General features: G+C 43.8%; 1 protein-coding gene across 1 annotated transcript; it reads right to left on the reverse strand.

The window, feature by feature from the left end:
• Window positions 1–22,455: 22,455 nt before the first annotated feature.
• Window positions 22,456–99,411, reverse strand: HSD17B4 (hydroxysteroid 17-beta dehydrogenase 4). Its single transcript, XM_035099591.3, has 24 exons — window positions 99,312–99,411; window positions 92,346–92,399; window positions 86,414–86,521; window positions 84,032–84,091; window positions 83,027–83,048; window positions 82,885–82,931; window positions 82,025–82,109; window positions 80,943–81,130; window positions 74,422–74,513; window positions 73,271–73,295; window positions 72,220–72,348; window positions 66,256–66,362; window positions 64,237–64,473; window positions 62,302–62,353; window positions 61,727–61,798; window positions 60,524–60,627; window positions 59,002–59,067; window positions 41,759–41,828; window positions 38,282–38,388; window positions 37,567–37,653; window positions 35,023–35,100; window positions 33,337–33,475; window positions 23,838–23,965; window positions 22,456–22,877 (listed from the first exon to the last, which is right to left on the reverse strand). Exons 1-24 carry the CDS (start codon window positions 99,367–99,369, stop codon window positions 22,788–22,790), a joined length of 2,205 nt encoding a protein of 734 aa, XP_034955482.3. The 5' UTR covers window positions 99,370–99,411; the 3' UTR covers window positions 22,456–22,787.
• Between the last annotated feature and the right edge of the window lie 2,373 nt (window positions 99,412–101,784).

Genomic DNA, 101,784 nt, shown 5'->3' on the forward strand with positions numbered 1-101,784 from the left:
AATTTCTTAAAATCAGGTTTCCTGCTCCTGTTGCAATCATATGTCCAAGATATTTCCCCATAGCTGTTTCCTGTCTTATTTAATCTCCAATTGAAATCCTTCCCTTGACATTAAGCCATTCTTCCAGCTGTCTGCTTTTTCACCTTACAGACAACTATCTCGGTCTCATCTTATATGTATATAATCCATTTCACATGTGTATTCTACATTTCTTTTCCAGACCTGGTGTGTTGAAAGAGTTCAGTTCTTTGCAGTGTTCATCTGGGTGGTTACGAGGTCACATTCCATTTCATTCTGCTGTTATCAAACGAACATGTGAGCCACAGCCGTAAATAACTCGCAGAGTGAACTTTCCAGACTTCTGCCATTAAATTCACCTCTCCAATTCCTTCTCGGCACACAACACACAGAAAAATATTTTCTCAGATTCAGCCTCTCTTCAACAACTGTCCAGCTGAGGGTCATTTCTTTCTCTCACTGTAATCCTCCAACAACACCCCTGTCCAGAGGTGGTCATAAATAAAATCCATTCACCCTTGGTTGAGGGGGCAGCATAACAAAACCTTATTAAATTAATTGTAGATCAAACCCCCCCTTTTTTTTCAAAGTATCAAGCAGAGTAACAACTACACATGTCTCTTCCTTATGTAGGGGATGACAGGAGAAAATGACCATTATAAAACCGTAACAAAGCGCAAAGCACCTTGTCCTCCCCCCTTTCTTTTCATGGCTATTGTAGGGATTCACAAACTTCAGAAAACCATTCAAATACCTTCAGAAAACTAGTCCTCGTTCTTTTGGCAGCTGATTGATTGCAGCCCATTTGCATATGATGCTTTGTGAGCACCTCTTGATTCATGCCGATTATCCAAATTGAGGAGGAACCTTCCACAAATCCTGCCAGTAACGGAGGCTCATCCATGGCGGGGGCACACTCCCAGATAGCTCCCATTCTGCCTTCGAAACGGAATTACACGACTGTGTTGATCCAAGGGTAACTCGAGAGGCAAGGTCCATGGCCGGTCCAAAGTCTAGAGAATCCACAAGAGATCAGTCCAATGAAGCTGAGGCAGGGTGCAGGGCAGGAGACTAGGCAAGTTCAGGAGCAGGGATACAGGTAGGAATCCAGGGCAGGTCAGGAGCAGGAGCACAGGCAGGAATCCAGGTTCTGGAGCACAGGCAGGATCTGGCAATCAGCAATGTTGCTCCCGCAACCTGGGGCAGGGTCTGACCGCCTTTATCTCTGCTGAGGTAATGGCTGGTCCCAATCCCCGATGACTCACCACCCTGCCTTGCCTGAAGGCGAGCACTCCTCCTGCGAGTACTCAGGGCCGTCTTAAGCATGTATGGTGCCCTGGCGCCGTGGTGCAAAAATCCCTCCGGTGCCCCCCCCCGCCCCGTTTCCCAGCGCGGCTGTCTGACGGGCGCAGCATGCAGTGCAGCTGCCGCAGGCACAGCAGCATGGCTCCCCCCTGGTGGCCCAGCGCCCTGGCGCCCTGCACTACCCTGCCTTGCCATAGGGCCAGCCCTGAAAGTACTCAGGTCTCTCCTTCTCTCAGATCTGACTCTCTGCAGCTTGGGAGACACCGGTGGGTTACTAGATCCAGGAGCCCCCTCAGCCTCTCTTGACTCAGCTGGTAGTGGGTCAGCTGTCGGTGATGACCTAGCTGACGGCAACGAGATATTCCCCGCATCTAGAGCCAGGATAGGTTCAGGCCCCTGACTCGGCCCAGCTGGTGCTTGTTGCAGGGGAATCTGTGCAGACTGAGGTTCCTCAGAATCAGGCCCCAAACTTGGTTCAGCTGATGCCCAAGGCAGAGAATCCGGTGCCAACTGGGATTCCTCTGGTTCTGAGTCTGAGTCCCAGGACATCACAACGACACTGTGGAGTGCAGTTAACCCCCCAGACCCCACCGGAAAGCATCAGAAGAATTTATGCCTCATTCCCTTCCTTTCCCCTGCCTCATTCCCTTCCCTTCCCGTAGCCGGAGGGCTACGAAGAATACCCGCCATTGACTCATAGACGTGGCCAGAAACTAGATCCCATTCTAACATTAATGAAAAGGATAAAACTAATCCAGTTAGATGTGACTCAATGTACCAACCCATAGCCTATTCATTTGTTTGTTAGATTTGTATCTTTCCTTTCCACCAAATGGTGCTGAATATGGCTAACATTACTAATACAAATGCAAATGCTTTCCCTAAAACAGATTATCCTAGTTTAAAGTATCCCTAAATTCCACTCTTACCTTTTCTTGAAATCATTCTAGAGAGAAGATTCTGCAACTTCCCCAGGCAGTTTATTCTATTCATGAGCACACATTACAATGGGGTGTCCCCAACTCCCACTGGCTAACAATTAACTCTTTCTGGCCATTTGCTTCTTGGTTTGAACTCAACAGGCAGGATGCAACAGGGAGCTTCCCCTTTCTCATTTTTTTTTTCAGTCTTGAATTGTCACAGCTGCAGGAACCTATCTACAGTTTGAATGCAAGACTTGCCCAGGAGAAAGCTCAGCATGGTTGGTTTGAAGGGCATCTGAAATAACCATCGAACTCTCTCTTTTCTTATGAGAGCTGTGTTGTTTGCTCTAATTGACCATGAGAAAGCCACACTGCTTTCTTGTCTCCGCAAAATAATTAACTGCAAACTTATAGGTAGTCATTACAGACAGACATGACTCCTAATTAGCCAGCCATGTACGTTGCTAAGCATTATTGGCAGCTTTGGGTGGAGCAGTGATCATTGTTTCCACCTCATTAGAAAATCATTTATTCCTTGTTATTATGGTTGCTTGTCCCCACTCCAGCTTTCCTACAGATTTTAGCTTGCTTGAATCATCTAGAACCATAAATTTGTCATGCCATGGAATAACTCGGCCATTGCCAACATAGTGACCTCCAGCTTTTTTGGCTACACTTTCCATCAGACCCAGAGAGCATGGCCAAAGGTCAGTGATGATGGTAGCTGAAATACAAAACATCTGGTGGACACCGGGCTAGTGAGGGCTGGAGTAATTTGTTCATACTTGTGGACATTTGGAATAATGCACCAATAATTTAAAGAATTCCCTTGAGTTAATATGCCACAAATTAATATGGCAAAGCCTGTTCTAGAACTTGGAATCCCCTGCAAGCCTTCGGTGTGTAGTTGCAAAATTCAAATGGTAATTTGGTTTAAAAAATTTGTAGTACAGTAGTACCTCGGTTTACAAACACAATTGGTTCCGGAAGTCTCTACTTAACCTGAAGCGAACTTTCCCATTGAAAGTAATGGAAAGTGGATTAATCCGTTCCAGATGGTCCGTGGAGTACTTAAACTGAAGCGTACTTAACCTGAAGTGAACTTTCCCATTGAAAGTAATGGAAAGTGGATTAATCTGTTCCAGACGGGTCCGCGGAGTACTCAACCTGAAGTGTACTTAACCCGAGGTATGAGTGTAATTGGTTACGGAAGTCCGTACTTAACCTGAAGCGTACTTAACCTGAAGCGAACTTTCCCATTGAAAGTAATGGAAAGTGGATTAATCGGTTCCGGACAGGTCCGCGGAGTACTTAAACTGAAAATACTCAAACCGAGGCATACTTAAACCAAGGTATGACTGTATTTTATACCATGCCAAGCTTTTGTGATTTCCCCTCCATAGGGAAAGGACCCACAAATTCCAACTCTTTGAGAATGTTACAGCAAGTGAAAGAGAAGGATTAAACAAGACTGCAAATCAAGTTTAAAGAGTTTAAGACCGGTATGCATTGGATCTTGAAATAAACTGTACAGGGGAAAGTACAATACAAATATGAAAATATAAAAAGGTAATGTCCTGGGAGATCTTTCACCTTAAAAAAATGTCATGGGAAATGAACCTTCATTATTATGCATCCCCCATCAGATAAGGCCAGCAGAGTTCAAGGCTAGTCTCATTTTCATTGCTGCAACAGAAAGAAATTCCCTCCGGCATATAAGAACGGTGTAAGATGAGCATCATTCTTCACTTCTAATCATTTGCTCCCATTACACCCCACATTCATCTGTCAAAAAGAGAATAGAATTCTAACTGGAAAGGAAGGAAGGAAGGAAGGAAGGAAGGAAGGAAGGAAGGAAGGAAGGAAGGAACATATACACAGAACCCATTTTGAAGGAACTGAAAATCAGGATCTTCACTTGCCTATGTTCTGTTTTCAAGTGAAAGAGGACACAATGAGAGCACAATTCAAAGTGTTGGTGTTGACCTTTAAAGCCCTAAACGGCCTCGGCCCAGTATACCTGAAAGAGCGTCCACCCTCATCGTTCAGCCCAGACACTGAGGTCCATCACCGAGGGCCTTCTGATGGTTCCCTCACAGCGAGAAGTGAAGTTACAGGGAACCAGGAAGAGGGCCTTCTCAGTAGTGGCGCCCGCCCTGTGGAACACCCTCCCATCAGATGTCAAGGAAATAAACAACTACCCGACTTTTAGAAAACATCTGAAGGCAGCCCTGTTTAGGGAAGTTTTTTTATGTTTGATGCTTTATTGTGTTTTGAATATTCTGTTGGGAGAGCCGCCCAGAGTGGCTGGGGAAACCCAGCCAGATGGCCACGGAATAAATTATTATTATTATTTTTTATTATTATTATTATTATTATTATTATCATCATAATCTATTACTAAATAGTTAGAAACCTTTCTTTAACAGTATAGGGCATGTGCACCTCCTTGCCCCTATGATTGAGGGGGTCTGGGACTGCATGACATTGGTATGCCATGTGTGCACGCCCCCAGCATGCGTGTGATATGTCAGCGTGCCCTGAAGCATGCTGGCGCCACATGTGCACACTACGGGGCATGAACGTGCAGCCGTCAAATAAATCTGGGGGGGCTTGGCCCCCTGATTTGGGTTTGGGGGGGTTGGCCCCCATGGCCCCACATACTTTGTGCCCATGGTATAGGGCCTTAAAAAAACAGACACTTCAGAGCTATGAATATCTGCTAGTATTTGTACTAATGTATTATTATTATTATTATTATTATTATTATTATTATTATCGTCACTATTGTTATCATTTCAATGCATGCACATCAGTTTTCTTTGTCTGGGTTTAGAACATCTGGCCACAATGCCACCCTTCAAATTAAGGGCCAAAAACACAGGTAAAAAGAAAGTCTTTGCTTTGTGCCAATTGTACAATTAAGCCTCGCAGGAATTTTATGATGAGAAGAGTACCAGAGCTCTTTAGTAAAGGAATGCATAGGGGGCCTATTTAACCTCTGCGAAACTGAGGCTCTGAAGGAATCTTGGTAAGCATCTTTCAGCAGCTATAACTTAGATCAGGCATCCCCAAACTGCGGCCCTCCAGATGTTTTGGCCTACAACTCCCATGATCCCTAGCTAGCAGGACCAGTGGTCAGGGATGATGGGAATTGTAGTCTAAAACATCTGGAGGGCTGAAGTTTGGGGATGCCTGACTTAGAACAATAACCAATACCTTGTTCCTGCTTTGTCAATATGCACGTCTTTACTTGTGCCATTTCAAGCATTCTTTAAACCAAAACTTACATAATTTTAAAGACTTTAAATGTTCTTCACCTGCTTCAATAAACACACACAAACACCTCTGATAACATCAAATAAAATGTGTGTGTAAATGCCCTGGGTGAGCCCAGGGCATTTTGGTGATGGAAGCAGGGAATAAATGCCCCATAACCAGGCAAAACATCTTTCTAAACCATTCAGGCCCCAGAATTCCTCCATCGTTATTGTGCCTGAAGCCAACTGCTTCACTTTGCTTCATGGCACAACTAGTGCTGTGTCCAACGTAGCCTGTTCAAACTGTAAATTTGATACTGCAAACTCAAAAGTAAATTCATACATATTTCTGTATTTTACTTCCAAAAGAGAACGGAAAACGTGCTCCCGTTTGTTTCCTGTTAGGCTTTGTGGTTGGCTTAGGTTTTCCGAGTATGAGCAAGAGAAAAACAGATTAGCTACTAATGCCAACGTTGCTGCCACAGATCTGCATAATGGATCAGACGGTTTATGCCGTCCCTGTTTGTTCAGCTCCTCAAAACAACTAGAAGGGATGACGCCCAGCATTTGAGTCCGTGTCAATGTCATGCAAAGGGCAGGCACCCCCAAACTCGGCCCTCCAGATGTTTTGGGACTATAACTCCCATCATCCCTAACTAACAGGACCAGTGGTCAGGGATGATGGGAATTGTAGTCCCAAAACAACTGGAGGGCCGAGTTTGGGGGATGCCTGATCTAGGGCTTTATATATCAAAACCTAAACTTCGGATTTATAGCCTATATTGGCAGCTAGTGTAGATCTTTCAATACTGGTGTTCTATGCTGACGAAGAGCTGAGCCGTCACCAAAGGCAGCCCAGGTACTTGAGATTAACATGGGAAAGAGGAAGGTGATACACGGCTATTTTTAGGGGCCATCATGTACCTGTGATAACGTCTAGTTCTAAGGCATGATGCCTTGAAATGCTTGGGATAGTTAGAAATGCTGAAGAATGAAAACCAGCTAATTGGAAAGCCGAGGGGAGTAAGAGAGCAGCTGGGCTGGAACTCTAACCTCGCACAGTGTCTCTAAATCTATGGCTACGAGGAAAGGCTGAGTGAGAATAGATCCCAGGAGGCAGGAAAGCTAAAGGGTGGAGACACTCGAGACAGTAAATTAATTGCATGCAAATTTACTTGTAGCAGGGAATTCCAGTCTGCCTTTTATGTGGTTAGCTTGATTGGGGCAATATTTCATGCAAGGAACACTGCAGGAAAGTGAACACCTCTTTAATGAATCTGTTGTTATACAATAAAGAACTGGAGTCCACTATGCTTTTGCAGAAATAGCCTAAAAAATATAATAGCATGAGAGCAGGTAGGGGGTGAAACTCCTAAGGACTATGACAAGTCTCTCCAAGCACCAGACTTTTGTACAATTTCATAGAAATGTAATCTTCTCTTTCTTTTTCTGTCAGAGTCATTCAGTAGATTCAGGAATACCAAGTTACCTGCAAAATAATTCTCACTGAACTCAGTGGGGCTTACTTCTGAGTAACTATGTGCTGTAAGAGTTATGGGATTTGAGAATTCTTGAGACTTCTAGAAAGCCATTTTCAATCTAGCCATTCCCAGTCTACTTTTCATATTCAAAGAATAGCTATCCTGCTTTTCAGGTAAATCCTTCACCCACAAGTGGCTAACATAACATTTTAAATATTAAAGCAAGATACAATAATGTGTCATGTAAAAGCATCATGAAATAAAAGCAGAACAGAAGCTTACAGCCAGGTTTCATACACACATACACTATACTGCAGGCATCCCCAAACTTCGGACCTCCAGATGTTTTGGACTACAATTCCCATCATCCCTGACCACTGGTCCTGTTAGCTATGGATCATGGGAGTTGTAGGCCAAAACATCTGGAGGGCCGCAGTTTGGGGATGCCTGCTATACTGTATATAATGAATGCATCTAAAAGGGTTAGGTAAATAGAGAGTTTTTCATCTGGTGATGGAAAAACATCCAAGTTGGCACCAGAGAAGCCTTTTCTGGTGACAACACAGAAGAGTTGAGGCATCACAGCCAAGAAGGCTCTGTCACATGTCACCACCAGCCTCATGTCTGAAGGTAGGGTGACCAACAGAACTGCTTCCGAGACAGAACTTAGTAGCCACAGGGTTCGGTGGGAGCTGGCAATCTGGTCTCAAGTCATTGAAGGCTTCATATCAGGGTAGATTATGACCTATAAACCCTTATACAGCTCGGATCTGAAGAACCATATTTCCCTGTGTGGGTTTTGAGATCTTCAGGGAAGACCTTTCTGCCAGACCGATCATCATCACAGAGAGACTTTGGTAATATGGTACCCTGAGCGAAGACAAAATTTGGTGCCATCCTCCTCCCCAGTCCCCATATTTTCAAAACAAAGCCTTTTGGTACAGTCACTTTTTACAGATCTTCTCAGTAGTAAGTAAGTAGTAAGTAAAACCTTTATTGGCATCAAACAAACTCGCAGACAAAATAATAACAGATTAAAACTGTCACTGTGGCAAACGCTGTGTTAAGAGAGAGAAGGGAATAATCCGCTATCCGCTTTCACGACAATGGGGCTTCTAATAATTCAGATGACTGCAGAGTACAACAACGAGAAAATAGTAAATTAAGATATTGAGCCACCATCTTGGTGAGGACCTGGTCCTTCCCCAGCAAAAGGAATTGTAAGATTTCCCGCTCTGGTCTCCTTCTGGGGATGCCGAGCCGGTCCAGGAATTGTTGACGAAGGTCGACATAAAGATTACAATGAAAAACCATACGTAGAAGACTTTCCACCTGAGGGTCATGACACGGACAGATCCTCTCGTCCTTCGTCCTGCCCGAGAATCTTCCCCACAGGAGGTTCGATGGATTCGCGTTGAACCTGGCCAACGAAAATGCCCTTCTTTCTTGTGGGTTCAGTAGGAAGTCAAGATAATTAGGTTTTGTTTCATGAGCCCACGGGAGGTGGAAAAGAAGGGGGCAACATGTTGTGCCTGCTGCCGCTATAAGATCCTGTTCTCAGTAGGTACATGTATAAATATAGATTATTTATTATTATTATTATTATTATTATTATTATTATTATTATTATTATTCCCACACCACCACCCTAAACCTGGCACTGCATGGGCACATTTGGTGAGGACATAGCAGAGGGGCTTCTTAACAGCTACCCCGAATTGTAGCACTCCTTTCCTCAGGAGGCTAAGCCGACCCCCACTCTGCTCAACTTTCCCTGCAGGCAAAAATTTCTTTATTTAGACAGGCCTTTGACCACTAAACTGTCTGTTGCAGCAAGGTCTTTTAATGGTGTTGTTGCATATTGTTACAATGGTTGTGTGCCACCCCTACTCACTGCCAAGTGGTGGCAAGATTCCAGGGCATTCCAGGAGCTCACCCCAGGGTCTGTGTCCCATTGAGAATCACGTTGTGGCGGAGGCTGCTGTAGCTTTAAGAAATATTATCTATTCACATATTTACACCTGAATCCAAACGGAGCGGGTTTGCCAGCTTGGGAACTAACTGCCAAGCATCGCAATTGTTCTAAAATAGTTTATGCAGTTTCTGAATGGAAACCCAAAAGTAATCTAGCCGCTGCATTTTGGACCAGTTGGAAGTTTACAAAGTCTTCTTCAGATGCTGCAATAATTCTGGAAGTTATCAGAGCAGGGAATGCAGTGGCTAAGTTAGCTCTGTCCAAAAGTTGCCATAGCTGGTAAACCAGCTGTAACTGGAAATAGGCACGCCTAGCCATTTGAGTCTCCAGCAACAAGGTTGAATCCAGAACATCCCCCAAGCTATGGACCTGTTCCTTCCAAGGGAGCCCAGTGCCATCCAGAACAGGCTGCCTCCCCACCTTAGAACACATAAAACCTCCATCTGTTCAGAATTCAGCTTCAATTAATTATAGAACTCACTAGAAAAGAAAGATGGAGGGGAGAGGAGAGACCCAAACAGTTTATCTTTCGCTGCCAGGTCATTTCATGGAACAAATGATAAATAAAAACTTGAAACAACATTATTATCCCAACCATCTTCCTTGCCTGCCCGGAATTAACAGCACCAATATCCCAATTGAAAGGAAGTGGAAAGTGCATTTATTTGTTCAGGTGTTTAGCAAATCTCTGTAAGAAATTACAAAAATTAAGATAGAAACAAAGCTATCCTAATCTTATAATTACTAGATGTGGTCTCTGAAAGATATCGCCTAATGTGTAGTAAGCCTCATACCAAGTCATTAATGTGACATTGTTTCTGCTAATTGCTTACAGTGATATGATCAAATCACTGGTTCTGATTCGAACAGATAATGGAATTAGCACCTGGATCAGTAAAACCACCAGAATAGATATAATTGCTGTAATTGCTTAATGCATAATAGTCAGACATGTTATCATCCAAAATTATATCTAAAGGACATCTCCAGAGGACATCTATAAGCAAGTCATTATAACACTGTGAATCAGAGTTTCTGGTGAGATTTTTAAAATTATTATTATTTCCCTATCTCTGTTTCAACCCCCCACCCCCACCCCTGAATGATGAAATTTAACCTGTTTTTCAGAATGGAAGGTACCACTTTATACAAACGTTGCAGCTGTTATCTTGGTACGATGTTTGAGAAAACGATGGAATCAGCACAAAGCCTTACAATGGAACTAGAACACAACAACATGTGCAAAATGTTTAAACCCTTCAAATATTAAAGCCCTACCTCAAAGACAAGCCCTCCATTACCTTATTGTGGCCGTTGCTGGCAAGGTTTGGGTAGATAAGTGTGATGAAATTTGAAGAAATCTAGGCTTTAATCAGGGAGAGGAGAATCTGGGTGCCTAAAGCTCACAGGATGAGCTGAGGGTAAGTCACTACAGCTCAATCCAACAAATCTTTTGATATATATACATATATCATCCTGATTTCTGGGTTTGAAGGTTACATTACAGCCAATAGATTAAGCTCACCTAGCAACACTCCCCACTTCACAAACAAATAAATAAATACCCGGATGGAAAAGGAATTCCTTGTGATTGGAAAGGATTTTTTTTGTATTTTTAAAAAAATTGTCTTGCCAGGACCAGACCCCTTAAGGTTTTAATGAACCTTCCCTGCCCACTGCCCAGCTGTGGGCCATTAAGAAATGTGTAATCTCCTCGAAGCAGGTAGTGTTTCTACAACCTGGATACAAACAACAGCTCAGATAGCGTGAAATAGTGTGGTCCGAAGAGAAGAGGAATATAGGAAGCTGCCTTATAATGAGACAGGCCATTGGTCAATCTGACTCAGTACTGTCGACACTAAATGTCAAAAGTGGGGTAGGATAGTTGGAGGGAGGGAATCACATCTGGCAACATATGTGCCCTTTTGTTTTCAGATAGTACATGGTTAGACGAGTCTAAAAAGCCCGGGACACAAATTTTCACGTCCCTCATTTATCAAAAGTAAGGTATTTAGTGTTAAGTCTCGATTCTGAAACCAAACGAAGCCTCCTAGAGCACCATATACATCGGGAGGCTTAGTGTGGTCTCTCAAAGGCTTTCTAAAACTGCTGGATCAAAGGAGAACCTCTTTCAAGACAGTGGGCCTAACTCCTTCGTATAATAAATCATTAACAACTCTCTGGACCATCCAGTCAGTCTCCTTCTCCTAGATGTTACTGTTCATCCCTCAGGCTTTAACTGGATGCGGCTTGAACAAACCTGAACTAGTTGTGGCATCTGCTTAGGTTCCTATGGTATATGAAGATTCCTTCTCAGACAAATCGTCTGAAGATTTGGGTGGAACTCCAAAACCACAGTAAATAAAAAAAAGAAAAATTCACTGGGGTTCTTCAGACTGCCGTTGTTGTGCACAAACGGGGAGCTATAGAGACCCACTGTCAACATAAATTTGTATAAGTGCATGCCCCCAAAATGAGATCAGGTCTTCCTAATGCTAAGCAGCCTCGCATAAAAAGCGTGGAGATACAGCATTTCAACTAACACAGTCCCTTTTTCCGGAAGTCATTTCTTGCAAGTCCCAGAACGGATCTCCATTTCCAAAGTATGCCCAAAGTTAATTCACTGTTTAATTATCTCCTCTGATTTCACATAACAATGCATGTTCAGCTAATTAGAATTTCAGAATGAGTGCTTATTTGCATTTTTTTACCCCCACGATCAAAAAAAGAACCAAATAATAGATCATCTTAAGGTGTGGCATTTTCTCTGACTCAATTAAAAAGCAAAGATACACTATTTCTGTTGAACATGGTAACCATTCTTTAGAGTGCGGAATATATTAATTATTGATAACATTCATGTCCCGTTGCCTTCTCAGAAGAATGTAACTAAAAACTAATTACCCTGTAGAAAAAAAATCTCTTATCAGCTTCACACATTTCTCTTGTAACCCAGCATGGCCGCTCCGACAGACAATGAGGGTGGTCGGTGCCATCAGAAGCATGAATGAAAGCTGCCCCTATTACATACACACAACACAATGGAAAGAAAGGTTTCAACGCTAGTTGCATTTTAGGGATTCATCGCTGCTTGATAGTGACGGCATCTGCAAAGTGCATCTCTAAATGCCGCATAGCCAGTGCCATCTCTTAACCCAAGTCTCCATTTCTGAATGGACCGCTGTTGCCTCTGCTCTCATTCAGTTTCCCTCTCCATCTGGATCCAAACATCACAACCACCCATAGTCAAAGTGCAAGGGACATGGTGGCTTCTGCTCGATCTCCTCACCTTCTCCTCTGCTTGCATGCTTGGAGAATGAAGGTAAGCAGACAGCATCGCCGGGGACCTGAAAGGGGAGGGCAATAGCTCGGGTGTAGAGCACTTGCCTTGCAAATAGAAAGACCCGAGTTCAGTAAGGCTGGGTGGTATCTGGCTGTCAACATGGCAATGTTTGGATCCCTTCCAGTCAGGATTCAGGCCTCATCATGGGACTGAAACTGCCTTGGTCGCACTGGTTGATGATCTCCAGCAGGCTAGGGACAAAGGTAAGAGCTGTTTCCTAGTCCTGCTGGATCTCTCAGCGGCTTTTGACACCATCGACCATAACATCCTTCTGGACCGTCTAGAGCGGCTGGGAGCTGGGGGCACTGTCATACAGTGGTTCCGCTCCTTCCTCCTGGGCCGTGTTCAGAAAGTGGTGGTAGGGGATGAGTGTTCAGATCCCTGGGCTCTCACTTGTGGGGTGCCTCAGGGTTCTGTCCTCTCCCCCATGCTTTTCAACATCTACATGTAGCCTCTGGGAGAGATCATCAGGGAGTTTGGGCTGGGTGTTCATCAGTATGCGGATGATACCCAGCTCTACCTCTCTTTCAAATAAGAACCAGTGAAGGCGGTGAAGGTCCTGTGTGAGTGTCTGGAGGCAGTTGGAGGATGGATGGCGGCTAACAGATTGAGGTTGAATCCTGACAAGACAGAAGTACTGTTTTGGGGGGACAGGAGGCGGACAGGTGTGGAGGACTCCCTGGTCCTGAATGGGGTAACTGTGCCCCTGAAGGACCAGGTGCGCAGCCTGGGAGTCATTCTGGACTCACAGCTGTCCATGGAGGCGCAGGTCAATTCTGTGTCCAGGGCAGCTGTCTACCAGCTCCACCTGGTACGCAGGCTGAGACCCTATCTGCCCACAGACTGTCTCGCCAGAGTGCTAATCCAGAATGTGGCAGCTAGACTGGTGACTGGGAGCGGCAGCCGAGACCACGGAACACCAGTCTTGAAAGACCTACATTGGCTCCCGTACATTTCCGAGCACAATTCAAAGCTTTGGTGCTGACCTTTAAAGCCCTAAACTGCTTCGGTCCAGTGTACCTGAAGGAGTGTCTCCACCCCCATCATTCAGCCCGGACACTGAGGTCCAGCTCCAAGGGCCTTCTGGCAGTTCCCTTGCTGCGAGAAGCCAAGTTACAGGGAACCAAGCAGAGGGCCTTTTTGTGGAACGCCCTCTCACCAGATGTCAAAGAGAAAAACAACTACCAGACTTTTAGAAGACATCTGAAGGCTGTTTAGAGAAGCTTTTAATGGTTAATAGATTGTTAATAATAATAATATGGAGTTGATGATAATGATGATGATGATGATGATGATGATAATTCTCAGCATTACTACTACTGTCAATTATTATTATTCATTAGGGCTATTCAGGAGTAAATTTAACTCTGTCATCCATTTTCATAGTTGTGCCTATGCCCCCCAACCTCATGCCCTCCTGATGTTTTGGACTATAATTCCCATGAGTCTCAAACAGCACAGCTGATGCTGTGATCTGGCTAGTGCTGATGGGAATTATAGTCCAAACTATCTGGAGGACACCAGATTGGGGCCGGCCGGCCTACATTTTCAGAACCATTAAATGGCCAATTAAAACTTACACAAAAGTTATTATGGATGTGTATTCATGTATTACAAACACTAAATGTCAAATGTAATGCAAGGCAACCGAAAATTTAAAAAAACCAATCATATTTGATATGGGGTGCACCAATTGATTTGTAATACAGTATGTTTGTTCCTTTCTCCTCTAAGAGTTTTATTCTTACGTCTGTTAAACTACTTTCACCATGTTGAAATATTAAAAATAAAAGAAATATGTATATTTGTCCATTTTTGTATCGAGAAAAGAATTGAACCACCACCGGCTCTCTGAAGAAGCCAGGCTGCTCTCTGCATCAACCTGGCAGCAGTCATTTTATTGGGCTGCTGCAAAGGGAAGATGCAAGGAAGCAGGACCACTCCATCAGCACAGCTGAGACACAAGCATCTTCAATGAATAAACCAAAACTTGTAACTAAGAACTTGTATGAGCTTACGTTTTTCCTCTCCCCTCCCAATCTGTCTTCCTTTTGTGCCATGTCTTTTTAGATTATAAATCTGAAGGCAGGGGCAAACACTCTGATAGAGATAGAAATATATATCTGCCATGTCCTTTCTTCTCTAGAAAAAATGGAAGTATTTTCAAAACTGTTGGTGAAAGAGGCAACAGCATCGTATGTTAGAAGTGGGGCGTTTTGATCTTGAAGAAAGAATGCCAAGGTAAGGCAAGGACAGAGCACAAATCCCAGACAGGGAAACATTAAGAAGCGATGCATTACTCTGCATTCAAAATTTAATTTTCTCAGGAATAGTGATTGGCATGCACTGCAATCAAATTCCCATATACCAGACCGATAATGTTTCAGTGTGTACCTCAACAGGAAAATCCTCCTTAAAAGTATTCAGAAGATGCTAACAGGATTGGGGAACCAAGTGTAAAATTAAAATGCTGGTGTCTCTTCCGAGGCTGAGTGAACCTGACAGAAAGAAAAGAATCCTAACCAAAGATAAGCCATATAGCAAGATTGCATCCTTCCTTCTGCTGCAATCCTAAATGAACCTATCCGAAAGTCTCCATGGATGGTTTTTCTCCTGCGAGGATCAATTCTTGCTAAGCTTGAGGATGATCTTGCAGACAAAAACGAGTTGTCCTCACAACTCTACTCATGGGAGAAATGTGACAGGCACGCCAGCAGCTTGTGTTCATTGTGTTACAATCTCAGAGCTTCCTGGAGCTGATGCAAGGGGCTCCCTGCTCATCTGTTCATTCCCCAAGAATAGCCTGGTGCAGGACTACAATAAAAGCGAATAAGAAAAGAACGACACAAGCTTTCAGTTCTTTCAAAGATAACCAAGGCCACTTCAACACAAATGAAATTGGCCCAAAGGCTTCGCCACCCAATCTCCTGCCATTCATATTCTGTAAACCTTTGGAAAGCTGCCAGTCAATAGAGGGTAAGAGAAATAAAAAATTGTGTTGAACTTTCGCTGCCCTCCTTATTTCCAGGACACACAATACACTATTGGGTTAGGGCCATGCAATATTAGGTCATTGTAAGGCAGCTTGTGAGCATGTAGAACTGGCTCAAGATGAATTGCGAATTCACACAAACTGGGGAGGAAGAGGGGATGGCAAGTGTGGATGAAAGGGCAGGCATAAGCTGTATTTCCTCATAAAGGTCCCATGTCGAACATTTGCCACCAAAGCTTCCCATATTCGTAGTGTTCAGACAGCTATTTTTAAAACGTGTTTTTGCATTTCAAAAATCAGTTGGTTATATAAGGGACAAGATGATCTTTTAGATATGTCATGGAGCTACTTGCTTGGAAAAATCCGTTTTTAATCCAATTTCACTTGTGAAAGGAGGCACAACACAGGTGATTGTAAGCAGAAACGCAAATCTCAAAACGACAGTCAGTAAGTCAATTTCAACACCATTAATCCACTCGGTATCAAGCTAAATGCAAAATGTGTTTATAAGCTAAAATGGAAAAAAAGAAAAAAGGGCAGGAACAGAGGTTCAAAGCCACTTGTTTAAAATGAACTGCAGCATATGCTGTTCCAGGATGGTTTATTACCCCTGTTTAGGGAAGTTTTCAAAGTTTTATTTTTTATTTTATATCCTGTTGGAAGCCACCCAAAGTGGCTGGGGAGTAATAAAATTATTATTATTATTATTATTATTATTATTATTATTATTATTAGCCCTTCTTATGCATTACTCACATGCAGTGAGTCGAAACAAAATAAAAAAATTCCTTCCAGTAGCACCTTAGAGACCAACTAAGTTTGTCATATGTATGAGCTTTTGTGTGCATGCACACTTCTTCAGATACACTGAAACAGAAGTCACCAGACCCTTATGTATAAGTCAAAGGGTGGGGAGGGGTATTACTCAGAAGGGTGGTGGGAATGGGTGATTGGCTGATAGGTAGTGATGCAGTTCATGTCAGTGCTGCTGGTGGAGCAGGACCAGGCTTTTTCACCTTGTCCCCAGCAACTGGGCCTTCTTTCTGCAGCCACCTTGCACACAGGACAGCCAAACAAGTCATTGCACTGAGTCAGTTGAAATCCATCTCCTCCAGGGACCAGCGTTTCTGAATTCTTCCCTTTTGAGGAAATTCTTGTAATTATGGCACCCTAGGCTTTAAATGTGATTCCAATGATGTTATTTCTGCAGCTTTGAATTGTGCCTTCATTTTTTAAAAACCATTTGAACTACTTTTTTAAGCCTTGGAAATGCCTGTGACTCTCTCTCTCTCTCTCTCTCTCTCTCTCTCTCTCTCTCTCTCTCTCTCTCTCTCTCTCATTCTACAGAGGAAATAAACGTGAATCATTGGGTAAACAGCTAGTCCATTATGGTGTCTGCTGTCAGAATCTTTGCATTTTGCCTTTTCTCTCTCTGTCTCTCTCTCATTAGAGAGGTTGTCTCTCTGATCGGATAACTCAGCAGTCAGCCATATTCATCACTTTGGATAACACCTCTCCCCTTCACACCTGAATATGTAGGTAAAAGGTAAAGGACCCCTGGATGGTTAAGTCCAGTCAAAGGCGACTATGGGGTGCGGTGCTCATCTTGCTTTTTAGGCTGAGGGAGCCGGTGTTTGTCCACAAAAGCTTTCCGGGTCATGTGGCCAGCATGACTAAACCGCTTCTGACGCAATGGGACACTCTGATGAGTGCCAGGGTGCACGGAAACGCCGTCTACCTTCCCACTACAGCGCCATTTACCTTCCCACCTATTTATCTATTTGCATTGGTGTGCTTTCGAACTGCTCGGTTGGCAGGAGCTGGGACAGAGCAATGGGAGCTCACCCCGTCGTGGGGATTCCTTCCAATTGGCAAGCCCAAGAGGCTCAGTGGTTCAGACCACAGCACCACTTGCATTCCTCTGCCTGAATATGTATCTCTCCCCACCAGCCATTGGCTTCTTCCAAAATAGTGTACTGTCCAGAGTATGTAGACCTTCCAAGGGTCCCTATTTTCCAGGGATGGCCCCAGATTTACAGAAGCCCTCCGGTTTCTGATTTGATACAGGAATGTATCACTTTTCCTTAGGACACCCCTATTTTCATTAGAGGAGGGTATGGAGTTATGCGACCCCCCCCCAAAAAGCCAAGGATATAAGTAACTATATGACCTTTAGGAGACATCTGAAGGCAGGCATGTATAGGGAATAAAAATTAAAATTAAAATTAAAAAAAACCACCTCACAGTTTTATTATGTTTTTATTTATGTTGGAAGCCACCCAGAGTGGCTGGGTCAACCCAGTCAGACGCGCAGCGTATAAATTATTAAATTTGTTGTTGTGAAATAGGACGTCTCTATTTTCATCGGAGAATTGTTCCAGGGTATGGAGGTTGGTGTCAAGCATTCATCACTCCCCAGTGAGCCCCATAGTCAGAACTGAAGCAAGGTTTTCCACAAATGTCAGCTAAATTCTAGAATTCTAGAATTTCACGTTATTTTAAATTTGCCCTGATTTTTGGTTGTTCAAGAGCAATAAGCCTAAATCCCAAGGGCTCGCAAAACTAGTTTCACCGTTCTTAGAATGTGGGCTTCAAGGCTTATAAAAACATATTGTAAAGCAAGAATCAATATATGCCTTGTACAGTATACACTGACAGCCTTCTCTAAAGCCCCTTAATCCATAATTGTGGATTTGACTTTTTCTACAAAATTTGTAGAACTGCTTGACAAACACACTAAGGGGAGCATCATGGGAAAAGTTAGGGCCTCTGTACACGTGTCATTAATTATGTCACTTGCAGATGACACATAAATGACCAAGCCTGAGATGCCATGTTGGCACTCCAAGCCAAGTGTCACCCCAAGGAAGAGGGTGTGTGTTCTGCATAGCAGATGGAGGTGTTTAAATGTCCTCTCTTTTCTACTACTCAGATAGGGCTGCAAAGTTCCCGTCCTTTTATCATCACATTCATTTTTTAAAACGATTCTTTAATAAGGAATGCACCTGTCGACATTTAAGCGCAAAGGTCTGTAATTCCCGAGGACAGTTCTTAAGGGCAGTCAAATCCTCCAGAACAACCTAATTAAGAGAAATTCCAGTGGCTTAGACGAGGCAGAGCAGCCAGAGGCCCAAAGGCAGGCTGAAGCAAAGGCAAAACACATTACGGGCTTTACCCCTATTTCACTTCTATTCTCGCGTGTTATTTAAAAGGCCATTAAACGGGTCACTTAAAAGGATGTTGAGCTGTAATGCTTCAATTGGTTTGCAGGAAATGGGAATGAACTGCATAAGGCGACAATGCAGACGACAGGGGCGAATGCATAAAGTCCTTGCTAGAGAAAGCATTCAAAGAAACTTAAATCAGACCAGCTTACCAATGATCCAAGCTATTCCAAGGCAACTTTTTTTTTACATGCAGCTCTAAAGCAACCCATTGCTTTCCCATTTTTGCAGGCAGAACTTGCAGTTTAGCAAATATCCAGTGTATTGACTTCATTCTATGCTACAGAACACATAGCATCCTTCTGTTTTTCTAAAGCATCACCAGTTTGAAACATGCCTGGGACGACCGCCTTCCCAGCCAAGAGACCTCAGACTTGTTCTTATAGATCAGGCATCCCCAAACTTCGGCCCTCCAGATGTTTTGGATTACAATTCCCTTCTTCCCCGACCACTGGTCCTCTTAGCTAGGAATCATGGGCGTTGTAGGCTAAAACATCTGGAGGGCCGCAGTTTGGGGATTCCTGTTATAGATCATCTGCCAGTAGGAGTGGGGGGGGGCGGGTTGGTTGATTTAATTCACATTTACATGTAAAATTCGCTCTTTCCAAAGCAACACATGAACCGAAATGTACTCCCCCTTTGAAATGGGCACTTATCCCAATTTTGAAATGCAGCCAAGTAATGGACCCAAAAATCCAGATTCTGTATGCATATATTAGTGAAAATAACACAAAAGGTGCATTATATTGGGGAAAACTGATTTGCAAAAACATGTACATTGGGCAAAATTGCATAAGAAAACATGTACATTTGGAGATATCTGCATGAAAATGTTGGTGCATATCCAGGAGGACTTTAAAAACAACAGCCCACAAACTGGTGTGGAAATGTGGATAACTGATTTTAAGATTGGAAAAATGAGGAATTCATAGAAACCGATGGCTTTGCCCATTGCTATCTGCCAATGTCTGCCACCAGCCTGACTTGACAATTAGGACACCATGAATATGTCAGCAGTACTAGTCTAAGGAAAACAGAGATGCTCCAGACCTGGAGGGCTAATGGAGCTGTTTCAGGGCAACATCGTTCAGCACTACCGATGATTAAAGTGAAGCGAGAAACTGACAAGAGAGGAGACAGCAGGAGCAATGCTGAAGGATACTTGCTCCAATAAATCTCCTGCTATCCAAAGTCTTCAGGGCCCAAGATGAACATTTGTGCTGCATTTCGTCAAGAGAAGATGCAAAAGGCCAGATCACATGTAAAGTGAGAAATGAATGTCAAGCTAGCTACAAAACGGCACATTTGACCATAAGTATCAAGAACTGCCTTCTGACAACACTCACTCTAGAGCAGGCATGTCAAACCTGCGGCCCTCCAGATGTTTTGGACTACTATTCCCATCTTCCCCAACCACTGGTCCTGCTAGCTAGGGATCATGGGAGTTGTAGGCCAAAACATCTGGAGGGCCCGCAGGTTTGACATGCCTGCTCTAGAGCATATTGAACAAACAGCAACACAAAGCCTACGTGTTGGTTGAAAATACAAGGAAAAACAACACTGAGAATTGCATCATAAGCTAAGTGGGACTTTTAGCCTTGTTTTGCCAATTTCACATTTTGTTTTGCCAATTTCACATTTAGTATCCAGATTCATTATATTTCATTATTATACAGTGGTACTTCGGGTTACAGATGCTTCAGGTTACAGACTCTGCTAACCCAGAAATAGTACCCCGGGTTAAGAACTTTGCTTCAGGATGAGAACAGAAATCATGCGGTGGCAACGGGAGGCCCCGTTCGCTAAAGTGGTACCTCAGGTTAAGCCCAGTTTCAGGCTAAGAACAGACCTCCAGAACGAATTAAGTTCTTAACCAGAGGGACCACTGTATACCTTAATGCTTAAACTCCATTTACAGTGGTACCTCTGGTTACAAACTTAATTCGTTCCGGAGGTCCATTCTTAACCTGAAACCGTTCTTAACCTGAGGTACCACTTTAGCTAATGGGGCCTCCCGCTGCCACCACACGATTGTTGCTCTCATTCTGGGGCAAAGTTCTTAACCCGAGGTACTACTTCCAGGTTAGCGGAGCCTGTAACCCGAAGTGTTTGTAACCCGAGGTGTTTGTAACCCAAGGTACCACTTTATTATTAATTTCCCCCCTGGAGTCCTGAAAAAGTTATAGTGGAGAAATGAAGGGTGTAATGGCGCCTGCCCTGTGGAACGCCCTCCCATCAGATGTCAAGGAAATAAACAACTACCGTGTTTCTCACATTTTAAGACACCGTCTTATATTTATTTTGCTCAAGAAAATAAGCCTATGGCTTATTTTCGGGGGTGTCTTATTTTTTAAAAATTACCTCCTCTTCCTGCTGCAGCTTGCCGCCCGGAACTGGCTGCTGCTGCTTCATTGCTGGGCGCTTCAGCAGGGCACGCTGCTAGGTCCTCCCAGGTCGGGGCTCCAAGCCGTCCACGCTGCGGCTCTTGCCGGGTCCTGCCGCCGGGTCGGGGCTCGGCGCGACGTGTGCTGCAGCTCTTGCCGCGTCCCGCCACCGGGTTGGAGCTCAGCAAAGCGCGCGCTGCTGCCTTTGCTGGCTCCCGCTCCGCCGGCTTCCGACCCAGCAGGGCCCGGGAAAGGCAGCAGTGCGCGCTTTGCCAAGCCCCGACTGAGCGGGACCCAGCAAGGGCAGCAGCGCTGTGCCGTGCCCCAACCCAGCGGGACCCAGCAAGGGCAGCAGCGCGCGCCGCGCTCCGACCCAGCGGGAGCCGGCAAAGGCAGCAGTGTGCGCTTTGCCGGATCCCGCTCAGTCGGGGCTCGGCAAAGCGCGCGCTGCTGCCTTTGCCGGCTCCCGCTGGGTCGGGACTCAGCGCAGCACGCGCTGCTGCCCTTGCCGGGTCCCGCTGGGTTGGGACTTGGCGCGGCACGAGCTGCGGGTCGCGCAGGGTCCTGCTGGGTCGGGGCTCGGCGCGGGGCGTGCTGCAGCTTCTGCTGGCTCCCACTCCATCTGAGCTCCATGCGGCGCATGTTGCGCATCCGCTTCCGGCAAGGACAGACATCTTCCTTTTCCTATTCCTTACGGAAGCGCCATCCGGACCTGCTCCCAGCACGGTATTGTACCGGTATTCCCAGCATGTCTTATTTTGGGGGGATGCCTTATATTTTATTGCCTTGAGAAAATCATGCCATGGCTTATTTTATAGGCACGTCTTAAAATGTGAGAAACACGGTACCTGACTTTTAGAAAAAACATCTGAAGGCAGCCCTGTTTAAGGAAGTTTTTAATGTTTGATATTTTAGCATGTTTTTAATATTGTGTTGGGAGTCGTCCAGAGTGGCTGGGGAGACCCGGCCAGATGGGTGGGTATTATTATTATTATTATTATTAACTGTGTGAAATTTGGAAGTGAACATGATGCTATAACACACTTGGATGCATGTGTGCAAACATCTCTGGTGGGTTAAATTCAGGAACTTACCACCACCAGAAAATGTTATAAAAACAACACAATATTCCTCTCTTGGGCATGTTGGTCAAGAGCTGTTGCGTGCAGACCCAAGGGTTTGCTCTGGCTTGCTCAGGTTGTGCAATTAATGCTAAACCATGGTTTAGCACTATGTCACACGGTAATAAAATGATTCCTTCTCTGACCCATCCTTAGTACCGTTATTGTATCTCTCATTGGATTTGTAGTTGTACTATAGGTAAATTCACTCCATTTTTCAGAGAATAATCCTACTGCTATGGAGTTGAGATAGACCGATTATGGTCTAATAATAAATAGCTGCAACGGTTGACCTGATTATCCCTGCAATCTACAAACTGAAGTACAAGAGATGAATCCCACATATTATTCATAATTGCAGACTCTGCCCCTCCAAGTAACAGGAGCAATATGGCTTAGGCTTCTGAACAACAATAACCCAGAACAAGATGGTATCAAAGTTATGTTTTATTGAATTACGTTTAAATTTCATATAGAAATATATTAACTGAGTGAGTTTTAATTGGAAGCAGCTCCAAGGAACAAGGTATAAGGAAGGTATGAATGCTTGCAACGTTGAAGAAAGAAGAAAGATCATGTTAAACCCATCAACATCCACACCAACTTTCTGTATCCGCAAGAATCAAGGCAACTTGCGAGTTAGCAATAAAGTCTATTAGAAGTTATCTAAGACAGGATTTGCATAAAGGTTTCAGGTTGTTGATCTGAAAAAGGAAACGGCTCCTTTTTTCTTCCCAGGCGAACTCAATCCAGCAGGGAACTCACAGCTTTGCATACTGTTGAAGAATGGTCCCCAGCTTCTGGCTCAGCATGATGTTTCCTTTAACTTTCAGCTTACCGGAGATGAATGCCTATAGCAAGCAGAGTGTGTGTGGGGGGGGGAACAATTAAAGAGGCTGTCTCTGCTCTTCCAGAGTTGCACTTTTAAAGAACAGTTGCAAGAGAATGCGACAACGAGGAATTAACTGGGGACGGGGGGGCGGCATCTGCTGTGGGCAATTGGGGTCAAACCTATCGAATCACCAGGAGTTGTTGTTTCTTTGAACCAAAGGAAAGGAATGGAATGGACTAATTCTGAATAGTGATTTTGAAGATCTGGACCGTTCCACAGTTAGGAGTGTAGAGCTATGAGACTGCAAAGTCTCATATTGCCCATTGCAAAATGTTACCATGGGTAGAAAGCTGATGCGGAATTCTTAGGCTATACATAGCCAGTCTTAACAGCATGCAGAACATAAAGAGGCAAATTCTCAGCAATGTATCACTTTTAGGATGCACAAAATGAAGTTGATAAACCCACACTATTGTGGGTAATCATTATGGCTTGGTACACGCTATTCTGTCAATATTCTGTCTAGGCTTGCCATATTTCCGGAAAATTCCAGACATGCCAAAGGCCTGGTTGAATCGGAATGCTTTCACCTGGCGCCTAAAAATATATAATGAAGATGCCGGATAAACCTCCCTGGGGAGAGCATTCCACAAATGGGGAGCCACTACAGAAAAGGCCCGTTCTTGTGTTGCCACCCTCCGAACCTCACGTGGAGGAGGCACATGAAGATGGGACTCAGGTGATGAATGCAGGGGCCAGCACACTTCATATGGGGAGAAGGTGATCCTTCGGGTATTGCACATAACATTATAACAACCGAAACAAGATGTCCAAGATGACTAACAAGTTAGGTATTTTCCTTAATATGGGAACTTGTTGCTGCCCTAGCCATCCTTTCTTTAGGCTTGTTGCTTTAGCATCTCTTAAGCACCTGCAAATTAAAAGTCATTCCTTTAATGCATGGATTCTGCATCCGTACCTTTTGTGGGTTGATCTTGCCTAGCACCAAATCCACAAAGTCGTCATCCGACAAGCTGAAAATGGTGTCGGCCTTCCCGCGGGCTGGTCCTTGGTACAAGTCTCCAGAGCCATTCTTTAAGTCTATGGCTGGGGAAGATTGATAAGAGTTTTTTAAAGATTTGAAAAAGCAAAAACTGAATGTTACGTGCTCCCTTAAGAACTTTCTTTTTAATCAAGGCGAGTCATACAGAACATTGGGAACTTAAAAGATACAAGACAACAGTGGTTAACAGCAATGAGATTAATTCCTGAATTTAATTAGTCTGAACCTAGCAAACACACACACACACACACAGCAGCGCTCAACATTCTTAAAGTAGAAAAAGAGAAAAGCAAACATTTCTTTTATCACTACACCCAGATTCCCAACAACACAAGTTCCTAAATTATTTTAATTTATTAACACAGAGGTAATGAAGTCTACCGAATTACGTGCCTCCCACTCAGTCATTTGAGTTACCTGCTGTGGAGATGCTCCAATGGAGAGTGGCTCAATTTATGAAACGAATGCAACTCCCCATTTAAACTCGCTATCCCCAGACACTTGGGTCCTTTGAGCCCCCTCACAGTATGACAACCTGTTCGGCTTTCCGCCGTATCCCGCAACCTACCCTCATTAAGCATCCGAGTGAAGAGGTTGTACTTATGCTTTAGTAGCTAATTACCTGGGGGAATTGCTTCTGCTGAAAAGTGTTGGCTCGATCCAGAGAAGTGTGCCACAATCTCTGCGAGCTGCCTCAAAACATTTATTTCCCAGGCCATTTGAGATGTGGTGCCAAGGGGGTGGGGGTGGGGACACAGAATGACGGTCCTGCTTGGAGAAGGCAGTGAAATCCCTGACTGGAAGCAGGTTCAGAACACACAAAATGAAGTATTTCTTCACTTAAGCAATTGGGCTCTGTGATGGCCCTGCCTTCAGAGTCACAACTGCCTATTGGCTCCACCCCAGGACCTCAGTGTGTCTGGGGGGTAGAGCCAGTGAGGAAAGTGGGGTGTCCATTGTGCACAACCTCCTCCGCCAATGTTCTTCGGACATATGGAGCTTAATTTCTGGAGTGGGCTAATAGAATTCACTGCCACAAGATGTGGAGATGGTTTTAACTAACCTGGTGTATGCGCAAAAGCCAGCAGCACAAAGGCGGCGGCGGCAGCAGCAGCAACAACAACAGTTTGTTGCAATTGTGGTTGTTTTTTGAAATCGTTTTTATTTGAGTTTACAAATGTAAAGTTCTAACAATACCAAATGCATATCCATATATAGAGATTTCTCTGAATCTCACGACTTCCCACCATCCCCTCCCTGGGTCCTATTGCCAACATTTTCAGCTGCGTATCATTTCATAATCTATATTTTGCATCTGTCCATATTATCCATAGTGCTTGTTACATTACAAGTGTTATTAGAATCCTGCTAATGTTTTCATCTGCTTACAGTGGTCTCCTAAATAAATTATAAAATTTCCTATTCTTTCTTGTGGTGGTGGTGGTGGTGGTTGCTTTCTGTTTTTGTTTCTGTTGTTGTTGTTGTTGTTGTTGCTGCTGCTATTATTATTATTATTATTATTATTATTATTATTATTATTATTATTATTATTGTATGTGCCACCCATCTGACTGGGTACATTGAATTCCTCCCAATGGATCTACTTTGAGTGAAACTTAGTTAAATACCATGCTATATGTACAGAATCCTGGGCCGCAACAAGAGGAAGGGCAGGATAGATCTAACAATATAAATAAATAAATGTCTGCATAAAAATTGGGTTTTACAGTTCATCTCTCCCCTCTCAAGCACTTTCTATACTATACCGCTGCAGTTAGTAGGGAAGATGTAATCTTTGATTGGTACTCTCAAGCAGTCTTTTCCCGGAAAATGAAGAGGAAGACAGAGAGATACTAAATTTCTCTGTCAGTACAGGAAGTTATCTGCTCAGATAGAGGACGTATATCGCTTATTACCAAACTCTTGGGCTTGAAAAAGTCACAGCTGTAAAGATAATAGTAAGTACTTCAGTATCGCCAAGTTCAATAGTAATATGCTGGAATCTTTCCTCTGCATCCTGCTAAAAAAGTTACACAAAATTGGAACACAAAATTGCCTATAAGTGTACGAGGGCAGCGTGCTCTGTATGGATTTTCCCCAGAATAGTTATTGCAAAAAAGAAAAAGAAAAATGAAGGCAGTATTCACATTTAATCTTTTTGTGATACATTTCAGGGCCAACTATATTCCAGGCCAACCATTATTTAAAATCAAAAATCAGTGTCCTACTTTCCTTCTCCCCCTTCTAAGCTAACACACACAAGGATATGATGCAGGATGTTTTGTTTTGTACTATAGTGCTTTTTTAATGTTCCATTTCAAGACTATCTTAAATCTTAGCCAAGTATCTCTCCTTTCTCTACGGAACACCAACAATTTCTCAAAATGTCCCTTCTCCCAAAGTCCTATTTCCTGCACAAAATGCGCTGCCAAAATGATCTACTACAGGGTATAGAAGCTGTCAGGTATCGCGTAGCTTGCAATGGAGAATGTTATGACAAGATTTTGCTTTGCCAATTCATTTTCACATTTTGCAAATTTCCAGAGCCGCTCTCTTCTCTCCTGCCCCTGCTGGAGTGTATAAAAACAAAGCCATTGCCAAGCTAATGCTCCTGTAAGGACCTGACATTTTTAATTATGATATCCAAGAAATTTTACCATCGGTGAGACAACAAGTTGGAAGCGGCTTTCTTTGCTTCTAGGTTGTCCTATGAATAACAGCTTCACAAAGAACAGGTTGTGCTTGCATTTGTTCTAAGAATTGCCTTCGTGAGATGTTGTCTATATGCTATGCAACACACCATATCCCTGAAGCAGTTTTACATGGAATTTTAATACGGAAGACTTCAGCATTTACCTGATTGGTTCCAATAAAGTTATTGCTCCCCCCCCTTTACAAAAAAGGATGAACTTTGCATAAAACACTTTAAAAGATTTCACATAATCCTTTCTGAAGATGAGAACGTTGCCACATTGCAGTACCACCATACTCATTTTTATTTTTATTTTAAGAATTATTTTTTCTGAATATAAGATAGTCACAGAAAGGGTTCCTATGGAGAACATTGCCAGCTGTTTCAGAGAAAAAATAGGGCACAAGTATCTTCCATTTTTAAAAAATTATTATTATTATTATTATTATTATTATTATTATTATTATTATTATTATTTCTATACCATCACAGGGAGGTTTGCAATATAAACAATTTAATGGTATACTGGATAACTGCTTGGTTCAAATTTCAATTCACCCAAAAACTCACTAGCTGAGCCACTTTCCTCTCTGCCAGCCATTTGTAAATTAACATAGCATTAGCTAACCATGAAGCTGTAATCCTATACACAGACTTACCTGAAAGCAAGTCTTACTGGGACTTACTTCGGAGTCGACAGGCACAGTGCCTTGAATACATCTAAAGCACAATATCAGACCCTCCAAATGTCCCTATTTTCCAGGGACAGTTCCAGATTTACAGAAGCCGTCCCAGTTTCTGATTTGATCCTGGAATGTCCCGTTTTTCCTTAAAGGTAAGGTAAAGGGACCCCTGACCATTATGTCCAGTCGTGACCAACTCTGGGGTTGCAGCGCTCATCTCGCATTATTGGCCGAGGGAGCCGGCGTATAGCTTCCAGGTCATGTGGCCAGCATGACAAAGCCACTTCTGGCAAACCAGAGCAGCACATGGAAATGCCGTTTACCTTCCTGCTTGCAGAGGTACCTATTTATCTACTTGCACTTTGACGTGCTTTCGAACTGCTAGATTGGCAGGAGCTGGGACCGAGCAACGGGAGCTCACCCCATTGCGGGGATTCGCACTGCCGACCTTCTGATCGGCAGGCCTTGGCCCTGTAATTTAACCCACAGGGTCCCTTTTCCTTAGGGACACCCCTATTTTCAACGGATAAATGTTAGAAGAGTAGGGTGTCCCTATTGTCACTGGAGAAATGTTGGAGAGTATGGAGTTATCAATCCCTGAGCGAAGGAGATAAGTAACTATATAACCTTTAGCAGCCCTGTATAGTGAAGTTTTTTAATGTTTAATGTCCTACTATGTTTTTATATATGTTGGAAGATGCCCAGAGTGGCTGGGGTAACCGAGTCAAATAGAAGGGTATAAATAACATCAACATCATCATCATCGTTGTTGTTGTTGATGATGATGATGACTAGGACTTCCCTATTTTCATTGGAGAAATTTCGGAGGGTATGCAATATAAATGCTAAATAGTCTTGCTTTCATTACTACGAAGGAGCCTTTTCACAAGATAAGTTTACCATTAGAGAAATAAGTCTCTGCTTTAAATGAGGGAGGGAAACAATGAATTGCCTTGATAAGATCTCAAATGCATTCCACGCAGTGTATAAAAGGAATTCTTATTGTTATTCTGCATTTATGCAGAAGAATTTCCATCCACTTCCATCGCAAGTATTAATTCCGGTTCACATGTCCCAGCTGCTGAGGGACGGTAACGAAATGAAGAGGCTGGCATGATATGGAATGATACAAGGGAGGAGGTTCTAGTCAATTGCACAAAGCAATAAAAGCTTTTTTGGCACTTGTGAATTTGGGAAGAATAAAATTATTGGCCGTGTCAACCAGAACTGCAAATCATTTCCTTAAGGGCTGCGTCTCGTCATTTACTCCTCTGACATTCAGCCCAAGGACATCAGTTGAAGACGCCAGAGATTCGGCCGTCACCCACAACAGCTATGAGCTGCAGGGGTCCAGAAGGCTGCTAGTGCTGTCAACAGCAGCCATGGCAGATTACACCAGAGAAGAAAGCCAAGGGAGAAGCGACAAGCCAAAAGAAGAAGCGCCAAGGCAGGCACAGCAGCCCTGTGGATTTATCAATGGGAAGAGGCCTAGCAGGTAGGCCGGAACAAAAGCAGCTCCCAAAGCAAAGGCACCGCTGGCTAAAATCTAGCTGCAAACCTTTAGCAGCAAAGGCTCAAAGCAGAGAACAGGCAGAAGAAGGAGATCCCATGAGAATCAAAGTCCAACATCATCAATGTTAACAAAAAGCATGTGAGATTTCATTATTATCGTTGCCCTTCCTAGTGGAAAACGCCTGGCATATCGGAATTGGGGCTGAGCGATGTCTGGTTTTCAACGGGCGAAACAGGTGGCAAACGCCGGCAGCCTGTCTAATCTGTGTGCATTCCGGTTGATACTTCGTTCGACCTGTTGCTACTTTGCTGACCGCTACAGGAGCCTGAAAAACGGAGCTTCAAAGACCATAAAGACTGGTTTCGCCTTTTGGTATTTATTTGTATATCTTATCTGCTTTGGGCATCTGGTTTTGGCTTCTGTTTCAGCATTTGTACATGGTTCTTTTATTGTACTAATAACACTTGATTTAATCTTGTGCCTCTGTGTGCTGCTTGTATTGTATTGGACTTTTGTAGAAATTGGCAGCATTAGCCCATTATTTTAGTGTTGGTTTTCAACACCAGCTAAATATCATGATATACCGATATATCACGATGTCTGAAATAAGGGTGGAGCTATGTTGAGCCGAACAGGGTACTGTCCTGGCAACTGCTACTGCTTAGAGTTCTAAAACAGACATGTTTTTACAGAGCAAAGGTTTGGCAGGAATCATGGAAGAAGCGACGGCTAGCTTTGCAGTTTTCCCCATATCACAATTTTTTTACTTAGCACATGCACACACATCACGATTCGCAATATGTCGCCATGTTGAATATGATTAAGCCGTTACAACGTGGACTTCAAACCAATTTTGGGCGATGTATCGCTCAGCCCTAATTGGAACCTAGTCAAATTGGGGGGGGGGGAAGCAGGTTGAACGATAAAGATAGATTAAAGTAGAGCTAGCTGCCATTTGTTCGTCAAAAGAGCCCCAGTACATTATAACCTTTTGAAAAGGATATTCAAGGCTACATAAAAGGAAGAGCGACAGGAATGTATGGTTGCTATACGAATACTCACCTGAAGCTCAGGCTGGAAGTCAGGCATATAAAAGGTCTTGAACAATCTGCAGCCCTAGTCAAGTGTTATGGTCACATATAAAACCTACTTGCAAGCATGGTGAATGGGGATGAGCGAAACAAGCATCTCCTGTCCCTCGCCTTTCAACTCATGGAGGTCAAGACTTCCTCTACTCATGGAGACATTCCCCACACAATAATCTGAGTTCTAAATCGTAAAGAGTCTCCACAAGAGGTTCCACGCTTCAGACCTTCACCCTCCATGAGATGGAAGATGGCAGAGGTGGCGAAACTGCTTCGCATGCTCGTCCCCTACTCGCATGCAGGTTTTCACGCATGAGCAGAATGCCTGAATGGTGCTTATATCAAGCCTAAATGTGCCCAGCAGTGCTTGCTTATACGATGAAGCACTGAATAACCACAGTCTGCAGCCGTTTTCTTCTTCCACTGCCCCATGAGAGTTGCTGACCTAGATGCCTTCAGCGTACGAGGTTTCGGGTATGAAAATGGAAGGAAAGAGATAAGAAAACAGGGATCTTTCTGCTTCGTTCTTAGTGTTAAGGGAAGGAAATTCCCAATGCTCTTTACTTTTGATGGCTCTCTGACATAAAGATGTTCAAAAAAGGTATTCTTGATTATTCTTAAAGATTAGTTTTGATATTTTTCAAAACTTTTAGAAGACTTTGTACCAACTACTTTCTCTCAAGTTTCTCTCTCTCTGTGTGTGGAGAGAGAGAGAGAGAGAGAGAGAGAGACTTAGTGATATGGACAAAATTATTTTTTCTTTTGGGTCAACCAAGTAAATTCTTATATGGAGATTTGAAATTTAATGATTTTGTTTCTGTACTTAAATTAATCTTGGTATCTTTCATATATGGCTGATAATCAGCATTTTTAATTGATGTGTTTTTTTGTATTACAGTGGTACCTCGGGTTACAGATGCTTTAGGTTACAGACGCTTCAGGTTACAGACTCCGCTAACCCAGAAATAGTACCTCTGGTTAAGAACTTTGCTTCAGGATGAGAACAGAAATCGCGTGGTGGTGGCGCGGCGGCAGCGGGAGGCCCCATTAGCTAAAGTGGTGCTTCAGGTTAAGAACAGTTTCAGGTTAAGAACGGACCTCCAGAACAAATTAAGTTCTTAACCCAAGGTACCACTGTATTTGGAACATTATATTAAATGTCTGCCTTGCTTAGGATTCACTAACATATAAAAAGCACAAGTTAAAGAACATACTAAAGCAGTGGTTCCCAACTACGGGTCCGGGGACCCCGGGGGTCTGCGGAACACACCCAGGGGGCCCGTGGCACTGTAACCTACCAGGGACTCACTTATCTTGTTAATTGCACAGTGAAAGCCACAATGAGGATCTACAAAGCACCCAGACTCTGCTCATGACCAGGGCCTGCTTGCCGGCAAGGGAAAACTTGTGAAAGTGTTCTGGGTGGCAAGTGAGCTGGGATTGGGCAAACACCTCCACAGTTTCTTGAGGGTCTTGCGATTGGTGGGGGGGAAGAGAGAGAGAGAGAGAGAGAGATGATAGATAGATAGAGAGATGCCCCACACAAATGGCTTGCTCCACCATCAAGTTTAGAGAACTCTCCCACCTGCTTGTAGGTAGGGTTTCAGTGAATCTGGCCTTATGAGTTTGGGATTCATGTCTCATCTTGGAAGTCCAACAGGGGAAATAGCTAAGCAAATTGCCGCTGTCGTTAGCACAACAACTCACCCTCTGATTACTTAGTTTAGTTAGGGCTGCCATACGTCCGGGATTTCCCAGACATTACTAGGATTCCAAAGGCAGAAGTGATGTCCGAGGGGAATTTTTAGGTGGGTTTTTAAGGAAACAATTTTAGGGGTTTCCTTTAAAAAAAAAACCACACACCTCAACAACCAGTATACGCTGACATCATATCACAGTGACTGGAATTTATCTTGGCTGCTTCTTCCGAGATACATGACCTAGCCCTACATGGTGAGCGAGTCCCAATGCCTCTCAGTCTCAATCGGGAGCCAAGGAGCATAGGGGCTTTGTTGAACTGCTCATTGGGGTGTGTGTGTGTGGAAGAGGACTCTTGCCCTCCCCCAGCTGAACAGCTCTGGTGCCTCAGAACGGCATCCTGCCACCCCACCCCCCAGCTGAGGGAGCCCCGATGCTTCTCTGACTTGCACACAAACAGGAGAAGCATCGGGGCTCCCTATAACTGGAGTGGTGGTGGAAGCCACCCACCTGTCAATCACATAATGTCATAATGACATCACGTGATGGAGAAGTGGGTGGCTGTGCTCATCTGGGCCATGAGGCCGATCCTGACCAGGATCTGGCCCATGGAGACTAACAGGTTCCCCACCGCTGCTTTGCAACAGAGGTCAATCACTCAAACTCATTGATTCAGCCTCCTTTAAAAAAACAAAAAAAACCTAGTTCTGCACTATGATCAGGAAAGACATTGGCACAGAAGAGCAGAGGCTTTCAAGACATGCATGTTTCATGTACTTTGTTTTTTCATCAAGGCACTTTTAGCAGCAACAGGGAACACCATACATAAATACGAATGTGGAACAGCCATACATAAAAATGCAGTTGCCATTGAGGATAACATATTAATGCAGCCTAGCACAACAGAGTGATCAGAACAGAGGATAATGACGACAGAAAGTATAAGAGGGCATTTACATGATGATCATCAAATGCTATTTACCGCCAGGCCAAAGGAGCATTAGCGTGATCCTCCCACATGCGGGAGGGGGCGGGCATAATGTGAGAACTGGGATTTAATCCAATCTACTGAGATCTAATTCATTGTTAACAGCACATTATAGGATTGAGTCAGATCTAAATACTCAGGATGCAGTTTCCAAACCGAGATGGAAGACCAGTGGAGCCTTAAATGAATATTTCTGTAGACATGGATGCATCTTACTCAAAACAGAAAGTATTATCTATTGTTTCCATGTCAAACTGCTTTGTAGATTACGGCTGCTTGCAAACGGGGCAATAAGCCAATGCCTTGCCGTGACAAATATGAAAAGGAAAACATTATCCACAGAAGAGAGGAGGAAGAAAATAAACAAGATAATTTAGGGAATTTGTATAGTGCTTTTGACCGTCAAAACTACACACGTCACCACTGTAACCTTTGCAACAAATCGATGCAGCATGATCCGCTGAGATTATCGTCACTGAGGGATAGTGTCCTTTTGTGATATATCTGAACTAGGACTTCAACTCTTTGCATAGCAACCTCATTGCACACCAGCTCTAAGGTGACAAGATGCTAAAGTCTTCTTTTCGATGCCACAAGTCCTACTGTAATAAAATATACCTTCACTTTATTAGAAAGCGAACCTTCCTTGGCTGCCATATTCCTTTTGTCTAGCAGGGCTTAGAACCACATGCGGTTTCTCACTTCATTAGACAACGCAATAAGGCATTCCGGAAATTAATTAAACTTGCGACTTACTCCACTGCACTGCAGTCTTTCCGTCCTTAGTGATGTTCCACTGAAATATGGCATTTACTTTCTTCACCAGGTCACTGCCAAGCTCTTTGATGCGACGGCCAATTTCTCCAAACACAAGGTCACTCTTGAGTCCTACTACCTAATGTATACAAAGAGATATGGCCATTGAGGGATTTCACACCCAAACCCATATCCTTTGAGTCATTACCGCACGCACAGATAGAGAGAATTCTAGCCTCCTCCTTTACAAGATATTTTGTGGCCCTTCTTTGTGGCGTTATAGGCCCCAGGTAGTTTATTCCCCACCTCGAAAAAGGGCTCAATATGCTCCTACTCTTTTTGATATAAAGGTGGAAGGGTTTAAAGGGCAAGTGACAGGTTTCTAGATGAAAGATTACGGGAAACTGCTCTAGCAGTATTTCCTGGTAGAAACACTTCACAGCCATGTGTTACTACAATTAAAGCCTTTATTCAGCTAGACTATGCAAAAGTGACTCCATTTATAAACCAACCATTCACAAAACATCTCCAAGCAATTCAGCAACAAAAACATCAATGGTAAAAAGCATATGTAAACAGAATCACAAGCTCAATTTTAAGCAGAAACAGACTGGGATAAAAAATCTCCACTTAAATGGCTGGTTGGGAAAAGGAAGGCTGAAAAATAGGAAAGACGGCTCCTGTCTGACATGTAAGCCACTTTGATATATTTTTGTATGAAGCACTGCATAAATGTTAATAATAATAATAATAATAATAATAATAATAACAACAACAACAATAAGGTAACAGGAAGGCATTCAAAAGGGTAGACCAGGCATCCCCAAACTGCGGCCCTCCAGATGTTTTGGCCTATAACTCCCATGATCCCTGGCTAACAGGACCAGTGGTCAGGGGTGATGGGAATTGTAGTCCAAAACATATGGAGGGCCGAAGTTTAGGGATGCCTGGGGTAGACACTTAAAAGCTCCAATTCCCCCCTGCCAAAATGCTAATAGGCCCAATTTCTACATCATGTAGAATCAAGCTCCTGATGAAATGGTATTGGCAAGATGCCCTCTCCTGCAGAACACAGCTGGGTATACAAGGGCCGAGATGATATTTTAGGCATCTTTTAGTTACTTCCACGCAAACACTCATACCTTCCAACTCAAACATCCTCCCATCCAACCAATTAAACAAGTGCACGGGAGTCTAATGCTACTGGATTTACACAAGAATCCTCTGCTTTCGTTTACAACAGAAGCCATGTTGCTAGCCCCTGATGACTAGAAATATGGAATTGAACGTCTGTGGCAGCCATGTTTTCTGCAAACTGATAGGTTTGCTCAGCACAATCTCTAGAGGTCAAGTTAGAGAAAGTGATCTCAGTGGTTTGTATAAACCAAATTCATCCCCTGATGACTTGCAAAGCCAGGGTTTATGCAAAATTAAGCAAATGGATGCAAATTGGCTGGATTTAAATACATCACAGAAATTGTTTTCTGGGAGGGTGGAGGATTTGGGTCATAATGCAAAGGTTTGCTGCTATTATTGCCATTTCATGACTAACTTAAGTCTCTTCTGTTTTAATGTGTCTACTCTAAGCGTGACTAGATTTCTATCCAACTCATTTTCATTATTCAGTGTAGCATATAAACTGTTCATGAATTCATCATACAAAGCAACAACTCATACTTTTCCTACCTTAGCTGAAGGCTGTTCAGAGGATGAGGTGAGGTCGACATATGCTCCTCCAATTGCAACCTCCCCTGTCTCTTTGACCTGGGGGAAAAAATCAAATATAAGCAATTTCTACAGCACCAGCACGTGTTTGAAAAGTGTGAACATAAAATTATAAACAGAACAATAGCTGTATTAGAACAATTTAAAGATCTTCTTTGCATCTTAAATTACACAATTCAAATCTAGCAAAGGAACAGCTAATAGGAAAGGAAGGGTTGAAAAAGAAATCATTAAGCAAACTGTCCTAAAGCCAGAACCATTTTGCTTGCATCCTTTCAGAAAATCAAGTATGGCTTAATGAAAGAAACCCTAAGAACAATCAGTGACAATGTTCTGGTGGGTTAAAAAGCCACAAGAGCAGAGAGGAAATAATCAGTTCCAATCATTTCAAATATTAAATACAGACTTGTCAATGAAAGGGCTGCATGTTTTAGCCAAACATACTGTGTATGAATAAACATTGAGGGCAGGCTGCCAGTGTTTAACAAGCTGCTGCTATTTAATTGGCTCTAAAAAAAGGATAGGAAGAAAGAAAGAAAGAAAGTGTTGTTTGCTGCTTTTTACACCTTTATTTACTTTTAAATCTCGGGGGCAATCGCCGTTTTCAGTTTATCTACCTCTCTGGGTCTTTTATGAAATTAAGGGAACGAAAATGATTTCCAAAAAGAGATTATAGAACTACGAAGACTGGGGAAGAGACGCCAAGGGACTCAAGGTCAACAGAATTATCAAACACTCTCTTTACATGCATTTTCAAAGATGCCAACAAAGTCTGCCTTAAAAAATAATAGTATGCATGTGGGCTGGAAGAGATTGAGCACATTGAATTGAGGTCTTGAACAGCGATTCTAATTCTGCTTTCCAGAACCCTCAACCTTGTTTCTGACAAGAAAAAAAATAAATCTCGGGGGCAAAGGAAGTGGAGTACTGTAGCTATTCCGAAGTCCTGCGAGGACAAGTGATGGACTGTGGCTCAGGGGCCAAGCACAACTCTTGCATTCAGAAGGTCCCAGGTTGAATGTCTGGGATCTTTAGTTTAAAAGGAACAGGTTGCAGATGATAAGGAAAGACCTCCACCTGGGACCTTGGAGAGATGCTGGCAGATGAGATAACACTAGACTAGGTAGACAAACAGTACAACCTGATAGATGTAGCTTCTGATGCTCCTAGCCCTTACCTGCGCTTGTTCCCAGACGTCTTTAGTACAGAACTAACTTCCCACTTCCACACCCAATTTATGACCACATGTATTTCCTGCAAGGAGCATGAGGTGGCGTCTGAGGCTTCTGTCCCTGTCACAACAACCTTGTGAGGTAGGTTACACTGAGAGAAGGTGACTGGCCCATGGTCATTGGGTGAGCTTCATGGCTGAGTGGAGATTTGAACGTGGGTCTTGGCAGACACTATAAATGGTAAATTACACTGACTCTACTTCCAAGGTCTAATGTTACCCATGTCGTCAGTAGACTCAATCATTAGCCATAAATACACCTGGTTTCCCTAGTCAGCCCAAAACCCTTTGCTGCCTGAGTTAAAGGAAATAATAATAATAATAATAATAATAATAATAATAATAATAATAATAATAAATTAATAATAATATATTTATACCCCACCCATCTGGCTGGGTTTCCCCAGCCACTATGGGTGGCTCCCAACAGAATATTAAAAACACCAGGCATCCCCAAACTCGGCCCTCCAGATGTTTTGGGACTATAATTCCCACCATCCCTGACCACTGGTCCTGTTAGCTAGGGGTGATGGGAGTTGTAGTCCCAAAACATCTGGAGGGCCAAGTTTGGGGGTGCCTGAAAAACACAATAAAACATCAAACATTAAAAACTTCCCTAAAAAGATGTCTTCTAAAAGTCAGTTGTTTATTTCCTTGACATCTGATGGGAGGGCGTTCCACAGGGCGGATGCCACTACCAAGAAGGCCCTTTGCCTGGTTCCCTGTAACCTCACTTCTTGCAGTGAGGGATCTGCCAGAAGGCCCTCGGAGCGGGACCTGAGTGTCCAGACTGGACGATGGGGGTGGAGATGCTCCTTCAGGTATACTGGGCCAACGTTGCTTAGAGCTTTAAAGGTCAACACCAACCCTTTGAATTGTGCTCGGAAACATACTGGGAGCCAATGTAGGTCTTTCAGGACCAGTGTTATATGCTTGCAGGAGCCACTCCCAGTCACCAGTCTAGCTGCCGCATTCAGGGTTAGTTGTAGTTTCTGGGTCACCTTCAAAGGTAGCCCCACGTAGAGCGCATTGCAGTAGTCCAAGCGGGAGATAACCAGAGCATGCACCACTCTGGAGAGACACAAGCGTGGTTCTTTGTCATGGGATCTTTACAGATACTCTCCGAGGAGATGGGGGAACTATATGTTAGCTGCATACAATTTCATCCACTCAATCCCCACCGAAATGAATGGGATTTTTGCGCGCAGGAAGGGATCCATTCTAGGGTACTGTTTTGTTTTAACTGCCACAAATCTTGGTTGCACCCTACTGACCTTGGTCTGAAGATGAATCCTGTTTCCTTCCTTCCACATCTCTGTTTGCAAAGTTTGTCCCGGGTAAACCGGTTTTGCAAAACGCACCTAACACAAAGAAAAAACAGGAATGCTTTAACAGGGATTTGGGGGTGGGGAGAGAAATCCTATGAAATATTAAAAACACTTTGCTATGGCCGTTTACTGCTGTTATCCCTCACATTCACTTTTAAGTGTTTGCTTGTGGAAAGATGAACTATTTGGATTACTCAGCTTAAACACTGCCACCAAAGTCGACAAGCCCCATCCCCTAAAGACCATTAAGACTGTGGAAAGAGCTGGAGGAGCCTAATTTCCCTTTATTTTAAGGGCAGCATCAACAAGCCTGCCCCAATGGAACTGTAAACAACTTCTCTAAAATATGTTTGTAAGCCACTACGCAAATTGTGTTGTATTATGTAAATTGCTTCGAAAACTTTGTGGCTGAAAAAAAAAAGACAAGTACTTACTGCAAATAAACAGAACAAGAAAAAGGACAGTGTAATTGAGGCGTTTCTAATGTACATTAATAGCAAACGAAACGTACAGTGTATGTAAAACACGCAAGGTAACATCAAATCAAGTGTCAACGTGACACAACGAATCGTATTTTATGTCTGCATCTTAAGTACAATTAAGAAATCTAGTCTTCAGCTCGCAATGAACACAAAATATCCCAGGAGAAGCATTAACAGACCTTAATTGCCTTGAACTTGGTCACATCGTTATTTGCAAAGTGTTTCAAAACATGCCTGGCAGCAAATCCGAAAGAACAAAGTCCATGCAATATGGGCTTCTGAAATCCTATTCAGAGAATACAAATAAAGTGTTGTATTTCTTGCAAAAACATGTCTACATTTAGAAATGCGCTCCAAGAATCATCTGCATTTAAGTCATACTCTGCTAAAGGCCTTTTCAGGAATTAGTGGCTTGGGGAGGCAATACTGGTTCATTTGGGGGGGGGGTTGCCACATAGGTCACATGACTCTACTAGCCACTCTCATGATGAGGATACCCCAATATCCCAGGGCTCTCAGTTGCCTCCAGATAGAAAAGGCCACTGCAGAACTTCGTCTTCACCATGCAAGGGACTGGAGGAATTTGCACAACTTTGAAGGTGAGGCTAAATTTGTGGCTCCAACGTCCAATGTGGCCTCTACAAGCCAGTAACACCTGAAGAGGATGTTAACCAAAAACGGGATAAGCAGAGATGCTCAGATAAAATGTCCGCAGTATCGCATCCTCTTATGACCTTTATAAAGCCTGGAGACACTTCACCCCATTTTTTATAAAAAGGCAAACCGATTATTAAGAAGGGGCTATTTGGCTAGGCAGAAAAGATATTCATTGGCTCATGGTTTGATTTTAGATACAATGCAAAAAATGATGATTTTGCTCTTAGCATCTGAAGTTTGCCTCTTCCTTAAGATCAGCTTGTGAGATCTTTTCCTGGATTTCCCCATATATACAGCCCGGCTCAGTATACATGAAGGAGCGTCTCTACCGCCATTGTTCAGCCTGGACACTGAAGTTCAGCTCCGAGGGCCTTCTGGGAGTTCCCTCACTGCGAGAAGTGAGGTTACAGGTAGGGTTGCCAGACTCAATAGAGGACAGGACTTCTGTGCCTTTAATTGCCCTGCTCTCTTTTGAGTCTGGAAACCTTAAAGAGAAACCAGCAGGCCCTTTGCTTGGAAATTAAACAAAGGGTCTGCTGGTTTCTCTTTAAGGTTTCCAGACTCAAAAGAGAGCAGGGCAATTAAAGGCACAGAAGTCCTGTCCTCTATTGAGTCTGGCAACCCTAGTTACAGGGAACCAGACAGATGGCCTTTTCGGTAGTGGCACCCGCCCTGTGGAAAGCCCTCCCACCAGATGTCAAGGAAATACAACTACCTGAATTTTAGAAGACATCTGAAGGCAACCCTGTATCAGGAAGTTTCTAATGTTTGATGTTTTATCGTGTTTTTAATATTTGGGCCATTTTAAAATGAGGCTGCATTTTGAAACAATTTTTAAATCTAAATTGTATTTTAATCTGCATTTTAATCAATTGTTTTTCTTTCTTTTATGTTTTATTGTAATTTTATTGATGTCAGCCGCCCTGAGCCCGGCTCTCACTGGGGAGGGTGGGGTATAAATAAAATTATATTCTTATTCTTTTCTGTTGGGAGCTGCTCAGAGTGGCTGGGGAAACCTAGCCAGATGGGCAGGGTATAAATAATAACTATTATTATCATCATCATCTTCGTAGAGTACCAGTGGTACCTTGGGTTACAAACACCTTGGGTTACAAACACTTCAGGTTACAAACTCCGCTAACCCGGAAATAGTACCTCGGGTTAAGAACTTTGCCCCGAGATGAGAACAGAAATTGTGCGGTGGCAGCGCAGCGGCAGCGGGAGGCCCCATTAGCTGAAGTGGAACCTCAGGTTAAGAACGGTTTCAGGTTAAGAACGGACCTCCGGAACGAATTAAGTTTGTAACCCGAGGTACTACTGTAGTTATATGGCAGACTAGGTATATGAGAGAGTGAGAGTGAGACAGACAGACAGACAGCGAGTGTCTAGTGACTTCCCATTAATGGAACATTGTTCCCAGTAAGTCTTGAACGGCACAAGTTTTGTAGCATTCTTGGCACCAAGTAAAATGTTCAATTCCCCAATGTTTTAGGTGCTCGATGATGGTTGATTTCATTAGCACTGCTATTTCTGCTGTTTTAGTCGGTTTTCAAATTTTGTTTAGTTTTGTTATTGGGTTGGGTTATATGTTTTGTTTATCATGAACAGCTGCATTTGGTGCTTTTACAACATTAAGGTGGAATACAAATGTGATCTTCAGATAAAGGGAGGTGTGGGAGCAAAGAAAAGAGGGAAAATAACAAATTTGGATAAAATGGAATCTGAGGTACCTATCAGCCATAATGATGGGTCACAAATAGCTGGGAAGAATTAACCTTTCGCTCAATCTGCGTGCACCTATATATAGCAAAGTGAGGGAACCATATGCAATTGCTTTCAAATTTAATCCTTTTCCAGAAGGGTAGTAAAAACAGCAGTGCATCCTGTGGCCCCTTTAAAACTAACAAATCTATTTTGGCATCAGTTTTCGTGGACTACAGTCCACCTCATCAATTCATAACATTTTTGTTTTGTTTTTAACAGGCCACAAGAGGCTTTATTGTTTTGAATTATCACAACATGATACCAGCTCCTAAAAATCTGAAGCATTCTTACAGCCTTCTCTGTGACCACTGCTGTGTTTTTTTTTAAAAAAAAATTGATAGGAAATTCCAACAGAAGTATGAAAATGATGTACCGCAAGAAACCAAGCACGTACAGCCTGCCAGCACATAGTTATAGTTTTATGTTTACATTCATTGTAATTATGCGTGCTATACTGGCAACTCTCCATATAGTGGACAGACAAGGCACAAAGAGGTCAATTTTTGCCACACAGGAACACAGGGTATTTCAGTATACTCGAGCAGACTTTGGACTTCTGTTTCTTGCTACGCTTTATAGAAAACCACATTTGAAAAGTTTTATTCGCGTGTGACACTGATAAAAGCTGCCTTCACCCATGCACATGTAAAAGAGTGCGTGCTTGGTGATTTGTACAGCTCAGTTCTTGAGTACACATGAACAAAGATTCTTTACTTTTTGAACGTTAGGTGTGACTAGTTGTACAAGTGTGGCAGCTCAACTTTTTTGTACACAGATTGCACCCTTGCTGAATGTGAACACCCCCTAAACTGTGTCTGATGCGCCATTGCTATTCAAATAAAAAGCTAAAAAAAATAAAATAAAATGCAGCGGACATGCTCAGTGCCTAAGCGTAGCTATCTGAATTTTGGTTTATATATTCCTCATGGGAGCAAGGTTCCAAAGCAAACTAAATGAAAGGCAGGAAAAGAGAACTACAAATTGCAATCTTGCCACCTGGAAAGTGGTAGAATGAAACAATTGGTTTAGAACTCAAAATTATGGGAAAGCTACCTATACTTCAAAAATACCAGTTACCAGCTGAAAATTCAACATTTGGTTAATTTTTAATTTCGGGGTAGCAGTTGTCAATTCTCAAACCTTGAATGCAATTTTTTTAAAAAAAAAATTTGCTGAAAAAGCACTTGTGACTCGTATCAATAAAATAAAGCAAAAGAGAGTTCCTTCAAACTTACCTCCAAGGGCAGCAAAACCAGGTTCAATGTGTAAAGGATTCCAATCTCCACTCAGGCGATACAAAGCAGCCTATGGATAAAAATAATAATAAATATTAGGAATCATTAAACAACTGGAAACAGCTCCAACATGTTTTTTTTCCATTGCCAGGAGCCCAATTTATTTATTTATATGCCAAACAATTGATATTCTTTCCATACTGCCTAGAAATGTTCAAGGAATGTTATGGCCAGCATCATAGAACAAAACAATTAATATCCAAAGAACCTCACAATGAATTGGAGCAAGCAAAACACAGAAAGGAGATGTCTGTCCTAAGACACCATAATAAAACATAATTTGCTCAGGACAGCTGCGTTCCTTGACCCAGTAGGGTAGACAGGCCAGGTTGAAGACAAGATGTGTTGGGGGGGTGGGGCATGAAATTACCATTCCCCATAACTTCTTCATACTGCAGTGCCCGAATAAATGCCCACCTCAATGTGCCAAGGCAGAAGGGCAGTGGAGAGAGAAAAACAACCTTCATTTTAAAGCATCTGCTCAAATGATTCATAACTACTAGTAATCCAATAGAACAAGACATGCCATTTGTGTTCATCTTAAATAAAGAACTGAATTCAGAGCTCCGTTTTTAGGTGAGGTCTGCAACAAAATGTTGCTGCTCAGGGTCTCCAGCCAGCCATTCCATTCCCCTTTCCTGCAGGCTCCCCTTCAAAGAGTCAGCCTACTGAGCATGCTCAGATCACCTTTTTTTTTGTCTTAAAATGTTTTTATTAGTTCTGCAAACATTAGGGTTCTGCACACTTGCTGTCATCTCTCGCAGGTGTGGATAGTGCCCATTTTGGGTTACATAAGGATTAGCACCCAAGAAAATGAGAGCTTGCTGTTGTACATAGACAGAATTAGTGTGTGTGTGTGTGTGTGTGTGTTGTGCACGCCTTTGTGGTTGCACCGAAGTCATATTTAAAGACACTTCTTCAAAATCAAGGGAGATATTGTATATATAGCCAAGAGCCACAGAATTTCAGTATTTGTTACTTTCACAGGAACCTTCAGCATTCAGAGATTCATTCATGTCTCTTCTTATTGCTTTTCACTCCTCAGACTGATCCTTTGGGCAGCCCGTAGTCTGTGTATGCACACTGTACGCTTTCCCATACGCTACCTGATTACACGTGTGACTGAACAAAACTCAAGCTTATGCATGGGATTTTTTTTTTTACCATAGTACAAATGCTTTTTTATTGCTGCAAAGTTTAAAGAGAGCTACGAGCACATCATTTCTGACTTTTTCAGAATCACTCCTCCTTTTTGGAAGTTGTGACTCCGGGGTCAAATGGACAGATAACACCCAAGCTGTCTAAACAACAGACAATTTCTAACATCCATAAACACCAACACTACAAGGTTATACTGACTCGAAAGGATCAAGTCAGTGAGGCTGTTAGAACATGGCTCAAGATTGATCATTCGGGGACATTCCACAAGTAATCCTGTCCCTCTCTATTTGTTTATTAATAGCAAGGATGGGAATGTCTGGCCCTCTAGAACAGTGGTTTCCCAACCTTTTTTGGGCAATGCTCTACCTAAGCACCTCTAAAATCCTGATGATCCCCCCATGACATATAATTCTTATTATTCAAAGAGTGAACTCCTATTCACGTGGACGCAGGTGACGCTGTGGGTTATATCAGAAGGTTGGTGGTTTGAATCCCCACAATGGGGTGAGCTCCCGTTGCTCAGTCCCAGCTCCTGCCAATCTAGCAGTTCGAAAGCACGAAGTACAAGTAAATAAATAGGTACCACTCCGGCGGGAAGGTAAACGGCATTTCCGTGCGCTGCTCTGGTTCGCCAGAAGTGGCTTAGTCATGCTGGCCACATGACCCGGAAGCTGTACCCGGCTCCCTCAGCCAGTAAAGCAAGATGAGCGCCGCAACCCCAGAGTTGTCCACGACTGGACCTAACGGTCAGGGGTCCCTTTACCTTTATTCACGTGGAGGAAGCCTAAAAGGCCATTAACTGTTAATAACTCGTTCTCAAATTGCCCCCCTTAAAAATCAAATTGCCCCCCTGTGGGGCGTGTGCCCCAAATTGGGAACCATGGCTCTAGAAGTTGTTGAACTCCAATTCACATCAGCTCCAGGAAGAGAGCGATGGAGGACTCATAGGTTCTGTGCTGGTATGACCCAACTCTGGCTTATGAACACAGTGTGGTGGGTCTCAATTTGCATACCCTGTCTGCTTATGAGTCCGAATTCAGTTTGCCCACCACAGAAGCATAGAAGAAGAAGAGGAGGAGGAGGAGGAGTTTGGATTTGATATCCCACTTTATCCCTACCCTAAGGAGTCTCAAAGCGGCTAACATTCTCCTTTCCCTTCCTCCCCCACAACAAACACTCTGTGAGGTGAGTGGGGCTGAGAGACTTCAGAGAAGTGTGACTAGCCCAAGGTCACCCAGCAGTTGCATTTGGAGGGTGGATGGACTGCTAATCCACACTTGCCTCTTGAGATGGAGCCACTGTGAAGATACAGGCACAGAACAGCTGTTTCACATGGACAACAACTCCTACCAGGGCAACAAGCGTTTAGTAAATCTCCTAACTTAACAATATCCCAACTTGTTACTTCTTCTTTATGTTTCTATTATAGCTGTGCCAATGATGCCATATGGGGAATGGAATCTTCTGAACTGTGTCTTAATTCAACAAGTAAACAGTCTTTAAAAAATACAAGACTTTGCAAAGGCAGAGATGCAAAAAGCTCTGACTTCTGCACTGCTCCAACAATGACATTATTTCAATTAGCATATAAAAACCGATCTGTCTTTAGACCATAACAAAAGTCAATTGATTAGCAGCATTAGACTGAAGTTGGTCATAATATGGTTGGATTGCTCGCCAATTAATAACACAAATTGTCAAGTTTTATTTCCTAACAATTTAGGAGTTCTGCCAGATCAAAAGAGGAAAGGCAATATTCAACCTGTCGGCATCAATTTTTCAGGCTTGCCTGCTGTCAACAATAAAGGTCACTGGCAAAACTAAGGGAAACGGCAATCTTGTTATACAATCACATAGTGTTTTATGAATGGGTAGGGTGGGGTCTGTCACAATAGCAGGTATTCCAATACAATATATCTCCATACTGAAAATAATTTTTCTCTGGAGAAGCATGCAATACTTTGGTAATAAAATACAGATACTTAGGGGCAGAGGACCCAACTAAAAGAACTGCATCTTTAACTTTTGGCAAAAAGAAAGAAAGAAAGAAAGATTGTGTGTCAATTTGATCTGGAACTAGAACGTGAAGGGGGGTGGAAATGTTAATTTTATCTTTGTGACATTTTCCTGAAGAGAAAACTGTCAATCTCTAAGGGGTCCAATATAGTACCACCAGTGTATATGACACAGTAGTTCAGCCTGGACACTGAGGTCCAGCTCTGAGGTCCTCTGGAGGTTCCCTCACTGTGAGAAGTGAGGTTACAGAGATCGGCTACGAGTGATCGCCAAAGAAGAAGAAGAGGAGGAGGAACACTCTCCCGTCAGATGTCAAGGAAATAAACAAGTATTTTTTAAAATAATATTTTTATTGAGTTTTACAAGATTTTTTTTTAAAAAAAATACAAAAAGTAGCAACCAATATAAACCCTAAAATTCTTCACATATAACTAGCAATAATATAAAAAGAAAAAAAGAAAAAAAGGTTATTCATATTACACAACTTCAAATCTAAACATTTCGGACTTCCTCATTTCCCCCTCTTGAGTTCTAAATAATTCCCTAACTCATGCAGTTTCCAATTCTAAACTCACATTCTTTCTTCCAAATTATAACTTCTTTTTAACTATTATCCCTTCACACAACACATTGCTATTTTTTACCTAATATTCACTACCCTTTACCCAAAAATATTCAAACTAGACTATCAAATTCTTTTACCCCCTTATTCTTCCTACCCAGGAAACTAAATCTACCCCCCTTCCCTGGAGTCGGTGTCTCCAGAGGCATCAGCCAGTCCTTAATACATTCCGGATTCAAACCATTTTTTATCCGTCAATACAAATTAATACAATTCTCCCTCACCCCACTCCTGTTTTGTCCCAATCTAGATTTTGTTGAACCCTTTCCCCCCTCTTCTGTATTTCCCACACTTTGTTTCCAATCTCTTTATCTTTCTGCCCCCCACCTACTTGCTTCTGCCCCTCTCTCACAGGGGTAATAACCTTTTTGTCTTTCCCTTGGGGGGGGGCTTTTGGATCCCAACCCTTCCCTGCTTCACCTCTCCCACCAGTGAAACAGTGGTTTCTTCTTGATGCCCTCCCTGTTCCCCCTCTCCCACCGGTGGAACAGTGGTTTCTTCTTCCTCTTCCTCCCTTTCATATATCAAGTCTGTTGGTTCAGCAAATTGTCCTTCAAATTTGTGTTTCTCAACTTCTGGGATTTCCCCATAAGTCACTACGACACCTTCATGCATCTCTAGTCCTATTTCTTGTCCCTTTTCTTGCTTACTAAGTTCAAATGGTTCATCTATTTCCATGCTCAAAACTGGTATTTCCACAGTCTTATCCACCAAAAGCCATGTATCCAGTTTAGAAATTCTCACCTCCTCTGTCAATTCCAGAATTGTTTTCAATATCAATAAATCCCCGTATGTGTCTTCTTCACCGCCATCCAGAACTTTCTCTCCCAGCTCCATGCCACATTCCTTCTCCATGTTTGTAATGAACAGGAAGTGGTGTTGTTGTTGTTCTTACATTTTTTTATCCATTGCAGAAAAAAAAAGAGTATAAAACCAATTTGGTCTGGATCTCACCTTTAATTCTTTTCTTTTTCTCTTCTCCAAGTCGATTCTGAGCAGCCTTGTAGTTGTTGTTTTTAGCAGAAGTCCTCTTTATCTATCTGCAGCTCTCAGCCTCTCATTCTCAGACAGGCACATTCCTTTCTATTGTGATGTCACAAAGAGAACTAGCCGATACTTCCTTTGACCCGGCTCCAAGTTCACAGAGGTGTTTTTTCTCGTCAGATCTGTCTTTTGCAGAGGTTGAATAAACATTTCACTTTTCCCTTTACTCTGCATCAGGGAAAAGTTCTATAAAAAAGCATTTCTGGGTTTTCCAAGCTTACTGCTTCAGTCCATCCTCAATTAGGGGGGGCTGACTCCCTTTTTATGCCTCCTCCCAATGCCAAATTCTTGCTCTAATCAACAAATTTTTGACTTACTTAGTCCAGATTATGACTTTTTTCAGGAAGAATCCACCGCTTGCTGGCTGTAGGCTCGGGGCTTCGCTCTCTGGAGGTAACGATGGTGCCCAAAATGGCTCCCGCAACTGCCACTCCGCTGGCTCTCGGGGGCTCTACTGAGCTTCCCAGGCAGCGGAGGAGTCGCTTTCGGAGCTCCGCCGGGCTAGCTATGCCCCCTGGACGCTCAACCAGGGGTTTAATGGGGATCCGCGTGCCCCCGCTGATTTCCTCCCCCCCTCCACGATGCCAGAGACCTCGGCGCTTGAGGTCTCTGCGCCTCCATGCCAGCGCGGCAGACTGGAAGTGGAAATAAACAACTATCTGACTTTTAGAAGATATCTGAAGGCAGGAAAGTTTTTAAAGTTTGATGTTTTACTGTATTTGATGTTTTAGTTTGTTGGAAGCCGTGTGGAATGGCTGGGGCAACCCGGCCAGATGGGTGGCAAACAAGCAAGCAAATAAATGGGCTAGCAATGAAAGAAAGGCTAGCTCCAAGGAGTTTATAATCTTTACCACTGTCAGCATTTAAATAGAAGGGAGGGGGCAATGGTAACTGTGAGGGACAAGGGATACAGGGAAGTCCCTCCCATCTTAAGTTCCAGCCCATCCCCAAGCGCTGGAGAGAGTAAGGAGAGCTCTGCCTCCAGCGGAGAGTCAGGAAGTGGTGTCCGAGGCTCAGGCAAGGTTGTGGAGCCCATGCCTCAGGTGGGACAGGAAGTTGGACGCACGGGGGGGAGGCCAATCCCCCCAACTCCCGAATTGCGACGCAAACGTAGGGGGAAGAGGTTGGGTCTGCCAAAGCTTTGGTGCTGGAAGAAAACGCGCCAATCGCCATTCGGAGGTTCTGACACCTCACCTTAAGGATGCATTTTTACTGCTCTGAACACTGTAAATAATCAGCACTTAATAAAAGCCTTAAAAGACCATGCTGGAGTCGTTACTCTAGAGTAGCCATATCAGGCCCTCTGACAGCAACCTCCGAATCTTTTTTTGGCTACTTTGGAGTGCAGCGATGAGCGCTCAAGAGGCTGAGCAGTGGAGGCTGGAGGCCGAAGCAGCGAAGCAGGAGCTACGGAACCTCACAGCGCAGGCACAGCAGCAATTGCATGCCGCTCAGGAGGAAGCGCGAGGGGCGCAGGAGGAGCTGAACAAGCTGGTGGACCAGGTGAGGACAAAAGAGGAGACTGAGAAACAGCTAAGGGTGATGGTATTGGATCTGCAGAAAAAGTTGGAAGAGGAGAAAGCCGCTAGAGGTGGGGGGGCGCCCCAGCCGCAGCTAGTCCAAGTGAGAAGGGGACAGAGCCTAGTCACCAAGTATAGCGGCGACCCTAGGGAGTACCTAGGATTCGAGACAGAAATAAATTATGCGCTGGAATTGCATGCAGCAGAATTCCCAGATGACGCGCACAGAGTCTCCTTTATCATAGAGCATTTGACGGGGGCCGCCCGGGAATGGGTAAGACCGCTCATCACGCAAAAAAATCCTTGCATGAAGAACGCAAAATTATTTCTAGAAGCTTTAAAAATAATGTACGCTAGTGACAGTGAAATGGAGGCCACTAAACAGGAGCTTCATAACTTAACACAAGGAAAATTGACAGTGAGGGACTACTGGGCGAGATTCACCATGCTGGTGCACAAACTGGGGTGGGATCTGCAAAGTGAGCCAGTGAAATCAGCCTTCTACCTGGGTTTGCATGCAGATGTTAAGGATGAGCTGGCAAGAGGTCCTAGACCGCGGACTATGGATGAGTTAAGCAAAGCGGCGCTAGCGGTGGGGGTGAGACAGGAATCCAGATGGTATGACAAACAAGCGACGCGCGCAGCAAAACCTTGGTTCCCACGCTCCCAGGACAGACCACATCACCAAACCCCACCCCAGGGACCACCCCCAGACCCGCCCAGACCAAGCCCAGAGCCAGAACCGATGGAGATCGGTGGAGCGCGCGCGCGGGCTTTTCAAACCCCGGCGGCGCCAAGACGCTAGGAGGGAAGGGGCGGGAATTGCTTTCTCTGCAACTCCCCCCGGCATCGCGTCAGAGACTGCCCTCATCGCAGAGAGTGGCAAGGAAAGGCGGGAACGGTTGTACCTTCCCCCACTGAAGCAGCACCACAGCAGGGAAACGAGACAGCCTGGCTGCAGGAGACAAGGGGCAGCAGCCAGGCACAGTCAGCAGACAACAGCCCCAGCCCGCCCACCCGCACAGAGAGGAGCAGAGCCAGCCCACCCCTCCCAGAGCAGGAGTGGTTCTAGAAGTCACGCTAACGCTCCCAAATGGCTATCCCCTGACTGTCCTTGCCTTAATTGACAGTGGTGCCTCAGCCAACTTCTTCTCGAGAAACTTTGCAGAAGAGCACCAGATCCAGCTTCTGCAGCTGGATTTTCCCCTGCACGTAGCCACCATTGACGGCAGAGAGTTGCTGGGAGGGGCCATCACTCATCAAACCCCCCCCCATGAGAATGACGGTGGGAAGGCACTCAGAGACACTGGCTTTCAACGTCACAACCATCTCAGACCCCCCCATCGTTTTGGGAATGAGCTGGCTGGCGCGCCACGACCCCTCCATAAGTTGGCACCAGAGATGCATCACGTTTGGGTCGGACTTTTGTCTGGAACATTGCATGCAGCACCAACCAGGGGAGGGGCCTCCAATAGCCACGGTGGCCACCATGCATGTCAAAGGGGGTGAGGCGATACCCAAGCAGTACTGGGACCTGCAGGAGGTCTTCAGCGAAGCGGAGTCCGACCACCTACCCCCACACAGGTCTTTCGACTGCCAGATCAACCTGGTACCAGGGGCAACGATACCCCCAGCCAAGCTGTACGCCATGTCAGATCAGGAACTCGAGGATTTGCGTGCGTTCATAGACAAGAACCTCAAACGGGGGTTCATCAGAGAAAGCAAGGCAGCAGGAGGCAGCCCGGTCTTCTGGGTGGACAAGAAAGACACGCAACAGCGCCGTCTTGTGGTGGATTTCAGACGGCTCAACTCAGTGACAGAGCCAGTGGCTTTCCCCATGCCCAGAGTGGACGATCTCCTGACAGCGGCACGCAGGGGCAAGATTTTCACCAAGCTAGACCTGAGGGGGGCGTACAACTTGATCAGGATCCGGGAAGGCGATGAGTGGAAAACCACGATGTTCACACCTCTGGGCTCTTTTGAATATCTGGTGATGCCCTTCGGGTTGCAAGGGGGCTCAGCATGCTTCCAGGCCTTCATGCACCACGTCCTGGGGTCCCTTCTCTTCAAGAACTGCCTGGTCTTCCTGGATGACATCCTTATCTATTCCGCTGACCCAGTGCAACATGTGAAGGATGTCAGGGAGGTGTTGCAACGCCTGAAGGAGAACCACCTGTATGTGAAGCTGGAGAAGTGCAAGTTCCACACCAGGGAAGTGGACTTCCTGGGCTACAAGCTGTCAGACAAGGGGCTGGCGATGGACAAGGACAAGGTGCAGGCCATCCTGGACTGGCACAGCCCCAGGACGCGCAAAGATGCCCAACGCCTCCTAAGATTCGCCAACTTCTACAGGAAATTCATCAAGAACTTCTCGCGGGTTACGGCTCCCATCACGGACTGCCTGAGAGGCAAGCAGAAGTTCAGGTGGACGCCAGAGGCGCAAGCAGCGTTCGAAAGCCTCAAAAGGGTGTTCGCGTCCGACCAGAACCTGTTCCACGTAGTGCAGGATGCGCCCCTACGCATTGAGACCGATGCTTCGGACCGGGCTTTGGGAGCGATCCTGTTGCAACTGGACGCCAACAGAGAGTGGAGACCTTGTGCCTTCTTCTCCAGGAAGCTGACACAGCCTGAACGCAACTACACGGTGTTTGATAGGGAACTTCTTGCGATCCACGCTGCTTTCCAGCACTGGCGACACTTCCTGGTGGGCGCCAAGCACCCCATCCAGGTGTGCACAGACCACAAGAACCTGGAGTTCTGGAGAACGGCCAGGGTGCTCAACCAGCGACAGATACGGTGGGCAGAGTTCTTCTCGAACTTCAACTTCTCCATCCACTACATCCCGGGGGAGCAGAATGTCAGGGCGGATGCCCTCTCCCGCAAACCAGAGTACATGGAGCAGGAGTTGCCACCAGCGCCCAGGCACATTTTCCCCCCATCAGCATGGTCATGCGGAGCAGCAGTGGTGAGCGAGGCAGAACTCACCGCACTGACGGCAGCAGATGAGTTTGCCTCCCGCATCTTCAGAGAGCTGCGAGGGGGGAGGGAGCAGGCTAAAGACTTTGAGGAAAGGAGGGGTTTGCTTTTTTACAGGGGAGCCCTGTACCTGCCCACCAAACAGCTGAGAGGTAAGGTCCTCAAGCAGATGCACGACAACCCAACGGCGGGTCATTTCGGAAGGGACAAAACCACTCACCTAGTTATGAGACACTTCTGGTGGCCAGGGGTGCGGGAGGATGTGAGGGATTATGTAAGGGGCTGTGACACCTGCCAGCGAGCAAAGGTGGTCAGAGCGCCACCAGCAGGTTTGCTGGAGCCCTTAGCCACACCGCACAGGCCGTGGGAAGTAGTGTCCATGGACTTCATCACAGACCTGCTGTCGTCCAGGGGCAAGACCGCAGTGTTGGTGGTGGTGGACCTCATGTCCAAAATGTGCCACTTTATACCGTGTGCCAGGGCGGTCTCGGCAGAAGAGACGGCCAAACTGTTTGTTGACCACGTATTCAGACTGCATGGATTGCCTTTAAGAGTTATTTCGGATCGTGGCCGCCAATTTGTTTCCAGGTTCTGGCGGCGGCTAATGAACCTCCTGCAGGTGGAGGTCAGTTTGTCTACGGCTCGGCACCCGCAGACCAATGGACAGGCGGAGCGGGTCAACGCCATTCTGCAGCAGTACCTGAGATGTTACGTCAGCCAGAGGCAAACGGACTGGGTGGATCGCCTGCCACTGGCAGAATTTGCCTACAACAATGCGGTGCACGTCTCCACAGGGGTGTCGCCCTTTAAGGCCAACTACGGGCGCGACCTCAGATCTTTCCCGGAGAGGGAGGGGGAGGAGGAGGAAGAGGGCCCACAGGCAGAGGATTGGGCAGAGGACCTGGAGACGGTGCACCAGCAGCTCAGAGAACACTTGGAGAGGGCCAAGGAAGCGTACAAGAAGGGGGCAGATCGCCACAGGCGACCGGGAGAGGTCATCAGGGTGGGGGACAAGGTTTGGTTATCCTCGGAAGGTCTTCCCACCAGGGGGCGATGCAAGAAGTTAGCACCCAGGAGGCTGGGCCCCTTCACGGTCACGCAACAGGTCAACCCGGTAGCCTTCAGGCTAGCACTGCCTGAGGACATGAGAGTGCACCAAGTGTTTCATAGATCACTGCTGTCGCCGTACAGAGAAAGTACTAGGTTCAGGGACAGCGATCAGCCTCCAGAGGGAGGGGGGGAGACGGGAAACGCCCGCCAGCTCAATGAGGCAACTGAGATTTTAGACTCAAGGAGAGGGGTGAGAGGGCTGGAGTACCTGATAGCATGGGAGGACACTCCGCCGTCCCACAATGAGTGGATACCAGCCACGGAAGTACCTGAGGAATTTTTAGTAGAAGAGTTCCACGCCCTGTTCCCCCACAGGCCCAAGCCCTGGCACATGGAAAGGGAGGAAGAGGGGGAGGGGCGGGAGGAAGGGATCGCAGGCAGCAGCTCTCCATGGAGATGGGAAGCGGAATTTGAGGATACGGAAGAAGAGGTGTGGGTTTCACCGAGGTCGACGACGTCAGAGGCAGGAGAGGACTGGCAGAACATTTTTACTCCCACCAGCTCTGACGCCACTGACTTCTTGGGATTCCCGTCTTCTCAGGGGGAGGGGGAAAGATCGCCGGATTGGGGGGAAATTTTTACACCCACAGGCTCGGATGCCACAGACTTCTTGGGGTTTCACTCGTCCCCAGCAAGCAGAGAGCCCCTAGGGAGGGGGGGAGGAGCCTGGGAGGGGGGTGGATGTGAGGGACAAGGGATACAGGGAAGTCCCTCCCATCTTAAGTTCCAGCCCATCCCCAAGCGCTGGAGAGAGTAAGGAGAGCTCTGCCTCCAGCGGAGAGTCAGGAAGTGGTGTCCGAGGCTCAGGCAAGGTTGTGGAGCCCATGCCTCAGGTGGGACAGGAAGTTGGACGCACGGGGGGGGGGAGGCCAATCCCCCCAACTCCCGAATTGCGACGCAAACGTAGGGGGAAGAGGTTGGGTCTGCCAAAGCTTTGGTGCTGGAAGAAAACGCGCCAATCGCCATTCGGAGGTTCTGACACCTCACCTTAAGGATGCATTTTTACTGCTCTGAACACTGTAAATAATCAGCACTTAATAAAAGCCTTAAAAGACCATGCTGGAGTCGTTACTCTAGAGTAGCCATATCAGGCCCTCTGACAGTAACCAACAACAGATAGGCAAGAGATGCATAAAAGCCTAAAATGATACATCTTTGGTAGATACCTGACAATATAAAGAAGCAGTTCAGAGTTAATGCTTCCCTGCATAGCAAGGCTTCAGTATGTGGTAAAATTAGCCCACCAGGGAGAATGCTATGTGAAAGCTTCATTTTCTTTCTGATAATGCTCGTTTACAAAGCACAGGAAGAGAAGTGAAAAGTGCAATCCACCCACCCCCAAGCTGGCAGGCTAAAGTGGTACAGTGCAAAACTCTTATCACCCCTCCATCAAATAATTCATTTTGCCCAGTGCACAGAACAGCTCTCAGTTCTCATACTCAGCCTGCAAGTGTAGGCATGGAAGCTGTTTTGCACCTAAACTGCATTGCAAGAGTAGGCCCGTAATACACAGGATGAGCCCAACTTGCAGCTACTTCCCATGCTAGCATCAACTCCTTCACAAACAGAGTTAACACAGGAATTGGAGCGAGCCGCAAGGTGTTCCTGTCCAAGATTTCTCACTTTACCTTGGGCTGCAAGAAGAGAAGTTCCACTGCACTGGGATGAAATGAACACTCTTGGTCTAAGATTTATTCCAGAAACCAACTGTTGGAGTGCACAATTCCATACGCGAGCAAAACCTTTGTATTTATTATCTGTATATTCCAGGCCTGAGTGATTGCTGCATCTGCTGTTCCCATTCAGATAAATTCAAAGTGGTTCATTCTTTTCCACTATGTTCTGCCAAGGCAAGCACTTGAAACCACACCATCAAAATAAGATTTATCTCTCGATTCAGAGTAGCAATACAAAAGAGAAGCAGCAAAGTAATCCAACACTTGGCTTAAATCAAGCATCCCAGTACGTTTCCGAGCACAATTCAAAGTGTTGGTGCTGACCTTTAAAGCCCTAAACGGCCTCGGTCCTGTATACCTGAAGGAGCGTCTCCACCTCCATTGTTCTGCCCGGACACTGAGGTCCAGTGCCGAGGGTCCTCTGGCGGTTCCCTCGCTGCGAGAAGCCAAGTTACAGAGAACCAGGCAGAGGGCCTTCTCAGTACTGGTGCCCGCCTTGTGGAACACCCTCCCACCAGATGTCAAAGAGAAAACAACTACCAGACTTTTAGAGGACATCTGAAGGCAGCCCTGTTTAGGGAAGCTTTTAATGTTTAATAAATTATTGTATTTTTATACTTCTGTTGGAAGCCGCCTAGAGTGGCTGGGGCCTCAGCTTCAGGATCTGTCCTTCCAGTGAGCACCCAGGGCTGATTTTCTTAAGAATGGATAGGTTTGATCTTCTTGCAGTCCATGGGACTCTCAAGAGTCTCCTCCAGCACCATAATTCAAAAGCATCAATTCTTCAGTGATCAGCCTTCTTTATGGTCCAGCTCTCACTTCCATACATCACTACTGGGAAAACCATAGCTTTAACTATACGGACCTTTGTCAGCAAGGTGATGTCTCTGCTTTTTAAGATGCTGTCTAGATTGTCATTGCTTTTCTCCCAGGAGGAGGCACACAAAGAAGGGCCTGAGAAGATGATCCCTGAGGGTCTTCAAGGAGGGTGGCAACATGAGAAGGGGCCTTCTCTGCAGTGGCTCCCCATCTGTGGAATGCTCTCCCCAAGGAAGTGTGCCTGGCACCTTCATTATATACCTTTAGGCGCCAGGCAAAAACGTTCCTTTTTAACCAGGCCTTTGGTTGATTTGATTGACATCCAATGCCCTTTTAAAATGTGGTGGGGTTTTTGGGGGGGGGTGTTACTGGGTTGTTTTTTATTTTGCTTATATATTTTGTGGTTTTATGTTTTGATTTTGTTCTGTGAACCACCCTGAGACCTCCAGGTATAGGCCGGTATATAAATTCAAATAATAATAATATCAAGAACAATAAACACATGCAATTGCTGCACAACAGGGGGAATTAAAGCAGCGCCTTCCAGATGTTGGAGAGTACAACTCGTACCATCCCTGGCCAAAGACCATAATGGCTGGGGCTGGAGGGACTTGTTATCAACAACAGAAGCGCCCCTGCTGGCTATCCTTGCTGTAGAACTGAAACAGAGCTTTCCAGGCTAAATTCAAAATGCTTTTGCATTTAAAACCCTGAAGCACCAGCTGTGTCCAGACAGGTATTGGTCCGTACTCTGAATCCTTAGCAAGGAAACCCAGAAAAGGGTTCCGATAACTAAAGACTGTACCTAAAATACTGGAGAAAGGACCTTTTCAGCGGCTTGCCTGCCCGCTCACTTTCTTTCTGGTGCCAAGCGAAAGCATTGGTTGTTGTTGTTTTTTAACAGGCTTTCAGCTTTTAAAACTTTTGTTGAGCTTTCAAACACTGATAGCAAAACACTGATTTGCTATCCAAGAGGCTGTCTGTAGTGAATTTCGGTTTCTAGCTTATTTTATTGTATTAGTTATTTCACAACCTACAATACTTTATTGTGAGCTACCCTGATTACGTATTTTAAGGCCCTCGTATTAGAAAATGACTATTAAATAGACTCAAAGCAGTCCGCAATATCAAGTTTTTATTGACTGAGAGAGTAAAGTAATAAAACTGCGTCCGTGGTTTCATTTCTACATTCCCAAGGAGGAATTCTGCTTCTACGGAGAGCTTCACACACATTTTCTCTGCAATCCCTACTGGGCCCTGAAAAAGTTGTTGTTGAGGCAAAAATAATTGATTGGGGTGGATGCGGGGCAGGGGCTTCCTGGCTCAAACCTCACACTCTTAGACTGAAATCTGAAACACACTTTCTAGGGACTAAATCCCATTGAAGCAAGGTGGAACTTGCTTCCGAGTACAGTATATATGCTGAGGATTATGCAATTTGCCACTATGCTACATCAGATAGCTGCATATACAAAATTTGGAAGTGCTTAGCATGAAAGGGGGAAAGGCTAAAAAAAACCTGACTTTTCAGTGCATTCTGAAAAGGACATGTGTTGCCTAAAAATGTGCAAATTTACCTAACTTCACGCACAAGGGACTTTCTGAATTTTCAGCTATACACAACAGAAATGTGGTGTGTGCGCATGTGAGTGAGACTACTAATAAGCTCACACACATAAATGTAACCTTGTCAGGAATGTTTGCATTCAAAATGGTTACAAAAACTTCCCTGTATCGGGAAGTTTTTAATGTTGAATGTTTTATTATGTTTTTATATGTGCTCAAAGCCTCCCAGAGTGGCTGGGGAAACCCGGCCAGATGGGTGGAATATTAGTAGTAGTAGTAGTAGTAGTAGTAGTAATAGTAGTAGTAAGGGACTTAGAAGCAGAGCAAGGCATCTGTAAAGATGAACTGAATTGCTGGATGGCTATCTCTTCAACAAAGGAGAAAAGAACGAGGGACTGACTGTTCCCCCAAGGAAAATAAAAAAATTCCTTCAGTAGCACCTTAAAAATTCCTTCAGTAGCACCTTAAAGACCAACTAAGTTTTTATTTTGGTATGAGCTTTCGTGTGCATGCACACTTCTTCAGATACAGTGAAATGGAAGTTTCCAGGCACTTATGTAGAGAAGGGGTGGGGAGGGGTGGGGATGGGGAGGGGGGATCACTCAGAAGGGTGGTGGAAATGGGTGATTGACTGACTGATAGCTGTTGATGACCGCAAACGACTGCAAATGGTTTTGCATGAAAAAGCAAGGGTTGAGATGTTCCCCCAAGGCTCAGTGTTTTTCTGTCATCTGGCAATCAGCGGCAGGCCAAGGGACTCTATTGAGTATGTCCAAGATAGAATTACTTCTGCCCAATATGGGATTAATTCCGCACACAAGATTATCTGCTAGATTAACAAGAAGCAGCGCTGTGAATTAAGGCCAGTCCTCTTGTGTAACTCCAAAACCCCACGAAAGGGCATTTGAGGTAGCAAAAGAATCAAAAGAGGTGAAAGCATGTCCGAGGCAGCCGGCAAAGCTGGTGTACATTTTGCACTTTACAGAATCTCGGATGTGGTTTATAGCAAATATTAAGGAAAAGTTGTGATCAATATTTAAAATCCTCTTTTTTAAACTAGACTCAACCACAACTTGAGTGAGACTATGCATATTCCCATACCTTCACAGGATTTTGCATAACTACAGTGCGTGAAGCATAGTTAATTTCTAAACATAAAAAGAGAGAGAGAGAGATTTTGCCAGTAAAGGCTTCTTAGGTCTGATTGCAGTAATAAGCAGAACAAAGTCCTGAAGTATTAAAATCAGGAATGAGAAAGAACAAAGGTAACAAAGTGATATTCATGAAAATCCCAATTTATCACTATTTCGTACAACCAGCACAAATACTGCAAGTTGCAAAAAAAAAAACTTAATTAAAGCTCTATTAAGCTCAAACATATTCCCTAGAACAGGCACGTCCAACAGGTAGATCGTGATCTACTGGTAGATCACTGAACGTCTGTGGTAGATCACTGGTAGATCACTGGCTCCCCCCAAACTTTAGCTCCCGTAAAAAAAAACCTCAACAAAGTTTGCCCTGCACCGCCCCAAAATGTGGCTTTACTCCTCCCTAAAAGGTCAACAACTTTGATCTGAACCTAAAAAAACAGGGCTTTCCTTCATAGAAAAAGTTCAACAACCTTGACCTGAACCCCCTAAAAGGGGGTAGATCACTTCCAGTTTTTAACTCTATGAGTAGATCGCAGTCTCTTGGGAGTTGGCCACCCCTGCCCTAGAAGAAACACAGAATACCACAGAAGACGTGTATTACAACGACACAATATTTCCTTCTGTACTCAGGGTGCCAGATAGTGATAGTTTCTTCATTGTATTTTTTTTAAAGAACACACACACACACACACACACACACACACACACACACACACACAAAACTGTAAATCACCACTTGAGGGTTCTCTCCATTGGTCTCTACGAAAAATGTTCCTTAATACACATTTTGGGAAAGGACTAACAAGAAAAAAACATATCATTCGGGACATGGGTCACAGAACACATATTTCAATAGTGTGATGGATCCCTTGGCAGAACAATTCTTCGTTCATTGATTTAAAACATCAATCTGATAATTGGCAGGAAAGAGATGATCTTTTAAACTCCATAGTCACGTAGAAAGTCCCCCTGTAGAGCTGAAATTAATTTATTCATCTCTCCACAAACTGTTAACAATTTAAATGCTTTTGGACTTGGTTCTGATGTTCTGTCAACACTTCCTTTCTTTTCAAAGATTTATGGAAGTGAACACAGTAATTCAGTTACTGTGCAAAGAATAGGAAAAAGGAAAGGAAGTAGACGGTGTAGTTGTTTCATAAAATGCATGTTTGGAAGGGGAAAGCTAGCATGGAAACCAAGTCAGCTAAAAGAATAGCAGCAAAGCAATTCGCCCTCTTCCATCAGCCTGCTCGCTTGCCTGCCTGAAATCCCTATGACCTATGGCAGGCACCCCCAAACTTCGGCCCTCCAGATGTTTTGGACTACAATTTCCATCATCCCTGACCACTGGTCCTGTTAGCTAGGGATCATGGGAGTTGTAGGCCAAAACATCTGGAAGGCCGCAGTTTGGGGATGCCTGACCTATGGCGACCAGGTGACTCGTTAAATAAAAGACACCTCTAACTTCACAGGAATATTTAAATATACCGTATATATATTTGGCAGGAAGTAAACTATTTACCTGATCTCCTGTAGTGAGATCCACGGCTGTAGCATCTGGTGGTCTGTTGGGTGGGTTCGCCGTGACCTGAAAATAAAGATAAATTAGCACTATGCCCCTGTTCTTAGTGACATTTTATGTCTGGTTGTTTTGTATGTTACTTAGTTTCGAGACTCGTCTTTCTAAAGGAGCCAGGCACCACCAACTAAAACCGCTGAGACTAGTACTGCAAGCCCAGATGCTCAAACGGAGTACGTTTTAATGCCAAGCAGCATAGGGAATGCAGTTTTCAATGGCTGCTAGGCCAATTCTATGTTCCTTCGTGGAAATGGTCACTCTCAAAGATGCCTGAGAACTACTCTTGCCTTTTGCTACATGCACAAAGGTGGAAAGATACAGCCTTGCCCACTATAGAAGAATGGCTGATAAAACTATTGGACTTGGCTGAGGTGGCTGAGAAGTTAACATGTCTAATTAGAGAAAAACCATTCCTAACATTTACTAAGGATTGGAAATTTCTTATGGACTTTTTGCACGAAAGAAAAAACGAACTTGTCATAGCTGGATTTGAAGACTGAAAAAATACTGGTTTAAGATAGGACGTTTGGATCTTAAGGAGTGAATACTCTACTTAGGTGTAGCACAGAGAGCCGAAATTCCTTTTATTCTTATTTATCTTTCTCTAATCTTTCTCTCTCTCGTTCTCTAGGTTTTCCCTTTCCTTGTCTTTTCTCCTTTCTGCCAATGGTTTTTTTTAAAGACTAAGTAGTTGTTTTATATCAGCAGATTATAATAATATATTTTGTAATGGGCATGTATTTTTGTATCTCTCTGAATAAGTATCAATATTTTTAAATAATAATAATAATAATAATAATAATAATAATAATAATCATGTCCTCAAGGCATGAACAGGTCACCCGTGCCGATGTGATGTCACACGCATGGCATCATGTGTGCGACGGGGGTGCGTGTGATATCATGTGTGTGACATCATGCATGTGTGACATCACATCATTGTGAAGAGCTCGGCCACTGAAGCTGTGCCGAAGCTTGGCCTCCTCCCCCCGCTCAACATTGTGAGTGCCTGACCCCCTCCCCACAGATATGGAGGGGGCCAGACACCTCAGCACTATAGAGTTGGGACCAGTGGTTTCTACGCACAATCCCACACGCTCTTGATAATCCCTCCTGAGGGATGTTGGCCCAGGCAGAGTTCTGAGGGCCAGGCAAGAGAGATCTGGAGGGTCACATTCAGATGCCAGGCCTTAGGCCAAACTTTTCATCTTGGTGACAAACTTTTTAGACATGCAACATTTCACAACACAGTAATTCAGTTTTACTAGCAAACCGGAAGTTAAACTAATACCTTTCCAGCCCCAGGAGGAGCGTGGGGCGCATTCACGCGACCCACCTACACACTAATGTGTCGAGACGTACAATTTGGAACGCTCTGGCTTTAGGCTGTCTATCCCTGGTTCAAAATAAATTTTGAATTTGTTCACAAATTAACCCATGTTGCCCAACTTAAGGCTCATATTACCTTGGCTTTCTCAGATGAGCGTTTCCCGCCAAAACCGCCAGCTCCGACAACAAAGACGGAGAACTGGTTATAGCACAAAAGGTCCTTTCCAGAGTATGTGTTGACTAGACAAGATCAGGCCAAAAAAAGAAGCATTTTAGGTTAACTGCAAACAACATAACCTCCTTTCTTAAAATACAACCCATAATGATGTAACTGCAGAGTATTAGCTGCATCTCTGTTTTACAATATGCTAAACTAAAAACTAATGTAGTGCTGAGCGAAACTAAGAAATCAACAGAGAAATTTTGACTTAAATTTTCAGGGAACTGGGTGAGAAGAGCTACATAGTTCTTTTACTCTATTCCTTCTGCCCAGTGCTATTTTTATAGAAAAATAGGTGCCAGAACTCACCATGAGACCTCCCTCATTCACTTAGAATGGCAATGACGCCCACCTGAGAGGTGCCAGAACTAAGTTCTGGCTGGAGAAAAAAAGCCTTGCTTCTGTCTAAAAAATACTGAAATTTGTCTCCTTTTCACTGCCCTGACCCAAGTTTATTAACCACATGAGGCTGCCTGAACCTTGCGGTCATTTTCTAAGGGGTGTTCTTCCATGTCCCCCTACCTTAATCTGAAGTTAAGTTTGGGCCAATACACAGACAATTTCATTTGCCTGGGCTTTTGTCATTTAATATAAGCTGATTCTATGCCTTGTTTCACTTGTCTTGAGATTATCTTCACCCACGCTCCTCTAACTTCTGCAATTCTGTTATTTTACAGGACAAGCTGCGTTAGAAATCTCTACTAAAGAGAATATTTGAAATAAAACACGAGCTATGTGAATACAGAGTAAATACAATAAATATGGGGTTGGCTGTGGGGAGGGGTAGGTCCCACGAAGTCTTCACTCTGGGGGGGGGGGGACAGAACTCTTATATCCTAAACCTATAGTGCATTCCAGAACATGCACAAACACACTAACCACTCTTTGAGGTTTTAAACTAGGTTGGCAAAATATCAAGGCCAATTCACGTATGTTATGTCTTTAGATGCGTGGCAAACCCAGATACTATTGAAATTGCCCTGAAGGTAAGACAAGATTCCAGTAGCTGTTACAAAGCCTTCCTCCGAGGTGGCTCCAAGGCACCGCTAGGAAGGTTCGTTCCGTTTTAAAGGCTCATTTCCCTGCCCATTTGCTCTTAACACATAGTAGGAGAGTTACCATCCAAGAGAATAAGCGCTCCTGAGCCTTTATCTAGGATGTCAGCAATAGTAGCCTCCGAAGTTAGTTTTCCTAAAATCGAAAAAAAGAAAAAGAAATGACACAGAAGTAAAACAGAAATATTTACAGGCCTCCCAAGAAAATCAATAGCTAAAGTTTGCAATATAAAAATCCCCACACACCCAAGAATAGCATGGCATGGTTTGAATTTTGGATCAAGTATATTGTAGAACATACTAAATAGTGAAAAGTGGGCTGGAAGGTGAGAACAGAGCCTTGGCCCCTGACACATGCATAATGCAATAAAAAACCTCCCCTTGAAGGGAGAAGATATGAGAATCAGTTCCCTGGATAAAGAATGGGCTGAGGGCTGTTTTTTGCAGGTAGAGAAAATCCACGTGAAACTGTACAGAGATCATGAATAATATTAATTACTCTTGGTAAAAACACCAACAGAGTGCTGCACCCCATATATATATAAATGTGTGTGTGTGTGTGTGTGTGCATGACTATACACACACACACACACACACACACACACACACACACATTAATTAGGTGAGCTGAAGTCTTACCCGATGTTGGCAGAGGTTTATACAGCTCCAAATATTGCTCACCATGTAACACCTACAATAAAACAGAAATATGCGTCATTTGCGCTACTGTCAGAAAACTGCAGTCTATATTGCCGCCCTTTTAAAAACAAAATAAAGAGATTAAGTATGTTTACTTATTTTTTTTAATATGACAACACAATGTATCATTATTTTATTTCTCTATATATTTTATTTTATTTTATTTATATAAGACCCTTGGGTAAAGACAGTCTATTATTTGATCTGGAAACATGATATGAAACAAAGCACAGACACTTAGGATGCTTTTCCTCAAAAGGGTTCACACTTTGCCCATTGAGAGGAATAATAGTTATCATATGTTTTATGGCCTTGTAAATTTTCAGTCTGAGGTGGATAAACTATCGGATGCATAGCCACCATTCCTCACCTTTTTCCATTTAAAGAGTAATTCTTTGTCTAATTCACATTTTGCTTCCATTTTGTTAAACAGGTAACACCTTAGGTATTCTTTATGGTGGAGATGGGGAAATATCACCTCATTATTAACATTATCTTTGCCCATTAACTATTAAAGAAGGAGGTTTGTAGTCTCTGGATGCTTTCCCCAGGCCTCTCATGGGTCATAGGAGAAACATGATGCAAGTCAGCGGTGAAGAATTTGTGGCCTTCCAGATAAAGGAGCCCTGGATGGTTAAGTCCAGTCAAACTTGACTATGGGGTGCAGTGCTCATCTCGCTTTTCAGGCCAAGGGAGCCGGCGTTTGTCTGCAGACAGCTTTCCAGGTCATGTGGCCAACATGACAAAACCGCTTCTGGTGCAACGGAACACTGTGACGGAAGCCTGAGCGCATGGATACGCCGTTTACCTTCCCACTGGAGCGGTACCTATTTATCTACTTGCACTGGCATGCTTTCAAACTGCTAGGTTGGCAGGATCTGGGACAGAGCAACGGGAACTCACCTCGTCACGGGGATTTGAACCGCCGACCTTCTGAGGTTGGTGGTTTAGACCACAGTCCCGCCCACTCCCTTAGGCCCTCCAGTTACCGCTAGAGTCACACACCCTTTCAGCCCCATTCAGACTGGCCAGTTGTGAGGGGTGATGGGAAATGTAGCCCAGCAATATCTGGAAGGATGATAGGTTCCCTGCCCTGATGTAAGTGAAATGCATAGCACATTATTTTCAGTTTCGTTGTTTCTCCTTTGTATTGTGACTGACACTGTAATGTTGAGATAAAGGTAAAGGGTAAAGGGACCCCTGACCATTAGGTCAAGTCGCAGACGACTCTGGGGTTGCGGAGCTCATCTCGCAATATTGGCCGAGGGAGGCGGGGTACAGCTTCCAGGTCATGTGGCCAGCATGCAAAGCCGCTTCTGGCGAACCAGAGCAGCACATGGAAACGCCGTTTACCTTCCCACTGTAGTGGTACCTATTTATCTACTTGCATTTTGATGTGCTTTCGAACTACTGGGTTGGCAGGAGCTGGGACCGAGCAATGGGAGCTCACCCCATCGCGGGGATTTGAACTGCCGACCTTCTGATCAGCAAGCCCTAGGCTCTGTGGTTTAACCCACAGTGCCACCCGCATCCCTGGAATGTTGAGATATTGTGGAGGTAATGAGTATTTCTTTCCCACTCGCATTTGGAATTTGCCATGTGTTGCAGTCAGCTGGGCTTGCTAGGCTCTAGTTTTCATCACTGTCCAAAGTTTTAAGAGAATGTATCATCTGGGGCAACAGCAAATGAGGGCAAAGCAGGCTGTTTCATTTCAAAATATTGACTCCATGTTTACTACTGATGATTAATGCACAAGGTTTTAGCGTATCCAAAATTTTCCCCTCCGTTGCTAAATCTGCACCTGCTATGCATGCTGTTTCATTTGCTAACAGTTTGATACATAAAATCAATTCAGTTGTTGTGGCTCACACTCACCTTAGTAAAATCAATATTAAGTCCTGGAACGCTAGACAATCCACCATCGAGCATAGAGGCCTGAGCTGGTATAACTCCGAAGCTTGGAAGACAGCAAAACTCTTCGCTTCCTTCAAACAGGAATTTCAGGTGGTCCGGATCTTTTGTTGACATGCCCACACCAAGTGCATACAGGATGGGCTGCAAATGACTGTACTCATAAGACATTGAAGGCAGCTTCTGGCCAATGCTCTGCGACTGCAGGTATTGAAAACAGGAGCACACATTAGTATTATTAATTTGGATGTTCTGTTCCTACCAAAAGCAAGCTCAGAGTGATTAACAAGTCATCTTTGGTGAATGAGTACCACCTCAAGGCAAAGAGAGAAAGCTGTTATAAAAGGTGAAGACATTGGATTTTCTCTCAGGCCATATGCATGCTAAAAATAAAATAAAATAAACACAAATGTGTATTAACCAGAGATGGAATCTGTAGCCACTCCAGATATGGTGGAACCATAATTCCCATAATCTTTGACCCCTGGCCATGCTGGCTGGGTCTGTTGGGAGTTGAACACCCAACAACATCTACGAGTGTCACATGACACCCATCGCTGCTTCCAATTTATAAGATGTTCGTTTGTTTTACAGTCTAATAACTTTTATGGCTTCACATGTATGGCTGAAATATAAATAGGAAGGGGGAAAAAATCTTACTCAATCCCATGCAGAGTGAAAATCTCATACAAGTGTACTAAATTTGATTTCAACCATTAATAGGTCATCCGAAAGAGGAAAGTCTTCACACCACTGACTGATATCAAAACTTGGGAAAAGGTAAAGGTTGTGTGAGAAAATGTATCTAGCTCCTCCTTCCTTGTGTATATCATATAGGTACACATACTCAACCTGAATACCAGACAAGAATGCAGCAACTTATTCTTAGCTGATGTTCAAAATGGTGACGGGAAATTGAGAAGAGCTAATTCCGTCCGTGGGCCAGTTAAATATTTTGTACCAGTTCTCTTTTAGGACAACTGTTGCACGTCTAAACTACTACTGCTCCAGGGTATCGCAAAACTAGAATATTTAAAAACTCGGTGCCACTCCACTTGCCTGAAACAGTCCTCCAACTCTGTCCAAGTCAAGCAGTAGAGAAAATCACTGTGGCTTGTCTTAATCACCCCACTACTTTGGGGTGGTGTTTTTTTGGGGGGACACTGCCTTTGCTACCCCACTTTTACTCCATTCAAGCCATCCCTGAACTCAGATAAGCTGCTCTTGAGCCAGTGGCTAGCCCAGAAATCCAAAACTCCACTTCCCCCCATGGTCATATTTTGTAGAGGAAAATTTGAAGCTGCCTTATACCAATGCAGATCATTGGTCCTTCAAGCTTGCTACTGTCTACACTTTACTGTCGGCAGCACTGCAAGGTTTCAGATAAAGGACATACCTGGTCCTACCCAGAGATGCTGGGGATTAAACCTGCGATCTTCTGCATGTAAAGCAGATGGGCTCAGTTACAGCCTTCCCCTTTCCCCAGTGAGACAGCAGCCCATTAGGGACAAATAACCTAAAGGCAGCACATATCTCTGTCCACAAATTATGCCAAGCTGTTCCAAATGCATGTTTGATACACACATACACACACTTAAAGAGAAATGTGATGCTAGATTTTAGCAACTGTGGAAACAGAGGGGCCATTCATTTTTAACTTTTTGAAAGAGATGTTACTTTGCCCTACAGACCAATGCCTAGAGAAATTACACCTGACTAGCAAACCTGCAGAACTAGAGTGTCTGGATTCTTCGGAGAAGAAGTAGCAAATTCTCTAGTCTAATCAGTTCTCATAAATGTTACTTTACACTATGGAATAGTGTACAAGGGAACAGTGGGGGGAAGCAGTGCCTTCTCCAGCTCACATTTTAATATTGACCTTTTGAGACAGTACACTGCATCTTCCGACTCATGTGTCACAGTAGCTCCAGGCAATGGAATATCTTCAAGTCAAGTACCTTGCAGAAGCATTTTTTTACTTACAGGGTCAAAGTCTGTAGAGGATCTTGATGCAGTGTAGCTTGTGGGATTGGGGGAGACATCTTGGGATTCTATTTGACTTAACACATCATTCAGCATGCTGACTGATTCTGGAAATACAGAGGGGAAATGGTTTTGAAACCACACACACACACACAAAATAAGTCTTTCCACGGCTTCGTTCCAAGCAAAAATACAAACGTCACAAAATGCTAACATGGCACTTCAACCTCACTTTGGGGGAAGTCCCTCACAACCGGCTAGCTGTTTACAAGAGGGGACAGTTTGGAGAACAGTTTGCAAAAAGAGCTTTCAAAGTATGCCCCACTAGCCTTTAAAAATTGCTCAAATTAAAATCAGAAACTTAGTAATCGAGACACAGGAGAAAGTGTACTTAAACTTGCAAATTAAAAATACTTCCAGGTATCAGATTAGCACCACAAAGTATTTGAACACCTCTTCCAAAGCTGGTACATTTTTAGTCTTCCAGTACTTACATCAAAGGTCTAAGGTCCCCCTGTGTTTAGCATCTCTATCGACTTCTATTCTTTACCCCACATACAACTTCAGAACACAATAAGCTGCCTTGCGTCTGTGCCAGACTACTGGTTGATAGGGGATCAAATACTTATTTCACTCATTATAATGCACATCAGTCTCTGACTTTTGTCTTCTGGGTTTCTGGGGTTTTTTCCTGTTGTTATTCTGTCTCTCACAGCTACAATAAACCTTTACCATTAATTTTATGGACTGGTCATTTCTTCGTCGGGGGACAAACGGGCAAATTTAGCAGGGGATCAAATACTTTCCACCACCACCCCTCACTGTATATAAATGAAAAGGATGTTTAAAATAACCTTTGTTTTTTAAAAAAAACCATAACCTTTTCTTTGGGGAATTATAGGGACAGAACTACCTAAAATGTACAGAAATCCATTCATGTCTGCTACTACAGTGGCAAGAATGTTACTTGCCCCAAAATGGAAAGAAGCAGAAGTCCCAGCAAAGGAAGAATGGATACAAGAACTTATGGAACATGCAGAAATGGCAAAACTTACCGGAAGAGTAAGAAACCAAGATAACATTTTTTTTAAAATAAAAGAATGGAAATGGATTCTTGAAGATTTACAGATAAATTGTAAACAGATAAAAACATTGGCAGGATCGTTGTAATAACCTGCACTTTCATAAGACTATATATTTAAAGAAGACGAATAAATGAGCAAATTAAGTTACTGGTAATTTGGATATGCAGAAGATATTAAAAATAAATTTGAGGAACCGCGGAAAGAGAGGGGGAAGGAAGTCAAGTTTTGAAAAGTCAAAATGATTGTAAAATTAGTAAAATGTATAAAAGTAGTGAAATATTTAAACTTGAAAAGTGTGTGTGTGTGTGTGTAGATCATACCTGCCAAGTTGCTGTCAGAGAAATAAGGGACCGGGCCGGAAATAGCAGACCGGAAGTAGCGCTGCCGCCATTTTGGAACTGGGCGGAGCATGCTCAGAAGTGACTTTTGATGCTGCTTTGCCCAGTTCCAAAATGGCACACTGCAGCCATTTTGGAACTGGGCAGAGCAGCATCAAAAGTCGCTTCTGAGCATGCTCCGCCCAGTTCCAAAATGGCCACCGCGCCAGAATAAACCAGGGGGGAAACAAAAAAACCTGTTTTTTCAGCTAGGAACAGCTGGGAAAACGGGGATTTCCCGGGGAAAACGGGAGACTTGGCAGCTATGGTGTAGATCTATCATCTATCTATCTTTTGCCAGTCTCCTGAACACTGAGCATCTCTGCCAGTTCCAAAGAGGGAAAAGCGTGGGCAGTAGGGCCAGCACAGTAGCAGTGCCAATCCAATATTCCTGCCCATGCCATGCCTCCCTCCCTGTGCTTCATCCTTCTCCCAACCAACAGCGATGCTCAGATTTTGGAAGGTAGGTGTACAATGCTTCCCTGCCGACCTCTACTTGTCAAGGGCCTGGTCCTTCATGAGGAAACAAGACGTGCCATTAAACCGAGGACTAGAGCAGAGAAGTGCATGCAAGCCTTGTCCTCCATGTCCCCAAGCATGCCAGCTACACTTTAGGCCTCCCCACAATTAGCAGAAAGGTCTGCTTCGAATCTCTTCCCACAACAAGAAACCCTGAGAAGCCAGGATTCCAATAGGGAAGTTCTGGAAGTGCTCAAACATGCTTGAAAACCTTCAGGCCTGCATGCTAATGGTGTGAAGATCTGAAGAGTAGCTGGACACATGGGGTGGGACTTGGGGGGGCGGTGTACCCCTATACTTGTTTAATGCTTCACATATTTAGGTAAATGTCTGAACATGCATAGAGTGGCTTGTCAGAAGCTGCTAGGTGAACATCAGAGCCCAGAAGGCTTTTGAAACTTCATTTGCCACACACAAACCAACATGGCATACTGCTGCCCAAACTTTTTGCCTCGATATATTTGGAAAGTCATTAGAGGACCGGCTATCGAATTAGCTTCAATCTAAATGGTGGGGGGGGGGGTCAAGCATAATTTAATTCAGAATTCATTATTAGTTTCTTTAATAAAGTTTGGAGGCAAATATGCTGCAACTCCAGCCAAAGGTACAGAGAAAAACTCTCATTTTGCCCTTCCTCGACTAAGACCTAAGTCTAATTAGAGTAAGATCGTTATAGGGGAAGAAATCACTTTTTGAAAATGATACAGCTCAAATTTCAGTGCTTTTTAATCTGGGGTAAATGAAAATCAGGCCTACACACTCAGCATCTAAATAGCCACACACACCATTATAAGTCACAATTTGTGGTTCTAATTCTAGGCTATTCTCGCAAATGATAGGTAAATGATTACACTAATTGGAATTTTTTGTATAATTATATATGATAGTTGAGTATATAATAGCTTTTCACAGCATCAAATTACTTACATTAATGCTGGTAATAGTTTTTAATGAAATCTCCGGGGACAGCTTGAGCTTGCAGATATAAAGTAACATAGCTTCCATTTTTTAAAAATGTGAATACTCTAATTAGTTTTCCTTACTTAACAGTTCGGTGCCTTGAGGCACTAAGGAAAGGGGCTTTCTTACTGAGGGAAATTTTCTAATGTCGTTCCACTGAAAAATTAAATGAATTAGCATGTCAGATATCAGCAGCATTTTACCAGCCTCTCTGCTAATTCTCACAGATGAGAGATTAATCAAGGGCATGTTCTCATCCAAAACACAGCCAATAACATAACTGAATTCCTCACCCAGCAGAAAAATGTAACAATACATTGGATCTAGCATGCTATATTCCCCTTGGAATGTTAACAACCAGTTTAACTTTCAGCAAGCAAAATAGATTAGCTCCTGGGTGGAGTTTATTCTATCAGAATATTCAACGCATACTTATATTATTTTTATGTACAAGCCATCAGCCATTCAGCCCATATAGAAAATAGTAACAACATTATGGCCAATTCCCACATCGGGGGGGACCAGCCTGGCTTCACGGGGGTGGAAAAGAGAAGTTGGAGTGACTTCTCTAGTTTGAGAAATGAGTGCTTGGCAAGAAATCTGGTGCTGCACTAGGGAGATCGTACAGCTGACAGTGTCTGCTGGGACGCAGATGACGCTGTGGTCCAAACCACTGAGCCTCTTGGGCTTGCTTGATCAGGAGGTTGGTGGTTCGAATCCCCGCAACAGGGTGAGCTCCCGTTGCTCTGCCCCAGCTCCTGCCAACCTAACAGTTTGAAAGCACCTCAAAGTGCAAGTAGATGAATAGGTACTGCTCCAAGCGGGAAGGTAAACGGCATTTTCGTGCACTCTGGTTTTTGTCACGGTGTCCCATTGCGCCAGAAGTGGTTTAGTCATGCTGGCCACATGACCCGGAAAGCTGTCTGTGGGCAAATGCCAGCTCCCTCGGCCTGAAAGCGAGATGAGCGCCGCAACCCCATAGTCGCCTTTGGCTGGACTTAACCGAGGGATCAAGAGACAAGAAAATCCTACTCTCCTTCTAAATCTACCCAACTGCTCTTCCTTCAATCTTTAGTAGTTGGCATCCCTGTGCTAGTATCATCTGTTAAGGCTATACCAGTAGTGGGGGGGGGGTTATAAATAAGCTATTTTGAGAGAGGCTGGGATGTGTAGCTAGAACTCCACTTTTTATTTTCGTTAGTAGCCATGAGTCTCCACACTATTAGTATATAACTTGGTTGCAAACTCCAATACAGGCCACAACTGAGCCTATGATGATGCCAAAGGATGAATCCTAAATCCTGAACTTTCTAGGATCTGATCAACTAGATCGCCACTCATAAACATATAGTCAAAAATAATCTTCACTGGAATCAGGTATGAACAGTCCCTTTAAAAAGGGTAGCATTCCTGATTCTGACAAATTTATAGGCCCATCAAGTCTCTTCCAAGTATGACTTAGCATTGTACAATTTGTATTTAAGAGTTTTTTTGGGGGGGGGGGAATCTCTCCTAAATATTTCATTTGTCTGCTGCTGCTTTCCATTTCTAGAATCAAGAGTATATGCTCTGAAATGGAGAAGTCTACTGATTACTATATCTTCCGATTTCCATATCTGATTATTTTAGCCCCACCAATTTGCTCATCATCACAGGAGCAAACTAGAGCTGGGCCATATCTGGTTTTCAACATTGTGTTATATCACCAGCTAAATATCTCAATATTCTGATATATCACAATGCCTGAAATAGGGATGGAGCTATGTAGCATTGGCTGGCTTCACAGTTTATCCCACATCATGATTTTTGCATAGCACACATACACACAAACCTCATGATTCGCGATATATTGCCAGGTCAAAAATGATGAAACCAATATCACAATATGGACTTCAAAGCAGTTTGGGACAATACATTGTTCAACCCTAGTGCAAACTGAGCTCCTAAGAGTCTCACTGCCAGACTACCGTGTATTCCGGCGTATAAGACGGCTTCTGAACCCAGGAAAATCTTTTCAAAAGTTGGGGGGCCGTCTTATACACCGGGTACAAGAATCTGCAGTCGCCGCATATGGTGGGGGGAGCTCAAAAACGGCCGCGGCTGCATCCCCGCCGTATGCAGCGACCGTATGAACGCGAAGAAGTGCTCAGGAGAGGGCTGCTCCCCGCCAGAGAGAACGGCTCCCTCATGGCTTCGCGACCCGGATCAGCATATACAGTTTTGTGTATTTCATTGGTGTCAAGCTGCCGCCTCTTCTCTCTTTGTCAGCACATAGCGAAGGGATCTCTCTGTCTCTCTCTCTCTCTCCGCTCTCTCTTTCACTGCTCTGCTCAGCGTCTTTCGCTGGCTGTGCGAGCCCCGATGTCTCTGCCTCTCTATCTCTCTCCTCTCTATGGCCTCTATTCCCCTTTCACTCGCTCAGCCAGCCTCGATGTCTCTGCCTCTCTATCTCTCTCCTCTCTATGGCTTCTATTCCCCTTTCTTTCGCTCACGCAGCCAGCCTCGATGTCTCTGCCTCTCTATCTCTCTCCTCTCTATGGCTTTTTCCCCCTCTCAATAACTAAACAAACAAACAAACAAACAAACAAACCACCATTTCCCCAGCTGCAGACTTGAATGCTGGAGAAGACAGCCTCCCCTCCCCTCCCTGCCAAAAAAGGGCTAGAGTATATCCCAAATTCTATATTTTAACTTGAAAATTAGGGGGTCATCTTATACGCCCAGTCGCCTTATACGCCGGCATATACGGTACTCCAATCCATCAGAACACAAACAGAAGTGTCAAATATCTAAGACTACTCTTCAAGAAAGCTAGGAAACTCCTCGGAAAGAAACAAGAGTTTCATGTTTTCCCTTAATATGCATTATGGTAAGACCTGACACTTCCAAAAGTGCAACATGAGTCATGTACCATGATGTTTAGCTGGGTGATTTAAAAAAAGAAGAAAAATAAAACTGGTTCTTCAATAAAAAGAAGACCACATGATTATTTGAGAAATATAGTGAATTTTAAGTGCCCATACCCTGGATAGTTCGAGGTTTGTTGGCATTATTGAAGTCACAGATATTCTCCCATTTATTCTGCACCTCCTCTGGTGTCATCGGCTGGTTCTTCTGTCTGACAATGGCTCCCAGGGATCGCTCCCAGCGTACTAAGGAAACAGTGATAGGAAGAGATAGCCATCAACTGTTGAAACTGCGGGTCCACTGCTTCCTTGTAAAAGTAGCAGCCTTTCCCATCAAAACAAAAGTCTAGATTATCGCTCCCTGCCGAGAACCGAACCTGATATTTACATAATTCAGACTCCCACGTAGAGCAGAAATTCTAGCTCAGACCTTTAAGTAAGAGATCTTCGCTAAATATGGCTTTTTTGCCATTTTGTTTATCCGTGTTCATAGCCTGCATCATTTTGAAAGCTTAAAGAGAACAGTAGTTGTAAGAATCATAAAAGCACCCTATTCCATTTTAAATAAGATCTGATAAGAAAACACACCATATTTGCCCTCCGTTACCAAAAAGCAGGTCCACATAATATAGAGTGCACATAAAACATCTATAAAGGGTGCAGAGATGGAGTTTTGAGGAACTGTTTCATGGATGTACGGCAAATTACCCCACTATATGCCCTTTTAAAACATATTGGAGGAATTACTGGGTTTTCTTGTTTTTGTTTTTATTACGTATTATGTGTTTTTGTATTGTGATTTTGTGTTGTGGACCACCCTGAGACCTGCGGGTATCAGGCGGTATACAAATTTAATACATTATTATTATTATTATTATTATTATTATTATTATTATTATTATTATAAATAATACTTTATGCCTTTGTAGTATAAATGTGAGCTCAATCCACAGTTACTTACCAAAACATGGTAACGCTAAAGTGGTTTAGAAATGGCTAAAAATACCCCTTTGTATAATTCTGAAGTATTGGCATAAAGGTCCACTACGCTTAATAGGCAACAAATTAAAGTTTCCATATTCTATTTTATGACAACATAAAGATTTCATTTCATATTAAATTCAGATTCTTTTGGAAGTAATAGACCAGATTGTACAAGACCACTTACGTTTTCCAATCCATCCAGCTCCGACCTGCAATATAAAATTTTAAAAGTTAATATAACCTCAAAAAGCAAGCAGTGACAGAACTGTACTTCTAGCCATACTGGAGAGAGCAGTATGTTTCATTTCAATAGCGATGACAACAATAGCCCAATTCAGATGATCATATCTTGGTTTAATAAGGAGATTATATGAATATGAGCCTACAAATGGCAAAATGTTTAACTTCTGTTTTGTCATACAAGAGACGTAATGGATTGCTGTATGGAAATGGAAATTTCCTTATTATATTTATATTTAATTTTTTATACCTATTAAGTCTTTTATTGTTAGTAATTCTTAATCCAATTTGTCCATGTATTTGTTCTTGTCTTTGTCTGTCTACGAGCTTAAAACTGAAAGTGATTGATTGATTGAATATGAGCCTTTTGCCCACCCACTCAACCTCTTCAGTCCTACTTTCCCATCTAATCTAATCAAGAAGCCTCTAATTAACTATCATCGCCTGCTTTATCTGAAATGGGAAATTATGGTTACCACTTTGTAACAAGTCATAATATTAAACCAGCTTCAAACCTTGGTTGAACATCCTAGCATGTTCCAAAGCAGCTAATCATAGTTTCCTGGTTTTGATGGAACAAGAAACAATGGTTAATAAGATGCTCCTTGGTTTGATTGTTGTGAAGGCAAGAACTGGGGAGCTGAACGGGCAAGCAAAAGATTTATTCAGTATCTATGTATTAAGCTGAGATCAGAATGTAGCTAATATGACAAACAGCTACAGTATATACTCTTTGTGTGGTATTCAATTAAGATTTACTCAGAGCGGACCCACTGCAATTAATTAACATGGCTAAGTGAGGTTCGTTATTATCAGTAAGTCTACTCTGAGTACAACTTGGTTGAATATTGCCCTTAAATTTTTGCAGTTTGTTTCTTTAACCCTAGCATATTATTTCCTAGCTTCAAGAAAGCTGTTAAGTGGGTAGGCAAACCCAATATTGAGAATGTAAATTCAGGTATCACTCCCAACTGATGAGCTTATTCGCCCTAATTTGCACACGCGTGCACCTCACTTTAACTCTCATTTCTCAAAGATTCACAGCTGACCATGTGAACAATTTGTGGCTGGGAAAAGATAATACAGGGATATTACCTCAAACAGTCCACTGTTCTCTTGACAACTTTCATGGCAAAGCCAAAGAACCAGAGGAGCCACATATTCTGGCTTGAACGCATCCAGCATATCTAGGTTAGATGGAGTTTAAAACAACGTAAGTTTACAAAATAAATAAATAAATGCTATACACTCTAGAACAGATGTTGCACAGCAGGAATAAAAAACCTGCTGTCCTCGGGGTGCAGAAGGACTACAACTCCCATCAACCTCAACTATTCTCCATGGCCAACAAGAGTTGGAGTCCTAACCACATCTAGAGGGCCACGGTTTCCCCATCCTGATAATAATACCAGGCTTAACTGATACTTGTAAGTGCATGCTCACATTCATCCTTTGTTCATAGAATCATAGAGTTGGAAGATACCACAAGGGCCATCCAGTCCAACCCCCTGCCGAGCAGGAAACACCATCAAAGCATTCTTGACATATGCCTGTCAAGCCTCTGCTTAAAGACCTCCAAAGGAGGAGACTCCACCACACTCCTTGGTAGCAAATTTCTCTTCCTCACTTCCCCAAAATTTTAGACTGTAACTTCCTTCGGGAGAGGGGGCACTAATAATAATAATAACAATAATAAATTTATATCCTGTCCATCTGGCTGGGTTCCCCCAGCCTCTCTGGGTGGCTCCCAACAGAATATTAAAAACATGATAAAACATCAAACATTAAAAACTTCCCTAAACAGGGCTGCCTTCAGATGTCTTCTAAAAGTCAGATAGTTGTTTATTTCCTTGACATCTGATGGGAGGGCATTCCACAGGGCTGGTGCCACTACCGAGAAGGCCCTCTGCCTGGTTCCCTGTAACCTCACTTCTCACAGTGAGGAAACCACCAGAAGGCCTTTGGAGCTGGACCTCAGTGTCCAGGCTGAATGATGGGGCTGGGATACTAGGCCGAGGCCGTTTAGGACTTTAAAAGGTCAGCACCAACACTTTGAATTGCGCTGGGAAACGTACTGAGAGCCGATCTGCCTCTCTTCTTGCCTTCAGAATTTAAGAGCGTTATGTGGTGTACAAAATAAAACATTGCAAGTGATAACTTGCTGTCCAAAAACACCTAGCATGGAGTTTTCATCCAGGCATCATAGTGCAGAGATAGAAGTTGGGACACATTTTAATGTATCATCCCGCCTTTCCTCCAAAGAGCTATACTGTACTGGCCCATGGCTCTCCCCCTCTCCTTATCTTCAGAACAACTCTGTGAGGTAGGTAAGGCTGAGAGTCAGTGACTGGTCCTAGGCCACCCAGGGAGCTTCATGGCTGAGTGGCGATTTGAGTCCCACCTTCCCAGGTCCTAGTCTGACACCCTAACCATTACACCGCATGGGTTTTATGATGACCCATGGGAAGAACAGATGTGGCACAAAGAGGCAGGAAATGGCGAGACAAGCCTATAGAAGTCAAGAAGTATGGTTGCTGCAGGAGCAAGTCGCTTATCAAGTTTTCTGGCAAATTCAATAAATGTTGGTGCACACACACACCAAGAGTAAACAAAAAAAAAAACCCTCCCAAATTAGCTTTGCCTATATCAACGTTTTGAATTATGGTGCTGGAGGAGACTCTTGAGAGTCCCATGGACTGCAAGAAGATCAAACCTATCCATTCTGAAGGAAATCAGCCCTGAGTGCTCACTGGAAGGACAGATCGTGAAGCTGAGAGCCAATATTTGGCCACCTCATGAGAAGAGAAGACTCCTTGGAAAGGACCCTGATGTTGGGAAAGATTGAGGGCACTAGGAGAAGGGGACGACAGAGGACGAGATGGTTGGGCAGTGTTCTCGAAGGTACAAACATGAGTTTGACCAAACTGCGGGAGGCAGTGGAAGACAGGAGTGCCTGGCGTGCTATGGTCCATGGGGTCACGAAGAGTCGGACATGACTAAACGACTAAACAACAACAACAATATCAACGTTAGTCTGGCATGGAATCTCCTCTTGCTATTCCTTTTGCAATGCGACGTGATGCAACATCACCACTCTGGGCAAATACACCTAACATGTTTAACATACTTTCAGTGGCGGAATTTGGTACTGTGGCACCCTAAGCTAGTCCAAAATTTGGTGTCCTCCCTGGCAGCCGTCCTTGTCAGTTTGCATTTCTTGGTACAGAAAGTACTGATCTGATGTGTAGAGATCTTTCCTATTCTGGTTAATTCAGGAGTGTTCCGGAAAGTTTCTTTCTGTGTGAGAGAATCTCGCAGAAGCTTCTCGTTTGGGTTATTTCTTCTGGGAAGCTGAGTATAGCTGGTTTAAACTGGTTCTGTTATCTTTCTGTCAAGGGCATGCTGACTATAATAGGCCAGAAGGAGCCTGGGCTTCACTTTATTTTCTCTTTTCTGTCTCGTTGTTCTGGTGCCTTTCTATAAATGAGGAATTTCAAGGATTTGGTGGGGAACTTTTTTATCCTATTCATGAGATTATTAACAGTTGTATATCTTTAAGAGTTGCTGGTGTTGTACTTCTAGCAAGGAGTGGTTGATTTGAAATGATTTACTGATTGAACCTTGTATTTAACCTTGTAAGTAACTGTTGCATTTTCATCAATCTTTGAGGATTGTGAGCTTCGGTAGTCTTGTTAAGCTTTTGCACATGAACCTTTGGTGAGTATTTTAAACATTTCTGTACAATGTTTTAAAGAAATGTCTAAGTATGTATGGTGCATCATATAAATTTATACAAATTTATTACTTAAGAAAGAGTAATATGAGGAAAGAGGAAAATGAGGAAACCATTCCTGTGAAACGGGCAAGAAGCTGGCCACCCATCGGATGAGATAAGAACGCATGGGAAGAGATAAGAACGCATGATACATCATAGCACTTTACTATCGGACTTGATTATTGCACTTTATACTGGACTTTTAAGACCTCGAACATGAGATTTTGTACACATTTTTGAAACTCCTTGTATATGTGAAGGTTGTTGGTGCATATACATTTATATATTTGCACTTCACGGTGGTTTACCTTTTCATTGTTTTGCTAACTTTACCGTGTTGTCTGTTTGTTGCTGCTACATTTGCCTTCAGTAGCAGTAAAGCTCTGCTGCATGAAGTACAATTGCCTTTGATCTTTTTTCTTGGAAACTCTGCAAAGTGTTTAAGTTTTTCCTCCTCCGGAGACGGCGCGACACTCCTGCCGTGCCAGGCTTTGGGAAGGAGGCATGAAGCCTCCAACAGGGTTCAAAGCCCATCTACCTCCTTCCCAAAGCCTGGCAAGAACTAACTAGGCTTTGGGAAGGAGGTGGAAGGACTCTATGACCCTGTCAGAGCCCTTACAGCACTTTCCCATAGCCGGGCAAGTGTTTATGGGGTGCCCTCCACGTAGCACCCAGTGCAAGGGAACCAATTGCACTGCCCTAAAACCTCAGCTGTCACTTTGGAGGAACGCATGCTGAAGACTGAAATTTCAGTTTAAAAGCTAAGTAACAGGGTGCTCACATAAAATATGCCGGCCCTTACAGGTTCACATTAGAAGTCACCCATGTGGCATTAAGTGAAGTGATGAACAAATTTTTTGGCATTTACTTTTTATAAAAAATGCACAGGTTTTTTTCTGAGCACTTAAGAGGTTGATGTCGACGACAGGTACACTCAAGCAAATGTCAACTTCAGAAGTGAAATGGGAGTCTGTGCAGGACACTAAAATAATGTTGTTGTATCTCATACTGCTTCCTAGCATTAGAACATGGGTAGGCAAACTAAGGCCTGGGGGCCGGATCCGGCCCAATCAGCTTCTAAATCCGGCCCACGGACGATCTGGGAATCAGTGTGTTTTTACATGAGTAGAATGTGTCCTTTTATTTAAAACTAGTATCATGAAGCCCGTTAAATTAACGGGTGCTAGAACAGACCTGTTGCTCTAGCAACCTCGGGGACATGCGCAGAGAGCATCCTGCCGCGTGCCCGCGCACACCCGCCGCTTCATTGTGTCCTCTCCTTCCCCTCTAACGGAGAAGAAACCAGGAGGAAAGAGAGAGATCCTTCCGTAGCACAGCAGAGGCAAGGGGAAGCCGCACACTTTTTTTTGTTTGTATTGTTGTGTATATGCAAGCATGTAATCTCTCTCACGGTCCTGGTTTATGCCGTCCGAAGTCTCTGCGCTCCAAGTCCCAACGGCTGTCCATGGGGCACATGCGCAGTAGCGCAATCCCATGGACACATGGACTGGAAGCAGAGACACTTGCACTTTATTATATAGGATGCATCTCTGGGTTATTTGTGGGTCATAGGAATTTGTTCATTCCCCACCCCCACCCCACCCCACCCAAAATATAGTCCGCCCCCCCAAGGTCTGAGGGACAGTGGACCGGCCCCCTGCTGAAAAAGTTTGCTGACCCCTGCATTAGAACAAAGGCCATAAACAGGCAGAAAGCCCTATCCAGTGAAAGATGATACAACTGTAGCTCGCTACAATTCAGGAGGGTGAATCTCACACACTGTGTCCTGAACAGTCCTTTCTCCCCATTTATGAGCCGATAAGTTTACTTTTATCAGATGTGAAGCTTTTAACTGCTTTCTTCTAATGGATCGTACAACTATTAAACTGGTTCATAAGAAGCACTGTATGCTGTATTTGTGGATGTGCTTGAAACAATACGGCTAAAAGTGGTGAAATACACACGCTTGCAAAGGGTAAATAAATTAAACTCTTATTATTATTTTTAAAATAGGGAGATACTGGAAGGTTTGCAGCAGCCACTGGGCTGAATCGCTCATTTAAGAACTGGGCTCTGAATTATTAATACAAGATATGAAATAAATATATTTCCAAAGTGCATCAATGCAGAACGTTGCACTTTACGCGTAAGTTCAAGTGACAGCACGTCAAAGGCCAAAAGCTTGATTCCGAGTCTTAGCGGTCTGCGTGTGTCTTTGGAAGACAAGAGGAACGTTATGAAGATACGGGATTAAAATGAGCTTCACACACAAGCAAATCTATTCCAGCACCACAAACATCACGAGATGAAGCAAACTGAAGGTGCTTTGAAAACAGCACAATCAGCAGCACTGGTGGTCTCATACAGAAGCAGTCCAATCCATCACTGGCAGGCAAGAGGTGGTCAAAAGAGGTATGTCCCCGAACAGCAGGCAGGAAATTTTCTCAGGCCTCGCTTTCAATGAGTCGAGACCCAGGGCCGGCCCTAAGGCAAGGCTGGGTGGTGCAGGGCACCAGGGCGCCGGGCCGCCGCACTGCAGCGCCTGTGAAAGCCGCACTGCATGCTGCGCCCGCCCGCCAGACAGCAGCACACTCAGAAACGGGGGGGCCCACCGGGATAGTTCGTGCCACGGCGCCAGCTACACTTAAGATGACCCTGCCTAGACCTATTTAATCCCCAGCATGCTTTGTGAAAATAAGTTTTGGGTCGTTCCTCATTTGCTGTTTGGAAATATGTAAAAGCATTGGAAATACATAAAAGCAATGTATTGGAAATATATAAAATATATAAAAGCATGTGCTTCTCTAAAAGCCTTATGCAACACTTAGGGTGAGTGAGTTACATAAATTTGTTCTCTTTGAAATGTAGGGAAACTGAAATCAGCTCATCTCTATGTCTTTTTATTTCTACAAGAAAGAAGATTCCACCTGAACATTAGGAAGAACTTCCTGACAGTAAGAGCTGTTCAGCAGTGGAATTTGCTACCAAGGAGTGTGGTGGAGTCTCCTTCTTTGGAGATCTTTAAGCAGAGGCTTGACAGGCATATGTCAAGAATGCTTTGATGGTGTTTCCTGCTTGGCAGGGGGTTGGACTGGATGGCCCTTGTGGTCTCTTCCAACTCTATGATTCTATGATTCTATGTTCCTTGAAGGACAAGACCAACAGTTTAATCTAGTTTACAGTTTCCATTTAATCCCAGACACTGTATCGCCAACAACAGCTTGTCCAGTGATCCAGGAAAAGGTATCATTACTGCAAAAGAGAAACAGACATGTTGCTAGTGCAAAATTTCTTATCATCCAAATTTAAACGACCAGGTCCAGAATTTTGATTTTAAATATTATGACAAAGAGCCAATGGTAGATCTATTCTCTGTTACATTTTGTTATTTTTCTCTCTCCTCCTTTTCAAAAAAATCTGCACTTGCTGGGGACCAGTCAAAACAAATAACAGTTCAATATTTTAAGTTCTAGTTTGTTCTTGATTCAGGGTAGTTAGGGACATGCCAGAGTGTGGAACAGTAGTTAGCGTCCTGGGTTCAAATTCCCACTCAGCCATGAGGTCACCACACAAGGTTGTGGCGAGGATAACATGGGGAGAATTATGTACACCACTTTGACCTCCTTAGAGAAGAAGTGGCATATTACTAACATAACAAATAAAGAAAAGGAAGAAGGGAAAACATTTGACTCTGTAATTCTATGTAGTTTTGCCACTGTTTCGGTGATTTAACGACACATCCAAAGCTCACCTGAAATGGAAGAAATGTCAGGAACAGGAAAGTAGCTGGGCAGTTCTGTGATATTAAATCAGCCACTTTGCTAATATTTAAATCGCTTACCCTGAGGCATGACAGTCTGCGTTAGCCGAGATCCTGCGGTGGGAGCGATGGTGTTGCAATGGATATTGTACTTCCTGCCTTCGACAGCAAGTGTGTTCGCAAGACCCAAAAGACCAAGTTTGGCAGCGCTGTAGTTTGCCTGGCCAAAGTTGCCATATATCCCAGCAGCAGAGGAAGTCATAATTATTCTTGAAAACAAAAAGCAGCGAATTCCTGCGTCAATATGTCGTGGCAGAAAAGACTTTGAAAGGTGACAAAGAGACTAGGCCAGAAAAAGCAAGGAAAATGAATCCTGTAATGTGAAGGGGCAAGTCAGCAAACAGCACCAGGCTTTTCACATAGTGGCAAAATGATTTCCCCTCTTATCTAGTAAGAGAACAACCAAGTCATTTAGCAAGGTTTGGAAGTGCAAGCAAGTGACTAGCAAATAGGAGATATTCTGCTATCTCAGGGTAGCATCCCACAAACTATTACAATGGCAGCGATTAAGAGAGACACTTGGGCATGTTACCATGATCACTCATAGCAAATTTATTCTCACTCAGCCCCACACCCCTGGCTGGCCATTTGGGGCAATAATATTGGCTAACCTTAGTACAGGGGTTGCCAAGGTGGTGCCCTCCAGATGTTGCCGACTTTCATAATTCCTACACCAGCATGTCCGATGGGATGAGAATTGTAGTCCAATAACATCTGGAAGGGACTATGATGGTTATCCCATAGGGGGCTGTTGTATGGAGGACAACTAGATAATACCAGTATTCAAGGTTTCTCGCATGCAAGTGCTCTACAGCTATTAACCATTAGTGTTAGTATTATTGAACAACAACAACAACAACTATTACTGCTGATATTGAATAACCATTACATCATGGTTTTGATGGTTGTCAACCACCCTGGGGTTCTTTTTCTTTTTGTAAAAAGAAAGGTGAATTCTTTTTTCTTTTTTCAAGATTAAATTATCATGGATTTTACAGAGTAAAAGGTGGTAATATAACCACTGAGTACTTTAACTCTTATTAATTCAACGGAGTCTTGGATCCCTCCGGCAGTATGTTCAATGACCAATCCAATCTACTCACCTGCCGAAGTTCTGGTTTTTCATATGGTTCCATGCAGCTCGGGTTACCAGGAAAGACCCCCTCAGGTGAACTTTGTGAATTATATCTAGAAGAATTCAAGCAGTTTAATGCATGCGTTTCCTGAATGAGTAAAGGCAGCCAATTCTAAAGCGCAATATGGACGCTTTTCTTTGGAACAATGGCCTGGAGTCTGACTAGCCCTCTGAGCCGCTTCTCGTGCAGCTACGGTAGGTACCCCAACACTCCAGAACAGATTTTCAAAGGATCTGCAAAAACTACCATAATAGCTTCTGTTGGAAGAAGAATCCTATTAGTGGAACTCTGCTCTGGTCTGCTCCATGAATGGAACCTCAGTTTGGATCTAAGCCAACAGGATGAACCTTCAGTCTGTAAGTTTAATTAGGTCCATCATGGCTTCCCATTTGGCCTGCTACCTCTTTTCAGCCAAACCCAACATTGTATACAACATCAGGTGTGGGGCAGGTAAATATATGGCTCAGCCGAAAGAGGGATTTACAGGTACTGATGATCAGCAATACGTGGAAGGTTCTGTGCTAAACACTAGAAGATTATCAGGTCTTATGAAGAGCTTTGCATTGGGGTTCGTAATGCCCAATGATCAGCTGACCTTTGGCACTTTGCAAGCTGTGCCTTCAGCTCCACTGTTTCATTTCAAAGTGCGTGGGCAAAAATGGGTCACCTGATGTCATTGCTGCATCAGGTGATTGACAGGTGGCTGGTCCACCCACCTGTCAAACATGGGGGGGAGGGTGTTGGGAGATAACGATATGCCCCACCGACCAGATTCTGTTCCCCGCCACTGATCCACGTCATTGAGCTTTGCTACTTAGTCAACTCACCCCAGTCTTCATCACTAATTCTAGCAAACGAACGGTCCCTCAGTATCCTAAATAGAAGAAAAGGAAGCAAAATCATCACAGCAGTCACAACGTAATGAATCTGTGGCAGAAGAAAAAGTCTTTGTCATTCAGATCTACTTACCCAGCATTGTTGATAAGTATGTCTGCAAAATAAATGCACACAAAATGTTATATACACTCTATACATAGTTTTGGTATGCATGCTAAAATATTTACTACTACTTGAGTTGCATTTAATTTTGCCTTTAGCAAATCTGGCCAGTCCTGAGACACAGAGAGAGTACATTTCAGGAATGCAAAATGCTTGCACTTGTTAAAGGCTGGAAGTGACTCCAGTCTCTGGCTGCAGCACATTAGACTGGTGGTACAACAACAACAACAACAACTATAATAACAATAATTTTATTATTTGTATCCTGCCCATCTGACTGAATTGCCCCCAGCCAGTTGTAACAGACTGGCAAGAGAGAAAAGAACGCCCCACATTTGTGTTTCAAATGAATGAACAGTTACTAAAATTTGGGCAAACGCAGTGCTTCTTGGAACGTAACTGGCCTAACAGCCTCATTCACATTCAGGGGCACTTGCATATCTAAATGAAGCAATGCCTCTCAAACAAAGGACAAAGACATGCTGATGCATGCTATCCTAAGCATTTGCTAGAACAGCAAGTCCAAGGTTCAGGCCACCAGACTTAGCATGAATATATAATGCTGCTGCAACATGAAAAAGAGAGTTGATTCAAATTCAATACTCCTTACGTATTTTTGAAGCGGCCCCATAAACTTTGCCTTGCCGTTTTATGCATCTGTGAGTTGACATTCAAAAATGTACATGGCTACATCACAGTAGCTTCAGGACATGACTCCTCAAATACCCTGATGCTTGCATGGTGCTTCCAGGTGAGCTGGAATCCTCCCTCTTCTCATCAATAGGATGGGTGGCTCTTGATGACAAAGGGATGCCTTCATGCAGCTGCCCACCGCTCAAGTGGATACAGAAGCCTTTTCATGAGCTGCATCCGAAAGATCAGGGCAGCTATGTGGGATCTAACCCCCTAAGTCTGTCCTAAACCTCCTTTTAGGACAGAAGTGCTCTGTCTCATTTAAAAAAAAAGTAATCATACCTATCCTCCCAAAAGCATCCAGTGCAGTTTGCACAAGCTTCTCGCCGGCTTCCACTGAATCTGCAGAAAGAAGTTATAGAAAAAGAACTTAAGCCTCAATCAGCAATGGGAATATTCTAGTTAGAGAGAATACACCCATGCGGGTGGAAAGCAGGACACAAGAAAACCTGAACGTGATCCCTAGAGGCCATTACACATCAAATTTTGCTCACGGACAAACTATCTGGGCTATGCATTTACATAAACAAGTTGATTACCATAGACAGCAGCACCTCCTGTGACTGCAGCTACTGCAATTTCTTCCTGCTGCATTCATGATTACCAGAGAGATTATGCACACAAATAAGATACCTGTGGATAGACAGAATAGCCGAAATGGGGAAGAAAACACTGGCTTGGATCCTATGTGCTCTTTGGGTGAGTGGAAGCCAATTATAATAATACAGTGGTACCTCTAATTACGAATTACGAATGCACATTCGTAAGTAGAAAAAAAATTGTAAGTCGAATCCCATAGGAATGCATTAGGAGGAAAAATTCGTAAGTCAAAGCAACCCTATCCAAAAATTTGTAAGTACAGTAGAAAAAATCCTATCTAAACCGCATCCAAGATGGCGGATGGAGCTCCATACGTAAGTAGAAACATTCGTAAGTAGAGTTATTCGTAAGTAGAGGTACCACTGTAATAATAATAATAATTTATTATTTATACCCCGCCCATCTGGCCGGGTTCCCCCAGCCACTCTGGGTGGCTTCCAACAAAATACTAAAATACAGAAATCCATCAAACATCAAAAGCTTACCTAAACAGGGCTGCCTTGAGATGCCTTCTAAAGGTCTGGTAGTTGTTGTTCTCTTTGACCTCTGGTGGGAGGGCATTCCACAGGGTGGGTGCCACTACCGAGAAGGCACTTCTGCTTGTTCATAGCAGTAAACGCCAATACCCATCCCAGCTGCAGCCCCTCCCACACATGCCATTCCAGAGGGGTCTCCTGGCTCTCAGAAGTAAATTTGCAAAGAGGCACCAGGGGGTATGGAGCAGAAAAAACCCTGCTTTGCATATGGCATGATGTGCACTGCTGTGGTCTGGATCCAAGCCACTGTATGTACACATGTCCTTGGAAGGTAACACATATTTAAGACCCTGAACCAAAACAAAAAGGCTTAAATGTGGGAACAAGCAGCATTTTGAGTGGTTTTTTAACGCATCAAATATCTTCAGATGCCTGGGCTTCAGACATCACAATCTAAAGCAGGCTTCCTCAACCTCGGCCCTTCAGATGTTTTTGGCCTACAACTCCCATGATCCCTAGCTAGCAGGACCAGTGGTCAGGGATGATGGGAATTGTAGTCTCAAGACATCTGGAGGGCCGAGGTTGAGGAAGCCTGATCTAAAGTCAAGTAAGCAACAAATTGCTTTCGTATCTAAGGATAATTGCATGTGTCAGATGGGCAAAACACTAGGCTCATTTAAAGCACCAGATCATGATCTTCAGTTCCTGGCTGTGCCTTGAAGCTAGAAGGACATCGGTCAATAAATTTCACGACACGTTGCAGGTTATTTTCTGATGTTCTTCTACACCACACAGTTCCACATGCATTTCACAGCGCTTACCATAGTCTGTGCAAATAGATGGGAGCTGCAGGTAAATACATGCATGTCATGTGTCTGTTATATTTATGTATGGACTTAAGCCTTTATAAAATGCAAGATTGGAAACCACTTTCAAAAGGCAGCGGCATGCGCTGCAAATAGAGAACAGTACGCTCAGCTCATGGCCACTAAGAAATTACCAGATAGATCACAATGAAGCAGCACCCGGGTGCTTAAAGAATAAAGAAACAGAGCTACCATTTAAGGACTCAGCATAAATACTAGCCATCATGATCCGCACCAGGTAAGCTAAACGTGTATGTCTTCATTTAATGCAACAGCATAGGCTGCAAAAATGATAATTGTTGGAAAGAGAATCACACTTACGTAGCCGCAATGAATCGCATAACTTCAAATCTTTCCAAAATGTGTGGGCTTATGGTTCATGGTTCCACATTCTGACTACCTAGTCACAATTGGTACAGCAGACCCAATAATATTGGGCACTCTTAACTTTTCAGCTGGGTGACAATAATTCCCAAGCTTTTTTCCCCCAGTTCTGAGATTAGGAACAATTGGAAAGCAAAATTCTAGGAAACCACTAATCGTGCAACAGTCATTTAAAATTTCATTTATGGTTACATATAATTTTGCCAAAATGTCAGACCCTTCTAAGAACCTTACCTGGGTTTACATATTTCAAGAGTTAGAAATAGTAGCTTTGTGAGCATATTTTTTCAGGGGGTGGGGGGAGGAGGCAGGATAGAGATGAGAGGGGAGAAACATACCATAGTTGGCCACTGCTTTTCCACCTTTGGCTCTTATTTCTTCAACAACATTGTCAGCAGCTGACGAGCTCTTTCCATGTCCCTTGAAGTCACCTCCGAGATCATTCACTGGGTAACAAACAGAGAAGATTGTAATGAGAATTAGGACCAGCTGCTGCAACTTAGGGTAGGGACAGACCTTAAAGATCAGCAGTGCCAACTTAAATAAAATATTGGGGGGCCCAGGTAAGCCCCGTCCCACATAATTGATGGAATGTTGGGGTACAGCCCACAGCATTTAAATGGCTCAACTTTGGGGAGATCCAGGACCCTTAAATATTTTATTGCATGAGGCCGAAGGGACCTGGGCCCCTAGGAGTTGGCTCCTACAGTATGTTAACCATGACTCTGGGTTCAGATGACACGCTAAACTAAACCTTGGCATAGTTGCCATTCTGCGCCAAGCTAAAAAGCTCAGGGGTCGGAGCAAAGCAAGAGTGAGCTCCCCATTGGGAACTGTGACTGTGCGAACATGCCAGAAAGTCATACTTATCAAGATGTGTGAGCCAGACCTAACACACAGTGGTACCTTGGTTCCCGAATGGCTTAGTTGTCGAACAAATCGGCGCCCGAACGCCGCAAACCCGGAAGCTCCTGCAGCCGATCGGAAGCCGTGCCTTGGTTTATTAATGGTTTCAGGAGTCGAACGGACACCTGGAATGGATTAAGTTCAAGAACCAAGGTACCACTGTATATGGGTCAGAATAAGTAGGCATTTAGTCTGCCAATGTTCAGTTTTAATCTGGGATAGGGAACTTGCGGTTCTCCAGATGTTATTGGACTGCAGTTGAACAACATCAGGAGGGTCACAGCTTCCATGTCCTTTATTTAAACTAACACTTCCTAGACTGAAAAATCATGAGCAGATGACTCTGGGACATTTAAAGTAATGTTTCTGGCACAGCGAGCATTTCTGTAATCGGATACCTGTGCAAACAGGGTAGGCTAAGACTACATATAAACTTAGAGCTGAAATTGTCAGAAACCCAACAAGAGCTTACAGGGTGAGCAAAAGTATTTCAGGACCATATGAAGGCCTTCTATTGGCAGTCTCTGTTTAAAAAGCACACTCGGTAGTTAAAACAGGAGCCCCCAATATCATAGATGTATGCAGTTATTCTGAAAAATCTTTTTTTTTCTTCCCCTGCAGCGCACTAATTAGACTTCATAGACAGGCAGAAACAGTTTTATTTTCATCATTGCAATTCAGTGCTTTTGAACTGGAAGAAACATGCATGGATTATTTGCATATTTTCAGACATAAAACAAGAGCATGCAGAAAATCCAGGTTATGTAATAATAATGCTAAGCAGCTCATCTTGGAGGAGAGCTCAAAAGGGAAAGCAAATTGTGCTTGCGGATATGTATATATATATCATATTTATGAAGCAGCATTACCCCCATGTGGTCAAACAAAATAATGCAATTTAAAATTTGCCTCTGCGGTCAATAATTCCTCAGGCGTTAATGAAGTACATTAAAAAGGTGTCCATAAAAATTTGTTCTGAAAGATACACAGAATCAGGGGATAGCATAAAATTAATATCCTTATGCAGACACCTCATGATCTGCTTAAAAGCATTTTACTAGCCTAAGTGTTGGCTAAGGCTGCAACCCAACCCTGCTTTACCTGAGAGTAAGCTCCACTAAATTCGATAGGACTTACTTCCAAGTAGACCATGTTAGAAACCAATAGAGAACTAGAATTGCATAAAATAACAAATGTAAGGGGAACCTATAGAATGTTACAGTAAGCTAAAGTTCTGATTGTATCGTTCACTCTTTTCAGTTGTGATAGAAGGAGAGGAAAGAGGGGTAGTGTGAAGAAAAAAGTCTGTACATACAGTGGTACCTCGGGTTACAGACGCTTCAGGTTACAGACTCCGCTAACCCAGAAATAGTACCTCGGGTTAAGAACTTTGCTTCAGGATGAGAACAGAAATGGTGCGGCGGCGGCGGGAGGCCCCATTAGCTAAAGTGATACCCAAGGTTAAGAACAGTTTCAGGTTAAGAACAGACCTCCAGAACAAATTAAGTTCTTAACCTGAGGTACGACTGTATCTCAAGTTTAATTACAGTGCAATCCTATATATGTCTACTTGGAGGCAAGTCTCATTGACTTCAGTGGGTTAAGAAGGTATAGGATTGCATTCTGGTATTCAAAATCATACCGCCTTTGGTCAAAGCACAGCTATCGCTACTAAGGAGAGCGGAATAGTCTTCGAGACTGCCAACTCTAATGCAATGACCCAAAAAAATCAAAGCGGTTTCCAGAGACCGAGGCGATATAATGTCCTCTGAAACAGAGCTTACAAGAGGGAGTATTGTCAATTTTAATTCTTGATTTCACACCCTCTCCCCCCCCCCCGCAAAATTCATTCTGCAGTAGCCTTGAAGTTGAAATCAAGAAAGTCGTGTCAGAGGAAGCTCCAGCACATGCTCAGATCGCAAAAGCTAAAGAAGCAGATTTCACAGGAGACATCAAACAGACCTCTAGTCAAAATCATTTAAGGGCTCTTCCTATGACCTAACAGCAGAAATATACCAATTACAAGTGGGTACCATTATTATTTTTAATGAATAGATTTACTGAATGTTCCTATTTATACAAACACTTCTAACGTTAAAAACTGGTGGTTATTTGCTTGTAAGAGGCTTAAACATGCATATCTGTATTAGCATTCCAAATGTCAAAATGGGTATTGATTAATTGTAAGGGAGGCCAGTAAGCTCTGTAGCTGATAGACAGATGGACTGACAGGCAAGGATTATATTTCTGTTTCGTGCCAGTTTCAAGTAGCCATCTTAATAATAACAATAATTTTATTATTTGTACCCTACCTATCAGACTGGGTTGCCCCAGCCACTCTGGACGGCTTACAACATATACAAAAACCTAGCAAAACATTAAACATTAAAAAACTTCCCTATACAGGGCTGCCTTCAGATGTCTTCTAACGGTTGTATAGTTACTTATCTCCTTGACATCTGATGGGAGGGCATTCCACTTGGAGGGTGCCACTACCAAGAAGGCCTGCTGCCTGGTTTCCTGTAATCTCACAGTGAGGGAACCACCAGAAGGCCCTCGGAGCTGGACCTCAGTGTCTGGGCTGAACCACGGGGGTGGAGACGCTCCTTCATGTATACAGGGCCTGCATACTTGGGCATCTTTGGAAAGACGCATTGAAAGACTATTTTTATTTATTTCATTTTTATGTTTATGGTGCCACCTGCCTTCCATCACTGACCCCAAGGCTGTATACATGAGATTCCCAGCTGTTACCCAACCAGGCACTAACCAGTCGCAGACTCGCTTAAGCGCAGCAAGGCCTCACGTGCCTTCAGACCGAGACTTGCACAACTCATAAATGAACTATGCGTATATAGAAACTATGCGCTGAATATATTTGCAGTATTCTGGTCTTCCACTTATAAAACATTGACAGTTATGCAGAAAACATATGGCATTAAAGACAAGACCTGAGGTAATAGCAATAGATCTCCGAGTCCTCTCTCCTGCAAACGTCTAGGATTATTTCCCCAAGGCTAACAATTGTTTGAAAGTGTATCATGTTAAACTAGACTGAAGGAGCTGGAAACCTTGTACTGAAGGGTATAAGGTCTGGTTCACTAGGCTTCTGTTCTAACTGCTGCAAAGCCTCTGTTTTTGAGTATGTTTTGAACATTCTTACATTAAAAATGACGAAGGCTCGCATTTCAAACAACTTTAACCACTTCCAGAATAAAAGCCGTAATTCAGAGCAGCTGTTAGCTAAAATGAAAAGGAACTGCACACGTTTCTGAAGCTTTTAGTGCAGTTAGTGCTGTAGCTGCTTTGACAACTGCTTGGTTTAAACAGCGTGTCACACTGGTTATTGGAGCTGCGGCAGCGGAAACGATGAAGAAAGCCAACCCGGGCTGCAACCAGCAGTTTGCAATGCGAAACAGGACTTGTAGATTGTATCGTAAATGTGTGAGCTGCAAATCAGAATAGCTGCTTGGTAGAAAAATATGAATGATATATATTATTTTCCTAATTGCCATTTATCAACTTCTAGAGTTGCCCACTGCCATTAGCAAATAGGATAGCAATTCCTGGCTACATCGCTAACGAAGCCTGCAATTCTGCTTAGTTCTGAGCTACCTAAACATTTGAAAAACATGTTCTCTATGCCTTAATTCAGGTCCACCAACACTTCTGTCACTGACTCAATTCATGATCAAATTGCCATCCTCTCAGACATTACCTCCTTTTCCTCCAATCTTCCTTCCCTTTCATTTTCCTGTTTAGCACTAACTGCAGTTTGCTGTGGTGTTCAAATGGCCTAACTATGGTTAGGCTTATGATTACAGTGGAACCTCGGTTTATGAACACCTCGGTTTATGAATTTTCGGTTTATGAACGCTGCGGACCCATCTGGAACGGATTAATTCACTTTCCATTACTTTTAATGGGAAAGTTCGCTTCAGTTTATGAACGCTTCAGTTTATGAACAGACTTCCGGAACCAATTACACCCATGTTTCAGTTTATGAACGCTTCAGTTTAAGTACTTCGCGGACCCATCTGGAACGGATTAATCCACTTTCCATTACTTTCAATGGAAAAGTTCGCTTCAGTTTATGAACGGTTACTCCGCGGACCGTTTGGAACGGATTAATCCACTTTCCATTACTTTCAATGGGAAAGTTCGCTTCAGTTTATGAACGCTTCAGTTTATGAACAGACTTCTGGAACCAATTGTGTTCATAAACCGAGGTACCACTGTATGGTTGTCTTCCAAATTTAACACACAGAGTGGAGTGTTAAATAGAATGTGCTCAACTCACTCCCGCTATAGCATTTTCTTTCAAAATTGCACAATTTGTGAACTTTTGTCCATTGTCACTAAAACCGAAGCTCAAGATGTTCTTGCTAAACAGGCATTGAAAAGGCATCTAATTGCAATCCTTGGGAAACTGCAGCTACTCAATGAAAGAGCTCTCTGGCCATGTGTTAAGAGCTTTGCTCCAGATTTCAAGGTTTCAAATTATGTAAAGCTACATGAAAATTCAACAAACCCTTAGAAGTTGTGTAATTTGAAAAGTGCCCCAACGAGTAGAAGGAAGAGTCTGCTGCTGCCAACTCAAGATGGAACACAAATGATTATCAGAAATAATTTACTCAGAATGCAGTGAGTTTTATTTCCTAGTTTAGTATGTAGTCTTAAGCCTTGGAAGTGTCGCTAGCTAAAGAGGACTTAATCCATAACACACATTTATATTGCTGTTGTCTTTAAATCCTTCCATAACTTGGTTTATCCTCCAATATATTAAACACATTCCAGAGTTTCCAGTATGTTCCAGTATGCTCCTAACCTATGTGCATATATGCACACTCAGAAACTACTTGGTTCCCTTTAATGAATCACATGAAGTTGTTGTTGCCCAACTATGAAAAACAAGCCAATTAATCACTAAAGTCCCGCAGTCTTGCATGAGCTCCATTAACATGACATGAAAGCAATTACACACACACAACACTCTTCTAAAATATTGCATGTGGCATTGTGCGAACCACAAGTGCTTTTGTTTTCAGGAAACATTTCTTTTCCAGCAACTAGCTACCACTCCAACTTAACACTTGGTTCCCCATAAACATGTAGTGCCCGTGGGCAAGAAGATGTACTACCCAAATGCCAGTATGCCATTATGTAAAACCCCTAGCTGTCTTGCCATCGAAACTAGGTCAGAGAAATTAAACTGGAAAAGCTTAACAGTGGATCTCCACAAGTAAGGAGTGCAACGATTAATAGATAAATAAATGAAGTGCAAAGGTTGCTGGGACAAGTTGCAGCGTTTTAAATCACAAATGACAAAGGTTGCTGGCAAAAGAACTAAAGTAAATAACTTACCAACCACAGAAGCTCCTCTTTCAGCAAACGCCAGGGCATAGGCTCTGCCCAGTCCTACCAGGGATTAAAAAGAAGAAGTTCTTTTAGAATCTCAACAGTTTAAAAACTGAAAAAGAAGTCAAGTCTGTGTGTGTGGACCCAACAAGAAAAGGAACATTTATTCTGAAGTTGCTTCACATCCATGTTTTGTACAATCATCTGATATAGGGAATTAAGCAGAGGCTCAGAGAGAGATATCCAAAGCGAATGTCATCAGTACTCCTGGCTTACTTGCTGATCCTGTTCCCAGGAGGGCTATCCCAGAAGAAGCTAATCGCTTAAGTCCTTTCATCTGCAGAAATACTTGGAACTATCTATGTAGCTAAGCTGTGCGGTAGAGAAGGAAATTAGCCAGCCATGGTTCATTCTGGGAAGATGGATGGAGTGAAGGAAAATAAACTAGGTAGATTAATCTACTACTTCCCAAGTTAATATGGTAGCCTTGCAAGTTTAAGTTTAACATCAGTGAACATTTTAGAATATGCCTCCGTCATGGAGATTGTGGTGGGGGAAGTAGTTTGAAAACATATTCTGATGCATATATTTTCTGAACATACAGCAAGTGTATGTTCATTTCCGGCCACCATACTTTAGAGTGTTTGCTCATCTTCACCGAAAATAGCGGCGATACTCATTCATGAGAAAGGCTTTGGGAGTAAAGCCCGAGGAAGAATCCATACCTGCTGCTTTGTGAGACATCTTTGTGAAAAGAAAAGGTTGAAGGGTAAACACTACACAAATATGGAGCAGAGTCCCCAAGGCAGTTGGGGTGGCGTCTTATACGCCTCCTTCTGGCAACTCCTGCAGCCAGGTAAAAAGGTAAAGGGACCCCTGACAGTTAAGTCCAGTCTTGAACAACTCTGGAGTTGCGGCGCTCACCTCACTTTACAGGCAGAGGGAGCCAGCGTTTGTCCGCTCCGCAGACAGTTTTTCCGGGTCATGTGGCCAGCATGACTAAGCCGCTTCTGGCACAACATAACACCGATACCAGAGCAGCGCACAGAAACGTCGTTTAGCTTCCCGCCGGAGCGGTACCTATTAATATACTTGCACTTTTTGGCGTGCTTTTGAACTGTCAGGTGGGCAGGAGCTGGGACTGAGCAACAGGAGCTCACCCCGTCGCAGGGATTTGAACCGCCGACCTTTTGATCGGCAAGGCCTAGGCTCAGTGGTTTAGACCACAGCGCCACCCGTGTCCAAATGATTGCTCTGCTTTCCTTTGGACCACATCAGCAAGACCGAGAGAGGGGTCCTGCTGTCTGAGCAGCCCAGTACCTCCATGTACACTGCCCAGGGAGGTCACTTCAGTGCTGCTAACGCAGCAAAAACAATGCAAGAGGCAGCAGTTACAAGTTACCAGTCTCTGCAGCCGCAGCAGGCGCTGTGATTCTTCAGCAATTTGATCACCCCCAGAGGCACAGTCCATTGTCTTTCGAGACAGATGGATGCCAACAAATAAATTTACAATGCAATCCTACGCCTGTCTACACAGAAATCCCACTGACTGTGTGGGTATGAGATTGCAACCTTGCAGTACAATCCTAACCAGGTCTACTCAGAAGTAAGTCCTGGGGCTTACTCTCAAGGTAGGGGAGTTTAGGACTGGAGCATTAGATTGCCTTCCTCATATTGCACTAAAGGCAAAAACTCTTTCTTCCGTAGGGACCATTTGTTCAGCATGTACAACAGCACTGTAACAGAATCCAATTGTCCTTCTCCTATTTGTATTTCAGCCTTGATCCCATGGACAATTGAACTACAAAACTGAACTACAAAAGCCATTTTAGTGGGGGGGGGGGAATTAATTGATCCTTGTAAAAGGTTTTTAGAATGCAAAGACAGAACCTGAAGCCCTTTTTCATACAAATGAAGTGGCTTCAAAAACAAACTTGAACAGGCACTTGGCTAAGCAAAATAACAACACACAACTTCAACAACCCATGATATCCAACTGTTGGGCTAATTCATGAGATCACTCTTGAGATGCCCCCCCCCACAACAAAAGATACATTGGTAGTGCAGTGTTCTTAAATCTAAGGTTTCTTAAAAGCATTTATAAATTAGAATTGTTTATTCGCAAGTGACCAGTGCAGCGTATCTGTGGGAACTTGTTTTTCCAACAAACGCTCTGTGAATAGAATCAATGCCCTATTCAGTTATCAAGTGCATTGTGACACTGGCAGCTTTAACATTTATATGCATCTTGGAGAATAAAGAGCCCTGTGCAACTTTAAAAACTAATTTATTCCGGCATAAGCTTTTGTGGACTTCCTGAACATTTCAGGAAGGGCCATAGATCAGAGCATCTTATCTGCATGTAGAAGATACCAGGTTGCCCAGCGCATCTCCATGTAGGACCGATCTGAAACCCTGGAGAGCAGAAGTCAGTCTGCATAGACAATTTTGAGCTAGACAGATCAATGATCTGCTTTGGTATAAGGTATTTTCCTTTGTTCCTTATTACTATAGTCCACTTAATCAGATGCATTCTATAACTATAACCAGTGCTTTCTTTTCTTTAAAAAATGTGTAGGGCTACTCTCATTTTCCTACTCATATTGTAAAACTGCCCCTCAATGAGGCCATATTTAAGATTCACAAAATGTTTAGGGGTATGTGTACTCCTGCGTCCCCCCAGAAAAAAAAAAAAGCACTGCCTATAACTCAGGATATACACATGGTGCATGCAAGGATAACTGTAAACAGTGAGTTCAGTGGTAAATTAAATGCAGCAAAGAAAATGAAGTCTACAAAAACTTATGACACAAGAATGGTTTACGCAAAGAGCAGGAAAGAAAGGATTACTCCGACAAAGGAGCCGTGGTTACACAAATTAATAGAATTTGTGGAATGGCAAAAATAAGAAACTGGGATGAAAATGCAGTAAAATAAAAAGCGAGTGGGATTGCTTTCAAGAATATTTAAAAAGAGATGGTATCAAGGCAAATTTTCAAGTGGGCATAAAGCAGGGGGGAAGTAAGTGAATCATAGGGATGGAAAAGGTAGAAAAAGAAAGGCAATGTAGCGAATCAAAGAAAATGTGCTAGGAGGTCAATGAGGGATAGGTTGGGAAGTCTATGTAGTAGTAAGGTAAGATGATGCATGCATGTACGGCAAAGTGTAAACTGAAAAATGCATAAATAAAATTAACAAAAAAATTTTTTAAAAAAACCTTATGACACAATAGGTCTGTTAGACTCTGCAGTGTCATTAGACTCTTTGAGATTTTTGCTGTGACAGTTACCCTCTTTGAAGCTTGCATCTTGGTTATTCCATAGTTTGTCTAGTCAATGGGCACCAAATAACTTGCTAATGTGACTCACTAGCAAACCTGAAGTGGCCTGATACACAGACACCTTCTCCCACAACTGATCTTTGTGCCAAAGCTGGTAACAAAGCCCTGGCAAAACGTACTTTACTTTGACGAAACTCATATCTCAAGCCAGTTATTAATTATGGACAATTCATGTCCCTCCCTCGGTTTCTTCTAACTCTTCTTTTGATTGGCTGATCTAGCTGAACAACTTGCTCAAGAATCCTTATTCCAAACCTGCACTCCCACACCTCACATGCAAAAAGATCCACAGCAGTTTCATGCAGCAACTTAGCAAGATTCAGGTGAATAATGAACCGACTAAACTTATACAAGAGACGCAGGTGGCGCTGTGGATTAAACCACAGAGCCTAGGGCTTGCCGATCAGAAGGTTGACAGTTCGAATCCCCGCAACAGGGTGAGTTCCCGTTGCTCGGTCCCAGCTCCTGCCAACCTAGCAGTTCAAAAGCACATCAAAGTGCAAGTAGATAAATAGGTACCGCTCCAGTGGGAAGGTAAACGGCGTTTCCATGCGCTGCTCTGGTTCACCAGAAGCGGCTTTGTCATGCTGGCCACATGACCTGGAAGCTGTACGCCGGCTCCCTCGGCCAATAACGCGAGATGAGTGCCGCAACCCCAGAGTTGGTCACGACTGGACCTAATGGTCAGGGGTCCCTTTACCTTAAACTCATCCAATTAATTGCAATTTGCTTAATTGGATCAGATTTTGGGACAGGAGGGGGTGGGGGCAACCAGGCCTCTCCAGTGCCTCCACTCCCCCCATCCCACTCCCCACAGCAGCTCGGCTATAAATGCCCTCCTCTCTTTTACTGGCTTACCCAGCGGCAATGGCACCAAAATGGGCTGGGAGCCATTTCTCTACCCTAAGATAAAGAGCAACTTTAAAATGCTTTCAAGCATTAACTCACAATACAGCAGTGTCACCGCTGTTTCTGGGTAAGCACACAAGTGTGCACAAGCAGGAGGCTGGCATATTTAGCAGCACTTCCACTTGAGGGACTCAAGGGGCACTGAGAGAGAGCATCCACCAAGGCAGGCATCAGCTAATGTCCAATGTCCCCGTATCCTTGGTGCTGACGCTAAGCCAGAACTGAATGACTAAACCTGCCAGTTCATAAAATGCTTTGTGGATTAAGAATACTTACAGTGCACTTTATAGCCCTGAGAAGCTCTCAAAGTCCCTTACAAAAAATGCTCACAAAACAAACACTAAAGTACCTTATTAGAGCCAGGATCATTGAGGTGGCATTTCCTGCCCTCATTCTTGGTCTTCCCAGGTGTTGCCTTTTTTAGGGTTGCCAAATTACAAAAAGTAAAATTCCTGACACACGCAAACTTGTTTAGCTTTTTTTAGGAAGACCCCAAAAATGTTGACCTATTTTTAGGAACAAACCCAAATTGTTGGCCTACCCCCCAAAATAGTGAGCTATTCCCGCTGCTTTTCCCATCATGTTGCCATACATCCGGGTTCTCCCTGGCAAAATTCCCTCGATGCCATTTTTACACCCAAGAACCAGGACATGTCAGGAATTTTCCTGACGTGCGCAAGCCTATACATTTTATCCTCTGCCTATCTAGCATCAGTTAGGGACCCAGGTGGCGCTTTAGGGACCCAGGTGGCGCTGTGGGTTAAACCACAGAGTCTAGGGCTTGCTGATCAGAAGGTCGGCGGTTCGAATCCCTGCAACGGGGTGAGCTCCCGTTGCTCGGTCCCAGCTCCTGCCCACCTAGCAGTTCGAAAGCACATCAAAGTGCAAGTAGATAAATAGGTACCACTCCGGCAGGAAGGTAAACAGCGTTTCCGTGCGCTGCTCTGGTTCGCCAGAAGCAGCTTTGTCATGCTGGCCACATGACCCAGAAGCTGTCTGCGGACAAACGCTGGCTCCCTCGGCCTATAGAGCGAGATGATCGCCGCAACCCCAGAGTTGGACACGACTGGACCTGATGGTCAGGGGCCCCTTTACCTTTACCTAGCATCAGAGCCCACTGAAGTCATCTTTTAATGTTTAATGATTCGTTATGTTTTTATATATGTTAGAAGCTGACCAGAGTCGCTGGGGCAACCCGGTCAGATGGGCAGGGTACAAATAACAAAATTATTTATTATTATCTGAGGTAAGGGAGGCAAGTCTTCCCAGTCATGTCCTCTGAGGCAAGGAAGTGAGGCTGAATAGTTGGATTTCACTCAGCCCATACAGGAAGCAAATCTTCCCTTATGTTTTAAGCAATAACAGGAATTTATACTAGAAGCTGGCAATCATTGACTCTGAAAAGATGGCTGTTCAGATATATGGCTTTAATAATAACCGAAAAGATATGATAGCAAAGTCATTAAATCATATATGATTTAGCTGAGATTCCTGAAGGAGTCTCAGGCTACATGACCCTTGATACCTTCCAACTATACAATTTGATGATTTTATTATTCTAATATAGAAGGATAAAACACTGGTACTAACTCTAGAATCAGCATACTTTGCATTAAGGGCACCTATACGTTGACTGGTTTAAGAAGTTAGTGGCAGTACATATTGCAAAACACAGGCTTGGCTTGTTATGCATGTTTATCATCTTCCTTGGGAGTTGTTTCATCCCTGAGTGGGAAGGTTTTGAAACTCACGTATTCCCACCCACAATCTCAGGGATCTAGGCAATACTGTATTCTGAAGTGACGTTAGGAACACTTCCTACCTTTTTTAAGAATATAGGCCTAGAGTTGAAAAGGTTTTCAACTTAGCAACTTACTCCAAAGTTTTTTTAATTGTCATTATTGTAACAAAAGCCGTTTTGCAGGGTGGGGTGCGGGGGGTAAAAGGACCAGAATGTCCTATTTTGCAGTCCCATGTCAGCAACAATTACATTATAATTTTCATCTTTAACTTGCATAATTCACTGCAAACCGATGTGGCAATAAGCAAAGCCACTAGTGGTTGTTATTTATTTCGTTACTTATATTTTCCTCTGAGGAACTAAAAGAGATGAGCGTGATTAACTTCTCCCCTACTTTTGTCCTCTCAACAGTCCTGTGAAGCAGGTTAGGCGGAGGCAGTAAGTACGTAGTCGAAAGGGAGCTTCATCACTGAGTATTTGATTCTGGGTCTCGCCAGTCCTAGTTTCACACTATCAACACACAAGGACAATGAATGCCTGTCAGCCATAACAGGTATATATATAAAAAGCTGCATATAAAAGGGTTATAATTTCACTGAACAAACGACAGGAGACTGTGTGCGTGAGCTTTCCAGAAGAATCTGCGTCGACACTGCCAGAAACTAGATTGATCTTCCAGTACAAAAGTGTCTACTGTACTCAAAAACGAAATCTAGGCAAGTGCATAGAAGATCTTTGCAGCCCAATACACGTCTACTCAAAAGCAGATCCCAGCGGGACTTGCTCGCAGGTAAGAGCGCACAGCTTTAGCCTCGACCCCCAAAAAGAAGATCGCAAAGAAATTGCAGCCGGCTATTGACAGCACACACCTAGCAGCAGTGGGACCCACGTCTGCAGACCCTGCAGGCAGCCTCCTCCTACCTGCACCCGGGCAGGTAGCTAAGAAGCAACCTTTAAAGCCCTCGAGGTCGCTACTGCTTACCTCCCCCTGCGCCAGTCACCAGCACCACCCGCCCGTCAAACCTCAACGGAGCGGACATGCTGCTTCGGCAACTCGAGAGACACTCCTCCCCAGCTCCTGCACAGCGCAGAGGGTAAGCGGGGAAGAAGCCGGCCAAAGGGCAAAGGAAGAGCGCGTGCGCGAGTTGGCTCTTTGCATTCTGGGAACTGTAGTTCGCTGGAGCAAGCAGCCACCACCACCACTACCACCACCACCTCCGAGCCGCGCAGCTTACAGTACTAACGATCGGTTTCAATGGACCAGGATTTCCCCAAACTTAGGTCCCCATAGGTCAGGCATCCCCAAACTGTGGCCCTCCACATGTTTTGGCCTACAAATCCCATGATCCCTAGCTAACAGGACCAGTGGTCAGGGATGATGGGAATTGTAGTCCAAAACATCTGGAGGGCCGAAGTTTGGGGATGCCTACCATAGGTTATTGTTGTTGTTTCGGACTACAACTCCCATCATCCCTAGACAGCAGGACCGATGATCGGGGATGATGGGAATTGTAGTCCGAGATCCAAGTTTGGGAAACACTGCATAAACCAGTGATGAAACAAAAAATAAATAAAAAATTCCTTCCAGTAGCACCCTAGAGACCAACTAAGTTTGTCATAGGTATGAGCTTTTGTGTGCATGCACACTTGTTCTGAAGAAGTGTGCATGCACACGAAAGCTCATACCTATGACAAACTTAGTTGGTCTCTAAGGTGCTACTAGAAGGATTTTTTTTATTCCCCCCCCCCGACTACATCAGACCAACACGGCTACCTACCTGTAACTAAACCAGTGATGGCCAAACTCGGCCCTCCAGCTGTTTTGGGACAACAATTCCCATCATCCCCTGACCACTGGTCCTGTTAGCGGGGGATGATGGGAGTTGTAGTCCAAAAACAGCTGGGGGGGGAGTTTGGCCCTCACTGGCATAGACCCTCTGAAGGTGGAACTGAGACCTTCCCTTTAAATGCAGAGGTGCTTGAGCACTTCCAAACAAAAGGTGGTAAAAGCAAAGAGAAGCCTTCCCGTTTTTTAAGAATGAAAAATGTAAGTGGTGGGGCCATTTTGAACCGGCAGCTGAGCTCTCACTTGCGCCCCAGGAGATATTTAAAAATGGCAGCGCCCATGTGAACCAAGAAATCTGATTCCTTGTTAATGCAAAAAGGTGGTTCGTGGAGGAGCAGAAGCGCATCTTCTCTCGTCCAGATGTTGTGGACTACAACTCCCACCATGCTTCACCATTGGTCGATCTGGCTGGGGCTGATGGAAGCTGTAGCCCAGAGGGCACCAGGCTGGGGAAGGCTGGAGTAGAAACTGTCAATGGGTGTAAAAGTAATTATAGGAAGGGCAAAGGATGTGTAGGTTATGCTATGGATAGAAATGTGTTGCATTTGTGCCTCACAGCACAATAGGGTACGTCTACTCCAAAGTAAGTCTCACTGAGTTCCATGGGGCTTACTCATGGGTAAAAGGGACATGGGTGGTGCTGTGGTCTAAACCAGTGTTTCTCAACCAGTGTGCCTCCAGATGTTTTGGGACTACAACTCCCATCATCCCTAGCTAGCAAGACCAGTAGTCAGGAATGATGGGAGTTGTAGTCCCAAAACATCTGGAGGCACACTGGTTGAGAAACACTGGTCTAAACCACTGAGCGTCTTGGGCTTGCCGATCAGAAGGTCAGCAGTTCGAATTCACATAGGGGGTGAGCTCCTGTTGCTCTGTTGCTTCTGCCAACCTAGCAATTCGAAAGCATGCCATTGCAAGTAGATAGATAGATACCACTGCAGCGGGAAGGTAAATGGCGTTTCAGTGGGCTCTGGCATTTGTAATGGTCCAGTGTGCGTCAGTAGCATAGCTGTCAAGTTATCCCTTTTTAAAAAGGAAATTCCCTTATGCCGAATAGGATTCCTCGTGAGAAAAGGGAAAAGTTGACAGCTATGGTCAGTAGCAGTTTAGTCATCCTAGCCACATGACCCATGCCGGCTCCCTTGGCCTGAGACGAGCTTGACTGGACTTAACCGTCCAGGGGTCCTTTACCTTTACCTATTCTTGGGTAAGTGGGTTTAGAATTGCAGCATCAAACTCAAGTGCTGTTTTAGTTCTAGGGGAAGGAAGGCTTGGGAAAACATATTTATAAAAGAATACCAGCAGCCTTCTGTAAATTTGCACACATGTTTTCTGAGAAGGCAAAAAGTCTCCTGAGCTGCAGCAGTCTTTTTTTAAAAAATAAAACTTTGCCAGATGCTTTCAGTTACTGCTATGTTGCAGTTTTTCAAGTTCACAGTGTTACTCAAACCACTGCAGATGTATCTTTCAAATGGAAACAGAAAAGGCATCTCTGATCTTGTCAAATCTGCTGGCTGGGTCATGCGACGATTTGTTTGGTTAAAGAGACATACTGTACAGATATGTTTGAAACTTTGGTTTGTCAGAGGACGTTAAAAGTTTAAGAATT

The sequence above is a fragment of the Zootoca vivipara genome, chromosome 10 (assembly GCF_965207765.1).
Source record: "Zootoca vivipara chromosome 10, rZooViv2.hap1.1, whole genome shotgun sequence".
Taxonomy (NCBI): domain Eukaryota; kingdom Metazoa; phylum Chordata; class Lepidosauria; order Squamata; family Lacertidae; genus Zootoca; species Zootoca vivipara.

What these genes read in the sequence shown, in the direction of transcription:
- HSD17B4 (XM_035099591.3), bottom strand. Translation starts at nt 99,369, where the DNA reads ATGTCCGCTCCGTTGAGGTTTGACGGGCGGGTGGTGCTGGTGACTGGC. An exon ending in GGTGACTGGCGCAGGGGGAG is followed by an intron (nt 92,400 to 99,311) that starts GTAAGCAGTAGC and finishes AATCCCTGGTAG; the next exon opens with GACTGGGCAGAGCCTATGCC. An exon ending in TTAATATTGATTTTACTAAG is followed by an intron (nt 62,354 to 64,236) that starts GTGAGTGTGAGC and finishes GTTTTATTGTAG; the next exon opens with GTGTTACATGGTGAGCAATA.